This window comes from Oncorhynchus mykiss, chromosome 15, assembly GCF_013265735.2.
Source record: "Oncorhynchus mykiss isolate Arlee chromosome 15, USDA_OmykA_1.1, whole genome shotgun sequence".
Classification (NCBI taxonomy): domain Eukaryota; kingdom Metazoa; phylum Chordata; class Actinopteri; order Salmoniformes; family Salmonidae; genus Oncorhynchus; species Oncorhynchus mykiss.
In genome coordinates, this window is record NC_048579.1 from 59927708 (window position 1) to 60062370 (window position 134663).

Sequence of the window (134663 nt, forward strand, 5' to 3'; positions counted from 1 at the left end):
GAAAATGTTTGACCTCTGTCATTGCCAACAAAGGGTATATAACAAAGTATTGAGATAAACTTTTGTTATTGACCAAATACTTATTTTCCACCATAACTTGCAAATATATTAATTAAAAATCCTACAATGTGATTTTCTGGATTTTTTTTCTCATTTTGTCTGTCATAGTTGAAGTGTACCTATGATGAAAATTACAGGCCTCACTCCTTTTTAAGTGAGAGAACTTGCAAAATTGGTGGCTGACTAAATACTTTTTTGCCCCAGTGTATTTATTTTTTAATTATCCCTTGGATGACACTGCAGAAAGCCTGAGTGTCTCAGCTGACCTGACAGAAAACACTGGCGGTGGGTGCCACTCTGCTGTCCACCACACTGTAGAAGATGGCCAGGAGACGGTCCAGAGGGAACGGCTTGGGCCCCAGCAGGTGATTACTGGTCTGAATGGGAGGGAGGTGAATTCACTAGGTAGAACATCTCATTGACTAAACCTAAAGAATAGTACAACAGCTTTAGCTAAAGATAATCACCTTTTCATGTTTCTTCAAAAAGTTGGTCTTTTTTATTTTGCCATGGTGCTGTTGGGCAAGAGAGAATCATATAATCACCAATAACTAAAACACACAAGGATGAGGGGAAATTATGCAAACAATAACATTGATAGAAACTGCAATCCATCTACAATATTAAAGCTGATCTACACCCCCCCCCCCCCCGAGAAAAAAATAAATACAAGTAGGCAAAGTAGCAGGCAAACAGAGTTGGTGAATATCAGGTGGCATTGATGTTTAACAACAGACTCCTATTCCAACGTGTCTAGCTTTTGAGATGGTGAGGTGAAGGAGGTGAAGGTGCTGAGGAGAGAACAGGTACCTTGAGGAAGAAGCGTTTGTCAGTGCGAGCAGGGTTGTAGGAGGCCAGGTATGCAGCTATCAGCAGGAACTTGGAGTAGTAAGGCAACTCCACATGGGCATGAGCAGACAGACCTGAGAAAGGCAGAGGAAGCTCTCAATGTCTTTACCTGGGAAACATGTACAACAGCATCATCTAAAGATGGCTTGTGGATAGGAGATGAGAGAAACATCTGCTGTTGTTTCCACTGTCTGGGTATCTAGTACCAATGAGTCTGGAGTCGGCCCTCCATTCGGGGATAAACATAGGGGTAGTTTAGAGGGTCCACTCCCCTCAACTCCCTCTCAGGCTGGGGATTAGCAGCAACACAAAGGAGGAGATAGCTGGGGTCTGGGAGTGTGTGAACTGGTCCTGGTCACTAGATTCTAACTAGGTTATTTCCACCGGTCTTGTTCTTAGTGCATGCATATCTGTGTGTCCACACTTCTCCTTGCCTACCTCTCACGGCTCCTGCCTCCTTCTCCTCCATCTTCAGCTGTTGCTCCCACTGCACACTGAGCAGAAGAGAGACATGACAAAGTCAGGGGACACACCCCTATTACAGAGCCAGCGGTTGTGTGATAAAGGCCGGCAAACGGAATTAAGGCCGTCTGTTGTCAGTCCATAAGAGAAGGTCGGTCACGGAAGCTAAATCAATGGGACTCGATCATCTTTGGCTGAGGCAGATGTACACAGACAGACCTGGACACCTCTCGCAGGTACACCGTCTGCATGGCCTTCTTCAGATGAGGCTCGATGTTCCTCCACAGCTTGTGAGTGTCACTCTCTTTCACTGAGGGCAGAGAAAATAAAGGTTGGAATTTCAACATTGATAATCTGAGAGACAATCTAGAGAGAGGATGACATGAAAGGAATCCATCATCAAATTAAAGTACAGAGAGACACTAAGGGAAGACAGCAAAGTAATTGAAATATTGATGTGGTTACTGTTCTAGAAATATGAATATATTACCTTTGCCTTGCTCCAAAGGTTCAACGAATTTAGAGAAATTGAGGGCAGCCTGTTTGAAAAGAGAATTAAAAATATGAAATGACAACAAGTACAGACTATGATGTCAGACAACATGTCAGCCAAGGTTGGATCATTATTACAATTCTGCATATCAAAGAAAACCCCAATCCTTAGAAGTAGTAACTCAAGTGGACTAAATAAAATAGTGATGGATAGCCTGGAAACAAACTCATACTGAGTCCTCAAAGGGTAGCATGGAGAGAGTGTCTGTACAACAGAGCAAACTATTGCCTAATCTGAAATGAACCCCTTGCACCAACCTATTGGCACTTCTTTAAGCCCCCAGAATACATCTTAAAGGACTGGGATAAGTGTGCAAGCCATACATTTTTTTCAGACTTACAAGGGGGCATCAAGACACATCTAGAGATAGGTGCAAGGGCTAGTTCTTTATCTGGGCTGTCAGAGCGTGTTATGACAGAGCGTGTTAACAGCTAGTTGAGAGTTACTTTGAGTGTGTCTGTGTCCTTACTGAGTGTGGTCTGAATGTGTGAGCATGTTTGTGAGAGTTCAGTGTTACTATGAGTGTGCCTGACTACTTATGTAGTGTGTAACTGACCAGGTGTCTGAGCTCTCGGAGGTCCCTGCAGACGGAGTAGAAGACTCCCAGTAGAATGTTGATGAAGGCTGAGTAGAGCTCTGGGGAGTAGGATGGGTGGCTGTCCTCAGACAGGATCTGCTGCAGCTCCCCTGCACAGGGAAAACATACACACAGTCAATGCCTGCCTCAAATGAAGTCACACACAAAGATTCCCTCATACATGATTGTGGTCATTTTATGTACAGGAACTCAGACATTCTTTCAAACATTGATTAAATCCTAAGTGTTAATTTTCTCGACCGGATGCCTTTGTTTGCTGTGTTCTGTCAGTCACTTCTCATGTGTTGGTGCAAAACCACAGGTACAAAGAGGAGGTTGGTGAGACTTTAATTGGGGAGAACAGTCTTGTGATAATGACTGGAGCGGAGTAGGTGGAATGGTATCAAATACGTCAAACACATGGTTTCTAGGTGTTTGATGCCATTCCATTTGCACCGTTCCAGCCATTATTATGAGCCGTCCTCCCCTCAGCAGCCTCCACTGCCACTAATCCATCTGTACCTAATTCAATGCTAAAGGCCATAGATGCTTGTCTGTTGACAGCTGTACCTTTACTGTAGTCAGGGAAGTGGAGCAGCAGTGGTTCAAAGCAGCCAGTGTTGGGTCGGAACTTATCCCATACTATCTCACTGAGTAGGATCACCGTCACATTGTCCTCGACCTGCCAGAGAAACCGTGTGTCAGTTACGTAGAGGTACAGAATCAGATCATGGCATTGCATTGTGGATTCACAAAGAATACAACTATGTTGGTAGTCAACAACACCTTTACAACATCAATGCAAGGGGATGTGTTTTCCTCCTTCAAACCTGAGTAAACTAAAGAGGGAGGACAGTTATGAAGACAGCTGTCCAAGTGCATTCTCCCAACACTTCACATTACAATACTGCTTCTGATTATCACCTCAAAAGGTGCATCTGTCACCGTAACTGCACTCGCTACATGCCACTCACACAGCTGTTAAAAACACCTCTACCAAGATAAAAACAGGCGGCATTCAGCTTTAAAAACTAAACAATAACCTAACATTCGGGTTATGTACCTGCACTTTTGAAGTTCAGAATGAATATGCAAAGAATGATTGTCATTCTTCCTCATCACTGCCTTTCAATGCACATATTCGAGTGCCTCCTTGAAACATTCAATTCAAGGTTATCTATCAAAAAGGGACCGTTCTGCGCTAGTTCACCATCCATCACTCAGTCTGTCTGCAACTTAATGAGGTAGTATGCTCAACAGGTGACATGACTTACCAGTTCCTGAAGGCGCAAGAAGGCAGGGAGGAGATTGGCTTCCATATCTCTAAGGAGCTCAGCCCGGTCCAGCACCTACCCAGATACACACAGCAGAGGTCACTGTAACTGTTTCATCATACATAATATACCACAAATTATGCTTTATAACAATTCACGTTATACTTCATCAGAAAGAGAACCTGCAATGTAACTGAGGATGCAATTTTTAAAAGAAGTGGATTATCACAGGAATATCACAGGTGAGGATGATTTTTACTCACAATGTATCGTGTCTGCTTGGCTGAGGCCTGGACACACAGTTGTTTGTAGACTCGTACGAAGTCTGACAGGGAGGGATTGCGGGACAGTAGGGAGGCAGAGTCGGAGCCAAAGAGGGAGAGGAGAACCTGCTCAAACAGCAGTCCTACAGAGACACATTCCACACAGCTCACTGTGGCATAGGGAAGCTCCAGTTCCTTCAGCAAGGTGTGTATCACATGGCTTTTTCCTGTGGCACGATGACCATAAATGAAAATGGAAGGGTAGCTGCATTGCTCTGGCTGTAGGCACAAAATGTATTAAAGTTTCAATACAATGATTCACATATTTGGGCAAGAAAACATTTTAAATGTATTATTTAATAGCGGCGATGGGTGGTGTTTAAGATGAAGGAGGACAACTTATGAGCATGGCCTTATTTCTATTACAGCATTTTGGATGTTTGTCATTCATATTCCATTTACCCAGTTCAATGTAACATCGATAGGTTTAGGCTACTACATGATACTAAAATTTTCCCATTACCCATCATGAGGTTGCTACAATCTAGTCTATGAATTAAAGTTTACAACGTAGATGCACACATTGACAGACAGTGACACATTGACAGACAGTGACAATCAATATTGCATCTAGCTCTTTGAACTAGGGTGTAATCATTAGTCCAAACAAGAGTTTCTATTGGACAAATGCATGTATGTTTATCCCCGTTTCTTCCGTTTCCAAGAAACGTTTTTTCAACAGAATCATCGGAATGAATACCCCTGATCACACTTAAACATTGTTCACTTTCACAGCAGCTACATTGTATTCCTTCTTGCATCTACATGCACTCCTCCTCTCACATTTTCCTTTTGCTTGTGGACTTCAATGCAAAACACATCAGCTGTCTGAGACCAGGCGGAGAAAATGTCAAACCATGTCATAACCGCTACACACAGCCTACATCTGTTTCACCATATTATCTAAGTAACATCACAGTCAACATAGCTAATAGAACTAACAAGTTAGTAAACCTGCTACAATCATGCAGTACAATTTAAGCAGTTTAGCAGTTAAACTGACGACCCGGGTGGCAATAAATGAGTAAAACCTAAAGCTTACCTTGACTTGGAAGAGTTCCAGTGTTGGATAGTCATAGCCAGCTAACTAACATAGCATCCCTCTGTGGTTGTTTTATTTATTTAACTGTTTACCGTAAGGAACATAATGTTACAATGTTTCAAATCAGACACAGACCTCTCCCATCAACGCCAGCAGCATGCTCGCCTGGACATCTCTGCAAGGCAACCTCTCCATCACGCGCTGCAACTTTTCATCCTCATACCCTAGGTGCTGACGTTGTGCTGCCATTGTTTAGGCTACTTTTAGACACACACCGAACCGTAAAGTGTGTGACTTAAAGTAGTTTGGCCTGTAATAGAGATAAAGAGACAGTTACAGAACAAGGTGACTCTTGACAAACTAACGTTAGCGGTGCATTGTGCAAATTGTCTGTCTTTGCCTTCCTTCCTCTGCAGCAGTGCTAGCTAACTCAACTGACCACAACAGTGTAGCTCTCGTGGAAACTCAAGGGTAGTGTTTAGTTGTTGAAAGTTCATATTTTGTTACTGCAAGCATACTGAATAATGTTACCTGGTTGGAGTTCATGCACTGAAATTACCCATTTCCAACATCCCTGTAAACTTGTCAAGAGTTTCCCGCGTCCCCAAATTTCACCACACAATTTCCTGTCTCTTTACAAGCCAATCACCGCCAGGTTAAAGCAATTGACTCTGGGAGTTGTAGTTGTTTATTAGCAAAGCAATGCCACTATCACCAAATGCCATCACCCCTATTTGCGAAGTTTGGGATGTAATGAAAGCGAGTGATTTAATTGAGGACATTTCGATTCATTGCAAAAATGTTCAAACACTGGCTTCTCGGGCATTATCACTTAAATAAACCACCAGTTTACTGAATACCATTGGTGTTTAACATGAGGGTTTTAGCATGAAATATCCTTTATATGTTTTTACACAATTATTTGATTGCTTTGTTGTAAATGTTTTGGCGCCAAACTGGTGGCAGATGTGGAAAAAGTCAACACTTGGAAGAGTTAATAGAAAATAATGCCATTGTTGATGCTTTTTTCATTAGCCTAATTAGGCTATATTTCCTTGAGCATAAGGTCTATCCACTAGAAGCCCCACAATATGGACAAATTAATAAAAATGGAATACTATATATGAATACATTTTTTAAATAGTTATTCAAGTATAGTCCTAAATTACCAGTTACCATAGACTGCCATAGATGACCTGTTAAGTACCCAAATTACCGAAGATCTTGATGTTGGTAAATTACAGGTAGATCCCTATACAGATCTGTATCGGCGGCCTGGTAGGCTACTCCTGGCTATGTGGCCATTGCGTTTACAGTGGGACACTACAGGCTAGTTAGTAGATGAAGTGGGACAACATTTTGTCATTAGAAATGCATTAATGTCCCACTTCACCTGGCGCTTGTTGTGAAATCATTTATACGGCTTTGTAAAGGCTTAGGCCTATATACTGTATAAAACACGCTCAGTTTTCACCCTTTTGTGACAGTAACCTTATACTAGACTCACCCCATGCCCTATGAATATTGATTTGGGGAGATTCCAAGGTCTTGGTAAAAAATCGAACTAAAATGAGTCTGCACACCTTTGAATTGATCCTGGAACACCTCTATTATTCTTTTCATACATTCATTTAAAAAAAATCATACATTTTTCTATTCTCTCTATACTTCATGTCATGATCATTTGACCCTACCCATGTTATTTTCCTCCAATTGCTTCCACCATCATCCTATGCTGTTTATGTGATATATAGCCTCTATAATTTATTTTGAGTTGTTATGAACAACTACAACATATTTCAATATGTTTTAGAATATCGAATGAAGGAAATTACATTTAAATTGATTAAAGGTTTATTTTGTGCATTTTTGTAGCTGAAAAAGGTCCCAGTGCCACTATTCAAACACCATTAGTTGGAATTGGGACAGTACTATACATCTGATTTTCGAGAAATGCATGTTTACATGGTTATTATATATTTTTTAAACTGACAATAACTTCATTTTAACACCAAAAGTTAGATTGCTGAATTATAATTGACAGGATGACAGACATCATTCTAGCGCAAGGTTTCATAGTTTTCATGATTTTCAACGGGTCACCCATCTAGGAAACCTGAACACACACTTTGCTCAGAGTCTGTGTGGATGGGCTCCTTGTCTTCTTTTACAGCTATGAAGTTTGTCATTTCTATGTTTTGTTTTTTCACATTGAGAATGATTCAATTTGTCTTACACCACTCATAAACTCATAGGTATGCTACTGTAAATATAAAGTTTTTCTCAGTTTCAAAATAATTGTAACCACAAGCCTTCTCCTAAATAATGAACATAAAATGCTTTCATTCATGTGTACATGTTGTTTGTTTTTCTTGTTAGGCCTGTTAGGCCTACCGTGCCACATGCAGCTTTGAGAAGGCTAATCCTGAATAAGAATAGACTGTACTGAGAGAAGGTACTGGCAGAACAGTCAAAGCCACTTCAGAATCATCAAGTGATCAACAAGAAGAGCATCAAGTCAACCGTACCACTGAGCACTGTGCATACTGTTGCCAACTGCATAGCACACAAAGTTGGAGACTTGGAGTAGGCTATCAAACAGGTGATGCATTTATAGTGATTACCTAGCCATTGCAATCATGATTAAGTTGAGCCAATTAGCCTTTATCATGACTTTGTGATAAAATGCCATGTCGCAGTGTTGAGTTGTATAGCCTGCCCTTGTTGTTGATGTGCACTTGTTAACTGTACGCTAAATACCAGCGCGTCTTGTTTTGCGACAGAAGCCTTCCTATTTCGGTGGACACAGATCAACACCGAGAGATAGAGAGAGCTGAGACTTCAATATTCTGCCTCACGAGTCAGAGCCAATCTAGACTAAATCAAATAGGAGTGTTGCTTTTTAGATTTAACGATTTTATTTCAGATGTCTCCCATTCCATCATTGCACTGGAGCATGCGAGAGTGGGATTAGGGGATAGGCTATATTGCGCATGGTGCATTATCAGAGGGGCTTTGATAGGTCTATGGGTTGTGACAGTCGGACTGCGCCTGCCTGGAATACAGGTGTTCTTTGGTCAAATATGGACGCAGAGCACATGATGCATAGTGAGTAGATTGTCAACACTCACGACTTCATCATCTCAGTTAAACGCACCTCCTCCACCTCGGGAAAATTGGTATTCGGTGGAAGATGAGGTTGTAGCGGCGTCTGTGAAGGGGGATCTCAGCCGCTCTCGGTGGACTTTAGCATTTTTCATGGATTATTCATCTCTGTGCGCCCTCAATCGAATGCAGTTCTGACCGTATGGTGTTTGTTTAGCCTACTATGGCTGTAGTGTATCTGCGAAATGCATGGCCGTTTCGATTTAACACCCGGTGATTATTACATGCTGTTATCTCAGTGATCATTCATTCAGAAGATTCCTCCTCAGTATTATTCGTAATATCTCTCGGATACCCAGCCTACCATTCAATAAAGATAAGGAAAACGGTGGCGGACCCAAGCACAGTGCAAGCTGCAAGGCTTTAGTAGGCTAAACACTCGCCCAGAAGGGAGCAGTTTTGTCGGGGAGATCATGTCACATTGACGCGGCCGGGATGTGCTTTGTGCTTGATTAAAGCTCTGTGTGTAAACAGTTCGTAAATGTAAAAACCTTTAGAGACTGAATGATGGTGCCTGGGGCTCCTACAACCATGCTTCCCGCTTCCGAGGCTGCCAAAATCTACCAGACCAACTACGTGAGGAACTCCCGCGCTATCGGGGTTCTGTGGGCCATCTTCACCATCCTCTTCGCTATAGTCAACGTGGTGTGCTTCATCCAGCCCTACTGGATTGGAGACGGGATGGACACGCCGCAGGCCGGCTACTTCGGCCTCTTCCACTACTGCATCGGAAACGGGCTGTCCCGGGACCTGACGTGCCAGGGCAGTTTCATGGAGTTTAGCACCATCCCCTCCGGAGCCTTCAAAGCTGCGTCCTTCTTCATCGGGATGTCCATGGCGCTGGTCATCGGATGCATCGGCTGCTTCACGCTCTTCTTCTTCTGCAGCACAGGCACGGTCTACAAGATCTGCGGCTGGATGCAGCTGGCTGCGGGTAAGTTCTCCCCGTCTGCATATTGGTAAAGGAGTTCAGAACTTCAGCAGTTCTACAACCAGAGATACATCTCTATATTCCAGCTGTTCAATCAGCCAGGTAGGAGCAATTATAACAATGTGTTAAAGCTAGAATCCTTAGTTGCTACATCCATTCTTGAACTTGTAAATTATAAACTGCCAATTGATTCTTGAAGAATATAACTGATAAATGTCTCATGAGTTTAGTTCAACTGTCGTGCCCCATCAGAACCCTAAATATAGGCTTGTTTTACTCCAATGTTGATAAACAACGTAAATGTAAACAAACACTGTATAGCTTTCGATATCATTGGTGGTTAGTCCTTGCATCTATAGCTCTGTCTATGAATTTTAGAGTGGTTACATTTATCCAGCCCAATCCCTTAGATTCTTTGCAGAACGGACGGGGATGCCCTTTGCTATTTTTTGTTTAAATGAAGGATTCTAGCTTTAAGTGTGGTTGATAGTGTTATACTTGACGTCAGCTTTATGAGAAGTGTATGTCGGGGGTTAAGTACGTAGGTTAAGCAAATATATTTCTATAAAATGAGCAAAAGCTCCTTGCAGATGACAGACATGTTTGTTTCTCTGTCTTAAACCATCATACACTGTCGCACTATCTTTAAAACATATATTAATGGAGCAAAGACAATCATAAAAAATACAGCCAGACACGCAAACCACACCGGCCATAGTTGCATGTACAAGCCTTGCAAAAATAAACGTACACACGCACGCGTCAAGCGCAAACGTGGTACTATTTGAGATCCTGGAGGTGCTGCAAGTCCCCTCCTTATTGTATATCAGGAAGATACAAACCCACATAGATGCTTGAAAAACACACGATAAGAGATGAATTAAAGATATCTAAATGTTAGGTAAAATAACAACCCAATGTTAATCTCCCAGCAAAATATCCAGTAATGTGTCATGTGTTTGGAGCCACCCAAAATGAATATCATTGATGCACAGTTGATTTGAGTTTTAACCTGCATGTCATGATTGTATGTAATGCTCTCTCATACATAATAATTTACCCAAGCTTGTAAACAAGCATCACAGTGAAAGTTACTTTGCAGAATTTAAACTGGTAAAGAATGCACACAGACTCCAGGTTGTGGCTTTAAAGTGGGTGCATACAATCAACCAGTGATCAATCAAAGGCAATGATCCTTCAACTCATCTCTGTAGCAAGTAACACAAACCACTGATTAAAAAAACATAATGAATGGTGTTAATGCTGCTTGGTCTGAGACCCACAACACCATCCGTCTGTTTAGCTGCAGGAGCCTCGCTGTAAATTCATGTTGAACATAAACACCAGCATGGAGATTATCCGGAGGATTCCACAGCATTTTCGTCCCAGACCGAGTTAAAACAGAAGCCCTGGCCATTGAGCACAGCCTGGGTGTTCATATCCGCACCTTGTTTTTCCACATGAAAGAAAGACACTGCTTATCACTGTGGTGGAAGGGAGTCAGTGGTAACCACTTGGTTGGTTTCCCTCTCTCACAGGGAAGAGCCCATATCCACAAAAGTATCTCTGAGTAGGAGTGCTGATCTAGGATCAGTTTAGCATTTTAGATCATAATGAGTATGATTATATGGACAGATCCTAGATCAGCAGTCTTACTCTGAGATGTTCTGGATACGGTCTTCATAATACGGTACAGATCTGATCATGTTCAAACTATACAGGGGGGTGATCAACAAACTGACTAACACGGCCTGTATGATGCCTAAACACCCCTCCCCCCACCCGAAGGCTCTGTCAAGAAATATGGCATGGCATCACAGTGTACCATACCGCCGTAAGGCTGCAGAGGATGGTTTTATGGAGTGCTGTGTGGTGAGGAGTCAACATTGGAGATGACAATGAGAGGTCTGAGTGCTCGGGGCCTGTTGGCTGCTCATTGCTTCCTTGTCTTTTATTGATCCATCATAGCACTTTGCTCGTGGCAATGACATGCATCATCAGCATTCAGGCAGTCGCTGCCTCATTCAACTCGCTCACTGAATCTCTATCTCTCTCAATTCTCCTTCTCTCAGATATGTCATGTTGAGGTCACTGTGAAATTGGCTATTAAGACGTTCCCGGGGAGTAGTAATTGGAAATATAGTGTACTTTTATTTTCTCATTGCAGCCACAGATCCCAGGTTTGATTGTCAAATCCTTCGAGGCTCAGTGTAGTCAGACTTATCCAGGAGTAACTGGCTGTTGTGAGTGGCTGTCAAAGACGGCACATAGCGAAGAGGCACCTCTCCTTAAAAGCAGAGGAGAAGCTGAACATCTGATGAGAACAATCCACCTGCAGGCATTTGAACCGCAACACTAGAACAGTGCTCTCAAAATGTCTGCTTCTGTGTGTTTTTCAAGGAAATGTACATGAAACCAACTGACATGTTCCTGCCCCTGCAGGCTGCAGCAATACAATACCTAAAGAAGTCTCCTTACTACGATTAACACTGTTGAATAATCTGCTTAACTGGCCCACTGCACACAGCACTTCTCAGGTAGACATTCCCAGTCTGCACTCAGTAGTTGTCTGCAAACTGGAGCAGCTGGACCATCCGCCCTGCCTCCCTCCAGCCTCCCTCTCGCTCCCTTCCCCCTTGTGTCGCCTTGACCACCCCCTCACTGTGGACCAATTAACTTCCAAACTAAGACTGACAGGCAGCCCCCTCCATGACAACCACACTGCATGGTCGGTCGATGATAATCACACTAGTCTTGTGACAACTTCCACCAAATGCCAGGCGCTTCTCCACTCTAGTGGAGGATGTGATGGATGGGTCGGCTCAGGCAGCATGACAATGCCTGCCTGTCTGGCTCTAGTGAGGTAGCAGATTGGTGCTCGGCTCGCCATCCTGGATGGAAACAAGAACTCCGCTGACCATCCCTATTTCCGATCCTCACCAAGGCAAATGATTGAACACACAGGAAGGTGATTATCATTCATGTATTCGGCAGGGGCTCCATGCTCCGTTTGGATATGGCTTCCACAAGCAAACAAAGGAACCAGGAGGGCTCTTGAGTGTGTTGTGGAGGCATTTCAACGACCTGTTTCCTGGCTCGGTTTGGACTACTAGGCTGCCCATACGGGTAAGTGGCCGCACATTGCTGCAATCAGTACTGGTCCAATGGGTCCCCAGAGACGGAAGCTGGCATTAACATCAAACATTAAAAGGCCCATTTGGTTGCTCGTGGTTTATTGATCCAGAGGTTTCTGGTTTCTGTCTCCCACTAATGGGAGACAGCTGCTGTCACCGTCTGGCTCCTCTGCTGCTTACAGGCAGTACTGTTTGTTGGTCCATTTATTCGGGTGTGTGTGCGTGTGTGTGCGTGCTCTCTTTACCGTGTCTTTAATTTATCATAGGTGTCTGTCACAATCCCTCAGTCTGGGGATTGGGCCAACTCGTGCCTATGCAAGAGATTGCATGATTTGGCGTTTAAATACACACAGTCTGTTCAGCACTCATACAGTACTGTGGCTGTTGGGGATCTTTGCACAGTGTGGCTCTTCATTTCTCACAATTCTTTAAAATAGAGGCAAGTGAGAGACATCACATGGTGCCTTGTTGGGGGAAAGAGAGGAGGTGGATAAGAGATGTCAACTAAGGGAGGGGATGAAGACCAGCAGGGAGGAAAAGATAGAAGCACATTAAAGAACATGGAAAGTGATGGTCACAAAGAAGGATTTGCAGAAAAAAAACAGCGATAAGAATAGTTAAAATATTGATGCTGAAAAGTACTAGAAGTTCAAGCTCGGGGCCCAGACAGATCTGGGACCAGGCTACATATTTCACCAATGTTTTTTTGAACTGAATATGACCTGCCATAAATGAGAGCTTAGCCTCCCTCTCCACTCACAACGTTACAAGGTTGTGCACTAAGCCAGTGGGCAGTTGCTGTGTGTGTCATAGTACCACTAAAGTCAATAGCTAATGGCATCAACCAGCTCTTATCCTTCCTGTCAGTGGTAGCGTGATGGACTGGATGGCTGGGCCTGAGATGATTAGGGAGATGATGTAACATGACCAAACGGGAGTCCCAGCTACACACACTTACTCTAGCACCATTAGTCAGAGTTTTGGAGGACAGCAGTAGTAGTGTGGTGGGACATCAAGAGGAGTTGTGAATGGGGCTGATGAAAGCCGGCTCACTTCTCCAGCTCTTTGCAAGCCCACTGAGCCCCCCACAGCATACTCCACAGATCAGAGACTCTCTCATAGCATACTCCACAGATCAGAGACTCTCCCACAGCATACTCCACAGATCAGATAATCTCCCACAGCATACTCCACAGATCAGAGACTCTCCCACAGTATACTCCACAGATCAGAGACTCTCCCACAGCATACTCCACAGATCAGAGAATCTCCCACAGCATTCTCCACAGATCAGAAACTCTCCCACAGTATACTCCAGAGAGAGAGAAAAAGGGCCCACCCCTCTATCTCACTCATCTTCAACTCATCCCTCTCTCCGTTCCCTACCCATTCAGCAAAGCACCGGACCAGGCCCCGCTGTCAGCCACACACACACCATCATTTTAGAGTGTAATGTTATGTACAATGGGCCAATGGACATTTAAGCCTCCAATAGAGTCATCAGGAAGTTAGATGGTGTGCCTGCCAGGCATGAAATGTGTGCTTTCTCAAACCCACCTCCCAATGATCATTATAGCATGCCTCTTAATAGAACTGTCAGCTGGTAAATAAATCAGAAAGCAGACGTTGTACATCAGGAGGTGTGAAGGCGTCAGAGCAGTAGGTGTTTTATGCATCTTCCTGTGGATTAGAGGTGGCAGATACAGTGCCAGATTTAGGATGTCATTCTGACACATCCTGTACCTGCCAATAACCCATAAGATGGGTTTGTGCTAAGAGGAGAGAATCTCCCATGGTTGTGCATCTGCGATGACTGTAGATGCCATTATTGGGATTTGCTTCAATAACATTTCATTACTAGATCTGATGGTTTATATGCAGTCTTATTATTCAAATGTGGGAAATTGTTTTAAAGATGTTGTGATCTTATCGTATTGGTGCACACAATTACGTTGATAAAATAGCGACTGCACTTGAAGAAACTTTCAAAGCTCTTGGAATTTCCCGCATTGACTGACCTTCATGTCTTAAAGTAATGATGGACTGTCATTTCTCTTTGCTTATTTGAGCTGTTCTTGCCAAAATATGGGCTTGGTCTTTTACCAAATAGGGCTATCTTCTGTATACCACCCCTACCATGTCACAACACAACTGATGCCTCAAACGCATTAAGAAGGAAAGAAATTCCACAAATTAACTTTTAACAAGGCACACCTGTTAACTGAAATGCATTCCAGGTGACTACCTCATGAAGTTGGTTGAGAATGCAAAGAGTGTGTAAAGCTGTCATCAAGGCAAAGAGTGGCTACTTTGTAGAATCTCAAATTTTAAATATATTTTGATTTGTTTAACACTTTTGTCTACTGTGTGTGTGTGCGTGCGTGCGGCTTTGTCTGTGTATTCCTACAAATTTGACAGTTATCCTTTGGGAGTTTTGCGTGCACAGTATTTGCCAGCACTACCTGGGTAATTAATCGTGGGTAGAATGAGCAATCTATGAATGCTCTACAGTACTCTGCAAATGTTCTACTCTGCAATAGAGATCTTGTTTAGTCTGCTACAGTGCCAGCATGCTACAGCAGGAAAAGAATCCTGTAGCAATAGGAAATGTGAATTATTATGTGGATTATAATTAATGGACATTTTTGTAGGGGTTGATACATTTTTCGTAAGTAAAAATTTAAAGTGGAAATTACAAACATCCGAAGGCTTTTAATAAACCTCAAATAAACTACAAGTTTGACATTTCCTGCATTGCAGTTAAATTCTCCTGCAACAGGGTGATCAAATTAAGATCCTACATCTGTATCATCCGTCCCCAAGGGAGCGTCACTAAATAGCTAGGCTACCCACCACTGCACAAGGGATCAGAGACAAATCCCCTAGCAGGGGAAAGTGATAATCTCAAGGAGCATAAGCTTCTCCCAAGAAGAGAAAATACTGTCTGTCTCTCACTTTCTCTCTCCATTCTTTCTCTCTGATACAACTCAGCTAACCCTGATCATTGTGAGAGAAGCTTACTTATTTAAAGCAGGTGGGTTTATGCCAAATGTAGAACTTAATTGTAGGTCACTTGTAGAAGTAGCTATCATCTACTGTAGTATTGTAAAAATAAGTTGACACAACTGACTTGTAATTTTTAAGTTTGTCTTACTGCAGCTAGACAAAACCTTTTTGCTATGGTCAAGTGTTGACATATGTGCTCAATTAAAGCTATAATAGAGCATTGACAAGAACATCAAATGTCAGTGTTTGTCCTACATTCATTTAGCAGTGGTGCACCAAATGTCTGCCGAGACGCGTTTTTAAGGTCAGAGTGACACGTTAAAACGTCAGATCGTCCCAGAAACCTCCATGGTAACTAGCTAGCTAGGTTGTAATCTTCCTAGGAGATGGTGGTGGTGGTGTAGGATTTAAGATGGCAGCAGTAGACATGTCAGGTGACAGACAGAAGTCTTTCCATGGTTCATTAAGAATTGATCACCCTGGTTCCATAGAGATCATTAGTGCTGCTACAGAGGAGGAGCAGACCCTGAGGTCCTGATTGCAGCTCTGGCACTGTCAAGCTCATCCCCAGTGCTTAGAGATCTATATATCAACAACTTAATCTTCTACAGCAGGGGTTCTTAAACCTTTTCAGCTCGAGACCCAAGTGTGAAATTGACCATTCTCCCGTGACCCAAATCCAACGACCCAAATTAAGAACAAAATAATGTGTGATGATGGATGTATTCTCATAACTGCGACCCACCTTTCACATGCCCATGCCCACTTTGGGTCCCGACCCATAGTTTAAGAAATCCTGTTTTACAAGCAGGAGATTCCCTAACGCAGTCAGACAGCAGACAACCTGAAGCAAGAGAACCATGGAAAAGCTCTGCTGCAAACACCAACCGCTAAAGATAAGACTAGAAATCAGGGCATTTAGTGTCAGAATTGTGTACTTAATGTATACAGGTACGTATGTGAAAGACATGACTTTAACTTTGGTGTGTCTAACAAGGATTTCTCTATAGAGCCACAATTGAGTGACTTTCTCTGGGCTGAATTTCCCCCAGGTCTGTGAACCTTAGCAGAAAGTGCATTCACAATTGAGATCTCACTGTCAGAATTGTTTATCCATTAAAAAAATGCAGAATGCCGAGATGCAAAGTACATGACCTTGTAGAATGTGTTGAATCATCTTGAATCCCTTTCGGTCTTTTAGAAATGCGTGAGCCATATCAATAACACTGCGTAACTCTGGTTTGTGAATAAATTATAGTTGTGTCAAATATGAATGAAAGGCTTTGAAGGCGTTTGGTATTTCAAGTTGCCCTGTGGGAGACATTTTAGATGAAATGCAATCCTGAGTCGTGCAAATACATTCACATCTGCTTTAAGCAGGGGATAGCAGGTGGAAAATAAACTCAGTTGCTCTTTGGAATCACATGAACTCAAACACAATGCTGCAGCCCATTCCATCAAGCAGCATCTCACTGCTCAACCACAGGTGAGAAGGTCTATAGAGACCTCCCTCTCTTCTCTCTCCCTGTCAGCTTTCTTGTAAAAAACCCAGTCCTGAGCATTTCCCTTCCTGACTTCATAATTAAGAAATGATGACAGTTTAGAGTTGTTTAATTATGACTACAGGAAAAAGGCTAACAATTAACTACAGATAAAGACATGATGGCGCCGGAGGAGATGGCTCCCATTTTACGGGCTCCCAACCAGTTGTGCTATTGTGTGTGCTTTTTCTCATGATTTGTAACTTATTTTCTACATAATGTTTCTGCCATTGTCTCTTATGACCGAAAAGAGCTTCTGGATATCAGGACAGTGATGACTCACCTTGTACTGGACAAAGATTTGTTTTTTTTTTACGAGTCGGACGCGAAGGATTTACTTCAGACACCTGACAAGGCCCGCATCCCTGTCATTCGCATGAGGAAGCGACTGAGATATTGGGGACATAGGTCGGGGTGGCTTGTAAGGATCCATCGGTGAGTGAGGAATCCCCCTCGACCATCAGTCCTATAAGCCAATGTGCAACCATTGGATAACAAAATGGATGAGCTCCGATCAAGACTATCCGACTAACCGGACATTAAAAACTGTAATATCTTATGTTTCACAGAGTCGTAGCTGAACGATGACATGGATAATATACAGCTGGCTGGGCTTTCGTTCCATCTAATATTCATCTAATATTAAGGAAGTCTCAAGGTTTTGCTCGCCTTAGGTAGAGTATCTCATGATAAGCTGTAGACCACACTATTTACCAAGAGAGTTTTCATCTATATTTTTCATAGCTGTCATTTACCACCACAAACCGATGCTGACACTAAGACGGCACTCAGCGAGCTGTATAAGGTCATAAGCAAACAATAAAATACTCATCCAGAGGCAGAGCTCATAGTGGCCATGGACTTTAATGCAGGGAAACATAAATCAGTTTCTACCTCATTTCTACCAACATGTTAAATGTGCAACCAGAGGGGAAAAAACTCTAGACCACCACACACAGAGACGCATACAAAGCTCTCCCTCACTCTCCATTTGGCAAATCTGACCATAACTCTATCCTCCTGATTCCTGCTTACAAGCTTAAACTAAAGCAGGAAACAGCTGTGACTTGCTCAATAAGGAAGTGGTCAGATGACGCAGATGCTAAACTACAGAACTGTTTTGCTAGCACAGACTGGAATATGTTCTGGGATTCTTCTGATGGCATTGAGGTGTACACCACATCAGTCACTGGCTTCATCATTAAGTGCATCGATGACGTCGTCCCCACAGTGACCGTATATACAGTTGAAGTCATAAGTTTACAAACACTTAGGTTGGAGTCATAAAAACGTGTTTTTCAACCACTCCACACATTTCTTGTTAACAAACTATAGTTTTTGCAAGTTGGTTAGGACATCTACTTTGTGCATGACACAAGTAATTTTTCCAACAATTGTTTACAGACAGATTATTTCACTTATAATTCACTGTCACACCTGTGGATGTATTTCAAGGTCTACCTTCAAACTCCGTGCCTCTTTGCTTGACATCATGGGAAAATCAAAAGAAATTCAGCCAATACCTCAGAAAAAAAATTGTAGACCTCCACAAGTCTGGTTTTTCCTTGGAGCAATTTTCAAACACCTGAAGGTACCACGTTCATCTGTACAAACAATAATATGCAAGTATAAACACCTTGGGACCATGCAGCCATCATGCCGCTCTGGAAGGAGATGCGTTCTGTCTTCTAGAGATTAACAAACTTTGGTGCGAAAAGTGCAAATCAATCCCAGAACAACAGCAAAGGACCTTGTGAAGATGCTGGAGGAAACAGGTACAAAAAGGATCTATATCCACAGTAAAACGAGTCCTATTTCGACATAACCTGACAGGCCGCTCAACAAGGAAGATGCCACTGCTCCAAAACCGCCATAAAAATTGCCAGACTAAGGTTTGCAACTGCACATGGGAACAAAGGTCGTACTTTGAATGTCCTCTGGTCTGATGAAACAAAAATAGAACTGTTTGGCCACAATGACCATCGTTTTATTGGGAGGAAAAAGGGGGAGGATTGCAAGCCGACATCCACACTGAGCTAAAGTGTAGAGCTGCTGCTTTCAAGGAGCGTGACTCTAACCCAGATGCTTATAAGAAATCCCGTCATGCCCTCCGATGAACTATCAAACAGGCAAAGCGTCAATACAGGATTAAGATTGAATTGTACTACACCGGCTCCGACGCTCGTCGGATGTGGCAGGGTTTGAAAACTATTACAGACTACAAAGGGAAGCACACCCGCGAGCTGCCCAGTGACATGAGCCAACCAGATGAGTGAAATAACTTCTGTGCTCGCTTCGAGGCAAGCAACACTGAAGCATGCATAAGAGCATCAGCTGTTCCGGACGACTGTGTGATCACACTCTCTGTAGCTGATGTGAGCAAACAGGTCATTATTCACAAGGCCGCAGGGCCAGACGGATTACCAGGACGTATTTTCAACCTGTCCCTGACCGAGTCTGTAATACCAACATGTTTCAAGCAGACTACCGTAGTCCCTGTGCCCAAGAACACCAGGGTAACCTGCCTAAATGACTACCTATCTGTAGCACTCACGTCTGTAGCCTTGAAGTGCTTTGAAAGGCTGATCATGGCTCACATCAACACCATTATCCCAGAAACCCTAGACCCACTCAAATTTGCATACAGAAAAAGGAGGACAGAGCACGCTCCCGTTCTCATCGACGGGGCTGTAGTGGAGCAGGTTGAGAGCTTCAAGTTCCTTGGTGTCCACATCACCAACAAACTATCATGGTCCAAACGCACCAAGACAGTCGTGAAGAGGGCACGACAACGGCTATTCCCCTTCAGGAGACTGAAAAGATTTGACATGGGTCCTACAGCTGCACCCTCGAGAGCATTCTGACTGGTTGCATCACCGCCTGGTATGGCAACTGCTCGGCCTCTGACCGCAAGGCACTACAGAGGGTAGTGCGTACGGCCCAGTACATCGCTGGGGCCAAGCTTCCTGCCATCCAGGTCCTCTATACCAGGCGGTGTCAGAGGAAGGCCAAAATAATTGCCAACGACTACAGCCACCCAAGTCATAGACTGCGGTAGCAGAGAGAACAGACTCCTGAACAGCTACTCAAATGGCTACCTGGACTATTTGCATTGTCCCCCCACCCCCAGTTTTATACTGCTGCTACTCTCTGTTTATTATCTATGCACTTTACGTCTACCTACGAGTACACATTACCTCGACTAACCCCCTGTACATAGCTTCACTACTGTTATTTTATTGTTGCTCCTTAATTATTTGTTATTTTATTTATTTTTTACTTCAGTTTATTTTAGTAAATACTTTTTTTCCCTTAAAACTGCATAGTTGGTTAAGGGCTTGTAAGTTAGCATTTCACTGTAAGGTCTAATACACCTGTTGTATTCGGCACATGTGACAAATAAAATGGGATTTGATTTGATATGAGGGTGTTCTGATTGAAATTGAGATCATTATTGTCAAAAACTCAGACCTTGGCCTACATGTGCCAACAAACAAACCACAAGACACACACACATGAAAACAGGCGTGAACAAGATCTGTTTCTTATGCTGGATATTCCTGAGGAGGCTTCAACATCCTAAAATGAGGGCTATGGAGCTCTCCATTAACGTAGACTTGTATTGGCCATGTTGATGAACTATGACAAGCACATCTAGCATACAGCATGGTGAACTCTTCTCGCCACCAAACCTTCTGCTCTCAACCTTTTATTCCATGAGACCAGCTCTTAGATAAAATCGCTGTTTGATCCATCAATCCAGACAGTGTTGTTGTAGTCTAAGTAGTGATAGGCTATAGATGTATTGACCCCCACATCTCCTCCAGTCTCTATGTCCCAGCCAGCGTTCAGAGAAGTTGGCTTTATAGATTTCCAAACTGTGTTTATCTCCTGGATCACCAGAGCCAAGCAAAGGAGGCAGGGGTTTGATGTATCCCCCTCTTCTGGAGAGAGGAAGGAAAGAAGGAGGGGGGAGGGACAAGGGCATGGTGAACCATTAAAAAAGCAGCGAGGCGGCAGCAGCATGTGTGATGTTGGCGCGTCTAAGTTTGCTTTGTTAAGAGACTGTCGCGCAGTTCCTGTTTCTGTCATTATCAGTCTCTCCAACCGGCTGGTTATGACACCTGGCTGTCGTTGTTGGGTTCTGTTGTTGGGGGATTTGATGATGAATGAGATGCAGCGAGGGTAAGACTACTTGGCCCAGTTACTCAGGTCTAGAAAACAACACCTCTACCTGTAAACTGCTCATCTTTAAGAGACTGTGTGCTTGATATCTGACTGTGTGGGCAGTGGTGACTCGACTCGTACTGGCCAAAGTTTTCAGAGACCTTTTTTAAACTTTTTTATTCATTACTTCTCAGTCCTCGCATGTGGCATCCATTTTAAGTTTCCACGCCAATCAAAGGAGGACATAGGGCAAATCAGCCATCCACTGTGTTGGAGCGTGTACACCTCATCCTACTCATCCGGCTTCTCTCTTCCTCCCCTGATGTGCTGGACCTGGGCAGCCATCCGCTGTGTTGAAGCGTGTACACCTCATCCTACTCATCCGGCCTCTCTCTTCCTCCCCTGATGTGCTGGACCTTAGCAGCCATCCGCTGTGTTGGAGCATGTACACCTCATCCTACTCATCCGGCCTCTCTCTTCCTCCCCTGATGTGCTGGACCTGGGCAGCCATCCGCTGTGTTGGAGCGTGTACACCTCATCCTACTCATCCGGTCTCTCTCTTCCTCCCCTGCTCCTCCTGACCCATGGCTAATCAATCAGTCATTGTTTCGAACACCTCTTTCAACCGTAAACTAAAACCCAAGCCCTGAGGGCAATCTCATTCTCCATGTTATCCTCACACGCCTCATCATCTCCCAGCACTTTGACGCCCTTCATTTTAATCTGCTCATCAATCAATACATCATAATAGATGGGGTTTTCCTGGGCTTGGCTGGCATATTGCCGTGCCTCCCGTATGTATTACCCTAGCGATCACCAAGTCTCTCACCGTCTGGGAGAAGTAGCCTGTGAAGATGTTGGTGGTCAGCTGACCCCAGAGTTGAAGGGAAACATGACAGCCTATTGCTAGCCAGCCACAGAGACCGGGACCTGGCATAGGGGTCTAATAAACGACCAGCAGGGATGTTTTTCCTGGAGCACCCTGTCATTGTCAAGAAAGCATTAATACCGCTTGGGGAATTACCCCCGAACAGTAATTACTGTGAAGGAAGGCAAATGCAGTCATATGAATGGGACACTAGCCACTGGGCAAAAACGGGATGAATCAACGCTGTTCCAATGTCATTTCAATTAATAAAAAGCATTGGGGTGACGTTACATCAATGTGGAAAACTGATTGGATTTGTAAAAAGTAATCAACGTTAACCTAAATCTAATGACATTGTGACATTTTTAATTTCACGTTAAATTTACGTTCGTTGACAACTCAACCAAATGTAAATCAAAACTAGACGTTGAACTGACCGCTGTGTCCAGTGGGAAATTAGCACCAATTGTATGTGATACGGTGTATATTTAAAGGGATCTGGATCTCTTTAAGCCAATACATTTTTATGAATTGGTGCAATATCTAAAGGACTGGTAGTACCAAGCTGAGCTGGTTTTGAGGAACAATGTTCCCTCTGTGACAGAAACAGCTAATGATGTTGACAGAGTGTTTCTTTCAAAGCGAGCCCTGCCAAGTCTGTGGTCAAAAAAAAACTTGTACAAATGAGGTCTGTGTTGTGAGGACATCAGACAGCTTCGGCACTCGCCGAGCAGCACAACAGCAGAGGTTGTTATCTGATAAACTTAGCACAGTATATTGATCTCTGGGAAAGTGTGGTTGATACGTAAGGGAGTCTGGATGAGGACACGTTCTGTGTGCATTGCTGCACTTGTGACTTATTCTACAATCTCCCCTGGGTTCAAGCAACATACTCATCTTTAATGAGATACTTTAATGAGATCGTCTATGTTACAGCTTCTGGTTTAGCATTGTAGTTAAGTTATTTTTGTGTTGCGGTGTTGATCTAGCTGTAACCCAGTTCTTTAACACAGACCTGTTTATGAGGGTTACTGCTCGGAGGATGCGTGGCTGAGAGAGAGAGATGCACTGTTTCACTGTTGTCCGTTGCCAGCTCTGCGGTCAATATTCTTTCCGAGCTTGGCTCGCTCGCTCCCCTGGGTTGCCATGGAAAACGGCACACTACACGCTCGCTTCCTGCCTCTCCCTCTCTTGTTGCTGTGAGATGGGCAGGATCTCTCGGACACGGCGGGCGGAGACTGGTGTAGTGGTCAAAGAGGTTCCTTCTGGGAAGGCACCGCTAGAGTTAAAAGGTGTGTCTCCATGGCAACCAGCTGGATATCGACCGTCTGCCCTTTAAGCCGTTCCCTGCTGCCCTCGCCCCATGGGCACTGGTTGGCATCGAAGCCTTCCCTCTGATACAGCTCTGCCATGCATCACTGCTCACCAAGCTCCTGCTGATCACTCTTGTTGATCATCATGACATACTATCAGAGTGGGCAGAGAGAGACACAATTAGTCTGGCCCCCCTACAAAGAAACCACTGACAGTCCATCATTTAGCTTAGAAACTAGATTCAACCACTCACATCTCTCACTCTGTAGACATTTTCAGCTTTATAAACAAATTTAAATTCCACAATTATTTCAGTATTCCACTGTCTCTCTGTGACACACTGCTTCCAGATTCTCACTATTGTCCCTTTCAACATTCTCTTCCCACTTCAGATGAATTTTATTTTCATGATTACAGCACAACAGAGACGGTTGCATAAAGTGACCGTGCAAGATCACTCCCTCTTTCCCCTCCTCTCTGTCCATCATTAGTCAGCTTGGTACTTCCAAACTGATCTCCAAGCAATATAGAGAGGATCACATCACATGTACCCTTCCGTCAGCCCAGATCAGAGGAATATTAAAACAATCCCATCAGCCAACTTCAAACGGCGCCGGGGGGGACGAGAACATCTAGAACATTCACAGGAACTGCCTTCGCAATCTTCCACTTCCAGATCCCTGTCACCACATCTGAGGAACTTGGGAAAGAAAATATGGATCCACGCTGAATAGTGATATATCCGCTGAATAGTGATGGGCTATATAAATACATTTGATTTGATGAAGTTCTTCAAATTTAATGGAGAGATGATGAGGCTATACTAGGGCCCATCTCTTTCTGTTGAACTAAAAACTCAGGGAAAGGATTTTTGTTAGACATCAAGCATTGATGAGACACCTGGGTTGATTGGTGATGAAGAAGTAACCCTGTGGGTGAATTATCTGGGAGGCTTGTAGCTCTCCATCAGAGTGGAGGAAATTGCTTTTCTATTGCTGCTCATTCAGCACAGTCAGTAAGCAGTCCCCAGTCTGTAGCTGGGTCCCGTCCAAAAAGCCTTGTTACTTTATGATACTATACTACTACTCATTCCCTCTCATGGAAGCGCATCAAAAAATGCTGATTTTTTAAATTATTTTTTAAAATTTTTATTATTTTTTTTCTTCTTCTACTTCTTCATCTCTACTCACATGATTACACAGTGCGTCAACAAATGTTGTTTTCCCTGTGAGGCTGCATTTCTTGTCACTGTGGCTCCTCGTTGGCAGACGCTCAGTACTCGGCGGGTCTGCTGGCAGCCGCCGGTAGTTAATTGTAACACCTGTTCCCAATCACCTCTTCTGCTCTGACGCCCTAGAGATTCATGGGAAACAGTGTCCTCTGTGCAATGTGTAATGCTACTGTAATACAACAGCTCTTTATGAGTATGATAAAGGGCTTGTCATCTGAGCGAGGGGTTGAGCGTGAGTGTCCGTGACTCTTTAGAGGGATTGAGGCATATGGCAGAGTTGGGTTTACTCATGAGATGTGAAGAAAGAGTGACTGATCGAGAGGGAGAATGAGGGAATTAAAGAGGAAAAGAGAGGAAGTGGAAAATGAGAGAGAGAGGGAGAGGAAATGGGAGATAGCTGGCTGTGTGAATCATGTCGGGCTCTGTCACAGTGTCAGGAGTGTGTGACTCTCTCGGCTAATCTGTCCATGAAAATAAGCCAATGAAATTAGGAATTTTTAGAGTATGAGAGTGTCAACAAAAAAATGTAATGGCTGATTTGCTGTGTGTGGCTTATTTGATTGAATAGAAGTTTCGTAATGGTTAAGTTATGAATACACTGATATAAGTGGACGCACATGGCATTTCTGCAACTTTATATAAGAGCATGTTGTCATAGAGGACTCATCATGGATATAACCCGTTTTAGCATGGACATTGCCATTGAGGGCTTCCACCATTTTATAGTAGTCATCTGGGTGTGGATTCCTATGCGTTGGGAGCAATCAGCCAATGAAGAAGAAGAAAATGGACTACTTTAAAATGGAGCCCATGCTGTGACAGATTCTATAATGGCACAGATACAAAGATGAGTCCTCTATCTATCCATTTTGTTCACATGCATATATGTCCTCTCATTGGCTAGAGTGGCCCCACCTGATCTCGCCTGCCTTCCATCTTTGAGGACATGCATTTCCATTGTTAGTGGTCACTTGACTATCTTGTCAATATAATAAACAATCTTTGGCTGTAGTCACCCACATGCACATAACATGTCATTTCCTGTACAGATCACAGGATTGACAGTAGGCCGCCAGTCACCATGACGATGCATCTGCTTCTGCCACCTCTAAACAGATCTCAGTGGGAGAAGGCACCATTGGTGGCAATTACTGACTACTTCTGATTGGTGGAAATGTTTTTTTACTCTCCCATGTCAACTATTGCTTCCAGTGGGGTCAGTCTGTGGGCTTTCATAGAGGGATTTAAACCAGAGGGGGTCAGTCTGTGGGCTTTCATAGAGGGATTTAAACCAGAGGAGGTCAGTCAGTGGGCTTTCATAGAGGGATTTAAACCATAGGGGGTCAGTCAGTGGGCTTTCATAGAGGGATTTAAACCAGAGGAGGTCAGTCAGTGGGCTTTCATAGAGGGATTTAAACCAGAGGAGGTCAGTCAGTGGGCTTTCATAGAGGGATTTAAACCAGAGGGGGTCAGTCAGTGGGCTTTCATAGAGGGATTTAAACCATAGGGGGTCAGTCAGTGGGTTTTCATAGAGGGATTTAAACCAGAGGGGGTCAGTCAGTGGGCTTTCATAGAGGAATTTAAACCAGAGGGGGTCAGTCAGTGGGCTTTCATAGAGGGATTTAAACCAGAGGAGGTCAGTCAGTGGGCTTTCATAGAGGGATTTAAACCAGAGGGGGTCAGTCAGTGGGCTTTCATAGAGGGATTTAAACCAGAGGGGGTCAGTGGGCTTTCATAGAGGGATTTAAACCAGAGGGGGTCAGTCAGTGGGCTTTCATAGAGGGATTTAAACCAGAGAGGGTCAGTCAGTGGGCTTTCATAGAGGGATTTAAACCAGAAGAGGTCAGTCAGTGGGCTTTCATAGAGGGATTTAAACCAGAGGAGGTCAGTCAGTGGGCTTTCATAGAGGGATTTAAACCAGAGGGGGTCAGTCAGTGGGCTTTCATAGAGGGATTTAAACCAGAGGGGGTCAGCCAGTGGGCCTTCATAGAGGGATTTAAACCAGAGGAGGTCAGTCAGTGGGCTTTCATAGAGGGATTTAAACCAGAGGGGGTCAGTCAGTGGGCTTTCATAGAGGGATTTAAACCAGAGGGGGTCAGTCAGTGGGCTTTCATAGAGGGATTTAAACCAGAAGAGGTCAGTCAGTGGGCTTTCATAGAGGGATTTAAACCAGAGGAGGTCAGTCAGTGGGCTTTCATAGAGGGATTTAAACCAGAGGAGGTCAGTCAGTGGGCTTTCATAGAGGGATTTAAACCAGAGGGGGTCAGTCAGTGGGCTTTCATAGAGGGATTTAAACCAGAGGGGGTCAGTCAGTGGGCTTTCATAGAGGGATTTAAACCAGAGGGGGTCAGTCAGTGGGTTTTCATAGAGGGATTTAAACCAGAGGAGGTCAGTCAGTGGGCTTTCATAGAGGGATTTAAACCAGAGGAGGTCAGTCAGTGGGTTTTCATAGAGGGATTTAAACCAGAAGAGGTCAGTCAGTGGGCCTTCATAGAGGGATTTAAACCAGAGGAGGTCAGTCAGTGGGCCTTCATAGAGGGATTTAAACCAGAGGAGGTCAGTCAGTGGGCTTTCATAGAGGGATTTAAACCAGAGGAGGTCAGTCAGTGGGCCTTCATAGAGGGATTTAAACCAGAGGAGGTCAGTCAGTGGGCCTTCATAGAGGGATTTAAACCAGAAAAACAATATTTGTTCCTATGAGGATTATCATAATGATTCATGCAGATTTATGTTTTGATGAATGACAGACGGTTTTTCTATTGCTGTATCTGACAATGGCCCATTTTGTTGTTGCATGTTACGATAATCTACACTATGCTGCCTTGGGAGACAGTAATGACATGAGTTTAGCTTTTTTTTTTTATGTTATAAGTCAGAAAAGCAATCAATTTTTTTTTTTTACCTTTAATGATCTTTCTGATGTTTTCACTCACGAGACTCCCAGTTACACAACAAATGTTCCTTTTGTTCCATAAAGATTATTTTTATACCCAAAATACCTCTGTTTGTTTGTCGCGTTATGTTCAGAAATCCACAGGAAAGAGCGGTCACGACAACGCAGACGTATATTCCAAATAATATCCATAATGTCCACAGAAACATGTCAAACATTTTTTATAATCAATCCTCAGGTTGTTTTTAAAATATATATTCGATAATATATCAACCGAGTGTAGGTTTTTCAATAGGACTGGTAGGAACAATGGCCGCTTTACTCTTTTGCGCAAAACTCACTCTGTGAACCCCCACCTATCCACTCTTTTTCCTATATCATTCCTTTGCCTTTATCTCTCCCCCTCTCCTTCTCTGTCTGCCTCCTTGTAAAATCCTTATCGGCCCCAATGACAAGTGAAACAATTTGTTGTGGAGGGAGAGAGAAAAAGAAGCACGCCAATGCTATAGTCTGCCTGAGTGTGTTGGATGCATACAGAGATGAGGGGGAAGAATGCACTCTAATCCAAACCACAGAGCAGCTCATGTAAACCAGTTGAGTGAATGCAGCAGGTTTCCAGTGTGGGTTTCAGCACCTCTTGATTGGACAGCTCCCTGCTAGCGTTACAATTCAATGGTCTAAAATGAATCTCTTTGGCTGTAATCCTATTGACTGTTCTTTTTGTACAGTCAATTTGCACATGGGTGTTTGCATTTGTGCATTTCATGAGCTGATGAGCCTGGCCATATGCAGCAGACGTGCCGTCTGCTGCATCCATGTCACACAGCCTGCATCCCCACATTACCCTCAGCCCTTAACACACTGACCCTGTGACCAGCAGCACCACTGGAGGATTGGGAGGAGGGAAAGGGGGAGAGGAGAGCGCCCAATTTTAATCTACCTGTCTCAGCCCCAATTTACACCCTCTATACTATATGCATTTGGCATGGCTCAGCTTCGCATTGAAAGAAAACCTGCATGCACAAACACAGCCTCAATCACAACCAACCAACCAGCCTCAATCACAACCAATCAACCAGCCTCAATCACAACCAGTCAACCAGCCTCAATCACAACCAACCAACCAGCCTCAATCACAACCAACCAACCAGCCTCAATCACAACCAATCAACCAGCCTCAATCACAACCAATCAACCAGCCTCAATCACAACCAGTCAACCAGCCTCAATCACAACCAACCAACCAACCAGCCTCAATCACAACCAACCAACCAGCCAGCCTCAATCACAACCAACCAACCAGCCAGCCTCAATCACAACCAACCAGCCAGCCTCAATCACAACCAGCCAGCCTGCCTCAATCACAACCAGTCAACCAGCCTCAATCACAACCAACCAACCAGCCTCAATCACAACCAACCAACCAACCAGCCTCAATCACAACCAACCAACCAGCCAGCCTCAATCACAACCAACCAACCAGCCAGCCTCAATCACAACCAACCAGCCAGCCTCAATCACAACCAGCCAGCCTGCCTCAATCACAACCAGCCAGCCATCCTCAATCACAACCAGCCAGCCATCCTCAATCAAAACCAGCCTGCCAGCCTCAATCAAGACTTTAAGCAGCCTCAATCACAACCAACCAAGCAGCCTCAATCACAACCAACCAAGCAGCCTCAATCACAACCAACCAAGCAGCCTCAATCACAACCAACCAACCAGTCTCCATCACAACCAACCAACCAGCCTCAATCACAACCAACCAACCAGCCTCAATCACAACCAACCAGCCAGGCTCAATCACAACCAACCAGCCAGCCAGCCTCAATCACAACCAACCAACCAGCCAGCCTCAATCACAACCAGCCAGCCAGCCTCAATCACAACCAGCCTCAATCAAGACATTAAGCAGCCGTGGAGTGAAAGGGCAGAGAACTGGGACTGTAATTAGTTGTGATTAAGGAGCTGTCTGTCTGTGTTGAGGAGAAGCAGCAACAGTTGGAGGGAGGATGGAGACGAAGACTGAAAGGTCCAGACACTGACTCCTCCACTCCCTGATTTCCCCCCAGGCTTCTACCCTGCCAACAGCTATCAGCTGGGAGGAGGAGAAGAGAGAGCGAGACAGAGACAGAAAGAGGTAATAAAAAGATGAAAGGGGAGTTAGGAGAAAGAGAGAGAACAAGGACAGACTCTTAACTTTCAATGAGAGAAGGTTAGAGAATCTTCAGAAACTACCTAAAAACATAGTATGCAATATGTGGTAATAGCATGTTCTCTTGCTATCTAACCTCAAAGCAGAGGCAAGGATATATATTATACGGTGAACAGGGAGAGCTGGGATATGCAGAAAGATCGGCAGACGAACACTAGATCCACATTCAATGCTGGCAACACATGAGAGGGGGGAGAGAAAGAGAGAGAATGACAAGAGAGAAAGATGAGGAGAGAGGAAGAAAAGACAAGGAAAATAAGAGGCGGGGAATAGAGAGGAGGGAGAGGGGAAGATCTAGAGATAGAGAAGGATGTATACATTGAACAAAAATATAAACACAACATGTAAAGTGTTGGTCACATGTTTCATGAGTTGAAATAAAAGATCCCCAAAATGTTCCGTACGCACAAAAAGCTTATTTCTCTCAAATGTTGTGCACACATTTGTTTACATTTGTTTACATTTCTCCTTTGTCAAGATAATCCATCCAGCTGACAGGTGTGGCATACAGCATGGTCATTACACAGGTGCTCCTTGTGCTGGGGAGAATAAAGGGCTAATCTAAAATGTGCCGTTTTGTCACGCAACACAATGCCATATGTTTTTAGTGAGCATGGCATGCTGACTGCAGGAATGTCCATCAGAGCAGTTTCCAGAGAATTAAATGTTAATTTCTCTACCATAAGCCACCTCCAACATCGTTTTAGAGAATTTGGCAGTACGTCCAATTGGCCTCACAACTGCAGACCACGTGTATGGCGTTGTGTGGGCGAGAGGTTTGCTGAGTGCCCCATAGTGGCGTTGGGGTTACGGTATGGGCAGGCAAGCATTATATATGGACAACAAGCACAATTTTATTTTATCGACGGCAATTTGAATGCACAGAAATACCACAACGAGATCCTGAGGCCCATTCTTCATTGATTAGGGCCTAATGAATTTATTTCAATTGACTGATGTCGTTATATAAATTGTAACTCAGTCAAATCTATGAAATTGTTGCATGTTGCGTTTATATTTTTGTTCATAGAGAGAGCTCTGAGTGTGAATAGAGCCCTGAACCAACCATCCCACCTCAGGACTGTATTGTGTTATTTATGAAAAGGTCTGGAAGTGAGAGGACCGTAGTCAAATGCAGAGCATCCAATCCAACACTCTCTCACACACAGCACCTATAAACAAGATCAACGTTAAAAACGAGAGAAACTCAGAGGTGTCCCATCCTCAGATCTGAGAACAGTGATTAGCAATGTGGATCATCAGTGCCGGAGACTGACACAGCACTAACTCTCCCGGCTAGGACAATCTGCTCACAATGATTCAGAAATAGAGATGCATATGTGATCATATCCCAATGTAATCAAGGTTTGAAATTATTATGTTTTTGTCAAATGCTATCAGTTAAGGCTACTTACAGGGGGAGGAGGAGAGGAGAGACTACAGGGGGAAGAGGAGAGGAGAGACTACAGGGGGAAGAAGAGAGGAGAGACTACAGGGGGAAGAGGAGAGGAGAGACTACAGGGGGAGAAGGAGAGGAGAGACTACAGGGGGAGGAGGAGAGGAGAGACTACAGGGGGAGGAGGAGAGAAGAGACTACAGGGGGAGGAGGAGAGGAGAGATTACAGGGGGAGAAGGAGAGGAGAGATTACAGGGGGAGGAGGAGAAGAGAGACTACAGGGGGAGGAGGAGAGGAGAGACTACAGGGGGAGGAGGAGAGAAGAGACTACAGGGGGAGGAGGAGAGAAGAGACTACAGGGGGAGGAAGGGAGGAGAGACTACAGGGGGAGGAAGGGAGGGGAGACTACAGGGGGAGGAGGAGAAGAGAGACTACAGGGGGAGGAGGAGAAGAGAGACTACAGGGGGAGGAGGAGAAGAGAGACTACAGGGGGAGGAGGAGAGGAGAGACTACAGGGGGAAGAGGAGAGGAGAGACTACAGGGGGAAGAGGAGAGGAGAGACTACAGGGGGAAGAGGAGAGGAGAGACTACAGGGGGAAGAGGAGAGGAGAGACTACAGGGGGAGGAGGAGAGGAGAGACTACAGGGGGAGGAGGAGAGGAGAGACTACAGGGGGAGGAAGGGAGGAGAGACTACAGGGGGAGGAAGGGAGGGGAGACTACAGGGGGAGGAGGAGAGGAGAGACTACAGGGGGAGGAGGAGAAGAGAGACTACAGGGGGAGGAGGAGAGGAGAGACTACAGGGGGAGGAGGAGAAGAGAGACTACAGGGGGAGGAAGGGAGGAGAGACTACAGGGGGAGGAGGAGAGAAGAGACTACAGGGGGAGGAGGAGAAGAGAGACTACAGGGGGAGGAAGGGAGGGGAGACTACAGGGGGAGGAGGAGAGGAGAGACTACAGGGGGAGGAGGAGAAGAGAGACTACAGGGGGAAGAGGAGAGGAGAGATTACAGGGGGAGAAGGAGAGGAGAGACTACAGGGGGAGGAGGAGAGGAGAGACTACAGGGGGAGGAAGGGAGGAGAGACTACAGGGGGAGGAGGAGAAGAGAGACTACAGGGGGAGGAGGAGAGGAGAGACTACAGGGGGAGGAGGAGAGGAGAGACTACAGGGGGAGGAGGAGAGAAGAGACTACAGGGGGAGGAGGAGAGAAGAGACTACAGGGGGAGAAGGAGAGGAGAGACTACAGGGGGAGGAAGGGAGGAGAGACTACAGGGGGAGGAGGAGAGAAGAGACTACAGGGGGAGAAGGAGAGGAGAGACTACAGGGGGAGGAAGGGAGGAGAGACTACAGGGGGAGGAAGGGAGGGGAGACTACAGGGGGAGGAGGAGAGGAGAGACTACAGGGGGAGGAGGAGAAGAGAGACTACAGGGGGAGGAGGAGAAGAGAGACTACAGGGGGAGGAGGAGAAGAGAGACTACAGGGGGAGGAGGAGAGGAGAGACTACAGGGGGAAGAGGAGAGGAGAGACTACAGGGGGAAGAGGAGAGGAGAGACTACAGGGGGAAGAGGAGAGGAGAGACTACAGGGGGGAGAGGAGAGGAGAGACTACAGGGGGAGGAGGAGAGGAGAGACTACAGGGGGAGCAGGAGAGAAGAGACTACAGGGGGAGGAGGAGAGGAGAGATTACAGGGGGAGAAGGAGAGGAGAGACTACAGGGGGAGGAGGAGAGGAGAGACTACATGGGGAGGAAGGGAGGAGAGACTACAGGGGGAGGAAGGGAGGGGAGACTACAGGGGGAGGAGGAGAGGAGAGACTACAGGGGGAGGAGGAGAAGAGAGACTACAGGGGGAGGAGGAGAGGAGAGACTACAGGGGGAGGAGGAGAAGAGAGACTACAGGGGGAGGAAGGGAGGGGAGACTACAGGGGGAGGAGGAGAGGAGAGACTACAGGGGGAGGAGGAGAAGAGAGACTACAGGGGGAGGAAGGGAGGGGAGACTACAGGGGGAGGAGGAGAGGAGAGACTACAGGGGGAGGAGGAGAAGAGAGACTACAGGGGGAAGAGGAGAGGAGAGATTACAGGGGGAGAAGGAGAGGAGAGACTACAGGGGGAGGAGGAGAGGAGAGACTACAGGGGGAGGAGGAGAAGAGAGACTACAGGGGGAGGAGGAGAGGAGAGACTACAGGGGGAAGAGGAGAGGAGAGACTACAGGGGGAAGAGGAGAGGAGAGACTACAGGGGGAAGAGGAGAGGAGAGACTACGGGGGGAGAAGGAGAGGAGAGACTACAGGGGGAGGAGGAGAGGAGAGACTACAGGGGGAGGAGGAGAGAAGAGACTACAGGGGGAGGAGGAGAGGAGAGATTACAGGGGGAGAAGGAGAGGAGAGACTACAGGGGGAGGAGGAGAGGAGAGATTACAGGGGGAGAAGGAGAGGAGAGACTACAGGGGGAGGAGGAGAGGAGAGACTACAGGGGGAGGAAGGGAGGAGAGACTACAGGGGGAGGAAGGGAGGGGAGACTACAGGGGGAGGAGGAGAGGAGAGACTACAGGGGGAGGAGGAGAAGAGAGACTACAGGGGGAGGAGGAGAGGAGATACTACAGGGGGAGGAGGAGAAGAGAGACTACAGGGGGAGGAAGGGAGGGGAGACTACAGGGGGAGGAGGAGAGGAGAGACTACAGGGGGAGGAGGAGAAGAGAGACTACAGGGGGAGGAAGGGAGGGGAGACTACAGGGGGAGGAGGAGAGGAGAGACTACAGGGGGAGGAGGAGAAGAGAGACTACAGGGGGAGGAGGAGAGGAGAGACTACAGGGGGAGGAGGAGAGAAGAGACTACAGGGGGAGGAGGAGAGGAGAGACTACAGGGGGAGGAGGAGAGAAGATACTACAGTGGGAGGAGGAGAAGAGAGACTACAGGGGGAGGAAGGGAGGGGAGACTACAGGGGGAGGAGGAGAGGAGAGACTACAGGGGGAGGAGGAGAGGAGAGACTACAGGGGGAGGAGGAGAGGAGAGACTACAGGGGGAGGAGGAGAGGAGAGACTACAGGGGGAAGAGGAGAGGAGAGACTACAGGGGGAGGAGGAGAGGAGAGACTACAGGGGGAGGAGGAGAGGAGAGACTACAGGGGGAGGAGGAGAGAAGAGACTACAGGGGGAGGAGGAGAAGAGAGACTACAGGGGGAGGAAGGGAGGGGAGACTACAGGGGGAGGAGGAGAGGAGAGACGACAGGGGGAGGAGGAGAAGAGAGACTACAGGGGGAGGAGGAGAAGAGAGAATAAAGGGGGAGGAGGAGAGGAGAGACTACAGGGGGAGGAGGAGAAGAGAGACTACAGGGGGAGGAGGAGAGGAGAGACGACAGGGGGAGGTGGAGAAGAGAGACTACAGGGGGAGGAGGAGAGGAGAGACTACAGGGGGAGGAGGAGAGGAGAGACTACAGGGGGAGGAGGAGAGGAGAGACTACAGGGGGAGGAGGAGAAGAGAGACTACAGGGGGAGGAGGAGAGGAGAGACTACAGGGGGAGGAGGAGAGGAGAGACTACAGGGGGAGGAGGAGAAGAGAGACTACAGGGGGAGGAGGAGAAGAGAGACTACAGGGGGAGGAAGGGAGGGGAGACTACAGGGGGAGGAGGAGAAGAGAGACTACAGGGGGAGGAAGGGAGGGGAGACTACAGGGGGAGGAGGAGAGGAGAGACTACAGGGGGAGGAGGAGAGGAGAGACTACAGGGGGAGGAGGAGAGGAGAGACTACAGGGGGAGGAGGAGAGGAGAGACGACAGGGGGAGGTGGAGAAGAGAGACTACAGGGGGAGGAGGAGAGGAGATACTACAGGGGGAGGAGGAGAGGAGAGACTACAGGGGGAGGAGGAGAGGAGAGACTACAGGGGGAGGAGGAGAAGAGAGACTACAGGGGGAGGAGGAGAGGAGAGACTACAGGGGGAGGAGGAGAGGAGAGACTACAGGGGGAGGAGGAGAAGAGAGACTACAGGGGGAGGAGGAGAAGAGAGACTACAGGGGGAGGAAGGGAGGGGAGACTACAGGGGGAGGAGGAGAAGAGAGACTACAGGGGGAGGAAGGGAGGGGAGACTACAGGGGGAGGAGGAGAGGAGAGACTACAGGGGGAGGAGGAGAGGAGAGACTACAGGGGGAGGAGGAGAGGAGAGACTACAGGGGGAGGAGGAGAGGAGAGACTACAGGGGGAGGAGGAGAAGAGAGACTACAGGGGGAGGAGGAGAAGAGAGACTACAGGGGGAGGAAGGGAGGGGAGACTACAGGGGGAGGAGGAGAAGAGAGACTACAGGGGGAGGAGGAGAGGAGAGACTACAGGGGGAGGAGGAGAGGAGAGACTACAGGGGGAGGAGGAGAGGAGAGACTACAGGGGGAGGAGGAGAGGAGAGACTACAGGGGGAGGAGGAGAGAAGAGACTACAGGGGGAGGAGGAGAGGAGAGACTACAGGGGGAGGAGGAGAAGAGAGACTACAGGGGGAGGAGGAGAGGAGAGACTACAGGGGGAGGAGGAGAGGAGAGACTACAGGGGGAGAAGGAGAGGAGAGACTACAGGGGGAGGAGGAGAGGAGAGACTACAGGGGGAGGAGGAGAGGAGAGACTACAGGGGGAGGAGGATAAGAGAGACTACAGGGGGAGGAGGAGAGGAGAGACTACAGGGGGAGGAGGAGAGGAGAGACTACAGGGGGAGGAGGAGAAGAGAGACTACAGGGGGAGGAGGAGAAGAGAGACTACAGGGGGAGGAAGGGAGGGGAGACTACAGGGGGAGGAAGGGAGGGGAGACTACAGGGGGAGGAAGGGAGGGGAGACTACAGGGGGAGGAGGAGAAGAGAGACTACAGGGGGAGGAAGGGAGGGGAGACTACAGGGGGAGGAGGAGAGGAGAGACTACAGGGGGAGGAGGAGAGGAGAGACTACAGGGGGAGGAGGAGAGGAGAGACTACAGGGGGAGGAGGAGAGGAGAGACTACAGGGGGAGGAGGAGAAGAGAGACTACAGGGGGAGGAAGGGAGGGGAGACTACAGGGGGAGAAGGAGAGGAGAGACTACAGGGGGAGGAGGAGAGGAGAGACTACAGGGGGAGAAGGAGAGGAGAGACTACAGGGGGAGGAGGAGAGGAGAGACTACAGGGGTAGGAGGAGAGGAGAGACTACAGGGGGAGGAGGAGAGGAGAGACTACAGGGGGAGGAGGAGAGGAGAGACTACAGGGGGAAGAGGAGAGAAGAGACTACAGGGGGAGGAGGAGAGGAGAGACTACAGGGGGAGGAGGAGAAGAGAGACTACAGGGGGAGGAGGAGAAGAGAGACTACAGCGGATGAGTTTAGAATGCTGCATAAATATGGTATTGGTTAAGCTAACTCTATCTCTCTTTGTCTCTCTCTCCCTCCATCTTTCTGTATTTCTCCTGTACTCTCATTTCTGTAATCTCCCCCTTTCTCTCACTCCTCTTCCTTTCTCCCTCCCCCTCTCCATCCCCCCATCCCTCCCTCTCTCCATCCCCCAATCCCTCCATCCCCCCATCCCTCCCTCTATCCCTCCCGATCCCTCCCTCCCTCTGTCTCTCCATCCCTCCATCCCCCCATCCCTCCCTCTCTCAATCCCACCATCCCACCCTCCCTCCTCCTATCCCAGGTACGTGCCTGATTCTGGGCTGTATGATCTACCCAGACGGCTGGGACAGTGACGAGGTGAAGAGGATGTGTGGGGAGCAGACAGACAAGTACACCCTGGGAGCGTGCTCCGTGCGCTGGGCCTACATTCTGGCTATCATGGGCATCATGGATGCCCTGATACTCTCCTTCCTGGCCTTCGTCCTGGGAAACCGTCAGGATGGGCTGATGGCTGATGAGCTGCTGGATAGTAAGGACAACACTTGATCTAAGATCGGCTTGTGATTTTAGGTCAAAATTAATAAGATTACCTGGAGAGGGGTTACCTGATTCTAGATTAGTACTCCTACCCTGAGATACTTTATGAATACGAGCTGTGGACTTTCCTCATGTGAGCATGCCATACAGAGGCTGTCTCACAAAGTGATATTAGTTCAGGGCTGTGTAAGGTCATAGAGCAATGCTCTTCAAACCTGCTCCTGGGGACCACAGGGTGTTTACCTGTCTCTGAAGGGCAGCACCATACGGGTGTGTTAGTGCTGGGCTGGACCAAACACCTGCACACCCTTTGGCTCTCCGGGACCAGGAGTGGAGAACACTGTTGAACAGAATAACAGAACCTCAGAAACTCTAAGTCTGAGCCCCCTCTCCTCCAGACCCTCCCGTATCTTTGGCTTTAATGTATTTAGGCTAATAAATACACACTTCTCATCAACCCCCTCCTCCAAAGGCCATAGCATGGGGTGGGTGTGTATTAAAGGTAACAACTGTACCCTGCTGTCAAAACCCCACACCCCACACGGTAGACATTGACATATCGTCCCTTTTTATGCAAATATTTTCAGCATAATTTCACACACCCGAGCCACCACCAATTAACATATTTTAACTGCTTCTCACATAACACCTGCTTACTGTTATTACAGAGAGAGAGAGAGATATGAACGATCTGAGAGACAAGGCAAGAAGGGCATTCTATGCCATCAAAAGGAACATAAATTTCAACATATCAATTAGGATTTGGCTAAAAATACTTGAATCAGTCATAGAGCCCATTGCCCTTTATGGTTGTGAGGTCTGGGGTCCGCTCACCAACCAAGACTTCACAAAATGGGACAAACACCAAATTGAGACTCTGCACGCAGAATTCTGCAAAAATATCCTCTGTGTACAACGTAGAACACCAAATAATGCATGCAGAGCAGAATTAGGCCGATACCCACTAATGATCAAAATCCAGAAAAGAGCCGTTAAATTCTATAACCACCTAAAAGGAAGCGATTCCCAAACCTTCCATAACAAAGCCATCACCTACAGAGAGATGAACCTGGAGAAGAGTCCCCTAAGCAAGCTGGTCCTGGGGCTCTGTTCACAAACACACCCTACAGAGCCCCAGGGCAGCAGCACAATTAGACCCAACCAAATCATGAGAAAACAAAAAGATAATTACTTGACACATTGGAAAGAATTAACAAAAAAACAGAGCAAACTAGAATGCTATTTGGCCCTACACAGAGAGTACACAGCAGCAGAATACCTGACCACTGTGACTGACCCAAAATTAAGGAAAGCTTTGACTATGTACAGACTCAGTGATTATAGCCTTGCTATTGAGAAAGGCCGCCATAGGCAGACCTGGTTCTCAAGAGAAGACAGGCTATGTGCACACTGCCCACAAAATGAGGTGGAAACTGAGCTGCACTTCCTAACCTCCTGCCCAATGTATGACCATATTAGAGAGACATATTTCCCTCAGATTACACAGATCCACAAAGAATTCGAAAACAAATCCAATTTAGATAAACTCCCATATCTACTGGGTGAAATACCACCGTGTGCTGTCACAGCAGCAAGATTTGTGACCTGTTGCCACAAGAAAAGGGCAACCAGTGAAGAACACACACCATTGTAAATACAACCCATATTTATGCTTATTTATTTTATCTTGTGTCCTTTAACCATTTGTACATTGTTAAAACACTGTATATATATATATATATATATATATATATATATATATATATATATATATATATATAATATGACATTTGTAATGTCTTTATTGTTTTGAAACTTCTGTATGTGTCATGTACTGTCATGTTGTGTCTTGTCTCTGTCCTTTCCCTTCACCCTGTCTCCCTCTGCTGGTCGTTGTTAGGTTACCTTTTCTCCCCCAATTTCCACCAGCTGTGCCTTGTCTCCTCCTAACCACCTCGTCACCCCGTTTCCCACCTGTTCCCTTTTTCCCTCTGATTAGGTCCCTATATCTCTCTCTGTTTTTGTTCCTGTCCTTGTCGGATTCTTGTTTGTTGTGTTTCATGCCTGAGCCAGACTATCGTCATGTTTGCTGTAACCTTGTCCTGTCGGAATCTGCCGGTCTATCTGAGCCTACCTATGTTTGGTTATTAAAGAAGCTCTGTTTAAGTTAGTTCGCTTTTGGGTCCTCATTCACTCACCATAACAGAAGAATCCGACCAAGAATGGACCCAGCGACTTCGGATCCTCTCCACTCAGCCGTCGGGATCCAGGGAGCGATGCTAGGCAGACACGAGCAGGAAGTGTCTGCTGCTCGACATGCCGTTGAGACCCTGGCCACCCAAGTCTCCAACCTCACAGAACAGGTTCACCATCTCCGCCTCGATCCACCGGCCACTTCCAGGGCTTTCGAATCTCCGGAGCCCAGAATCAATAACCCGCCGTGTTACTCTGGGGAGCCCACTGAATGCCGCTCGTTCCTCACCCAGTGTGATATTGTGTTTTCTCTCCAGCCCAACACTTACTCCAGGAACACTGCTCGTGTCGCCTACGTCATATCTCTCCTTATTGGACGGGCTCGTGAGTGGGGCACGGCAATCTGGGAGGCAAGGGCTGAGTGTACTAACCAGTATCAGGACTTTAAGGAGGAGATGATACGGGTTTTTGATCGATCTGTTTTTGGGGAGGAGGCTTCCAGGGCCCTGTCTTCCCTATGTCAAGGCAATCGATCCATAACAGACTACTCTATTGAGTTTCGCACTCTTGCTGTCTCCAGTGGCTGGAACGAGCCGGCCTTGCTCGCTCGTCTTCTGGAGGGTCTCCGCGCAGAGGTAAAGGATGAGATTCTCTCCCGGGAGGTTCCTTCCAGCGTGGATTCCTTGATTGAACTCGCTATTCGCATTGAGCGACGGGTTGATCTTCGTCACCGAGCTCGTGGAAAGGAGCTTGCGCTCTCCGTCGCCCCCCTCTCCGCATCACTACCATCTTCCTCTGCCGGCTCGGGTGCTGAGCCCATGCAGCTGGGAGGTATCCGCATCTCGACTAAGGAGAGGGAACGGAGAATCACCAACCGCCTCTGTCTCTATTGCGGTTCCGCTGGTCATTTTGTCACTTCATGTCCAGTAAAAGGCCAGAGCTCGTCAGTAAGCGGAGGGCTACTGGTGAGCGCTACTACTCCTGTCTCTCCTTCAAGATCCTGCACTACCTTGTCGGTCCATCTACGCTGGACTGGTTCGTCAGCTTCCTGCAGTGCCTTAATAGACTCTGGGGCGGAGGGCTGTTTTATGGACGAGACCTGGGCTCGGGAACATGACATTCCTCTCAGACAGTTAAAGGAGCCCACGGCCTTGTTCGCCCTGGATGGTAGTCCTCTCCCCAGGATTCAGCGTGAGACGCTACCTTTAACCCTCACTGTTTCTGGTAATCATAGTGAAACCATTTCTTTTTTAATTTTTCGTTCACCTTTTACACCTGTTGTTTTGGGCCATCCCTGGCTAGTTTGTCATAATCCTTCCATTAATTGGTCTAGTAATTCTATCCTCTCCTGGAACGTCTCTTGTCATGTGAAATGTTTAATGTCTGCTATCCCTCCTGTTTCCTCTTTCTCTTCTTCACAGGAGGAGCCTGGTGATTTGACAGGGGTGCCGGAGGAATATCACGATCTGCGCACGGTGTTCAGTCGGTCCAGGGCCACCTCTCTTCCTCCACACCGGTCGTATGATTGTAGTATTGATCTCCTTCCGGGAACCACCCCCCCCCGGGGTAGACTATACTCTCTGTCGGCTCCCGAACGTAAGGCTCTCGAAGATTATTTGTCTGTAGCTCTTGACGCCGGTACCATAGTCCCCTCCTCCTCTCCCGCCGGAGCGGGGTTTTTTTTTGTCAAGAAGAAGGACGGGTCTCTGCGTCCCTGCATAGATTATCGAGGGCTGAATGACATAACAGTGAAGAATCGTTATCCGCTTCCTCTTATGTCTTCAGCCTTCGAGATCCTGCAGGGAGCCAGGTTTTTCACTAAGTTGGACCTTCGTAACGCTTACCATCTCGTGCGCATCAGGGAGGGGGACGAGTGGAAGACGGCGTTTAACACTCCGTTAGGGCACTTTGAATACCGGGTTCTTCCTTTCGGCCTCGCTAACGCTCCAGCTGTCTTTCAGGCATTAGTCAATGATGTCCTGAGAGACATGCTGAACATCTTTGTTTTCGTTTACCTTGACGATATCCTGATTTTTTCACCGTCACTCCAGATTCATGTTCAGCACGTTCGACGTGTCCTCCAGCGCCTTTTAGAGAATTGTCTTTTTGTGAAGGCTGAGAAGTGCACTTTTCATGCCTCCTCCGTCACATTTCTCGGTTCTGTTATTTCCGCTGAAGGCATTAAGATGGATCCCGCTAAGGTCCAAGCTGTCATTGATTGGCCCGTCCCTAAGTCACGCGTCGAGCTGCAGCGCTTTCTCGGCTTCGCGAACTTCTATCGTCGTTTCATCCGTAATTTCGGTCAGGTGGCAGCTCCTCTCACAGCCCTTACTTCTGTCAAGACGTGCTTTGAGTGGTCCGTTTCCGCCCAGGGAGCTTTTGATCTCCTCAAGAATCGTTTTACATCCGCTCCTATCCTTGTTACACCTGACGTCTCTAGACAGTTCGTTGTCGAGGTTGACGCGTCAGAGGTGGGCGTGGGAGCCATTCTTTCTCAGCGCTCCCTCTCTGACGACAAGGTCCACCCATGCGCGTATTTTTCTCATCGCCTGTCGCCGTCGGAACGTAACTATGATGTGGGTAACCGCGAACTGCTCGCCATCCGGTTAGCCCTAGGCGAATGGCGACAGTGGTTGGAGGGGGCGACCGTTCCTTTTGGTCGTTTGGACTGACCATAGGAACCTTGAGTACATCCGTTCTGCCAAACGACTTAATGCGCGTCAGGCGCGTTGGGCGCTGTTTTTCGCTCGTTTCGAGTTCGTGATTTCTTATCGTCCGGGCTCTAAGAACACCAAGCCTGATGCTTTGTCTCGTCTCTTCAGTTCTTCAGTAGCCTCCACTGACCCCGAGGGGATTCTCCCTGAGGGGCGTGTTGTCGGGTTGACTGTCTGGGGAATTGAGAGGCAGGTAAAACAAGCGCTCACTCACACTCCGTCGCCGCGCGCTTGTCCTAGGAACCTTCTTTTCGTTCCCGTTCCTACTCGTCTGGCCGTTCTTCAGTGGGCTCACTCTGCCAAGTTAGCCGGCCACCCTGGCGTTCGGGGTACGCTTGCTTCCATTCGCCAGCGTTTTTGGTGGCCCACCCGGGAGCATGACACGCGTCGTTTCGTGGCTGCTTGTTCGGTCTGCGCGCAGACTAAGTCCGGTAACTCTCCTCCTGCCGGCCGTCTCAGGCCGCTTCCTATTCCCTCTCGACCGTGGTCTCACATCGCCTTAGATTTTGTCACCGGACTGCCTTCGTCAGCGGGGAAGACTGTTATTCTTACGGTTGTCGATAGGTTCTCTAAGGCGGCTCATTTCATTCCCCTTGCTAAGCTTCCTTCTGCTAAAGAGACGGCACAAATCATCATCGAGAATGTTTTCAGAATTCATGGCCTTCCGTCAGACGTCGTTTCGGACAGAGGTCCGCAATTCACGTCTCAATTTTGGAGGGAGTTTTGCCGTTTGATTGGGGCTTCCGTCAATCTCTCTTCCGGCTTTCACCCCCAGTCTAACGGTCAAGCAGAACGGGCCAATCAGACTATTGGTCGCATCTTACGCAGTCTTTCTTTTCGCAACCCTGCGTCTTGGTCAGAACAGCTCCCCTGGGCAGAATACGCCCACAACTCGCTTCCTTCGTCTGCGACCGGGCTATCTCCTTTTCAGAGTAGCCTCGGGTACCAGCCTCCGCTGTTCTCATCTCAGTTCGCCGAGTCCAGCGTCCCCTCCGCTCAGGCTTTTGTCCAACGTTGCGAGCGCACCTGGAAGAGGGTCAGGTCTGCACTTTGCCGTTATAGGACGCAGACTGTGAGGGCTGCTAATAAGCGTAGAACTAAGAGTCCTAGATATTGTCGCGGTCAGAGAGTTTGGCTCTCCACTCAGAACCTTCCCCTTAAGACGGCTTCTCGCAAGTTGACCCCGCGGTTCATTGGTCCGTTCCGTATTTCTCGGGTCATTAATCCTGTCGCAGTTCGACTTCTTCTTCCGCGCTACCTTCGTCGCGTCCACCCGGTCTTCCATGTCTCCTGCATCAAGCCCGTCCTTCGCGCCCCCGCTCGTCTTCCCCCCCCCCCCCCCCATCCTTGTCGAGGGCGCACCCATCTACAGGGTCCGTAGAATTTTGGACATGCGTCCTCGGGGCCGTGGTCACCAGTACCTCGTAGATTGGGAGGGGTACGGTCCTGAGGAGAGGAGTTGGGTTCCCTCTCGGGACGTGCTGGACCGTGCGCTGATCGAGGATTTCCTCCGTTGCCGCCAGGTTTCCTCCTCGAGTGCGCCAGGAGGCGCTCGGTGAGTGGGGGGGTACTGTCATGTACTGTCATGTTGTGTCTTGTCTCTGTCCTTTCCCTTCACCCTGTCTCCCTCTGCTGGTCGTTGTTAGGTTACCTTTTCTCCCCCAATTTCCACCAGCTGTGCCTTGTCTCCTCCTAACCACCTCGTCACCCCGTTTCCCACCTGTTCCCTTTTTCCCTCTGATTAGGTCCCTATATCTCTCTCTGTTTTTGTTCCTGTCCTTGTCGGATTCTTGTTTGTTGTGTTTCATGCCTGAGCCAGACTATCGTCATGTTTGCTGTAACCTTGTCCTGTCGGAATCTGCCGGTCTATCTGAGCCTACCTATGTTTGGTTATTAAAGAAGCTCTGTTTAAGTTAGTTCGCTTTTGGGTCCTCATTCACTCACCATAACAGTATGTGTAATGTTTACTGTTAATTTTTATTGTTTATTTCACTTTATATATTCACTTTATATATTATCTACCTCACTTGCTTTGGCAATGTTAACACATGTTTCCCATGACAATAAAGCCCTTGAATTGAGAGAGAGAGAGAGCGAGAGAGAATAAAATGACAAGAAGGGGGGAAGGAAAATAAAAAAGAGAGGGAGATGAAAATAAATGGAAAAGAGAGGGAGATGAAGAAAAAGGGAGAGAATTTAAGGAGTCATGAATCACTAATGGCTGTTTACACGGCTTGGCTGTCAGCCTGTCTAGATGAATCACATGAACTGGATCAGCATCGGCTAGGGCCGCCTGGTAGTGCAGGAGAACGCCATGGAACAGAGCATGGATCAGCTATGGGACAGGAGGAGAGAGAGAGAGAGTGTCTCAATTGGGCACACATTCAAATTAAGTCCAGTAGGCTCTGCTTCCAAAATCCGAGACGCCCTCAATTATCGATATTATAAGGGTTTCAAGATGTCTGACTTCACGTAATCAGCTATAAGGAGAGAGAACACAATGACCGAGTCTCATTTTGGCAAAGTTATTAATTGTTCTGTTGCAGTAATGTATGTGTCAGTCCACTGATTAACTATGTTTATAAAGGAGGTCTCTGAGCCATTTAGATAAGGATGTCATTAACCTTACCACTGATTGGTGACTTTTCCTCACTACTGCCACCCACTGGCGTGTCTCTGTTACTACAGGTACAGAAGCTCTAGTGGTATTCATAGTGACATTACCAATGCTAACCTCTCTTCTCCCCTCACAGAGACTGGTAATTCCATATAAACAGTCAAATACTGTACAAAGGTGGGTGTGCTTTTTGTGAATTGTGAATTATCTGATGTACTTTCATGGGATCAATATCCATATGCTTGTGTTGCCATTGGTAAATATAGTTGTGTTCTTTGTTCACAGGTGTCGGTGCCCGTCAGAGGTAAAGATAATGTAACACAACGTTCCAGCTTCATAACTGTCACTCTGGAGGTGGAAAGGAGAGCTATTGCTGTTGGAAAGAACAGAACGAGAAAAATACGAATTAATGAAAGGAGGAGACATCCACTCCAAGAGAACCCACTTAGTAAAGACCAACCCCTACGGCCCGTTCTCACCCAGACATGACCTTGAGAGCAACAACAGATGGAAGACTTCATATTGTTTATGTACTGAAATCCGTTACTGAGTGGACACAGTAGGCCGATGACTTAACGGGCGGCAGATAGCCTAGCGGTTAGAGTATTGGGTCAGTAACCGAAAGGTCGCAAGTTTGAATACCTGAGCCGACAAGGTGAAAAAAAAGTCTGCCGTTGTGTCCCCTGAGCAAGGCACTTAACCCTGATTTGCTCCAGCGGCGCTGTACTACGATGGCTGACCCTGTAAAACAACACATTTCACTGCACCTATCTGGTGTATGTGACAATAAAACATATTACCAAGTCATAAGAGGAACGTTTTGTTTGTGAAAAAGAACATGAGATTCTGTCCCACCATTCAAGGCCCTACCATAGAAAAACACAAATTAACCCAGTGTTTCCCAAACTCAATCCTGGGAACCCCAAGGGGTGCACATTTTGGTATTTACCCTAGTATTTGACCCAACTGATTAAAATAATGAACTAATTGTCAAGCTTTGAAAATGTGATCAGTTGGGTGAAATGCTAGGGCAAAAACCAAAACATGCACCCCTTGAGGTCCCCTGGACCGAGTTTGGGAAACGGTGAACTAACTCATGACCACACATGACCGCTAGGCTACAGCATTGGATTGTTCAGACGTCTGATCAAACAGAGCTGTCGTCTTTATTGTGTCAAACTCACCTCTGGACCACATGTACCTGAACTGTGGATTCCTTCTTGACTTGTGTTCCTCTCTTTGCTCTTCATTGGACTCATCATTGTAAGACTGTTTACAGTGGGTGAGCATGGGCCATGAGAACTGTCTGGCTTGCTGAGCCACCTTACTGGACTCTGTGGTGGAAAGGTTAGTGGTACCCAGATGCGATGCTCCACCTCTGACACCACATTCAATGTGACTAAGTTGAAGGTAAAGAAGAAATCTTGTAGCTGTAATGAATGACTGTTGTGATAGAATCAGCGAGGTAGAGGTCAGAGCCATGTAGGACTAGAGGTCAAGAGCAGGCTGCCAATCATAGTGTCCTCGGCAACCCTGGAGAAAACCATGCTGAAGAACCATGTATTAAGTAGAAGAAAAGGCATATTAACAAATAGCTGTTCTACGTGTTGGAATTTTATTTGTCTCGACTATGATATTTACAATCGATGCAGTATGTTAAAGCTATTGATTCACTTTAGATGTGTGTGCCATACAATGTATACAGACAGTATTGTAGAGTATTGCCATTTTACTATGGGAAGAAGTGTTTCCATAAAGTGTGTTGAATTGTATTATCTGGGAATATAACCTTAGAATCCATCTGCAACTTTATCACTAGTAGCAATGTGTCGTTAACGGAAAGTCATTCTTGCTCTCTATTCCAGCACATTTTATCAATGAATGAAAATACAATTTCTTGAAGCTAAAAATGTGGATGTTATGGCCATTTTAAAGGGACAGAACTGTTTGAAAAGATTATTAGTCTCCAGAGCCCATGTAAACTCAAGTCATGTAGCTTACCACTGCCACACAAACAGGGCTGCAACACAACTTTATAACCAGTATGTCAGCAGTCTACTGCCAGCAGCATAGCACCCTGCATCCTACTGCTGGCTTACCCCTGAACCAAAGCATGGTTGGTCCCAGTTGGAAGACCAGATGTTGCTGGAAGCAGTGTTGGAGGGCCAGCTCATAGCTGGTGAGTGTAGTGCTTTATAAATCCACTCTCATTATGTCATAAATGTGCCTAGTGTTCTTATAGGGCTTCTGGGCTGAAACAAGCTCAACTTAACATGTGAACCACAGGAAGCTGCTGTGGGGACGGCTCATAATAATGTCCGGCAATGGAATGGCATCATACCATTCCACTGATTCCACTCCAGCCATTACCACGAGCCTGTCATCTCCAATTAACCTCCTGTGATGTGAACTAATCAACATGTGAACATATTCATTCAGTCCAACCCCCACCTACCTTATTTACCGGCTAGTCCAAACCCCACCTACCTTATTTACCGGCTAGTCCAAACCCCACCTACCTTATTTACCGGCTAGTCCAAACCCCACCTACCTTATTTACCGGCTAGTCCAAACCCCACCTACCTTATTTACCGGCTAGTCCAAACCCCACCTACCTTATTTACCGGCTAGTCCAAACCCCACCTACCTTATTTACCGGCTAGTCCAAACCCCACCTACCTTATTTACCGGCTAGTCCAAACCCCACCTACCTTATTTACCGGCTAGTCCAAACCCCACCTACCTTATTTACCGGCTAGTCCAAACCCCACCTACTTTATTTACCGGCTAGTCCAAACCCCACCTACCTTATTATACTGGCTAGTCCAAACCCCACCTACCTTATTATACTGGCTAGTCCAAACCCCACCTACCTTATTATACTGGCTAGTCCAAACCCCACCTACCTTATTATACCGGCTAGTCCAAACCCCACCTACCTTATTTACCGGCTAGTCCAAACCCCACCTACCTTATTATACTGGCCAGTCCAAACCCCACCTACCTTATTATACTGGCTAGTCCAAACCCCACCTACCTTATTATACAGGCCAGTCCAAACCCCACCTACCATATTATACTGGCCAGTCCAACCCCCACCTACCTTTATTATACAGGCTAGTCCAAACCCCACCTACCTTATTATACCGGCTAGTCCAAACCCCACCTACCTTATTATACAGGCTAGTCCAAACCCCACCTACCTTATTTACCGGCTAGTCCAAACCCCACCTACCTTATTATACTGGCTAGTCCAAACCCCACCTACCTTATTTACTGGCTAGTCCAAACCCCACCGACCTTATTATACTGGCTAGTCCAAACCCCACCTACCATATTATACAGGCTAGTCCAAACCCCACCTACCGTATTATACTGGCTAGTCCAAACCCCACCTACCTTATTTACCGGCTAGTCCAAACCCCACCTACCTTATTTACCGGCTAGTCCAAACCCCACCTACCTTATTTACCGGCTAGTCCAAACCCCACCTACCTTATTTACCGGCTAGTCCAAACCCCACCTACCTTATTTACCGGCTAGTCCAAACCCCACCTACCTTATTATACTGGCTAGTCCAAACCCCACCTACCTTATTTACCGGCTAGTCCAAACCCCACCAACCTTATTATACTGGCTAGTCCAAACCCCAGCTACCTTATTATACTGGCCAGTCCAAACCCCACCTACCGTATTATACTGGCCAGTCCAACCCCCACCTACCTTATTATACAGGCTAGTCCAAACCCCACCTACCTTATTATACTGGCTAGTCCAAACCCCACCTACCTTATTATACTGGCTAGTCCAAACCCCACCTACCTTATTATACTGGCTAGTCCAAACCCCACCGACCTTATTATACTGGCTAGTCCAAACCCCACCTACCTTATTATACTGGCCAGTCCAAACCCCACCTAACTTATTATACAGGCTAGTCCAAACCCCACCTACCTTATTTACCGGCTAGTCCAAACCCCACCTACCTTATTTACCGGCTAGTCCAAACCCCACCTACCTTATTTACCGGCTAGTCCAAACCCCACCTACCTTATTATACTGGCTAGTCCAAACCCCACCTACCTTATTTACCGGCTAGTCCAAACCCCACCTACCTTATTATACTGGCTAGTCCAAACCCCACCTACCTTATTTACCGGCTAGTCCAAACCCCACCTACCTTATTATACTGGCTAGTCCAAACCCCACCGACCTTATTATACAGGCTAGTCCAAACCCCACCTACCATATTTACCGGCTAGTCCAAACCCCACCTACCTTATTTACCTGCTAGTCCAAACCCCACCTACCTTATTTACCGGCTAGTCCAAACCCCACCTACCTTATTTACCGGCTAGTCCAAACCCCACCTACCTTATTATACTGGCTAGTCCAAACCCCACCTACCTTATTTACCGGCTAGTCCAAACCCCACCTACCTTATTATACTGGCTAGTCCAAACCCCACCTACCTTATTTACCGGCTAGTCCAAACCCCACCTACCTTATTATACTGGCTAGTCCAAACCCCACCTACCTTATTATACTGGCTAGTCCAAACCCCACCGACCTTATTATACAGGCTAGTCCAAACCCCACCTACCGTATTATACTGGCTAGTCCAAACCCCACCTACCTTATTATACTGGCTAGTCCAAACCCCACCTACCTTATTATACTGGCTAGTCCAAACCCCACCTACCTTATTATACTGGCTAGTCTAAACCCCACCGACCTTATTATACTGGCTAGTCCAAACCCCACCTACCTTATTATACTGGCTAGTCCAAACCCCACCTACCTTATTATACTGGCCAGTCCAAACCCCACCTACCGTATTATACTGGCCAGTCCAACTCCCACCTACCTTATTATACAGGCTAGTCCAAACCCCACCTACCTTATTATACTGGCTAGTCCAAACCCCACCTACCTTATTATACTGGCTAGTCCAAACCCCACCTACCGTATTATACTGGCCAGTCCAAACCCCACCTACCTTATTATACTGGCCAGTCCAACTCCCACCTACCTTATTATACTGGCTAGTCTAAACCCCACCGACCTTATTATACTGGCTAGTCCAAACCCCACCTACCTTATTATACTGGCTAGTCCAAACCCCACCTACCTTATTATACTGGCTAGTCTAAACCCCACCGACCTTATTATACTGGCTAGTCCAAACCCCACCTACCTTATTTACCGGCTAGTCCAAACCCCACCTACCTTATTATACTGGCTAGTCCAAACCCCACCTACCTTATTATACTGGCTAGTCCAAACCCCACCTACCTTATTATACTGGTTGTCTGGTCTGCAAGCAGTGACAGGATCCAGGCAGTTTCCAAGTGTAGCTGGAGGGGTTGACTGCATGAAAAAGTGTATTTACGGGTTAACACTGGACTGCACAGTCCCGTACATATCCGATAACAGACCACTTCTGTGTGTGGACATTTACGGACATGTATATGTAATCTGAGATGCAGTGTGTGTGTGCAGTTTTCATGCAGTGTGTGAGTGTGTATGAAAGTCTGGGATAAACGAACAGAAGAGGTGAGGAACCAGGGAAAGAGGTTTGTCCCAACCATTCCCCATGTACATATTACCCAAAGAATACAAAACACTTGAGGGTCAAAACCGGAGGGGGGAGTAAATAAACATTACAACATTCACTGCTTTTGTGTTTCTTTCAAATGGAATGACATGTGAGGAGTTGTGAGAAAGGCACTTCAAAATATAGTTGTGTGTTGTAAAGCTTTGTCGCCATAAAAGATGGGTACAGGAGAGCACTTGTAACCACGAAGAGGCTGCTAAATCATTGATATCAGAGATGACATGAAATAAATCACAATACAATCACACATTATGTATGTGTACATCTAAGAAATGACCACAGAAGAGACGAACAATTTCATCTAATATTAAACAATATTTGCAGGGCTTTTTTAAAAATTATATGTGATGTTAATGCAAGGTGCAGTATTTTAAACCATGCTGAGTATTTGTCAGGATACCATTATGTTCAGTAATATCTCCACACATCTGCAATGTCAAAACATCAGCCTCACTGTGTGATTGACAGGAGAGAATCAGAGGAGCAAGAGTTTAACCCCAAAATTAGCACAAGGTCCTAAGTATGGATATAGTTTCTCAGTGAAGGCGCAGTCAATGAAAGAGTAGATGTGAGACCTGGCCTCTACATCATAAAAGGAGACCTGACCCTCCTCATAATCCACAAACACCCCCACCTTTTGGGGCTTTTCTCTCAGGGAGAGGAGGACAGGTGTGGAGGTACAGGCAAGGTACTTATACCTCTCCCTCAGTGCCACAGTCCAGTATCCATCCTTAGGGCTCAGAGTGATATTTCCCTTCCTGTTGATGGACTCTCTGGCCACTTAGTCTTTCCCTTAACAGTCACCTCATAGTAAGATCTTCCTGAGGAGATGCCTTTATTTCCAATGACACAGGGACAGGTGGAAAACCTCTTTGGTTTGTCAAGATCTGGTTGTTTCTGTTGATATCTCACTTCTTTCCCACTTGTCGACAGGATGATATAGGGGTTTGCCGTATCAGAGTCACATCCACTGCACAGCGCTGCACCCTCTTCAATTTGACTTTATCCATCTCTTTATTCAGTGTCTCCTCCAGTTGGGACACAACTCTCCTCCCAGTCCCCACATACAGATCACTGTGAACACTGATCTCAGAGCAGTCCTTGGTGGGTGGAGGGGTGCAGAGGGATGGAACGTTTTGTAGGAGGTGGTCCTCAGTGTGTGAGAGCTGCTCCATCTCAGTGCTTGTCCTCTGTAGCTCATTAATTTCCTGCTCCAGCTCTTCAATGATCCCTTCAGCCTGCCTCTCTGCTTCTCTTTGACCACCTCAATGAGCTCAGCCTGACTTCTCTCAATGGAGACCACCAGAGCAGTGAATACCTGCACACTGTCTAATATATTTCTCTCTGCAATAATCTTGCTGAGCTCTACAGAGTGTTTGATCTCCTTGACCTTTCTAGATTTTGAATGCATCATCTTCTCTCCATACTCTTCCTCTAGAGGGACTGTGTTGTGAGTCTTGTGGTCTGCCTCAGTGCAGGTCTGACACACACACACACACACACACACACACCTGATCACTCCTACAGAACAGCTCCAGGAGTCTGTCATGCTTCTTACACATCCTGTCTTCCAGGTTCTCCACAGTGTTGATCAGCTTGTGTCTCTTTAAGGCTGGGACTCTCTGATGAGGCTCCAGGTGAGTCTCACAGTAAGAGGTCTGACACACCAGGCAGGACTTCAGGGCCTTGAGCTTCATCTCATCCCAGTGCAGATGTCAAAGCAGACTTCTCCAGATTTGGCAGGGAGTTGGTTCACTTGAACTGATTTCCCCAACTGAGCAGCCATCTCAGAAATGATTGTCTTGATGAAAAGATCCGGTCTCCTATAAAATGTATTTTTTACACACGGGACACTGGCACATCATTGCCATCCCAGTACTTCCTGATACAGGCCTTGCAGAAGTTCGGTCCACATTGAATAGAGACCGGCTCAGGGAACACATCCAGACAGATGGAGCACAGGAACTGCTCTTCAGCAAGGACACTGCTGGAGGACGCCATATCTAGACAGAGACCAAGGTAAAACCATAAAACATTTCCTGGAATCAGTTGGCCTACTGTAGCACAGAACAAAAGGAGAATACACTTAATTTAGAGTTGATCTTCAAATGACCATGTTAATCTCTCTACTCACCTGCATGTGTTTGTGGATAAGATTTGTGTTGTTCTTTCTGTTAGTGCGGTTAAAAGAGGTCCAAAGAAATAAACTTGTTAGTGAAATTCAGTCTTCGAAAGATCTGGGGAGTTTGGTCTCATGCGCAATTTACTGTGCGTTTTAGCTTGCACGTCAGAGAAATGACGTTGTAAATGCACTTCTCTCTTCTTGGAACAATTAACTATACACAACCCAAAAGCACCCACTTGCCCAACCTCTATAGCCCTATTCTGATTGGACCACTTCATTTTGCATGCACCGGGTGGGTGGAGAATTCACTTAAGGACCAATGGAATGGTCTAAAATACTTAAACTCCACCCACCCGGCGCACCGGGCCATGCAAAACTAACCGGGCCAGGCATTGAACTGCAGACTTCTCGTCAAACACTATCTTTAGACCACATGTCCCTGAACTGTGGATTCTCTCCTTGTGAACATGGGAGACACTCTAAAACCAGGAGTGGTGTGTTGTTGTGAAGCTCATTTGTGCTGGTTAGTCATGTGTAACGGGGACAGGAGAGCACTTGTAACCATGAAGAGCCTGCTTAAATCATTGATGTTCATCAAGACCGGAGTGTCTGCATTGATATGCACACAGCACCCCAGATCAAAGAGGTGTGTCGCACCATCTGCTTACCAGTGAGGAACTACCACTAACCAACATGCATCCCTGTCAGGAAGAGAGGCAGGCGCTCATTAGATGCAGTTAGTGTTGCTGTCCTGATGACACTGTCTACAATCTGTTGTGATAAGATAGCAGGCAACCACTAAAGAAATATGAATGAATGGGCATATCTGTTGCTGGCATGATGGTACACATTCCTTACACCTGAAAGGTAATCCACTCTGTAAAGGAATTCTCAGGGGACATGCTGAAGATGGTTCAGGTCTCTATGGTTCCATGATATGGTGAAGTTGTCCGACAGCATCCAACCACGACTTTTCACAGGAGTTTTATTTGGAGGCGACATGCAGCTTGCTGGTGGCCTGTCAGGTAGGTTAGTGCTATCTGGGGTTCCTTGGGACATCCCTACCCTAAACATAACCATAGTCCTTACCGAACCCTTTCCTTGACCATGTTCAACGTTAACGTCTATGGAGTAGGGACGTCCCAAGGATCCCGGATAACAAGGACCACGTCAGGTAGGAGGCATCCGTCAAACCGTTTGAAAGTGATGCCAACATATCAGCCTTCCTTCTCCCAGACAGACAGACAGACACACAACACCACCAGTGGTATAAAACTGTCATTACAGTGATTTATTATAATGAACCATGAAAATAGCCAACCAGTGCAGTGTTTGAGTCTCTCTCCTCTGCACAAACATACTCACACACACACACAAATAATAAAAGACTACACTGAATAGTCCAGAGAGGAAAAACTAAATAAAAAGTGCTATTGTCACAGAAACATTCATCTTTGCCAAGAAGAGCGCTCGTATTTACAACCAGATTCCAAAATGGGATGGGAGCCAATTGTACAAGCATAGGAAAGAAAAGAAGCAAATATATACAACCTGTTTCCGGAGAAAGCTGGAGGAACCACCTATACATTAAATTACAATTTCTACAAATAACCATTGATATTCAAAAATAAACCGCTAACGTCCTACCTACGGCTGAGACCTCACTCTGGCTACCACAGAGGACTACTGCACTTGATTCACACCATCACTCTTACTGTCTATCACTTCCCTTTCTCCCACTGACACACGGGACACACACACAGACACACACACACGAGTGCAGCCTCCTGGGGCAGTGAAGCGGGCTCCCAGAAGAGCATTTTCTGAATCACTGCAGCGGTGCACAGATATTTGTTACACAGAGGAATAAAAATAATAATAACTCTGTATTTTTTCTCTATACAAAAAGCTTTCTGTTTGCTATAATGAGCCACTAGATAAAAGGAATAAACGGTGTAGAAGAGCAGACAATAGACAAAGAGAAGTAGAAGTGAAAGGCGGACTAACTGACGAAGGGGGGGTGGAGGCTGGAATGTACATTGATACAGAAAGTGCGGGACCTTACAATAGAAGTCCAAAACAGACAGAGACGGTCAGACGGTCAGGCACTCTCTCCGCTACAGGAGGGAAATTCAAAACAAAACAGAGGGAGGGACGTCGGAGAGAGAGTGGGATGAGCACCGGGGGAATCATCCATTTTCAAACACAAAGTCTCTTAATAAGATTGTTTCACGGTCCTTGTTTTCAGTTTGTCCTTTAAAAAGCACCCCTTTATCCCACGTTCTCCTGTTTTTCCATTGGCCATGTGTTCAGGTACATAGAAAATATTTACAGCTTTTGTTGCTTGTTGTGTTCCGCGGTCTGTCGGTCTGTCGTCAAGCTCCTCTCAGAGTGAGTTCACAGGGGCTGGCAGGGCCAAGGGGGAGGCCTGCATGGAGGCGGTCAGTGCCACCCCGTGCCCAGGTACCCAGCGTTGTGAAAGGGGGCGGGGGACGCAGTGGCCCCACGTGTTCCGCTGGGCATCTGAGTGGCGGTGGGCACGGCCTGGGCCGGCTGAGTCTGCTGCTGGGGAGGGGGAGGAGGGGGGGGCAGTCCAGTCTGCTGGTAGGTGGAGGGGAGCACTGAGGGGTTAGCGGTGCCGCCGGTGTGCATCAGCGGGGTTGGAAAGCCCCCCAAATTCTGAAAGTGGTGAGGGGCTTGCACTTGCATAGGGACACCAGTGGAGGAGGCAGGAGGAGGGGGTGGGGGTGGAAGAAGAGGCAGGCCCTGGTTGAGTGACAGGAGGGTGCTGGCACTGGGTTGCTGCAGCTGGTGGGTCTGGCCCTGTGGGGGAGGGGGCGGAGGAGGAGGGAGGGAGGACTGGGGGGATGTGGTTAGGAGGAGCTGGTGCTGCTGGACAGGAGGAGGCTGCAGGTTAACGTGTAGCAGGGCCGGGCCGGGCCCAGGGTGTTGTGGTGGGGGAGGGGGAGGAGGCGGGGGAGTGGTAGAGCTCTGGTAGTGCAGGGCGTGGGGAGGAAGAGTCTGCAGGAGGGGCTGGGCTCCAGGGGGGAATGGGGACGTCACTGCAGGCTTGAACCCAGGGAAGGATCCCACGGCGGGGGCTGACTGGCTGGGGAAGTAGGCCGCTGAGGCTGGAGGTGCTGGTGGAGGAGGGGGAGGTGGAGCGGACTGTGGGCTGTACTGGGAGAAGGGGGGCAGCCCTGGTTGAGCCTGTGGCTGGGACTGAGGAGGAGCAAAGAGGAAGGCCCTCTGGCTGCGGTAAGGGGAGCCCTGGGCCTGGGGTTTGGGGGAGTGGAGGAGTGAGGGGGCAGGGTAGGGGGCAGCAGGGTGTAGCTTGGTGGGGGTCAGGGGGGCTGTCTTGGGTACGGCAGGCTTGCTGGGCTGCTGTGGGGCGGCCTGGGAGGGGGTCCGAGGCCGGCTGTCACTCTCCTCCTCCTTCACTGGGCGACTGCCAGGCTGGGACGGGCTGCTGGGGCCAGGAGAACACGGCTAGGGAGGAGAGAGAGACTGAGCGAGGGAACGGGTAAGTCATGAACAATAACAGCCTACATCAGGGGTAGGCAACTACATTCAGCCGCGGGAGGATCTTTGTTGGAATGAATGCAAACTGACTACACACTGCAAACTGACTACAAAAAGAGATTGTATTTGAAAATAACAATCATGTCATACCTTGATTACATTGAGACACCATCATGTCTTATTCTTTGTGGGAATACTTGGGAACAGATTTCCTGAATTTTACAGACGGTTTGGCTCATGTTGCTGACCCCTGACCTACACTATAGGCTGTGTGATGGCTGTATTTGGCAGCAGCATGTACTTCACACTACTGTTTGAGCCAGAAAGCAGAATGTTTCTTACCGTGTGGGTTGGGGTCCTCTGCAGGCTAGGAGATGAACCATCTCTGACTGGGGCCTCACTGCCCTCGGTCTCTCCATCTGAAACAAGCACACATTATTACAATTAAACTATCATCAGTAAACAACTTATGTCCAAGTGGTGTGTGTGTGTGTGTGTGTGTGTACCTTTGTCCTTGCTGTGGTCACTAAGCGACAGGGCTCTGTGGTAGCCACGCTCTCTTGCCTGCTCCACCGAGGTGGACGAGGTCCACTGTCCCTCTCCCCCCTCTCTCTCCCCCTCGACAGGGGGCTCTGTGTCCTCGCTGGGCTGGGGGGTATTTGACTCAGGCGGGGTGGGGGCCACTGCAGCAGGGGCCACTGGAGCTTGGGCCGGAGCAGGAGCCAGGGGTGGAGGCTCTTGGGTGGTCTCCATGGGCAGAGGGAACATCTCCACCAGGGTAGGTGTTGTAGAGACAGGCGAGCCGCATTCCATTTTGGAGCCGCTGCGCTGCGCCTCTCGCTGACGTTTCCTGTACTCCAGCAAAGACACCTGGGAAAACACATGACATCACACGAAAACAGACGTACCTTTATCAGTCCAGGAACCGTAACACAGCTTGAATGGGCAGGCTGAATAGAGAATATAGCAACTCACCTTTTTCTTCTGTGGGGGATTCTGTCCTGACCCTCCCTCTCCGGTGCTGTCTCCACTTAGTGAACGAGAGAAGGCCAGCGTTCCCCCCTCCTCAGGGCAGGGGTAGAAGAGAGACCCTGCAGCCTCTGTGAAGGGTCCTGCTGCCAAGGGTACTGGTACTGTCACTGCCACAACACCAGCCACAGCCTCAGGCCTGAAGGCCAAGATGGGCTCCAGGGTGTGTGAGGGGGTAAGGTCCCTCAGGTTAGAGTTGATGGGGGAGAAGGACAGACCCCCTGGCCCTGACAGACCCACTCTCTCTGGACTCTTCATCCAGGGGGGGAGGAGCGAGGAAGAGGCTGGGTCTGTAGAGGAGGGGGTGTCGCTGCTGCCCTCGGTCCCTGTCTCTGGCCCCTCCTCTCCCACACAGTCCTGGGACTCGGGTGTGGGGGGCTGGGGGCTCAGGGGGGCGCTGGTCTTGGCCTCTTGGGGGAGCAACACATCCAGACTGGGAGCCCTGACCGCTACACAGGGGGAGGAGAGCAGCGAAGGTGGCCGCTCAGCCTCTTGGGGGCTGGGTCTGCGACTGCCCTCTGGTGAGCTGTCCAGGGAAGACTCGCTCTGTGGACACAGGAACAGAGATATTAACACATTGTTCACTTCCCTCTATGAGTGTGTGTGTGTGTTTGTAGGTGAGTGTGTCTCTTACTTCCTGCGGGGCACTGAGTGTGTGTGTGGGGGTGCTAGGTAGAGGCTCGGGGCTCGGCTCTTCCGTACGGGTGACGCGGGGTGGTGTGGCCAGCAGCAAGGGTGTACCCGGCGTCTCTGATAGGTCGGCCCGGGTTGGCGTTGCGCAGGGAGAGCCGTAGGGGGTGGAGCTCTCTGACATGCAGGCGTCCAGTGGACACAGACCCAGGCGCCGCTTCTTCAGAGGAGTGGGCAACTCTGTATGACACATACACAGAGAGGAAGGGTTACTCACATGCAAAAAACAGACACTTGCATACAAGACTTATGTTCCTTCTAAGTGATGAGAAACACATTCCTGAGTCCTCACCAGAGTCCTCACCTGGCAAGGTGCAGCTACCGTTGTAGGGGAGTGGACTGTCAGAGTCCCCGTTGATAGCGGGGCTGAGAGGGCCCTCGCTAGGCATGACCAGAGTGGGCCGGCCGCTGCTGGGTGGAGGGGTGGTGGTCTCCTCCTCTAGAGCCTGCTTCAGCCAGCGCTGTGGGGAGAAGACAGGGAGGGAGAGGATTTAGACACGTCAACCACAAATACAAATCACGTTCACTAATCTCCAAGGCAGCTACATCTTAGAAAACCTAAGTCTCTGTTATTGACAATAATACTGTCCCTCTGCCCGGTTAACCCCGCCAGTCTGTCCCTCTGCCCGGTTAACCCCGCCAGTCTGCCCGGTTAACCCCGCCAGTCTGCCCGGTTAACCCCACCAGTCTGTTTTTCTATACCTGACAGCTAACTCTCTCCATTCCCCTGTGAGGTGGTGAACAACATACCTTCTTGCAGGAGCCTGAGGTGGGCGTCGTGTCGGGCAGCTCGCGGGAACGCCGGCGTCCGGTGGGCACCCCAGGGGTGGTGGGGCTGCGGTTGGCCAGGAAGGGCGAGGAGAAGCGGACGTAGTGTTTGGGCGTGCTGTAGACGTGCGGGCTGGGGCCCATGCCGGGCAGGGCGTTGAGCTGGGTGGCCAGCACCTCAGGGTCGCTGCTGATCCTCAGGGGCCTCTCCGGGGCCGGCTCTGGGGTCCGCAATGACCGCTCCTGCTTGTCGACGCACCACTCACTCACTAAGTGCTGTAGAGAGACAGAGAGAGAGCTTTAGTCAGAAGCACACTGCATTTAATTATAGTATTGAGTGACATTTCACTAGAAGGAATAGAACATTCCTATTAGTCTAAATAGAATAGTGACTAGTCGTGTTTAGGGGTGAGCACTGAGCCGTGGCTAGGATACCTTTTTAGTTTTGGGGTACTTCTGCCCGGAGCGGTTTCTGTCAGGGGCCGGGGAGCCACTGTAAGGGGGGCTGGTGTCGGGGGCATGGGAGGAGAGGGCCTCTGGTTCAGGGTCCCTGGGGGCCTCTACGTCTAGGCTATCATTGGCCAGGGGGTCCAGGAGTTCTCCGGGCGAGCCGGGAGGTATGTCAGAGCAGGTGCTGATGGTGCGCGCTCGCCGCCTCTGCTGCCCGATGTGGGTGCGGCTCCGCGAGAAGCTCTTCCTCTGCTTGCTGCCTCGCAGCTTGGCCGGCGTGGGCTTGTTGAGACCCGGCTCCTCCTTCACCTCTAGCAGGGGCTGGGAGAGACCGGGTTAGGATAGAGTACAGTAGCATAGTTTTGGATGGGTTTATAGTCCCCATTAGCTAACCCTTCAGATTATTGACAACATCCTCTTTTAATACTAACGACCTGGTGAGTGCAGGCATAACGAACATGTTGAGGCAACTATCACTTACCGTCATGATACCAGGAGACTGCATGTCGGCCTCCGGGGTGGCAGGGGGCTCCTCCTTGATGCCCCCCTCTGACTTGGTGCCGATCTTCTCCAGGGCCTGCTCCCGCCTCTTCTCCCTCTTCTCCATGCGGGCAAAGGCCTGCAGGATGGCCTCCATCTTCCTCTCTTCACGGGTCTGTAGAGGAGAGGAGGACAGAGCAGTAAGCGTTAGTCCACGTGGCCTAGTCTCCTGAACCCACTGGGCCTAGAGGGGGAGGGACACGTTATCGCAACACAGGACAGGCAAGAGGCAGTCTGGCTGGCTGGCTGGCAGAGAAAAAAACAGCGGCGGCGCAGAATGACAGAAAAAGGACCACCACTTCCTCTTCCAGTGGAGGAAAAACCAATGGAGATAGAACAAGTAAACACCCTGTTGATGTGAGACCAAACTAACTGGAAGTGGGAGGTGGGAACGTAACATTAACCCTTACCAAACCATTCAGGGTGTATAGAACACCACGGCTGCCTCCACCAGACTAGTTTGACCACCCCCAGTAGCAGAAACACACTGGGGTCTGCCACAGGGCCGGTCAGTGGAGGGAAGATGGAGGTGGGGGTTAGTATGTTTGTCAGTCAGTGGGGTCCCCTATGAGGTGGAGGGGAAGGCAGGCAGGCAGGGGTGGGTATGTTTGGGGGTGGGTAGGGGTTGGTGGGTCAGGTTTACCTCCGGTTTACTCAGTCCCAGACAGCTGGAGGCCCCCACGCCTTGCAGATGGGACTCCTCCGCTGGGCTGGCCTGAATGGTTTACAGAGAGACAGCCTGGTTTAGAAGACAAGAGGCCCGGTCCCCCCCAATAACACACATAGAACATACACACACCACCACGGTTCCCCACTCTAGGGGCTTCAGTGTGTCGCCGACCCTCAGGGATCCTCAGACAGGTGGGGGTGTGGAGAGGTGACCTGGCCACTACAGGGTTATGAAAAAGGGGAGAGAAGAGGGGGGCAGATAGGGAGAATGGCTGCCTTATGCCTGTAGACCTGTGTCCAGTCTTCACCTTGTCTGCTTACACCAGCATATCCAGTAGGAAGACTTTATTTGGGCTGAATGAATGAACAGTGATTTCAACACAACCCACCACCACTGGAACTCAGCCACATTTTCACCACCTCACCACAGTGTCATAAACCACATACTGAACCCACGACACAAGGAAAGAAAACCAAGACAATAGCAACCAATCCAATCACCAACTTTCACCAATGTTGATGACAAGCAACTACATACCATCTGCAACACCCAAAACTGAACATTACTGCAACTAATATTTGAACTGTGTGTTCCATGCCGTGTCTGTATCCCTGGCACCAAGCCGGATCTTTAAAATGAGTGTGGGAGACATACCATGCCTAACACACACAGACATCACCAGTGTTAAGAGCCCATGCGGACAGGGCATTGTTGTGGATGTGTGGTTGAACACCATACATACACCAGACCAGTGGGTGATTGTCATGTCAGAGGACGACAGTGCATCCAGAAGCTCTTTCTTCCACAGTAGAGGGGGGGAGTTCCTCCTCCTGGACCAGCTTGCAGCTTCCCTTGGAGGGAGGCAGGCTATTGGATGTCCCAGACTCAATGAGGCCCAGGCAACAAAGAAGACCCCCCCCCCCCCCTCTTCCCTCTCACTCAGGGCTATTTAGCAGAGTGGGAGCCAGTCCATTGGCCAGAACGATGAGTCAGCGCTTTACACCTTGGGCCTCGTAGTGTGAAAGGGAGCTGACAGCAGGGTAATTTCCAGAGTGTGTGTGTGTGTGTGTGTGTATATGACAGAGGGAGAGCGTGCCAGAGTGTGTGTGAGCCCAACTCTCTAGGTCACCAGAGCTCTTTAGCAGGAGAAAGGAGAGTAATTGTTCATTTCAAAACAGTTGGCCAATTCTGTATGAGGGTCATACTCAGACACACAGGGAGAGTTCCAGTACTTACGTGTGTTGAGGCTAGGGCTCTTGTTTACTCAGCTAATTAGAGAGGAGAAGGAGGGTGTAGAGGGCCTGTGGCTCTGGAGGGCCCAGAATGGTGCAATGTGTGATGGTTTAGCAAATGAACTATTAAATAAATGAGGAAAATATGTATAATGATGACCAAAACACAGAGCCTCAGTGTTTGAGGGCTCTGCCAGAGGAAGTGAGTGAGCAACAGAGAGCATGGGCGGGGGGGGCGCGGGCTAGGCTACACAGCAACAGAATGAGGCAGAGACAGCAGCAGAAGCAGGGAGGTGGGGGGGAACCACCACCACACAAACAGTGACCCATACCAGCAAGGATGAGCTTTTTCCTATTGGGGGGAGGGGGGGGGGGGGGGTTATGGGCTGTACACAGCAGGGCGCGCTGCAGCCCTGGCTCACAGAACTTACCATCTTCCTCTTTCTCTCTGCAATGGTCTCCTCTGACTCCATCTCTACTTCACTGCTAACGGAGTTATCAGGCTGGTCTTCTACACCCTCTAACTCTGTAGGATCCTGTTAGAGGGGGAGAGGTGCTTTATCATGGCACTGACCAACCACAGGCAGTCTGGCTACAGACTAGAGGGTCTAGAGTAGTGAGGTGGTAGGTGGGGAGGGGGGAGAGTGACCGTTGGGGGCACTGACTGGGGGCACTGACTGGGGACGTGGTGGGTTTGTCTGTCCACAAACTTGCTCAGAGCTTGTATTCGGTCCTAGGCAGTCAGAATAACATCGAAACGCAATCATACCCCTTATCAAAGAAGAGCGAGAGACCAGGTTCACTTCTGTGATACATTGTTTGGAGCCCACTCCCAACAACTACCCTGTAACCAACAACTACCCTGTCATATGTCAAGTTGTGGCTCGTGGTCACACAAAGGTCTGTTTGCGCACAATGACAGATGTGGACAGCTTCCCTATTCAGCGTGTTCAGTTCATGGTTTGTGCGCGGTGTTCCGATAGAAATGCCTCGCACTTTATCTCTGACGTCTGAGCCTCTTCACCGTTCCTCATTCTAGACCAGGCCTGGGCAACGCCAGTCCTCAGGGGCCTGATTGGGCTCACACCTCATCCATAGCAAACACACCTGATTCAAACTAATTGCATTCTAAACTGAAGATCATAATTAGGTGATTATTGGAGTCGGGTACAAACCATGCTTCTGTGTGCTTCCCTCAGATCAGTCCTTAAAAATCACTCATCGTGGGAACTACCAGTCCCTACCACAGTAGCAACATGCTTACCGATAAGACCTATGGCCTGGGTCGGGGTTATTGGACAACATAACAAAATGTTTTGCAATGGAATAGGAAAACAGACATTTCTTACTGGACAGGTTCAGATTGTACCTCTGTTTCACTGAGCGTTTTCTTCTGTTAGGTATCTACTGAACACAAGGTTGGGGACCACCCCAGAGACAGAGGGCTTTCTCTCTGTGTATAACACTGAGTACAGTGCCTAGTGGTGCGTTCAGGAGCTCCTGCAGTAGAGAGGACACAGCGTGATAGCATGTCTCATCTGCCACTAGAGGGCTAGACACGGCATGGTGAGAGAGATGGCTGGGTGCAGGAGTGGGCTTTGGCCAGGGAGAGGGGGAACCAAGATGGATGATAGAGGAATACAAGTAGTCTACTAATGGATAACAAGAATAAAACAGAAACATTGAAAAATGGCTACACGCATGGACAATGGACACTAACTAAATGGAAAACAAGCTAAATATGATAAAGTCTTTAAGGGGAAAGACAACTTATAGGCTCCTATGAGGCAATCTTCAACAGTGATGGAGAAATGGCAGTGGGTGAAGGTTATGTGATGGGGACGGGGGAACGTGTGGTGATGGGAACGTGTGGTGATGGGGGACGGGGACGTGGGGTGTGTGGTGATGGGGGACGGGGGGGAGAAACGTGTGGTGATGGGGGAAAGGAAACGTGTGGTGATGGGGGATCGTGTGGTGATGGGGACAGGGGGGGGGGGAAACGTGTGGTGATGGGGACTGGGGGGGGAAACGTGTGGTGATGGGGACGGGGGACGGGGGGGAAACGTGTGGTGATGGGGACGGGGGGGAAACGTGTGGTGATGGGGACGGGGGGGGAAAGTGTGGTGATGGGGGACGGGGGGGAAACGTGTGGTAATGGGGGACGGGGGGAAACGTGTGGTAATGGGGGACGTGTGGTGATGGGGACTGGGGGGGGAAACGTGTGGTGATGGAGACTGGGGGAGAAACGTGTGGTGATGGGGACTAGGGGGGGAAAAACGTGTGGTGATGGGGACGGGGAAACGTGTGGTGATGGAGACTGGGGGAGAAACGTGTGGTGATGGAGAATAGGGGGGGGAAACGTGTGGTGATGGGGGACGGGGGGGGAAACGTGTGGTGATGGGGGACGGGGGGGGAACGTGTGGTGATGGGGGACGGGGGTGGAACGTGTGGTGATGGGGGACGGGGGTGGAACGTGTGGTGATGGGGGACGGGGAAACGTGTGGTGATGGGGGACGGGGAAACGTGTGGTGATGGGGGACGGGGAAACGTGTGGTGATGGGGGACGGGGAAACGTGTGGTGATGGGGACGGGGAAACGTGTGGTGATGGGGACGGGGAAACGTGTGGTGATGGGGGACGGGAAACGTGTGGTGATGGGGTGGGGGACGGGGGGGAGCGTGTGGTGAAAGGGGGGAGAGCGTGTGGTGAAAGGGGGGAGCGTGTGGTGATGGGGGACGGGGAAACGTGTGGTGATGGGGGACGGGGAAACGTGTGGTGATGGGGACGGGGAAACGTGTGGTGATGGGGACGGGGAAACGTGTGGTGATGGGGGACGGGAAACGTGTGGTGATGGGGTGGGGGACGGGGGGGAGCGTGTGGTGAAAGGGGGGAGAGCGTGTGGTGAAAGGGGGGAGCGTGTGGTGATGGAGGACGGGGGTGGAACGTGTGGTGATGGGGGACGGGGGTGGAACGTGTGGTGATGGGGGACGGGGAAACGTGTGGTGATGGGGGACGGGGAAACGTGTGGTGATGGGGGACGGGGAAACGTGTGGTGATGGGGGACGGGGAAACGTGTGGTGATGGGGGACGGGGAAACGTGTGGTGATGGGGACGGGGAAACATGTGGTGATGGGGACGGGGAAACGTGTGGTGATGGGGGACGGGAAACGTGTGGTGATGGGGTGGGGGACGGGGGGGAGCGTGTGGTGAAAGGGGGGAGAGCGTGTGGTGAAAGGGGGGAGCGTGTGGTGATGGAGGACATGGGGGAGCGTGTGTTGATGGAGGACGGGGGGAGCGTGTGGTGAAAGGAGGGAGCGTGTGGTGAAGGAGGACCGTGTGGTGATGGAGGACCGTGTGGTGATGGAGGACCGTGTGGTGATGGAGGACGGTGGGGAGCGTGTGGTGATGGGGTGGGGGACGGGGGGGAGCGTGTGGTGAAAGGGGGGAGAGCGTGTGGTGAAAGGGGGGAGCGTGTGGTGATGGAGGACATGGGGGAGCGTGTGTTGATGGAGGACGGGGGGAGCGTGTGGTGAAAGGAGGGAGCGTGTGGTGAAGGAGGACCGTGTGGTGATGGAGGACCGTGTGGTGATGGAGGACCGTGTGGTGATGGAGGACGGTGGGGAGCGTGTGTTGATGGAGGACGGGGGGAGCGTGTGGTGATGGAGGACCGTGTGGTGATGGAGGACGTGGGGGAGCGTGTGGTGATGGAGGACCGTGTGGTGATGGAGGACATGGGGGAGCGTGTGGTGATGGAGGACCGTGTGGTGATGGAGGACATGGGGGAGCGTGTGGTGATGGAGGACGTGGGGGAGCGTGTGGTGATGGAGGACGTGGGGGAGCGTGTGTTGATGGAGGACCATGTGGTGATGGAGGACGGGGGGAGCGTGTGGTGATGGGGAGTAGCTTGTGGTGATGGGGACGGGGGGGAGCGTGTGGTGATGGAGGACGGGGGGGAGCAGCGTGTGGTGATGGGGACGGGGGGGAGCAGCGTGTGGTGATGGGGACGGGGGGGGAGCAGCGTGTGGTGATGGGGACGGGGGGAGCAGCGTGTGGTGATGGGGACGGGGGGGAGCAGCGTGTGGTGATGGGGACGGGGGGGAGCGTGTGGTGATGGAGGACGGGGGGAGCAGCGTGTGGTGATGGGGGACGGGGGGGATCAGCGTGTGGTGATGGGGACGGGGGGGAGCAGCGTGTGGTGATGGGGACGGGGGGGAGCGGGTGGTGATGGGGACGGGGGGGAGCGGGTGGTGATGGGGACGGGGGGGAGCGGGTGGTGATGGGGAGTAGCTTGTGGTGATGGGGACGGGGGGGAGCGTGTGGTGATGGAGGACGGGGGGGAAGCGTGTGGTGATGGAGGACGGGGGGGAGCGTGTGGTGATGGAGGACGGTGGGGAGCAGCGTGTGGTGATGGGGACGGGGGGGAGCAGCGTGTGGTGATGGGGACGGGGGGGAGCAGCGTGTGGTGATGGGGACGGGGGGGAGCAGCGTGTGGTGATGGGGACGGGGGGGAGCAGCGTGTGGTGATGGGGACGGGGGGAGCAGCGTGTGGTGATGGGGACGGGGGGGAGCAGCGTGTGGTGATGGGGACGGGGGGGAGCAGCGTGTGGTGATGGAGGACGGGGGGGAGCAGCGTGTGGTGATGGAGGACGGGGGGGAGCAGCGTGTGGTGATGGAGGACGGGGGGGAGCAGCGTGTGGTGATGGGGGACGGGGGGGATCAGCGTGTGGTGATGGGGACGGGGGGGGAGCAGCGTGTGGTGATGGGGACGGGGGGGAGCGGGTGGTGATGGGGACGGGGGGGAGCGGGTGGTGATGGGGGAGGGGAGCGGGTGGTGACGGGGGGGAGCGTGTGGTGACGGGGGGGGAGCGTGTGGTGACAGGGTGATGAGGATGGGGGGGGGGGGGGAGTGGGGGGGGGGGGAGCGTGTGGTGATGGGGACGCGGGGGGAGAGTGTGGTGACGGGGGACAGCGTGTGGTGACGGGGGATGGGGGGAGCGTGTGGTGATGGGATGAGCGTGTGGTGATGGGGACGCGGGGGGAGCGTGTGGTGATGGGGACGCGGGGGGAGCGTGTGGTGACGGGGGGGAGCGTGTGGTGATAGGGTGATGAGGATGGGGGGGGGGGAGTGGGGAGCGTGTGGTGATGGGGACGCGGGGGGAGAGTGTGGTGACGGGGGACAGCGTGTGGTGACGGGGGATGGGGGGAGCGTGTGGTGATGGGATGAGCGTGTGGTGATGGGGACGCGGGGGGAGCGTGTGGTGATGGGGACGCGGGGGGAGCGTGTGGTGATGGGGAGCGTGTGGGGATGGTGAGTAGCTTGTGGTGATGGGGGACGGGGGGCGTGTGGTGATGGGGGACAGCGTGTGCGGACGGGGGGGAGCAGCGTGTGGTGATGGAGGACGTGGGGGAGCGTGTGGTGATGGAGGACGGGGGGGAGCAGCGTGTGGTGATGGAGGACGGGGGGAGCAGCGTGTGGTGATGGGGACGGGGGGGAGCAGCGTGTGGTGATGGAGGACGGGGGGGAGCAGTGTGTGGTGATGGAGGACGGGGGGGAGCAGCGTGTGGTGATGGGGGACGGGTGGGATCAGCGTGTGGTGATGGGGACGGGGGGGGAGCAGCGTGTGGTGATGGGGACGGGGGGAGCGGGTGGTGATGGGGACGGAGGGGAGCGGGTGGTGATGGGGGGAGGGGAGCGGGTGGTGATGGGGGGGGGGGAGCGTGTGGTGACGGGGGGGAGCGTGTGGTGACGGGGGGGAGCGTGTGGTGACAGGGTGATGAGGATGGGGGGGGGGGGGGAGTGTGTGGGGGGGGGAGTGTGTGGGGACGGAGGGGAGCGTGTGGTGATGGGGACGCGGGGGGAGCGTGTGGTGACGGGGGACAGCGTGTGGTGACGGGGGACAGCGTGTGGTGACGGGGGATGGGGGGAGCGTGTGGTGATGGGATGAGCGTGTGGTGAAGGGGACGCGGGGGGAGCGTGTGGTGATGGGGACGCGGGGGGAGCGTGTGGTGATGGGGACGCGGGGGGAGCGTGTGGTGATGGGGAGCGTGTGGGGATGGTGAGTAGCTTGTGGTGATGGGGGACGGGGGGCGTGTGGTGATGGGGGACAGCGTGTGCGGACGGGGGGGAGCAGCGTGTGGTGATGGAGGACGGGGGGGAGCGTGTGGTGATGGAGGACGGGGGGGGAGCAGCGTGTGGTGATGGGGGGGGAGCAGCGTGTGGTGATGGGGACGGGGGGGGGAGCGTGTGGTGATGGGGACACGGGGGGGGGGCGTGTGGTGATGGGGAGCGTGTGGGGATGGTGGGTAGCTTGTGGTGATGGGGGATGGGGGGCGTGTGGTGATGGGGGACAGCGTGTGCGGACGGGGTACAGGAGCGTGTGGTGATGGGGACGGGGGGGCGTGTGGTGACGGGGGATGGGAGCGTGTGGTGACGGGGGACAGCGTGTGGTGACGGGGGACAGCGTGTGGTGACGGGGGACAGCGTGTGTGACGGGGGACAGCGTGTGGTGACGGGGGACAGCGTGTGTGACGGGGGACAGCGTGTGGTGACGGAGGACAGCGTGTGGTGACGGAGGACAGCGTGTGGTGATGGAGGACGGGGGGGGGGGAGCGTGTGGTGATGGAGGACGGGGGGGAGCGTGTGGTGATGGAGGACGGGGGGGGGGGGGGGGGGGGGGGCGTGTGGTGATGGGACGGGGGACAGCGTGTGGTGACGGGGGACAGCGTGTGGTGAAGGGGGACATGGGGGGGGGGAGCGTGTGGTGATGGAGGACGGGGGGGGGGAGCGTGTGGTGATGGGGACGGGGGGGAGCAGCGTGTGGTGATGGGGACGGGAGCGGGTGGTGATGGGGACGGGAGCGGGTGGTGATGGGGACGGGAGCGGGTGGTGATGGGGACGGGGGGGGGGGGGGGCGAGTGGTGATGGGGGGAGGGGAGCGGGTGGTGATGGGTGGAGGGGAGCGGGTGGTGATGGGGGGAGGGGAGCGGGTGGTGATGGGGGGAGGGGAGCGGGTGGTGATGGGGGAGGGGAGCGGGTGGTGATGGGGGAGGGGAGCGGGTGGTGATGGGGACGCGGGGGGAGCGTGTGGTGACGGGGGACGGGGGGGAGCGTGTGGTGATGGGGGGGACGGGGGAGAGCGTGAGGGGATAGGGGGTGTGTGTGATGGAGACATGGATTGAGGTGAGTTGTGTTGCCAGGGAAATCTTACCTGGTTGTTGGAGATAGAGAGGCGGAGGGGCGATAGCTTCCTCTGCTTGCCGTCGGCCCCCAGACCCTTGGTCCTGCCGTCACAGTCGAGGGTCATGTTCTGGTTCTGGCCCAGGTCCAGGTGGTCCCCTCGCTGCATCATGGGCTCCTTGTCCTTGCGGCCCCGCCGGCGGCTGCTGGCCTCCAGGTTCTCGGTGGGCTCCAGGTTGTGTTTCAGCACCGGGCACTCTGGGTTCCCCCTCACACATGCACAATCCACCTTGTATTTACTAGAGGGGGAGAAGGAAGAACCGAGAGAGAGTGGGGGGGGGGGGGGGGGGGGGAAGGAAGACCGAGAGAGAGAGCGCGAGAGAGAGAGAGAGGGGGGGGGGGAGAGAGAGAGAGAGGGGAGAAAGACCGAGAGGGGGAGAGAGAGAGAGAGGGGAGAAAGACCGAGAGAGAGAGAGAGAGAGAGAGAGAGAGAGAGAGAGAGAGAAAGACAGAGAGAGAGAAAGACAGAGAGAGAGAGGGGGGGGTGGGAAAGAAAGACCGAGAGAGAGAGGGGGGGGGGGAAGAAAGACCGAGCGAGAGGGCAGGGAAAGAAAGACCGAGAGAGAGAGAGAGAGAGAGGGGGGGGGGAAAGAAAGACCGAGAGACAGAGAGAGAGAGGGGGGAAGAAAGACAGAGAGAGAGAGAGGGGGGAAGAAAGACCGAGAGAGAGAGAGGGGGGAAGAAAGACCGAGAGAGAGAGAGGGGGGAAGAAAGACCGAGAGAGAGAGAGAGAGAGGGGGGGGGAGAGAAAGACAGAGAGAGAGAGATGGGGGAGAGAGAGACAGAAAGACAGAGAGAGAGAGAGAGAGAGAGGGGGGGAAAGACCGAGAGAGAGAGAGAGAGAGGGGGGGGGGGAGAAAGACAGAGAGAGAGGGGGGGAGAAAGACAGAGAGAGAGAGAGAGGGGGGGGGGGAGAAAGACCGAGAGAGAGAGAGAGAGAGAGAGAGAGAGAGAGAGGGGGAGAAAGACCGAGAGAGAGAGAGGGGGGGAGAAAGACCGAGAGAGAGAGAGGGGGGGAGAAAGACCGAGAGAGAGAGAGAGAGAGGGGGAGAAAGACAGAGAGAGAGAGAGAGAGAGAGAGAGAGGGGGGGAGAAAGACCGAGAGAGAGAGAGGGGGTGGGAGAGAAAGACAGAGAGAGAGAGAGGGGGTGGGAAAGAAAGACAGAGAGAGAGAGAGGGGGTGGGAAAGAAAGACAGAGAGAGAGAGAGGGGGTGGGAAAGAAAGACAGAGAGAGAGAGAGGGGGTGGGAAAGAAAGACAGAGAGAGAGAGAGGGGGTGGGAAAGAAAGACAGAGAGAGAGAGAGGGGGTGGGAAAGAAAGACAGAGAGAGAGAGAGGGGGTGGGAAAGAAAGACAGAGAGAGAGAGAGGGGGTGGGAAAGAAAGACAGAGAGAGAGAGGGGGGGTGGGAAAGAAAGACAGAGAGAGAGAGACAGAGAGAGAGGGGGGGTGGGAAAGAAAGACCGAGAGAGAGAGAGAGAAAGAGAGGGGGTGGGAAAGAAAGACCGAGAGAGAGAGAGAGAGAGGGGGGGGGGAAAGAAAGACCGAGAGAGAGAGAGAGAGAGGGGGGGGGAAAGAAAGACCGAGAGACAGAGAGAGTGAGGGGGGAAGAAAGACCGAGAGAGAGAGAGAGAGAGGGGGGAAGAAAGACCGAGAGAGAGAGAGAGAGGGGGGAAGAAAGACCGAGAGAGAGAGAGAGGGGAAGAAAGACCGAGAGAGAGAGAGGGGGGAAGAAAGACAGAGAGAGAGAGAGAGAGAGAGAGGGGAAGAAAGACAGAGAGAGAGAGAGAGAGAGAGAGAGAGGGGGGAAGAAAGACCGAGAGAGAGAGAGAGAGGGGAAGAAAGACCGAGAGAGAGAGGGGGGGAGGAAGAGGGAGAGAGGGGGGGAGACCGAGAGAGGGGGGGAGCGAGGGAGAAAAAAAAGTTTGAAAGACAACATGGTTGAGATTGACCAATCTTGTCGTGTGTGTGTGTGTGTGTATATATAAACTCAGCAAAAAAGGAAACACCCCTTTCTCAGGACCCTGTCTTTCAAAGATAATTCATAAAAATCCAAATAACTTCACAGATCTTTATTGTAAAGGGTTTAAACACTGTTTCTAATGCAGGTTCAATGAACCATAAACAATTAATGAACATGCACCTGTGGAACGGTCGTTAAGACACTAATAGATTACAGACGGTAGGCAATTAAGGTCACAGTCATGAAAACTTAGGACACTAAAGAGGCCTTTCTACTGACTCTGAAAAACACCAAAAGAAAGATGCCCAGGGTCCCTGCTCATCTGCGTTAACGTGCCTTAGGCATGCTGCAAGGAGGCATGAGGACTACAGATGTGGCCAGGGCAATAAATTGCAATGTCCATACTGAGAGACGCCTAAGACAGCGCTACAGGGAGACAGGACAGACAGCTGATCGTCCTCACAGCGGCAGACCACGTGTAACAACACCTGCACAGGATCGGTACATCCGAACACCACACCTGCGGGACAGGTACAGGATGGCAACAACTGTCTGAGATATACCAGTAACGCACAATTCCTCCATCAGTGCTCAGACTGTCTGCAATAGGCTGAGAGAGGCTGGACTGAGGGCTTGTAGGCTTGTTGTAGTAAGGCAGGTCCTCACCAGACATCACTGGCAACTACGTTGCCTATGGGCACAAACCCACCGTCGCTGGACCAGACAGGACTGGCAAAATGTGCTCTGCTCTGATGAGCGTTACACCAAGGCCTGTAATCTGGAGCTGGGATCGATTTGGAGGTGGAGGGTCCGTCGTGGTGTGTCACAGCATCATCGGACTGAGCTTGTCATTGCAGGAAGACATCCTCCGCCCTCATGTGATACCCTTCCTGCAGGCTCATCTTGACATGACCCTCCAGCATGACAATGCCACCAGCCATACTGCTCGTTCTGTGCGTGATTTCCTGCAAGACAGGAATGTCAGTGTTCTGCCATGGCCAGTGAAGAGCCCGGATCTCAATCGCATTGAGCACGTCTGGGACCTGTTGGATCGGAGGGTTAGGGCTAGGGCCATTCCCCCCAGAAATGTCCAGGAACTTGCAGGTGCCTTGGTGGAAGAGTGGGGTAACATCTCACAGCAAGAATGGGCAAACCTGATGCAGTCCATAAGGAGGAGATGCACTGCAGTACTTAATGCAGCTGGTGGCCACACCAGATACTTTTGATTTTGACCCCCCTTTGCTCAGGGACACATTATTTAATTTCTGTTAGTCACATGTCTGTGGAACTTGTTCAGTTTATGTCTCAGTTGTTAAATCTTGTTATGTTCATACAAATATTTACACGTTAAGTTTGCTGAAAATAAACGCAGTTGACAGTGAGAGGACGTTTATTTTTTTGCTGAGTTAATACATACATATATGTGTGTGTGTGGTACTAAGTGATCGATTCCACCCTGCTTACCAGCAGCCATAGTCATAGTCAAAGCCTATGGTGATCTCGGTGCCTTTGCTGATGGACCTCAAAGAGTAAATGTACAAATGGAGCATACCATCCTCTAATACATGACGCACCTGAGAGAGAAGAGAGAGGTGGAGAAAAGGGGAGAGAGAGAGGCACCTATTGAAACTCATGAGGTTACGTTAAGTTGAAGTTAGTAGCTCTGGGAGGTGTGGTCAGGGTTTATAGCCGTAGGTTTTGTATCGTGGTCTGCGATTGGCTACTCACCTCAGAGTTGGGGGTGCAGGAGCGTCGGATGAAGCGAGCCTCGTTGCCAAAGCTGCGGGCGTCCACACACATCTCCAGCCCGTCAAACTTTGAGTAGAACAACACAAAGGGGTACGGCCTAGAAAGAGAGAGAGAAAGAAAGAGAGAGAAGAGACAGACAGAGAGAGAGCGAGACAGAGAGAGAGCGAGACAGAGAGAGAGCGAGACAGAGAGAGAGCGAGACAGAGAGAGAGCGAGACAGAGAGAGAGCGAGACAGAGAGAGAGCGAGACAGAGAGAGAGCGAGACAGAGAGAGAGCGAGACAGAGCGAGACAGAGAGAGAGCGAGACAGAGAGAGAGCGAGACAGAGAGAGAGCGAGACAGAGAGAGAGCGAGACAGAGAGAGAGCGAGACAGAGAGAGAGCGAGACAGAGAGAGAGCGAGACAGAGAGAGAGCGAGACAGAGAGAGAGCGAGACAGAGAGAGAGCGAGACAGAGAGAGAGCGAGACAGAGAGAGAGCGAGACAGAGAGAGAGCGAGACAGAGAGAGAGCGAGACAGAGAGAGAGCGAGACAGAGAGAGAGCGAGACAGAGAGAGAGCGAGACAGAGAGAGAGCGAGACAGAGAGAGAGCGAGACAGAGAGAGAGCGAGACAGAGAGAGAGCGAGACAGAGAGAGAGCGAGACAGAGAGAGAGCGAGACAGAGAGAGAGAGAGACAGAGAGAGAGAGAGACAGATGAATGAAATGCAGTGCTGGGCAGAGAGACATAGTAACAGATTGGGGATGTCCATATGGTGACCAGGGGAAGACAGCCAGGAGCTCAACAGCAGCTGAGAAAGAACGTGAGGAACTTCACTGCCCACTGCCAAGGGAGGACCACAACAAACATACCCCTTCTATCAATCTCTCCCTCTCAAATGTCTCAGACATACAACTATGGAAAGGAGTAGAACTCCACTTTTAAATTTGAGCTGAGGATTCTACTTGAGCTCAGGTTTCCACCAGATGGGTCCTCACCTCTTGAAGAAGCATCCATTGGCCTCAAACTGCTGTCGCAGCATGAACTTGCCCCTGTACTCTATGATGAGGGAGTCTGGAGCCAAATCCCTCACTGCCTTCAGGATCTTCTTGTTCTTCTGAACCTGGCTCTGGAGAGGGGAGAGAAAACAGGACATGAGGAAAGAGGCTGACTGATATTTGCAGAGGCAATGTGTGTATACAAACTGTGTGTATGCTGCCTGCTCAGGCACTTTGAGGACACATGTTTGTAGGTCACTGTTTCGGTTCCAGCTACCTCCACGGGCGGTTTGAAGGTGGCTGTGTGTGTGTTGTAGGCCAGGGTCTTGCCGTCGCCGGCCTCCTTGACGCGGAGCAGGATCTGGACGTCCTCGCTGTACTGGTTGCTGCCGGCATCTTCGTAGGCCTCCATCCAAGCCTTCATCTTGTTCTCCCACAGAGACGGGTGCTCCCCGGGCTCCATTTCTGGAGCGCCACCCTTCACTCTGGAGGACTTCCTGGAGCCCTCACGGAACGCCTGTTAGACAACAGACAGCATAAAACAACAAGGTTTACCACCAGTTTAAGAGACGTTACAGAGTACATAACAAATTGTTGAAATAAACATGCCAAAACTCTTTGGGGGGTGAGTTGCTCCACATACAAATACATGTCAAGCTCAGAGGTACAGTTGGGGTCAAGATAAGAAACTATTGAGTGTCAATAGGTTTGAATGGAAGTTGAAACACAGACCTTCTTGGCTCGGGCTGACGTGGCGACGGGCTCCTTGTCTCCGCTCCTCTTGCGTTTCTTGTCGGCCTGCTTGTTGCCCGCCAGGCGGCCGGTGGTGAGTGTGATGCTGGTGGGCGTGTGCTGGAAGGCCGTGTACAACTCCAGCGGCACCTCGTCCCCACTCTCTGTGGCACTGGTGTCCCCGTCTGCAGAGATACATACCGGTATGCCTTAATAAAGCATTGGTAATAAAGGTTTATTTGGGCATCTTCTACAGAGGGTCCATCCAAAGCAAAGTTTTCCTGGTTCTAACCTATTTAGACAACTTATTTCTCAAAGGTAAAAACAAGATTTTCCATAGCAGTCTGCCATTCCAAATGTCTGCATTGCTGTATTACTCGATGTGACCAGCAGGTGTCAGCTTGCAGCCGAATCAGAATTGTGGTCCTGGGGCCCCTACACACCTGATTCAAATAACCAACTCAGCATCAAACTGATTATTTGAATTAGCTGTGTAGTGCTAGGGTAAAAAACAAGTACAAATTACCTTGACTAACCTGTACCACAGCACACTGACACGGTACCGGTACCCCCTGTATATAGCCTCGTTATTGTTATTTTATTGTGTTACTTTTATTACATTTTTTACTTTATTTCAGTAAATATTTTCTTCACTCTTTCTTGAACTGCATTGTTGGTTAAGGGCTTGTTAGTAAGCATTTCACATTAAGGTCTACACCTTGTGCATGTGACAAATAAAATATGATTTGATTTGTGGCCTGGGTCTCTCCAGACCCACAGGGGGAAGAGGCTGCAGTAGTGAACAGAGCAGCCTGACATGCACAGCCTTTATCACACTGCCATCTGATCTGAGAGCTGTTTATTGCAGCGCACTGGGAGGGACTGGAAAAGGTATATCTCACCATCTCTCCACTCACCGGACATGTTCTCCCTCTTGCGGGTCTGCAGCACGATGGCCCGGTCTCTGTCCAGGATGCGCGGCTGGCAGCGCTCACACAGGTACGTCTCAGGAATGTGCTGCCTGTCGATCCCCATGCAGTCTATGTGCTGCCACACACTGAGAGAGAAGAGAGAGGAGAGGGCAGAGTCAGTAGCAGCAGCCATTCACAATGCAACAGGGGATCTAGAGAGGGGTCACTAATCCCAAAGAAAAGTCGAGATGAGACATGGACATCGTTTGAAGGCTAGAATGCTCATAAATCACTGCTAGGACAGTATGGACTCTGGTCTAAGTCACTGTGACCTGATAAAGGAGAGGGTCTATCCCAGTTCCTACCTGCACTTGTCGCAGCAGATCATGTAGCCGTCGTCGTGGGTGAAGCCACAGATGCAGCGGGTGATGTCGGCCCCGTAGCTGCCGTCCTCCGAGGTGCTGAGTGTGGTGCCCCTGGAAGCCTCGTCCTGCAGGCCCCCCGGCACAAACAGCCCCTCGCCTGGACGGATCAGCATGGAGGGGGGAGGGGAGGCCGGGGGTGTGGGCGGGGGGCGCGCCCCATAGTTGTGGTCCTGGGGAAGAGGACAGAAAGGAGTTGAAGGAGACACATACAAGCCACAAAATTAAAGAGAGTAGCACTATATATAAACTCCCAGTAAATCACCAACTTTTCAGCATCACTGTGACTTCTTCAGGATGACACATACAACAGGTTTATACCAGAGAAAACCATCTATGGCGTTCCCTCATTCTCTATGGTTTATAGTATACAGTGGGGCAAAAAAAGTATTTAGTCAGCAACCAATTGTGCAAGTTCTCCCACTTAAAAAGATGAGGCCTGTAATTTTTATCATAGGTACACTTCAACTATGACAGACAAAATGAGAAGAAAAAAAATCCATAAAATCACATTGTAGGATTTTTTATGAATTTATTTGCAAATTATGATGGAAAATAATTATTTGGTCAATAACAAAAGTTTATCTCAACACTTTGTTATATACCCTTTGTTGGCAATGACAGAGGTCAAGCGTTTTCTGTAAGCCTTCACATGGTTTTCACACACTGTTGCTGGTATTTTGGCCCATTCCTCCATGCAGATCTCCTCTAGAGCAGTGATGTTTTGGGGCTGTTGCTGGGCAACACAGACTTTCAACTCCCTCCAAAGATTTTCTATGGGGTTGAGATCTGGAGACTGGCTAGGCCACTTCAGGACCATGAAATGCTTCTTACGAAGCCACTCCTTTGTTGCCCGGGCGGTGTATTTGGGATCATTGTCATGCTGAAAGACCCAGCCACGTTTCATCTTCAATGCCCTTGCTGATGGAAGGAGGTTTTCACTCAAAATCTCACGATACATGGCCCCATTCATTCTTTCCTTTACACGGATCAGTCATCCTGGTCCCTTTGCAGAAAAACAGCCCCAAAGCATGATGTTTCCACCCCCATGCTTCACAGTAGATATGGTGTTCTTTGGGTGCAACTCTGCATTCTTTGTCCTCCAAACACGACGAGTTTTTACCAAAAAGTTATATTTTGGTTTCATCTGACCATATGACATTCTCCCAATCTTCTTCTGGATCATCCAAATGCTCTCTAGCAAACTTCAGACGGACCTGGACATGTACTGGCTTAAGCAGGGGGACACGTCTGGCACTGCAGGATTTGAGTCCCAGGCGGCGTAGTGTGTTACTGATGGTAGGCTTTGTTACTTTGGTCCCAGCTCTCTGCAGGTCATTCACTAGGTCCCCCCGTGTGGTTCTGGGATTTTTGCTCACTGTTCTTGAGATCATTTTGACCCCACGGGGTGAGATCTTGCGTGGAGCCCCAGATCGAGGGAGATTATCAGTGGTCTTGTATGTCTTCCATTTCCTAATAATTGCTCCCACAGTTGATTTCTTCTAACCAAACTGCTTACCTATTGCAGATTCAGTCTTCCCAGCCTGGTGCAGGTCTACAATTTTGTTTCTGGTGTCCTTTGACAGCTCTTTGGTCTTGGCCATAGTGGAGTTTGGAGTGTGACTGTTTGAGGTTGTGGACAGGTGTCTTTTATACTGATAACAAGTTCAAACAGGTGCCATTAATACAGGTAACGAGTGGAGGACAGAGGAGCCTCAAAGAAGAAGGTACAGGTCTGTGAGAGCCAGAAATCTTGCTTGTTTGTAGGGGACCAAATACTTATTTTCCACCATAATTTGCAAATAAATTCATAAAAAATCCTACAATGTGATTTTCTGGATTTTTCCTCCTCATTTTGTCTGTCATAGTTGAAGTGTACCTATGATGAAAATTACAGGCCTCTCATCTTTTTAAGTGGGAGAACATGCACAATTGGTGGCTGACTAAATACTTTTTGCCCCACTGTATGTCAAACACTGAAATTCTGATTCAACAACTGCAAACGGCCACTTATTTCCAATATGAATTGCGTTGAATTGGAATTTCCTTTTTGTTATTCACTAAGCAAAGACTGCATTGTGATTGACCCTAACCCATATCCACAGTCTCCTCCCCCAGTTGAGTGAACTAGCCTGGAGGAAGCTAGCTACCCTAACTGATGATCAACCAGGAGCGAAAGAGTTCAGCTATATTAGGTCTGGTAGCGGGTGAGAGAGAAAGAGAACCAGAGAGAAGTATGCTATATAGCCAGTACTGTATGACAGTGTACCGTAGTGTCCTGTATGACAGTGTACCGTAGTGTCCTGTAGTGTCCTGTATGACAGTTTACTGTATTAGTGTACGGTAGTGTCAGTGTACTGAATTTTAGTGTACGGTAGTGTCAGTGTACTGAATTTTTGTGTACGGTAGTGTCAGTGTACTGAATTTTAGTGTACGGTAGTGTCAGTGTACTGAATTTTAGTGTACGGTAGTGTCAATGTACTGCATTATAGTGTACGGTAGTGTCCGTGTACTGTATTACAGTGTATGGTAGTGTCAGTGTTTTGTATTATAGTGCATGGTATTGTATTAGTGTATGGTAGTGTACTGCATTATAGTGTACGGTAGTGTCCGTGTAATGTATTACGGTGTACGGTAGTGTCAGTGTACTGAATTTTAGTGTACGGTAGTGTCAGTATTGTATTATAGTGTACGGTAGTGCCAGTGTCCTGTATTATAGTGTGTGGTAGTGCCAGTGTCCTGTATTATAGTGTGTGGTAGTGCCAGTGTCCTGTATTATAGTGTGTGGTAGTGCCAGTGTCATGTATTAGTGTACGGTAGTGTCAGTGTCCTGTATTAGTGTACGGTAGTGTCAGTGTCCTGTATTATAGTGTACGGTAGTGTCAGTGTCCTGTATTATAGTTTACGGTAGTGTCAGTGTACTGTATTATAGTTTACGGTAGTGTCAGTGTCCTGTATTATAGTTTACGGTAGTGTCAGTGTCCTGTATTAGTGTACGGTAGTGTCAGTGTCCTGTATTATAGTGTACGGTAGTGTAGTGGTGTGTACTGCAGTTTAGTGTTGAAGTGGAGTGTACTCACGGCGTAAGGCAGCCCAATGTAACTGTGGGAGTGGTGAGAGCTAATGCTGTAGATCTGGTGCGGGTAGCTGGATTTCTCCACCACCACAGGGCTGGCCTCTACCGATTCTGGTCTGCTGGACAGAGAGAGAGAAACAGAGTCAGGAGGGGGATCCCATTCACAACGTAACAAAGAAGAAAGATCTGTGTGATGTAAAATGAAAGATAAGACATACAAGAGGGACAGAAACAGTAAGAAGGGGGATTCCATTTACTACAGCGAGAGAGAGCGAGAAAAGACAGAGAGAAATGAAAGCTAGACATGAAAGAGGGAGAGAAACAGGAGGGACATGAGTGTAGCGTTAAACGACAGGTAGTGAGAAAAAGGGTAGAATAGGAGAGAGCGCAGCGAGAACCTCCTCATAAGCAGTGAGTGTTTCTACACCTGCATTGCTTGCTGTTTGGGGTTTTAGGCTGGGTTTCTGTACAGCACTTTGAGACATCAGCTGATGTAAGAAGGGCTTTATAAATACATTTGATTTGATTTGAGTGTATTGCTGTGCTTCATTGATTCTCCTCTTCTACTGGCTTAATGAGGAGTGTTTATTTGGGAGGGCTTTAGGGGTGCTGACAGTGGTTGTGACAGAGTGGAAGTTGCCTGCCCCTCATATCACCTCAGCTAACTGGACAGAGCGGATAGCAGGGCTAATAACTAAAATGGGGGGCTCAATCACTCCACAATATTTAAACCTGAACCCCATTTCTGGAGGACACACACACACACACACAACATTGACACACGCAGAAACCATAACAGGCATTCACTTTCGTGAGATCATTTATCAAACTGGTAAATCCACTTTTATTCTATGACATTGCAGTGGTGCAGAGAAAGCCTGTCTGGCTGTTTGAACATGAAACCAAGGACATGGGGGTATGGTTAACTAGGCTACTTCTCACTGGCATTGAAGGAGGGAGGAGGGCTTCAAAAAGAAGACAAGTGGGATTGGCAAACAGACAACAGAGAGGAGATGAAGGAGGAAAGGAGAGAAGGAGTGATGGGAGGAGTGGCACTGTCAGGAGAGAAGAAAAGAAAGAGACCAGTGACAGCCCAGGCAGTTGAGACTCCAGGCTGATGTCATGACAAATCAGAAGGCCAGCTGATGTTCCAACAACTAATACTGCAACTCCTACACACAGGCAGCCTGTTGGTCAGTCATGGGGAAGAAGCTCCACCAAATCCTCCCCTTCCTTCTCCTACAGGATAGTCCAGACAACTGCTACAAGGTCAAAGAGAGGGAGAGTGAAGGAGAGAGAATAGAGATGCCCCCAGGTGTATCCGAGGCTGGCTTAGCACATCCACAGCCATCTCAGAAGCAGAGGCTAAATGAAACCTTGACAGGGGGCCAACTGCCCTGCCAAGAAGTTTGGCTAACAATACAGAGTACAAGAGAAAAGCCCACTAAACAAACTGGACAGCTTCACAGGTACCGTGTTACAACATGTATACATGGTCTGATGGTGTAGTAGAATGCTATGGTTATATGGCTCAAACAGGCTATGTAGCATATTTGGACATCGAGTACTAGGAACAGCTGACACACAAACCCTAAATAATAAACAGAAAATATGTGAAACACCACACACACAGCCCCGCAGAAACACTTCCAGACAGTAACTGGAATACATGACAAGCCAGTAGCAGCACAGTAGGGTAGCAAAACTAGGCTACTCAAACGAATGGATGTGCCACGTGTCAGCATGTTAAAGTACAAACACACCTCTCCAATGCTCCAACCCTCCCTCTCCTTCTCTCTAGACACCCCGTCCCTCCTAGGGTAAAGCAGCAGTACAGTACCTGGTGGAGTCAGTCTTTCACACCTAGTCTCCCCACGTGCTGCACACCATGACCTCTCAATGCTCGCTGTGCAGCACTTCCTTAAACATGGTATTGGCGCTCAAGCAGCAGGCGCTTTGTGTCAAAGTGAAAACGTAAGTGCCTGTAAAAAGGTCTAGGGGGCGGGCCCCGGGGAAGGTGTGTGTACATCTCGCTGAAACACACACACACAGAGAGAGAGAGAGAGTTCACTACACTCCCCAGGGCAGAGAAGTAATCCAACCCAAGCCAAATCCAAATAAACTTTAAAGTAGGCTACTGAAAACTGTGTGAATGATTTACTTGGGTAAAAATATATAGTTCATAATCGGGGATTTGCATGGATGCAGCATGCATCATTCAGTGGTGAGAGATGAAATTAGTGATCGTATGAGGAGTCTTTAAAATGGGTTTGTGTTTTCCTGGGATAGTCCCTTTGGTGAGAGGGGGATGATAGACAAAGGAGAAGAAAACAGACATGTGATGAGCGAGTTTGTTTGATGGATGGCGAGGGGCCATGTTTGGTTTCAGTGTGAGTGGCCAAAGGGACTGAGACTGACTGCATCAATCATGTCTGTCTCATAGGAAGTCAGGGACGAAGACACAGAGTACATGATGCTATTGTCGATCACAATCACACACGTCTAGGGGGAAGCTATGAGATGTGAGACACCCGGGAGATTCAGAGAGCAGAGACAGCAGAAAGAGACAGCAGAGATGGAACCGAGGTGTCAATTAAACAGACAGCTAGGCATGTGCTAATCATAGCTCCCAGCTCAAGAGAGAGCTTAAAATGGAGCAAGAGATCACACACACAGACAGACAGCAAGGGAGAGAGACAGGGAGAGAGACAGAGAGAGACACAGAGCGCACTCCTGCACAGCCAGCCAACACACACCGCTGCATCTTTCAGAGGGAGGTGGAGAGAGAGTGACTGCTCCTCTGGGAGTAGTGCTGCTGTTCCTAGGGTTAGCAAGTTAGCGCACTAATGCTAACCTCTGTCCTGTGTTGAGAACACGAGGGCCTCGAAGAGCAACAAGGATCTGTGTCTTGTTTTATCAGTAGGGTGGAAGGAAGAGGGCTAGATGATAACTACCTGGGTGTGTGTTTTACAGACAGGTAGCCATACTCTGTGCTCCCTCACAGTGGAGGTAGGTGTGTGTTTTACAGACAGGCAGCCCTACCCTGTGCTCCCTCACAGTGGAGGTAGGTGTGTGTTTTACAGACAGGCAGCCCTACCCTGTGCTCCCTCACAGTGGAGGTAGGTAGTCCGGTGTGTTTTACAGACAGACAGCCCTACCCTGTGCTCCCTCACAGTGGAGGTAGGTAGTCCGGTGTGTTTTACAGACAGACAGCCCTACCCTGTGCTCCCTCACAGTGGAGGTAGGTAGTCCGGTGTGTTTTACAGACAGACAGCCCTACCCTGTGCTCCCTCACAGTGGAGGTAGGTAGTCCGGTGTGTTTTACAGACAGACAGCCCTACCCTGTGCTCCCTCACAGTGGAGGTAGGTAGTCCGGTGTGTTTTACAGACAGACAGCCCTACCCTGTGCTCCCTCACAGTGGAGGTAGGTAGTCCGGTGTGTTTTACAGACAGACAGCCCTACCCTGTGCTCCCTCACAGTGGAGGTAGGTAGTCCGGTGTGTTTTACAGACAGACAGCCCTACCCTGTGCTCCCTCACAGTGGAGGTAGGTAGTCCGGTGTGTTTTACAGACAGACAGCCCTACCCTGTGCTCCCTCACAGTGGAGGTAGGTAGTCCGGTGTGTTTTACAGACAGACAGCCCTACCCTGTGCTCCCTCACAGTGGAGGTAGGTAGTCCGGTGTGTTTTACAGACAGACAGCCCTACCCTGTGCTCCCTCACAGTGGCGGTAGGTAGTCCGGTGTGTTTTACAGACAGACAGCCCTACCCTGTGCTCCCTCACAGTGGAGGTAGGTAGTCCGGTGTGTTTTACAGACAGACAGCCCTACCCTGTGCTCCCTCACAGTGGCGGTAGGTAGTCCGGTGTGTTTTACAGACAGACAGCCCTACCCTGTGCTCCCTCACAGTGGAGGTAGGTAGTCCGGTGTGTTTTACAGACAGACAGCCCTACCCTGTGCTCCCTCACAGTGGCGGTAGGTAGTCCGGTGTGTTTTACAGACAGACAGCCCTACCCTGTGCTCCCTCACAGTGGAGGTAGGTAGTCCGGTGTGTTTTACAGACAGACAGCCCTACCCTGTGCTCCCTCACAGTGGAGGTAGGTGGACACCGATTTGGATTTTAAAATGTTTTTTTTTATTACACTTTTATTTAATGAGGCAAGTCGGTTAAGAACACATTCTTACTTTCAATGACGGCCTAGGAAAGGTGGGTTAACTGCCTCGTTCAGGGGCAGAATGACAGATCTTTACCTTGTCAGATCGGGGATTCAATCTTGCAACCTTACAGTTAACTAGTCCAACGCTCTAACCACCTGATTACATTGCACTCCACGAGGAGCCTGCCTGTTACACAAATGCAGTAAGAAGCCATGGTAAGTTGCTAGCTAGCATTAAACTTATCTTATAAAAAATAATCAATCATAATCACTAGTTATAACTACACATGGTTGATGATATTACTAGTTTATCTAGCGTGTCCTGTGTTGCATATAATCAATGCGGTGCGCATTTGCGAAAAAGGACTGCCGTTGCTCCAACGCGTACCTAACATAAACATCAATGCCTTTCTTAAAATCAATACACAGAAGTATATATTTTTATACCTGCATATTTAGCTAAAAGAAATCCAGGTTAGTAGGCAATATTAACCAGGTGAAATTGTGTCACTTCTCTTGCGTTCATTGCACGCAGAGTCAGGGTATATGCAACAGTTTGGGCTGCCTGAACGCGACGGGAACCATTTAAATGCCTTAATCACAAGAGGGCCACCTGTCATTCAGCCTGGTGACCATGGCAATGGCTCCTGCACAGTGCGGAAGGGAGACATTGGGGAGGTTTCTATGGCAACCAGCTGTGGCCGCCTGCAACAGCTCTTAAGGCTGGGCCCCATTTAAAGAGACAAGCCCTCTAAAAGCAGACCTTTATGTTCTTCAACCACAGGAGCACAGAGAATGTCTCTCTTATTTGTCTATAATCTTTGCCAGTATCCCCGAGGAGAGTATAGGGAATACTGTGAGGAGGGTGGTATGTTGTTGCCATGGCGACAGGCTCCACTTCCCTAACAAGGTGCACAGCGTACAGACATGGATCAGATGCGTCATTTTCAGAGTAAAATTCTCCCTCCACCTGGTGGTGTCAGGTTGGTAGGAGTCATTCTAAATCATGACATTGGCTACACTGACATTGTATTACACAGAAGCAACAACTCAGAAACAGAAAGTGAACAGTAAGGGTGTGTGATGCTAGATAGTCATAAACACAACATATGTTGTATTTAAGTGACAAGGTCTTCTGCCTCATATCGTCTCTACAAAGTGTGTTTTGTCATATACGGAACTTGGGTGGTCAGATTAGGGCATGGAGAATGTCTATGGGAAGTGATGGGTGTGAGACGGTGAGTAATGCTGTGTATGTGATCAATGGCAGTGATTGACCAGGCCTGTCCCATACAGTAGACAGCAGGGCTAGAGAGAGACACAGAAAGAGAGAGACACAGAGAGCTTTAGGTTGTAAGGGGGAGATATGGTCGACAGACACAGACAGATGACAGGGCCAATTAAAGTGAATGAGGAAGCTGGGGAGAAAGGATGAAATAAAAAGAGAGAGCGGATGAGAAAGATGCGAGGGGGGATGACAGCAGCAGACAATGGAGGAGAGGCAGAGAATGAGTGAAAAGGAGAATAGAGAGAGTAAGAGAAGGGTGAGATGAATCATGAGATGGTGGGTTGGGCCTGAAGACGTTGGTATACTCACTCTGAGCCTGCAGCCATTTCCAGGTATGAGGTGTCTGCTGTGTCCACCCCTACAGGGATCACTATGCTCATGACGTTCTTTGCTGATCAATTCTTGTCCTACTGAGTCCAGAGCATGGGAGTCCAAAACACTGAGGCATGCCAGCCACAGCACTCATTGCAGACATCTAAGTGCATCCACAAGGCCTGCCAACACACAGAGAGAGAGAGAAAGACAGGGTAGTTAGCATGGTGAAAAAGGGACAGTCACCTATCTGAAACTAGGGTATTTCCAGGAATCACCATGATTCATAAATTCAGATGTGTGAGATGTAGGTACTAGCTAACTGCTAGTAACACAGAAAATAAACAGCATGATAGGAATTTCCCTAGTAAAGCTCTCAAAGAGAACCCTCGCCCACCTCACTGGCTACCTGAGACATTAATGGGCGCAAGGGGAAAGAGAAGCTATAGTAAGGCGATGCCTGATGTCGGTAAACTGGTCAAACGCGACCTCTACACAGACTGCCAGGAATTCAGGATGCTGCGGTGGCAGTGTTCCACCACAAGGGGGTGTGAGAGAACACAGAGCTCTGACTGGCGGCCATTAATGGAGGAGGAGAAAGAAAAACGCAACACAGAGACCATCTTTTCGCCGAGCAGGATTGTTCTATTGAGCAGAACAGCGTACACACACACACTCTCACTCTCTAAAAGGGACACGCACACACACGCATAATCCTTTAACGCTGTAATTAGAGCTGTCACAAGCCCCTGGCTGTGTCTAGATGTGAAAGCCAGTGTAAAATAGGCATCTTGTCTCACTCTCCCTCTGTTTGTTCAGCATTGCAGGTGGACAGAAGATGCATAGAAAGACTAAGTCAATAATTAACTCCATTAGGTGTCAGACAGACTGCAGCCTCTCTCTGATGAAGAGAGAAGTAGGACTAGGGACTAATGGTAGGTTGACAGAGAGAGGTAGCCACTCCCGCTAACAGGCAATAACAATGCTACGTACATAGATTAAATAGACCTGTCCCAATTAACCAAAACACAAACAAACAGTGGGTGGTAATGTACAGGCTATTATAGCTTATTGCCTACGTAATGCAAGGCATGTGTCCAGACAGGGGCATATGCGCTGGCCCTGATACTGAGAGCACAGCGTTGTTGATAAATGGGATTAGTGGGAGGGACACATGCCAAGACAAAATAGGCTGGAGTTCACACCTCTGTGTGTGTACCAGCCCAGGCATCCAGCAGAGAGGGCTCATCTCTGACACACTGCTATAAAAATCTAGACATTTCAGGTTTACTAGACCGCCGAAACATTTTTACAGTCCCTTTAAACAGCAGGGCCCATATCACAGCACAGCTTTGTGTGGCTCAATTAACAATAGAAACCAATTGTTGCTGGAACATTTCCCCGTAACAGGGCACTTAGCCAGACCACTGAAATTACATAAAACCTTTTTGTGTTATCTCAAAGGCTCAGTATGTTTTGGTGTAGTAAAAATCCCTTCCTTCGGAAACAGGCCGTCTGTTTCCAAGCGTTTTGCTGTGATCTTCTCTGCCTGTCTAAGGGAATCCTGCCGTCACTGCTCAGGAATGCACACACACACACACACACACACACAACCACCCCCACACAGACAGATAACCCAAACCCCCTCCCCTTCTAGACCCTCGCACACATTCCTTTGCTGGGAGGCACCCAGGGGCGCACATACACACACACACACGGCACCAGGGCCAGACACATTCAAGACACACAAAAGGGGTGTTGGAAAAAAGGCTAACGAGTACAGTACAGCATTCCTGACAAAATCTGAGCGCTGTGACTGCCTCCGACGCTCCTCCCACTTCCTCTAGCGGAGCTGTCTGTCACACGGGACCAACATGCCAAAAAAAGCAGAGGAAAAAGACAAACACTCCCTCACTCTTTCTCCACCTCACTCCTTCTGCCCTCCCTCGCTGTGCCCCATCCACCCCACCCGGATGTCTCTCTCCTTTTCCTAAATAAACCTCAGAGCATGGAAGGGAAGGGGAGTGCCGCAGACAGGGCTCCTAATTACAAAGAGTCTGGAAGAGAGAAACAGAGCATGGTGAAGAAGGGGAAAGGGGAGGGAGAGTACAGGAGGGAAAGGGGGAGGGAGAGTACAGGAGGGAAAGGGGGAGGGAGAGTACAAGAGGGAAAGGGGGAGGGAGAGTACAGGAGGGAAAGGGGGAGGGAGAGTACAGGAGGAAAAGGGGGAGAGAAAGACGAAGCAAAAAATGTTGATGGCAGAACACTAGCTAGTCAAGCGAGGAGGAAAGCTGTGGTGCTTTTGTCCCCCCTTTCGTTCTGTCTGATGTTCTCTCATCACAGATCTCACAGCGCTGCAGGGAGCCTTCCAAATGATCCATCTACCCTCTGGGAGGCACCCAAACTCCTGTATGGGCACTAGGGTTCCTCTAGCACAGGCACAGCAGCCTTCTGAGACTACGTGTGAGAGTAGAGCAGAGACTAGAGCTGAGCCCACTCTCCCCCCTCTTCTCATTTGCCCTCCTCCTTTTCCCAATACCCCCCTCCTCACTAAGGCCACAGTCACGTCATTGTGTGGGGGAATAACTTTCCTTTTCAGACAGACCAGTCACTGAACTGCATTCAGCAGGGAAAACACACACACACACACGCGCTAGGCTAGTTGGAGCCACCGTATGTCAGAGCTTGTTTTCATTGAGGCTCTTTGGGCCAAGTCTCAGTGTTTGATTTTGAGCCGGGAGAAGAGAACGATGGACATAAAGACAGGCTTCTAACGGACGCCGCGCTCGTCCTTCCCTCTAAGTTCCCAACAGAGCTGAAGTGACTTCACACCATCCTCATAGGCTGAGTCATCGCAGCAGCGAGCCATGAGCGCACACACCAAAATAAAGACACTCCTATACACTGGAAAAAGACACCATCAGAATGTCACAACCCTACCTTTCACAGTGCCCAAACAGGGCTACTCTCTGCATCAGCTGTCCTGTCCTTCATTAATCACTGTGCCCAAGCTGCCAGGGCTCCCTCTGTGCTTTACCTCTGAAGGTGAAGCCATACATCAATAATACAGGACATTAGAGATGTAGGCCTACATTGTGTGTATGCGTGTGTTAGAGATTGGGTGCCACCAGTGGCGAGTAGATAAGTTCTACTGTGATGTTTACCATTGACCACCTATCGCGCAGCAGCAAACTGCACTGTGTCCAGACCCAGTAAAAGGCATTGGAGAGAGAATGATGTTGCTTCGTCCACATCCACATCCACACTCTGCAGAGTACACTAAACAGCAGACAATGGCCCCAGGCCAGCACACTCTGTGTGTGTGAGAGAGTGAGTGAGAGACAGTGGGCCCTAGAGGCTACTCTATACACATCAGCCTACACACTTTGGGCTTGTACCCTGTCAAACGAACACACACAGGGGGTAAATGAGGGATCTTCAAAAACAGGGATTTTTGCATCTCCCATCTCGGGTGCAGGGTACAGCCACCCAGCCAGGGTTTTCAGTGCAGTACAGACAGGTTCTGACAGCTGGTCTGGGGCGGGCCTGTTCTGGCCTACTCTCCCTCAGTACAGCCTCCTCTCCCTAACACAGCACGGCACCATTTGACATTCTTAAATTTGATAAGGATGACCGATGACAAACAAAATCATTGATTTGCGTCGAGCTCGCCTGTCAACCTGAGTGACTCAGTCTTGTCTATATTAGGAAAGAAAGGTCAACTGCTCAAACCAAATAAAAGTGAGACTTTTAGGCTGAAATCTAGCTTTTTTGTGCCTGGTGTTAATCATAGGCCTAGGTTTTTTTTGCCCATATTGTGCAGCCCTACGTGGCAGTGTTGCAATTATCTCAAATGAGTGCAAGAAATGCAGAAATTATTTTTGGATGAGGTTGAAAACAGTATAAAACAATCCGAATAGAGAAAGACTCATTGAAATCACCTTAGGGCCTTGCACTACTCATAAAGCTTATGTACAACATTTATTTAAAAAAACATGAAATACCATTAAAAAAATGTGAAAAATAAAGTGATATGATATTTTGGCCATATCGCCCAGCCCTGGTCAGAGACACTCAAGCCAAATTACAGCACTGTTCCATGATCAATTTCACACCTGGCTCACACTGGCGTTATATCACCAACCACTACATTCACCCTCGCCTCCACTGAGTCTACCCAGTACCCAGCGTGCCTTGCACTAAGTAAGTAGCGTTAGCATGTAGCACAGCAACAGGAAGTGGGCAGGGCTAGGGAAGTATCAGGATTGCTGTTGCAGCAGTCCCAGCCCAGGGGCACCTATTTGGGAGGTAGTCTAACTAGCGAAAGGCCCATTTAACAAGGGATCCTTTACAGCCGCCCAGCACCGCAAAAAAACAGGTTACCTGAACCCTGTCTCCCTCTCGTGTGTGACCTATGCGACTGTGCTGGGCCTCAGAGCAAGGCCAGCCTCCTATGTGCTACTAAAGCCCCGACTCTAGCTCTACACAGAAAGGGAGGACACTGGAGGCTTAGAACCACAGAGCCAGGCAGCCCCACAGGGTAAAACTACCCAGGCTGGCAGTGTACTGTTGTCAGCCAGCTATATCTATACAGATGATACAGTTTCAGGATGGAGTCTGTTATTCTCCAGGGACAGAGAGAACAACACAAACAGCACTCTATAGTGGAGGACAAGGCAGGCAGAGAGGAAGTCAATAGATTCTCACCAGCTCCATTGAGCTATGGCCTTCTTCTGTCCTACCCAGCACTTCGTTCGATACAGCAGACTAGCAGTAAACATCCTGTTTTGTGAACTCCTTCACTTCCCCCCTCTGTGGCCCACTGTCCTGGCTATTGGCCGCTCGAAAAGCCTTCATAGCTTCTCTTATTGAGCCCTTCATGGATGTGTGTGTGCGCCTGGGGTTGAGGAAAGGTGTCACCCAAGACAGTAGCGAGAGCTCCCTGCCACGCACTCCTCTGTCCCCCAGGGGGGAGTGGCAGGCAGGCAGGCCACCTCTCTCTGTCAACACAGCCAGCGAAACACACACACCATATCAGGTATTTACAGCTGTGTAAGAGTGTACAGAGGGGGCACCCACCAGGGGGAGTGAGGAGAGGGAACCAGAGAAGGCAGTGTGAGTCAGTGTGTGAGGCAATTTGAATACGGCGCAGTTAGGGAGACTTTTAGAATGCTATGAGACTGTGACATGGTTATAGTAGCATGACTGCCACGAAGCAAGAAGCGCTCCAGCCCCGTGCATGGCGTCTAGCACCAGGACAGAGCAAGAGGCCACTGTCCCTTTAAGAGGAAGAAGAGGTAGGTGACTGGGGATTGTGTATTATATATCAGCTTCTGATTAGACACAGCAGGACCGCTCTCATCCAGTATTTATAACACGTCCACACAAAATGGAGACCTTTTTTGCTGTATTCAGAGAGGCCAACATCGAGGGAAACAGTCATTTTTTTTTACTGTGCCAGCTACATTACTTGTCAGAGGATTCCAGCCTGCAGCAGTTCAAACCAGTGTCTATTTTACTTCCCGGCAGAGGCCCACGTCTCCCAGGGCCTCTCTGCATCTAGGTCTCCACTGCATGAGTGATATCACAAACGTAGCATGACATCATTAATTTGGTGGAGGATGAATCCCACTATGCAAAGATAAGCTGTGGAAAGACTAGAGGGAGCAGTGTACAGCAGTCTGAGGCCTTACTTTACCCCCACTGTTGACAGGCATTTGTGAAACAAGCACCTGTGTCATTTAAAAGAAAGATCAGGAGTCACAAGCAAATGCGTGCCTGTATCAGAGTGTCAGTCAGTCAGCCGTGGCAGCGAAGATAGCCTACACAGCCCTCTCACTAGGCTCCTCTAGAGAAAGAGAGCAGCTGCACAGCCTCACTGTGGGGAAAACTGAAAACACCTCTGCATCCAATGATTTGTCCTCTTGCCATCGAATGGCAGAGGGGGAATTAACATAACCCTCACCTCATAAAGACACAGAAGACTAATTAGTGCCGTCTTGGAGAACCAAAACAGAATAGATTAATGGCAATCTCTCTCGGCAGCCTCCATCCAAGATGGCCACAAATCCAGATAATTTTCTGTTCGCTTAAGGAGGAGTCTCTTCTTACATAGCTATGGCAACATGGGGTCATGAGGAGAAAAAAAACACTGGGCGACTGTCTCAAACTGGCATTTGGACAGAGGCTACCAAAGTTTGCACCACAGAGAAGTATCCAGCTTCTTCGGTTTGTCTCACAGGCCAGCAGAGAGGAGGGAATGAAGCGGTGTAGAGCTGCCTGCCTCACACCATCCCAAAGCTAGAGCCACCATCAGGGGACGGGGCCATACTACTGTGAATGGGGCCTGAGCTGTTGGAAAAATGTCACAACACATGAAAGGAAAGACATTCACTGTCAGAAGATTGTTTGGGCAAAGTGGAGTCATGTGTACATGTGTGAGGTGTAGCCAGGCAAGTTTAAAAAGCCTTGTTGGGAGACTTGGGTTCTTGTTATTTCTATAAGGAGTGATATAGAGCTACTCGCTGGCCAGCTGTGTGTCAGCTAGCTGTGTGTTATCATGAATTTTCAACACTGTCACCAACCAAAACAACAAAAAATCTGGCCATTTATTTTCATTGTTTGGTTATTTGATGACGGGCATCTGCTCTGAGCCTGTAAGGCGCTGGGAGGGGGAGGGGCAAGAGGAGGGCAGCAGGTCTTTGTCAATGTCAAAGGGAAATAACCAAGTCACGGCTGTTGTTTCATTCCCCCTTCACAAAACTCAACGCCTTTGGCCACCAGGTAGGACTTGAGAAACTGCCTGTTTATCTATTCATGAATTTAATGTGAATTAGGCAAATTTTCCAAATTGGAAAATACAATTGAGACAAATTAGCCTATATTCCAACGAGCTAGGCCTAACCACACTGAAATCTTCCTAGCTAATTTAATGACTGAGTTTCTAGTACTAGTCATACCCTAACACTGGTAAGTATTACACAAGCACATAGTTCCAGCAATGACACAAATCATGGTTGTTGTGACCTGCTTGTTCTATGGTTCATATCCACAATCAGTATAATGCTTTCCTCCTCAGTCGAGCTGACCTTTAGATAATTACTACTTATTAACTACATTGACATGCTTACCCCATAAAATAACATTGATGTTTCATGAACCTACCATTCGACCACAGTAAGAGAATGGGTAGGTTATTGATAGTGAATTATGAGATATAAAAAATGTCCGCCTAGTGCTTTCTACAAACACATGAGTTAGACTAGTAGCCTACTTACTGTTAAATGTGGTAACTTAGTCCAACTTGCCAGAAAAGGGTGGGAATGTTTAGTGTTGGACAAAGTATGAGGTCAAAGAAGAGTGGGGGTGGCAATAAACCTCATATTGTTCTACAAAGTGCTGCGTTTGTATCCTGTTATGCAACTCCTCAACATGACAACATGTTAATAACTCGGCCAAATTCAGCAACTACAATAAATCTGATCTGACGTATATTGCGTTGTAGTACAATCTGTATATACACCCTGCTCCTAAAATACAAAGCATCACGAAACACAATATTAGCAAAGAAATGTGATTGAACGACATGAGGGGGGGACTATTAGCTAAACAGACAGTTGGCCAGCGAATCTCAAACTTGACCTGACAAGTATATGTTTGCATCAAACGCGGACATTGTCATTATTTAAATGTACGACAGAAAGCTATCTTTAATAAATATATCCCATTGTGCACTAGCTTTCCCGTGAGTGTGTCGGCGCTGCAGTCAGCTCAGCCGATAGGGGTGTGGAGGGCTGAACATAGCTATTAAATTACCACAACATCAAGCCAAGCCGCCATTTTCATAGCGCTTTTCTAAGGACAGCGAGAAAACCGTGTAACTGGGGGACGGACCCTCGCCACGAGAAGAAAATCCCCAAGAAAGCAATCAATCGTCTTTCAGACATTCTTACTTAAGTATCAATCTGTCGATGCCGTTTCTGTGTAGTTATTATTTGAAAAATGTAGAATCTCGTCGGTAATTTAGCCGGCTGTTTAGCTAACGAGCCATGCTAGCTGCAATGGCTTTCAAATATACAAAACGTTGGCTAGCGAGTCTCGGCAAATGAACCATTGTCTCAAGCTACGTAGCTAGCGGCTAACAAATTACATTGGACCTCTGTCTTGAAAAAAATACATGAGTTATTGTATCAATATTTGAAGCTTGTACTACTACCAGACTGCTACACCAGTCGTAGTACTTAGCTAGCTAATATTAGCGTTCGAACTGCGGTAAACGTCGTTACGCTGACCAACGAGGGCTTTAACATGAAAAGATTAGCTACCTAAGCTAGTTAGTAAGGCAACTTGGCACGTCATGGTGTGAACAATGCGCAAAGTTAACACGCTTGCTGAATATACATTCTCGCATTTAACGATTTCCCTTTGAAATAACATTGAGACAATCTATTGTAACCAATCGCACAGTTTAAACGGTCAAAGAGGCTACATTGTCAGTGGAGGCAAGATTCCCCGATTTGAGTATGTCCCCTCCACTGAGGTATGGTCCCCTCCCCCCACGTTTGCAGCAGTTAAACCACATACCCTTTGAATCTAAATTAAGGGATATAATGCATTTGTCAGCTAGCAACCAAATAGAAGGGTGGGAGTTTACCGGACCAATAGCCGTTTGTTCATCTCGTGACTGAGGCCTCTAGTTTTATATCTAAAAAAAAGCATTTACACAACTGTGGACATGCGATTGAACTTTGAAAATAAATATAATGCAACTACAATTTCCGGAAATTATACGTAGTCTTTAGTTATCTAGCTGTATATGTAAACAAAAGCCCTGTCAATGCCCTCTGCGCAACACCATATTGTGTGGACTTGTTGGCTAGTTATTCATAAACGGAAATAAACCATAGGATCAACAAGACGTGTACTTCCAACCACATATGAAAATCTGTAACTAGATAAAGAGAACGGATGTGTTAAACCAAGCCAGTCGAACAAATACTGCAATTCATGATTTACTTGTTCTGTAAGTACATTTACCACTAGCCTATTGCATGGGAGTACATTGGCAAACTGGCCATCCTTTGGGGGCTGGTTGAAAAAGAGAGCGGGGTAGTTCTTCATGCCACCTAGTTAACGTTACGTTCGACTACAACAGCATACTGACATTGCAGGTAAAGTTAACTAGCCAAAATAGTTCATGTTTGATAAAGTATTGATTGCCTCTCTTCATTAACAAACAATTCAATTCAGAAGCAGCAGGTTAAATCTAAAATTCAAATGCGCTAACGTTAGCTAGCTAAACACTGCACTGTCTAACTAGCAAATGATAACAGTTGCTAGCCAGCTAATACAAGCTAACGTTACACCAAAACAACTCTAATTCAGGACTAACATTCTAAATAAGTGGCTCACTTATATTAAAAACCAACTGATTTGCTACGAGAGAGTTAGTTATTAACTAACATGTAACTATAGCGCCATCAGCATCCACGTAGCTAACGTTACTAGCTACAGTAGCTAGCCATGATAAACCAAGTCGGTAAGCTGGCTAGCTAGACTAACTTGATGAGCTCTTGAAACTAAGACAACGTATGAGGTAGTTTTAAAACGTTTTACTTACAGTTAAAGTCCACTCACTGTAGATACCCTGAATAAAGAAACAGCGACCTGGGTGAGACCCCCGTCGCTAGAGCCTCGCTCTCTACACAACCAAAACAATAGCTACTTCACTCCACACTGCGGCTCCATAAGGTTTAAAAATATTTACACTGATAGCAGTCTTCTTGAGACTCCCCCTACTGTAATTAATTTTCGTTGGTAGTTATTGGAACCCAATAATGACAGTCAGTTCCGAACCGTTAAAATTGTGTCCTACCTACGCCGACTGTTAGAAATTAGATCCCCTCTACCCTGTCTCTTTTCCCTTTGCAAAAATGGCGGCCCTGGCAGGACTACCGTGACTCCGCCTCCTCCAGCCCCATCAACCCCTAACCCGAGCCCCGCCCCTACACTCTCCGGGGTCTACAGCCCAAGATTACAGGGGCTCTGTGAAATGAGATGGCTACATGCGCGTTCACGCGTCCGTGCCCTGCCTGTTCTGTAGTTTTGTGTCTGTAGTCCAAATCTTGCCACTGTATGATGCCACCATGCAGGATTTATGTGAGTTCAGTTGCAGAGAGTTGGTTCTAGAAAATGACATATATAGACTCTTTCTTATCCTAATTTATACAATATTATCTCCAAACTTAATTTATAACAAATGTAAACATTCATAGGATTGGTAAAGTAAGAACATTTCAGATTGTGTGAGCACAGCATCTCATGTGTTCAACAACTAATTAAAAATGAATCCAATTCCGTGAATAGAATAATACCTCTTTATTGTCAATTAAAACATTTCATAACAATGTACAATTTCCTTCAACTGCTTGAAAGATCAAGCAGCATGATGCAACACAAAATTACAATACATGACAGACACCACAATACAAGGCATAGACTAAACTGATGTACAACTCCTGTATGTAGTGTTCATTTTCAGATCACATGTGTTTTCTTTTCAACATGTATCTGAGAACAATTTGTACACTTTGATGTGTGAGGGGGTAAAATTTGCGTAGTCAGTACTTGACATGGGCAGAGGTTTACTGGAGCGGAGTACTACTGCTTGAGCTCCCCCACCTCCTATAGAATATTATCTCAACGTATTGTGGAGCTCCTGCACCTAAATATAAACAGTACCCAAAATGAGTACTGGCACCTACAGTATTTCAGTCCACGTCAAGCACGGTGTGTGTGTGTAGTCAATGCCGTTTCTTAGCAGCCAAGGACAAAGTCCTGTTGCTTTTATTACTTGTTGAATTGTCAGCCTTTTCCCTCCTGTTTCGCACTTCTCTCAACTGCAAAGCAATCCGATGTGCTTTTGTCAACCATATGACCATGATGTCTGACACAGAGACATACCATGTTCTACATCTATGTATGTCTGCCATCTCACCACCGCTCATGTCTCAAAGATTCCTTCATTCAAGTGCTCTTTTCACTTTTATCCTACTGCAAAATGTGAAACTTGATTAAAATAGTAAAACAAACAGAAATATATTGTATTGTCACTGAGGTCCATGACACGCCTTCTGTATCTGCTACAGATAAAACAAACCCATGAATGGCAATTATTAGGCCCTACTTACCAGAGTTTGAAATTAGCATCTAAATCTGTTGCCCAAGGCAGTAGGAGGAAGCAAATATCTTATGTAACCCACTTACACAAGAGCCCATTCTTTCTTTGATTTAACTGAAGGCAGGGTGGGTGGCAGGCAATACTGACCAACAAATAAACACAATCTACAAATGGAAGCATCATGTGCTATTGTTAACAAGTATATTTTACTCTTAATTGCTGTTACAGTATTCCAGTCTTTCAAAAAAAACTGCACTGTCATGAATACATGTTATATCTCGGCCTAGTTCAATATTACTGACAACAATGCATATAGGCTACAATGAAGAGGTCAAGGCAAACGGATCGTTGCATATGTAAAGTAAAATGTCTCCATGTCCAAAAGAGGTGCGTCCAACTGTGCAACAATGTATCTTAAAATCCGTTGGACATCAGGGTACGTGTCATTCGAATTAAGGCGAAGATACAGTGGCTCCTGCGAATCTTCCAATCCTGTTCACACAGTCATTGCCTGTTCACATGACATTACAGTTCGACCTCCCCTCCCCCACTGATATCTAGCCAAACCGCATCCCCGCGCGCACGCGTAATACTGAAACAGGGCTTTCTCGTCTGTTGGTTGAATCAGATCGTCTTGACAAAGTAGATGAGCCTTCACAACTGCTACAACTTACAATAATTTTCGGAAATCTTATAGCGAATGTAGGTGATATTGTACAGCAGTCGTTGGGCTATAATACGGTATATTTTTTATTTTATTCAGAGTGTAGGGTTTTCATTATTACAATATTTGGAGACGTTATCAAGAAGTTACCTAGTCGTTTCCGGGCGGTTTGATTGGGATGAGGCTTCGGTGGTTAAAATCTAGGGTCCTCTCCTTTTCGCAAAATGGCGTTCTTGTTTTGATAGATTGACATTGCTCTCAGCCAATGATGCATGAATTGGCCTGTTTTTGCAGAAATGGTTGGCTTCTGATGACATCATTCGGACATCGGTTGTAGGCGGGTTCTGAGCTGTGAGGGGAGAGTGGCGCAACCGGAGAACTTGCAGGGCCAGGCGCCATTAGGGACGAGTCAAGAAAAACAATGCATTGAAATGCAAAATAAATATGGGATGAGCAATATATTGCTGTTCGACCATAGGAATTACTCAAATTAATTCGCCATTCAACGTATTGTATGCAGAAAGCTATAGATCACTTTCCGTATTTTTGTTAAATTGCAACAACGTAGCTGGTAGCAAATAAGATGGCGCCTGCTGTTAGCGATCATGCACGTGCATAAAGCGCACTGACTAGGCGGCGGCACCGCGCGCACTCTCGAGAGGAGCGCGGAACCATACTATACTGTATTGGCGTAAAGTCTTGTTATAGTTTATACTGTATTTATGCATTTCCTATTTTGCTATTTAAACCGAGATGCAGACTGATGAACCAACTTCTCTTTAACTACATAAGTCGAAACATGGATGGATGGATTTACGGTCATTGTCTATGAAAATGTAAAAGTGTCCAACAAAAGCTGAACTGAACACTGGCATGAAAGGGAAGAAACTTCACATTTTTGCAGGACTTTAAAGTAACAATTCGATTACAGCTGGATACATTACAACTGACGGAACGCGAAGTTAATTGCAAATGTGATATTTTAGTAAGATTTTCCCCAAGGACAAAAGCAACTGTCAAACCGCTTAGCTGTTGATAGGGAGCATAGCGCTTTCCGCCATGTTGTCCCACTCGGTTCTCAGATTCATTAATCAGTAAATGGCGAATAGACTCTTCACAATTATCCCAGAGAGGAATTGCTCTTGTAATTTAAATGCTCATTAACCATTTGTACCTGTCTTTTGCCACTTGATTTTTCATTAAACCTGACTGCCGTCTTATAATTTCCCTCCGCCTGAATTTACTATACTGGATACAAAACAAATGGACTGCATTTTCTGCTACTGCGCACCACTCACCCATGTCCTTGGAAGACATGTAAACAAAGGAAGGAGGTGCATGATGTTCCAACATAAAACCTGTAATGAAGAGGAAGGGAATTGGAGGGACTGCCATGGCCACCAACCGTCCTTGCTCAGTTGTCAGTTTCTGAACGTTTGCACAGAAGCACGCATGCATTAATTCACCATGTCACAACATCTTCCAGCATTACATTTTCATATGAAAAATACACGTTTTCCCCAATATTTCCTACACGATTCCTTTTAAAGTTTCATACATGCATAATATACATATACACGTATATAAAGAGCTTTGTCTCCATCTAGTGTGCAAAAGTGGAAACGGCAGGAGTCGATCCATTTTCTGAACAACCCTCCATCTCGACCAATCATAGCGCTCGTTGTTTCTTGGTCGTCAAGGTGGAACGACATTTTGAGAAAACAACACTGGGGGAAGAGAGAAACAACTATGTCTTCTTTAGGAAGGGTCATGGGTGTCCTTAGGGCCGGGATGCAGCTTCTTACACGTGGACCTCAGAAAATAGTAACCCGAAAGTAAGTAGCTTAACTGGTGTTATAATGTAAACGTTAGATAACAGCTAACTAGCGACAAAAGGTTGACTTCAATATCGTCCTTCATAATTAAAGAAACTATCAAGCACACGTCAGCTGTACACATACATCACCGTCTTCTTAGCTTTAAACAGTAACGTTAAGCTTATAGCTTAGCTAGCAGTCTGACAGTAGGCATACCAAACAAGTGTCCAGAGGTAGGCGCCATGATCAGATGTTAACCCATTGGGTTGTTGGGTTTCATCAAATGTGTATAGCGTAGCTACATTATACTGGTAAACAGTGATACCCTCAGTGCTCTGGTTTTCTGTTTCCTTTCAGAGCTGGTGGTGGACCACACATAGAGGCCCAGTACAGGCAATTCCCACAACTCACCAAGAGCCAGACGTTCCAAGCTGAGCTCCTCAGCAGTGCCATGTGGTTCTGGATCCTGTGGCACTGCTGGCATGACCCAGATGCAGTGATGGTGAATTAAATGTAGATTAGGCTCCAGTTATAGTTATGCCCTGTCCAATCTAGTTTTGCCAGTTCATAGAGGAAAAGATGGAGAGAAAGCCGGTGTCCGTCAAGCAGACTTAAACCCCCATGATGCCTCTTCTCTCAGGGTCACTTCCCATGGCCTGATGCATCCGCATGGACAGACGAGGAACTGGGGATCCCAGCTGACGATGAGGAATGAGGTGCCCTCTACCCCACTGACCCAAGGTGTGCCTTTTGTCCTGACCAGTACTGTTGCATCCGTCTTCTTCACAGGATCTGTGACACATCCTCAAGGGATGTTTGTCAATGAGAATGTCTTGTCCTCTGATGAAAGATTGTGTCCATCACAACAGATACGTTGTTGGTTTTATACGTATTTGCATTAGGATGGGAAATGGAATGCCTATTCTGTAAGTACAGTAATGATTGTTCATGCACTATAGCCCTTCTGTGTTAATATGCCCATTTCAATTAGGTTCTTTACTGTGGCATTGTTTGAAACCATAGGTGTAATTATATTCTAATAGTATTTTTCTATTTCTAGACCGTGTGTGTGTGTGCCCGGTCCCTACCCGAGTCTACCTGGAGGTCACAACGGTGTCCTGAGAGGCTTTGTTGTACATAGTCCAAGAAATAAAATTCAATTTATTCTGAAACATATCTTTGGGGTGTGTACATATGGAAAATCAATGACTGTATAATAACTCCTAGTTTCCTGTAAAAAAAACTACAATTTAACAGAATCAGTTCATTTTTATATTTACAGGTCATTTTTGAAATGCTGAAACATATTCAATGCATCAAGTAATTGTCACAGTAAGCCAGTGTTTGTATGGTTCAAATCATGATAAATCAAACCATCTGAAGGACTAATGCACAGAGAAGAAACAAACACAAATGCAAATAGATTTGCACGTAAGAGTTTACGGTAAATACTATACAATGAAAGAACTGCTGCTAATAACAAACCCTGCCTGCAGGCTAGCTCTTGTGCTTATTACTACACAGACGAGTGGTGAGGACTTCAACATGCAATAAGAGTTAAAAGGTGAACGTGTAGAGTCCATGGAAATGTCTGCCAATAGGATCAAACACTGTATTCCATGGAGGGGAAGACATGAAAGTGTGATGTGTGTCATTAGGTAAAATCTCATTAAGGGCTAAGCGATAGACCACAATTATGCCAAGGTCAGGTGCACTGCAAGTTGAACTCATAGCACAGCTTTCAAGTCAGATACTGTTCAAAGGGTGCTATTAAAGTTACTTGGTGACTGAGTAAGTCTGGATGTCATTCAGTGAAATACTCTGTAGACGAGAGCAAGGGTGTTTAAGGATATTGGGACATGCTGTGTTTTTTTTTGGGGGGGGGGGTCTGCTCTATCAGAAGGTAGATGCTGGAAGATTGGATTTCTTGGATATTGATACAATGGAGTTAAACATTTTTAGTAGCTAGGCAGAGCTTGAGTATCATCTCCAAATAGAGATGACCATGTTGATTTCTTCAACTTGGTCAATTCCAATGCACAACTGCTTAGTTCGAGAAGGAAGTGGAACAAGAGTCTGGTTGGAAGAACTTGCCTTACAGTGTACATGATGTAACTGGTGATTAAGGTAATCACCAGCTACATATCTGTGGTCATAGCTGTGGTCATGTCTGTGGCATCATTCCCTGAGAGTGAAGAACTACAAATCCACATCAAATCACACACCTCACTTCAGCACCATAGCATAGGACCCCCCCCACCCCCAAAAACACCCTATTTAAATTGTACAAAATGTATTTTTCGTTAGACTACGTCAAGTAGGCTATAGGTGTAGCAACCTTTTGGAGTCACAATATGACCCATTCTCGTAACACAGAACCCCACTAACCCCTGGAAGCAGAGGAAACCAGAAGAGACCGTTTCAAATCTAGTTAAGAAAGTCCACTTGGACAGAAGTGGAGAAAAAAAAGATTGAGTTAGAAATTCTTACTGACCTGCACAATATCATAACCACATGAAGTCTAAAATGTCCACATATACAATAAGCATAAGAGAGAGAAAGAAAAAAAAAACCTTGTGAGAGAATTCCCAGAATAGCTGAGGTTTAGGGCCAAAATATAATAAAATCAATATTCACCTCTCAATTAATAAATACATAACTCAGAATCCATAAAGAAATAACACATTAAAATCAAGTAACAACTTGAAATAAATTAAACAAGATATTATACAAGTTGTTTTTCAACCAAGTAAACAACTTACACTATAAAACATTTCTTATTGAGGCAGCACTCTGTGTTAGTCTCCCTTTGACCATCAGAGGGCAGCACTCTGTGTTAGTCTCCCTTTGACCATCAGAGGGCAGCAAAATCATAAGTTCTATATCGAGGAGTATGGCTTTCATATGAGCGATCAAAGTATTAAAACGTGAAATTCAAATAGAGAGACTTATAATGAACTAATGCAGACAGGTTCAAATGTAATTGTTTTAGACCTGATGGGTTTTTACCTTCCCAAAAAACAGTGTAATGATAAATTAGGCAATTGTCTTTAAATAGATGAATGACACAATGTGGCAGGGAAGACTAACCAAGAGTGCTGCCTCTCAAAACTTCTTTATTCTCTACTCAACGTCATTATTGCTGGTGTGATTGAGATAAGGGGAGTTGGGAGCATGGAGGACGTACAAACATTAAGCACCATTTAGAAAAATTAGATTAGCACTTTTTTCTCAGGGACAAAAAGGGCCCTGCTAGAGAGCCCAGACACAGAGCCAGGTGGGTCAATGCCAGTCTGTATATCCAAACTTCCATCTTGTCCTGGGTCTCATCCAGTTAATAGTGCTGCAGATATTCAAGGAAGGCAGCGCTGGGAGATGCAGATGGTGGGACATCACGCAGCCTTCATTGGCTTACGCGCGTCGTTAACATTGGCTGAAGATTTGTCTTCAATGTTGCGATGTACTGTAGACCTCATTCCTACCTCATCCAGACATCTAACACTTCCCCACGGCACGTTGATGCCCACTGGAATTCTAAGTTTCCCTGAAGTTGAGTAATCAACATGCTTTTTTCCCCTTCTTCTCCATTACGTTTTAGAGTGCTTGCAGTGAAGCTGTGCGCTTGATTGGTAGCTTGCTCATGTGAATCCAATACCCTGTGGTCCTAAGCATGCACAGTAAGCCTGTTCGTTTGTGTGTCTGACAACAACAAGTCTCTCAGATGGGCCCTTTCCCCAGGCAGTGATTTCTCCAGGACAAAAAGGTGTCGACTAAATGTACAGAATAATCTGGATGTGAGGACAGGGGTCTGTTCCCCTCCTTTAGCTTTGCCTGTGGCCCTCAGAGCTCTATACAAAGACGCCATTGTGTCGGTTCATCTTCAGGATCTTCCCCAGTCTCTGCTTGGCCGTGGCCATTCCTTTCTTGGGCCGCTTGCCTGAAAAACAAAACCCAAAATGAATGGCTGACGTGCTGAATAAAGAGAGAGTTGTGTCACAGTAGCATCCAATCCCTGAGAACATTAACTAATTACTAAACAAATGGAAAGAATCAAATAGTTGGTTGCGTACCTTTCGTGGCCTGGTTGCTGACGGGAGGGGAGTTGGAGGCGTGTCTTTTGGAGGGGTGGAGAGGGGGAGACATTGAGGGATCACAGTACTGGTAGTTGTCGGCCTCTGGGCTGGCATCGTGGCTCAGGGCCCCAAGGGAGAGGGGCCCCTGATTGTCCCAGGCCTCGCTGCTGCTGTTGCCCTGGCTGTCCATGGGGCTCTTGTCCCCCGCCACACGACGCTGGTGCTGCTCTCGGCGCTCCGGCGAGCCTCGGCTCGGGCTGGACCACCACGGCTCCTGGGAAGTGGAGACCTCGTCTGGCTTGGAGGGGCACAGCAGGCCAGCCATGGACAGCATGCCTTGAATGGCCTCCTCTGTGCTGGGTGAAGTAGGACGTTCTCTGCAGAGACACAGAAGAGAGACACTCAGTCATTTACAGCCCACCGCCAGACTCCACAAAAGCCAACTGTGCTCATCTTTACCAGTCAAAAGGGAAGTTATGAATATAATCATTGTATGCATAATATTGGCACATGCTTCTGTTTCAAATCCAATTCCATCGTTATGAGATTACTAAACCGATGGCGTGAACTTCTAGACACTTCTACAAGAAATTATCCCTTAATAAATAACAAAATTGCTAAAATATGTTTGTGATTCCAATAACAGGAGCTGTGTTTTAGCTCACCCACGCACAACAGGTCAGACAACCCACCTTTTGAGTGGCTTGTGTTTGTGCCGGAGGTTCAGGTCTGTCTGGTCTAGCTCTATGGTGTGCCCCGCGGCCCTCTGGGATGAGCCCCTCTCCTCGTCATCATCACTCTGGGAGCTTCCTGAATCTTCCTCAGAAGAGGTGTTTTGCTGCAGAGAGGGAGAGAGACGAGAAACTGGTTGAGGGATGATACACAACAGACAGTTTTAAGTGCTATGTTCTCACTGATAAAACCACAGTGGGGGTAGACCATGTTAATATCAGGTACCTGTGTGTTGGAATCACTGTCCGAGTCCATGTCCGACACATCGGAGTGTCCTGAGGCTTCTTCCCTGAGTTCAGTCTTAACCCTCTCAATACCCCCTGAGAAGGCAAACAGACATCATTAACCACAGATAATGGTAGGAACCATTCCCTCTGCGTGTCCAAGTCAACAGGTTACTAGACCTAGTCTGTGTCAACAACATGACCCTTTAGAAAGCATGGTGTGTCTGGGACAATGAGGTCAATAAACTGACAAATATATATCTATCTATCTATATCTCGTGAACTGCTTCAGCATCATGACTTACTGAGGTGGCCTGGTTTCTCCTCTCCTCCCATAGTGCTGTGCTGCTGTTCCTGGTCTGACTCAGTCTTCATCTCCTCTCTGCTCTTCAGTTGGCCCACGGACGGCCTCTCACTCTCCGCCTTCACCGGGCTGCTAGCCGTGCTACTACCTGGTCTCCTCGCGTCTCGGATGATCCGTCCGTTGTGCAGCGTGAGACGCAGGTGTGTGTCTGGGTTCTCAGCAGCAGCGGCAGAGGCGGTGGACACCATGTTGAACTTCCCATGCACCGGGGGACAGAAGGTAGGGTCCTGTGGTAGAGACAGAGTTATAGGACTCATTCAACACAGGTATCAGACGTTTCTATTGAATTGTATGACTCTTTATAACATGGGAACAGTATTGCTTTCAGTAGGAGTAATGCACGGAAAATACTAATGTGGTTTATTGATTGATCTAATGATTATTTCCAATAATAACAAGGCATTTAAATGTGACATATGCCAGAGAGCGTGTGACATTCTAGTTTTACGTTGTGAGAGTTTCACATGTTCCTCTCACCTCCTCCAGAGGGCCCACTTCCAGCCTCCTGAGCACCTCTCTGGTGTGCAGCTCCAGGATCTCCAGGTTAGAGGGAACCTTAGGGCCCTGCTCCTGCTGCTCCCGGAGCCTCCGGGCTGCCCGCCGCGCCTGACGGGCCGGGCACACCCTCTCCAGCGTGGAGCGCGTGGCCGGACACTGGCCTCCACCGCTTCCCTGAGATTTCACTGGCTTGTTGGTGCCACCACTGCTGCCCTGGTCTTCCTGTTGGAACACACATAACACCATTAGAGGAGGGAGGGGTTTGAACACAACCTCAATATTTAAATCTAATCTACATCTATAAACAAGGAAGTCGAAAGAGAATGATTGCCAGTTACAAATAAGGTGCAACAAATTCATCACATCAGTAACAGATTAATTAGAAGCACTTCTCATACAGCCCCTCAGATCGAGTGCTCTTCCACCTACACAAAGGTGATGCTCCTCAGGCCCTTCCCCCTGTGACCCCAGCACAGCGCTTACCTCCAGGTAGCGGATTTCCTTGGTCAGCTCTTTAATGAGACGGTTGGGCCTGATATGGTCGGGGACCTCGCTGGTGGGCTCCGTAACCTGCAGTCACAATGTTCCACACACACACACACACACACAATTAGGGTGGAGTTGAACAAAGAGGCTCTGTTTCCACCACTGGCACAGTGTCATCAGATCCAGGGGAAACCACTATGACCCCCACCCCCTTTCCATCAGAGCTCAGCTGGGAGATAAACCAATCAGTCTAGATATTCATCAGCCAACATTGTAGAGTCAGGTGCAGTATAGAGAAGGTGAAGCCAGGACCTTCACCCATAGATACAATGGAAAAATAACACAAATATTCAATTTCATTCGGTGCCCCTCACCTCTCTCTTCAGCCAGGTTTTCAGTGGACTGATTAAAGATTTCACTCCCTCCACTAGGTAGGTCTGGGGCGGGCAGTTGTCTTCTCGCAACTCTGAGAAAGAGAACAAAGGCATTATATTTGTTATGATGCTTGTGAAATAAAATAAAAACACTACAATATATTTATTGGGTTAGGTGGATTTTACAGCTTCACTCACCTTTCAGGGTCTCCAGCAGGTTCTTGGCCACATACCAGCAGATAGCCTCAAAGTAGGGAAACTTGAAGAGGTCTGGAGTCTTCAGACGACGCTCCATCTCGTAACACCTGAGCTGCATGCCAATGTTGAGGTTGTGGAGGAAGTTGCCTCCGAACGCCATGCAATCCTGAGAGGTGAGGACGGCATGGATCCATCCTGCAGAGGGCAGCACACACAAACACAGTCAATGTTTGACTCACTGACTGTGGTAATACAAGGACACTGGCCAGGTGTTGTATTTGTCAAATCGGTAGCAAAGCATCGATCATCATGTCACTAGAATAAGACCCTCGATATTCATTGGAAAAAAGCATCAAGTTCATCACCTTACACTTTCACCACCCTGAGAAGTTCATCATAACTTATTTCATCTGTAGCCTAATAAACTGCATGCTTTCATGAGAGTAGTGGGAGGACCACACAACATATCATCGCGTGACTCCAAGTTTACTTCGATATGATAGTTATTATATCAATATTTCCGCATAAAAAGGCAGTTCTATCACATTATTCATTTTATCGACACAAAAAGATCCCACCATGTCCAGCATATTTTGTTTTGACAACAATTGGAAGGTTTACAGGCTAATGTTTCCATCGGTTCTGTCGTCACATTCCCTCTCCGACATCTACTTTACTGGCATAAAAAGGTTGAATGTAAACCTGGTATGTGACACACAAACACCAACCTGATAAAAACTGACACACACACACACTGTTGGCACACAAACTGACCTGACAACACAAACATACAGGGTCATATCAGGCCTGCCTGACCTGGTCAAGATAAAGCAGGGCTCTTTATACCTCCGGAGAGAACAGAAAGCAGAGGCGGCGGTGACGCAGCACTGATACTGCAGGCACTGACGCGGTTACGGGGTTACCGCGGTTGAGCGGCCAAGTATGTTGTGCTCTACCCCCTCCTCAAATCTCTAACCCACCTCTCCACACCCCCTTAACCCCCTGGAGAAAACACAGCTGCAGTCCTTAACCTTTACTCAAGGTATACAACTTTGGGAGCATTTTAAAACGTGTGAGTTTTCTTGTTCCTATGGGAGTATTGACACAGAAATGTATGGATACCCTGAACTTGTGAAAAGTCTGTTGAGTTGCACACGATTGCTGTTCTGAACCGATTGCATATCCTGTATAGTTTTACATCATCCTCAGGTGATCTCCACAGGCAAAAAAAAACATGGAACCCTGTGATCTACAAATGAAATACGACCCCCCCCCATCAGGTAAGCTTATGGAAGGATCCTTGTGGTGACAACGGAGATGGTGAGATGGGGTTAAATCACTAAAGGACATGAGTGAAACCCCTCTAAAAGCCATCTGGAGTTAATGAGGAGAACAAGGAGCATGTGTTAACCATCAGGTTCTGCTTACTGTGGTCGCCCGTTCACGGCTCTCTAGACGTGTCACGTCATCAAGACATGGGGTGGAATGTGAGAGGTGAATTACAAGTCACATGCTATAGCAGAGGCTTGGCTGAGGATAAAGTAGGCCCAAGAGCTTCTAATATGGTCGCTTTCACGACATTACTGGTGCTGTTGTTCCATTAGGGAACTTCCTATTGTGTTACGACAATAGACGGGTGTGTCTAGGCTGTTGCTGAGCAAAGATTTATTTTCCAAATTCTCTTGGCAATGACATGTCAGTGTTTAAAATAAGGGAGTCAGTTTCCAGGCAGGCACCCTGGGAAACTAGACTGTTTTGTTTCTGTCTACTTTGAGGATATAGACAGGTTTCTCTACGGAGGGGCAGACAAGACTACCAAAAGCAGGCTTGTGAGGTATTTAAGGACACAGTGGAAAAGGTCTTTTAAGGACACTGTCTAATTCCAGAAGGGTTTCTGTGTCACACACTCACAGGGCCAGTCTACATCGTCAGTGGTAACCCCTCTTCATCTACACTATGGTTCCATTAACACAAGCCTAATGTAAGCTGTTTAGCTCTTCTCAGGAAAACTAAATACATGGCATGTTACAAGAGAAAGCAAATAAAGACCAAATGCTTGCACACACACACACACACACTCTGCAGTGGAGGCTGCTGAGGGGAGGACTGCTAATAATAATGGTTGGAATGGAGCAAATAGGATGGTATCAAACACATGGCTTCCATGTATTTGATACCATTCCACCTATTCCACTCCAGCCATTACCACGAGCCCATCCTCCCCACTTAAAGGTACCACCTTCCTCCTGTGACACACACACACCTGTGGGGATGAGCAGCGTGGTTCCTTGCTGCACGACACACTTGTAGCACTTGTCCACCTTGTCCCCGAAGAACACCTCACTCTGGTTGGGGGAGGAGCTCCACGCCTCGTATAGTGCAAGGTTGACCTGGGTTGGCTTGATCATGTAGAATATCTTCTCACCCTGGAAACACAGAGAGTAGAGGGAGTTAACGACTGTTCATAAAAAAATCAACATTTTAACCCAAGAGACATCACAATGTGACTAGAAAATTAGGAGCACTCAGATGCCTGCAAATATGTTTCATTTTAGAGACACACAGATGTGTTTGACTTTCACACCAGGGGATTTTTTTCTTCCATTTATGGTGCATTTCCCAGCCCTCTTTTTCACAAGCTGAGCTGCACATTGCTTCTATAGCGAAGGAGAGTGCTTGCCTGCCAGCCTGGTGATGTCACCATGAACACAAAGCCCAGTTTGTGATTAGCAGCGGTTGGTTACTTTGTTGCCGTTGGAGGGATCATTTATTACCACGGCGGGGACAGAATTCCCCCTGGAACTTCCTCCAGGGTACCAATCAGACTAGATTGCTCTAAATAGCTCCCCCATGTACAAACATACTTGATTAAATGTCAGTGCGCATTACAAGTGGTGAGGGGAATGCCAAAGAGCGAGCCAGGCCATCGATTTATCACCAAATAATGTTGTGGACACAGTTGATTTTATTGACTTGCCAAACTGCACTCAGTTCACTGCTAGGATTTGATAGCCTAGTGTCCATGTAGGACATGTAACTAACACCCACTCACCCAGAGAACGTGGTACCACACAGAGGTGCCGCCGAAGTCTATGTGGAAGTCAGTGTAGCTGTTCTTAACCCCCATGAGGCAGTACTTCTGGACAAAGGGCTTGGGGAAGAAGGAGTCATCTGGCCAGTAGTTCTCCACCCAGGACATGTTCTGAGCTACGTCAGGTACCACCACCTGATCTGCCATCCTGGGGGGAGAGAGTGAGCGGTAAGAGGGGTATGGCTACTTAAGAGGGTCAAAATCACAGTAAAAGTGCTGAAATGTAATAAATAATTATGTAATGTTGAATGTTTGTGATCATTCTCGTTTTTCTCTTGTGAATCATGAAGAACTTGACAGCAGTCTGTGGATGCTCTTGATTTCTGTTTGCATGTCTTGTAAATAGCATTAATTTTAAATAGATCCATTTGAATGGAGAGAGAGTCGGCAATGGATTATTAGAAGTAGGACCAAATTACAGCTTACCTGGTATCAGAGAACTCCAGGCTGATAACGTTGAGCACCTTGGGCCGATGAGGCCTGTAGTAATACTTAATAAACTCTTTCAGCTTCATCTTGCTGTCTGCTTGCCTGGCCACGTCGATGACGTCAATGACTTTGTCACCGCCTGTGGACGACAAGAGAATGATGACCAAGCTGTCATATAGTGGAGCAGACAGCAAAATGTGGTATCAGTCTGCCCATGGAATCATCATCATTTTGTGTCTACAGTTGCACCATTCAGCCAGATATACTACATCTGGTTAAGAGAAAGGATCATTCCTACTGAAGTGACAGACAACAGGGATAGACATTTTAAATGGGAGCCAGTGGGCGAGGGGATCTGAACTCTGAAGCTCTCTGGCATTTCCATGTCTCTTTACAACTCCTAAGGGAGAGACTGGCACAGCCAATACACCATAGGAGTGGATGGAGTGGGGGGCGGGGGGTGAGGGCCAGACAATCTGTCCAGTCCATATGAGTCCCAGAGGTGGAGACTGGGGAAGGGGCCACTGTCTTTAATGGGTGTGAGGGTAAAAACCCACAAGCACTCACACAGCTGGGAGGCAGTGAATCAAACGACACAGTGAAAGCCGGGGAGAGAGAGGGCCGGAAACGGGGGCCTGTCGGCAGTGTGGGGACAGGACAGCTGGTGCTTGTGTGATCCTCCCACCACCAACCCACACACCCCTAATGTTCCCCAACCCCCTACACATCACACACGGCGGGTCCAGCTGGCCAGCGTCTGATGACAGTGAACAGCTGGAGTTAGGGTAGCTAGCCAAACAGAGAGAGCAGAACAGAGAGTGTTCAGTCTACCAGCCAACAAGCCCAAAACAGACCATAGTAAATACTCCACACTACACCTTTATATTGGCTGGTAGCACATGGTCATCACAACTATTCCTGTGTTTTAAGCAATGCACCGATACCTGGCATTCACTCCAGCTAGACCCTGTAGGGTGCTTCCAGACACCAACCTTTCACATGATATTTAGACTGAAAACTGCACCTACCCCCAACGAGGAGGAACAACATTAAGTACTGGGAGGTGACAAATGCCAGGAGGTTTATCCTAAGCTGGCCGACCATAGTCTAGGCTTGGGTAACCCCAGGAGACAGCAGGTTCCAGGCCTGTCCCCCATTGTGTCCCAACTGTAAGGAGGTAGGTAACCTGATCCTGCTTGTGTCAGAGCAGCTTAATGCTCAACGGAGCATGGCAGAGGGTGGAATATGAACTTCCATGATAAAACACAAGTGGCGTTGGGTTGCGTTGGGCGTCCAGTCGGTCCAGATAGCTGTGGGTTAGTAATGGGCTTGTAATAGGAGCCTTGTGGTACCAGGCCTTTCTATTCTATAGAGAGCAGAGGTGGTCATGTTGGGGGCTGAGGAAGACCTGCCCTCCCCTCCTGTAGGGCTTATTCAGCCATTGGGAGATGATTGATAAAGGGGCTAAATACCCTCTGAACCTGGCACCTGTTTGTTTGACGGACAGATGGTGTCCGCTCAACGTTAGGCGCTCATTATCTGACAGGAAATGCATTCATTAGCTTTTAATTATATTATATTTCAAAGCAATAGGTGTAGGTAACATATGTCCTATCAAATGGGCATCCCGTGCAGTAGACAGGCAGTGGATGGGTTGGTAATCAGTCTTAGCTGTGCTACATGCTAAATGTAGCACAGCTACATTTACTACACCACTTATTTACTTAGACTCTGAGGATGTTTGCAAATAGACAGAGAAAATCTAGCCCAGGGTGCTTGAGCATGCCCCGCCACACACACACAAACAGTACACACACACAGGACACTCTCTCTATGTCTTTACCGACAACGTGCTCCACATCTTTGACAGAGAAGGATGGTTGAGGCAGCCTGAGTCCCAGTCCCTCTATGTTGGACACAGCGATGGGGTACTGCCAGCCGTGGCTTTCCAGGTACCTCTGGGTCACCTGCTCCCCAGGCATCCACTGCAGGATCTCATCCCCACTGCAACACACACACACAGAGACAATGGTTAGTGACTAATTCCTGTTGATATGTTCAACTCTATGTAAATACCCAATGAGAGAAATTAAGAACATAATACATGTTAAGTATTGTGACTAAAACAAAGATCACAGTCTTGTTCATAGAAACACAACTGCTGAGGAAACGTGTGTTTTCTGTGCAGGTGTGAGAGTGGGTCTAGCTTAGCATCAGAGTCCTTGGTGGTAGGTGTTCTGGGCTCCTACCTGGCAAAAGTCCTGTTCTGGAGATCCTTGACAAACACAGAGGTGCCAGCCTGCACTGGCTTGGTGCCATCGTCCTGCTCGGTGTAGTCATGCCTGTGCCAGTTGTTGCGCTTTTTCACTGCAAGAGGAGAAACGCAGAACATCAGACTCACAGAAAGCCACAGCCTTCACTGGCCATGAAAACGATCACTAGTGACAGACCTGAGACAAATTATTACCGTATTCAATTTTCTTCCCTTAAACCAACGGAGGCTTGTGAATTATGGATAATAGTCATTAGTCTTGATAATATATTTTCTCCGTTCCTCCCCTAGCAGAGGCCAAGGTGAGGGCTAGGACCAATTTAAGTCGAAGGATTACAGCCCCATTCAATTAGCCTGTTAATGTCTGGCCCCGGGCTCTGAGGTCAGGCTCCTAAATCAGACTGGAGACTGACGCTCTCCTGGGGACAGTCCATCAGCCATGGAGGGGGAAAGTGGGAAAGTGGGAGGGATGGAGAAAGAGAGGGAGAGAGAGACCGACTGAGGAAGAGAAGACAGAGAAAAGAGAGGGAGAGAGAAACCGACTGAGGAAGAGAAGACAGAGAAAAGAGAGGGAGAGAGACCGACTGAGGAAGAGAAGACAGAGAAAAGAGAGGGAGACCGACTGAGGAAGAGAAGACAGAGAAAAGAGAGGGAGACCGACTGAGGAAGAGAAGACAGAGAAAAGAGAGGGAGACCGACTGAGGAAGAGAAGACAGAAAAGAGAGGGAGAGAGAGACCGACTGAGGAAGAGAAGACCGAGAAAAGAGAGGGAGAGAGAGACTGACTGAGGAAGAGAAGACAGAGAAAAGAGAGGGAGAGAGAGACCGACTGAGGAAGAGAAGACAGAGAAAAGAGAGGGAGAGAGAGACCGACTGAGGAAGAGAAGACAGAAAAGAGAGGGAGAGAGAGACCGACTGAGGAAGAGAAGACAGAAAAGAGAGGGAGAGAGAGACCGACTGAGGAAGAGAAGACAGAAAAGAGAGGGAGAGAGAGACCGACTGAGGAAGAGAAGACAGAGAAAAGAGGGAGAGAGAGACCGACTGAGGAAGAGAAGACAGAGAAAAGAGAGGGAGAGAGAGACCGACTGAGGAAGAGAAGACAGAAAAGAGGGAGAGAGAGAGCCCGACTGAGGAAGAGAAGACCGAGAAAAGAGAGGGAGAGAGAGACTGACTGAGGAAGAGAAGACAGAGAAAAGAGAGGGAGAGAGAGACCGACTGAGGAAGAGAAGACAGAAAAGAGAGGGAGAGAGAGACCGACTGAGGAAGAGAAGACAGAGAAAAGAGGGAGAGAGAGACCGACTGAGGAAGAGAAGACAGAGAAAAGAGAGGGAGAGAGAGACCGACTGAGGAAGAGAAGACAGAAAAGAGGGAGAGAGAGAGCCCGACTGAGGAAGAGAAGACCGAGAAAAGAGAGGGAGAGAGAGACTGACTGAGGAAGAGAAGACAGAGAAAAGAGAGGGAGAGAGAGACCGACTGAGGAAGAGAAGACAGAAAAGAGAGGGAGAGAGAGACCGACTGAGGAAGAGAAGACAGAGAAAAGAGGGAGAGAGAGACCGACTGAGGAAGAGAAGACAGAGAAAAGAGAGGGAGAGAGAGACCGACTGAGGAAGAGAAGACAGAAAAGAGGGAGAGAGAGAGCCCGACTGAGGAAGAGAAGACAGAGAAAAGAGAGGGAGAGAGAGCGACTGAGGAAGAGAAGACAGAGAAAAGAGATGGAGAGAGAGACTGACTGAGGAAGAGAAGACAGAGAAAAGAGATGGAGAGAGACCGGCTGAGGAAGAGAAGACAGAGAAAAGAGATGGAGAGAGAGACCGACTGAGGAAGAGAAGACAGAAAAAAGAGATGGAGAGAGAGACCGACTGAGGAAGAGAAGACAGAGAAAAGAGATGAAGAGAGACTGGCTGAGGAAGAGAAGACAGAGAAAAGAGATGGAGAGAGACCGGTTGAGGAAGAGAAGACAGAGAAAAGACAGAACGGACAGACAAAGAGACACACAAAAACAGACTGGAATACTGACTCAAGGAGGGTCCGTGTTGGGGTTCACAGTTAGGACAGTGGTAAACGTCAATGTCCACCGCATGGTGCTCTTCCACCTGGACACAGCTGTGGGGAGACAGGAGACATCACTGTCAGTATAAAGAGAAAGACAGAACCATGATAGCCTGGTCCCAATATGTGGTATCACATTGACCATAGCGGTTGGCAAGTCAGTACAAACAAATCTGGGACCAGGCTAGCGCCATGGTGTTTCCAATAAATCAACAGGAGGACAGGAGACTGTTCTCTCCGGGATCATGTAAGTAGGGGGCGACCCCTACTTACATGATTTAAAGCTTTTGGGAAAAGGGGTCACATACAAGTTTCTCTCACTGGGTCATCCTTTGGGCCAGACTTGAGACTTACGAGAGACAGAAAAGATATCATGTTTTTTCTAAACTGACAGCCTGTTCTGACAGTCTGTGTGGCTGTGGATAGTGATTTATAGGAGGAGCAGAGAGGCAATAGAGAGGTTGAGGTAAACACAGATCCAGAAACACTACAGAGTGGTGATGTATAGGAGGAGCAGGGAGAGGTTGAGGTAAACACAGATCCAGAAACACTACAGAGTGGTGATGTATAGGAGGAGCAGGGAGAGGTTGAGGTAAACACAGATCCAGAAACACTACAGAATGGTGATGTATTGGAGGAGCAGGGAGAGGTTGAGGTAAACACAGAGCCAGACTACAGAGTAGTGTATGTGGGAGACAACCTTTTGGTCCCTCATTTTTTAAAGGAGGTACGAAGTCAAGCAACCTTGAAGTTGGGAGGCGATCGGTTTCATTTGTCTGGAAGACAGGGGTGTTAGGGCAAGGAGTTTTTCCCTAGGCCCCAACAATAACCTCTAGACCATTCTGGGCCAGATCTTTCCTATTGGCCATTTACAGACTGGGAATCACAACCATGCGTTTGTCTCAGTATCTCACTGAACTGCGACAGTGTTGACGTCACTCAAACCCCTACACCACCAAACCTCCGACCGCCCCACAACAGCCAAACCACAGGCAGCAACACACACAATCCTCTTGTGCATACCAATGCTTTGTTCCATAAGAGAACGCTGAATAACACACAGAATCCTGTGAATAGGCTTTGAGTGTTGCCATTATGCGTGGATGCCCACCGATGCATGGAGAAGGGGAGAAAAACGGCAGGCAACATTTTGGTGTCACTGGGGTATGGGAGGAATCTAAGACAGCACTTTAAAGAGCTTCTTCTCAAGTAAACAAAAAGATAGCCCATTTAAGCTAAACTTTAGTTTCAGCTGACAAGAGCATAAAGAGAAATATGGACTAATATATTTTGCTGCTCTGACATGGAAGATTACGTAGCAGAAAACACAAAGTTCCTATTTCTTCATTGCGACAATCTGTTTCATTGTGAAATACAAACAAACGGAGTTTCCCTAGTAGCTAGTTTAAGTGGCTTGAGAGTTCATAAAAATGGCAACAACTTAGCGAATCTCAAGCAATTCCACCTTCTTCCTGCTCTGCAGTCTTCCTCTCATTCAAATCTCCCTGCTCTGTGACTGGTCTTCAGTGGGTACATTTAAATGAGTTCCTGCTCTCTGATGTTGGGAGTGAAAAAGTGGAATTCCTTTCAGTGTGAAAACAGAAAACACTGGGGGACTTGCTTAGGGCGGTAAATGACAGCCATTAAAGTTCCAGCTCCCTCCCTCAGGTTCCCGGAGTTAGCCTGGGGGCTAGGAGTTGTGTGAAGATGTAGTAAAGGTTTCAATAGCAGAAAATACGACTATTTTCACAGAGGGCCTGTCTAGGAGTGGACACAGTTCTCACCAGCCACCATCAGCGTTGATCAGAGTGGAAATTGTAAAGGGAATCAAAGGCCAGCAGGAAGCGGCGTCACACCTGAACTTTCTCTGGTGGTGCATTGCTGCTGGTTAAGTCTCCTTAGCAATGGTGTTGTTGTTCAGCAGCTCACACTCTCACTAACTGCAGAGCCAGCCTGAAGCCGTAACAGGTTGGGACTGGGAGTAATAACCGAGGTAAGCAAGAGAACCTTGCCTGATTTTAGGTAGGAATAAGACTTAAAAATGTATAATAAAATTTTTTTGGGGGGGTACTTTCATACCCCTTTTTCTCCCTAATTTTGTGGTATCCAATTGGTAGTTACAGTCTTGTCCCATCGCTGCAACTCCCGTACGGACTCGGGAGAGGTGAAGGTCAAGAGCCAAACACAACCCCGCCAAGCCGCACTGCTTCTAGACACACTGCTCGCTTAACCCGGAAGCCAGTCGCACCAATGTGTCGGAGGAAACACCGTCCAACTGGCGACAGTGTCAGCGTGCATGTTCCCGGCCAGCCACAGGAGTCGCTAGAGCGCGATGGGACAAGGACTAGCTGGCCCGGCCAAACCCTCCCCTAACCTGGACAATTGTGTCACGGGTCTCTCAGTACGGGTCCAGCTGCAACACAGCCCGGGATTAAACCCGGATCTAGCACTGCGATGCAGTGCCTTAGACCGCTGCAACACTCGGTAGGCCGCTAACTGTTTTTCCTGGTCAAGTAAAGTCATCGGAAAAAACTCAGGGTCCCATTTATAGAAGATCCAATGCTATAAACACCTTCAGTGTCCCAACCCTACAGAGTGACCTCAACAGTCCACCTCCACTCACTTCCTACGTCAGCAGCCAAGACAGAGTACAATGCAGCAGTGGGCTGGAATCTGGTCTCCTGAGGTTGCTCAGTGGCCTTGCTGGGGAGACTAGAATGAGTCACAGTGCCAATTATGTCACCCCGGGCCTGACATGAATTCTCCTGCCTCTCTGTCAGGGTGGGACATGCTAGAGCGAGCGAGACAGAGTGAGCTGTGTCGAAGACAAAACTTTGGTATTTAGTGTATAGTAATAAATCAAGTGAGCCCTGCCTTTCCAAATACTAAATTGGCATAAAATCAGCCCTGGGGGAAATAAAGCCCAATATGATATGGGTAGTGTTTGTCTTTCACTGTCTCACCACTCTCCCAGAAACAATGCCAGCCCCCTGCCAATGGTGAGCAGACACCAGCATAGCAGCATGAGGTCAAACCAAAGAGAAAGATTGAGGACTCATCTTTTTATCTGTGCCATTAAAGCATCTGTAACAGCACCAGAGGCTATTTTCTTCTTCATTGGCTGATTGCTCCCAACTCATAGGAATCCACACCCAGTTGACTACTTTAAAATTGTGGAAGCCCTCAATGGCAAAGTCCATGCTAAAATGCGTTATATCATGATGAGTTCTCCATCCATGGGTCAAACATCCTGTCCTGAATCAGGAGAGCTGTCAACTCTCCTACTGCCATCAGCTCCTATCCCTCTACATCCTCTGTTGTGGAGCTGCCTGCCTTCCTGTGTGACTGGGGTTATTCATTAGTCTATGTACTGTGAGGGGTTCATTGTGTCTCAATGATCAACCGAGACACACAAAGGGTTGTAGGCGGGCTCAGCCATTGCTTTAAGCACTTAATAACCCCCCTGCATAGGGCTCCAACCCGCCTACATTAGAGAACTGGCAGATAGCTAATGGGGGAGAGGATGGGAGATGGGGAGGGCAGTTAAACACACCTGCTTGGGTTCATTTAGACCCAAAGGGCACCTGACTCCTGCCTTTCCAAAGACTAAATTGGCATAAAATCAGACAATTTGAACCCTCACGGAGAAAAGGAAAGGATACCCATCATATCAATGCACTGATGGGTATCAATGGGTACAATGCACTGATGAAGGGCCTTCGTACACAACAACCTCTCTCCGCCATTAACCCACATCACTAAGCTTCTACAGACAGCTTAGGGTAGAAGGACTTCTCTGTTGGCAGCTGGAAAACAAAAGAGGATTGCTGCTTTGTTGTTTATGGGGCATTGCAGTCCCCCGGGGAGGGAGTGGAACAACTTCATTGTTTATGGTGCAGGTTGCATTGCCTTGAGGTTCTCATGTTGAACTGAGTAGTTTCTTCTAAGGCGGTCGGGGACAGGGTTTGTGTCTTCTCACACATGCTCTCAACATAGGCCTACGTCTTTTAGTGAGCCTCATACACATGGGCCATACACAGTCTTTGCCTCTCCCACTAGATCTGTCAACACATGATTACACTGCCTGACAAACTGGATTGGTCCTTAGTGCAGCAGAGCTTACTCTGATATTCAAGCATGATACAGTTGAAGTCGGAAGTTTACATACTCTGTTTTTCACAATTCCTGACATTTAATCCCAGTAAGAATTCCCTGTCTTAGGTCAATTAGGATCACCACTTTATTTTAAGAATGTGAAATGTCAGAATAATAGTACAGAGAATGATTTATTTCAGCTTTTATTTCTTTCATCACATTCCCAGTGGGTCAGAAGTTTACATATACTCAATTAGTATTGGGTGGCATTGCCTTTAAATTGTTTATCTTGGTTCAAACGTTTCGGGTAGCCTTCCACAAGCTTGCCACAATAAGTTGGGTGAATTTTGGCCCATTCCTCCTGACAGAGCTGGTGTAACTGAGTCAGGTTCATAGGCCTCCTTGCTCACACATGCTTTTTCAGTTCTGCCCACACATTTTCTATGGGATTGAGGTCAGGGCTTTGTGATGGCCACTCCAATACCTTGGTCATTATGGCCATTAGTGCCTCTTTGCTTGACATGATGGGGAAATCAAAAGAAATCAGCCAAGACCTCATGAAAAAAATAGAGACCTCCACAAGTCTGGTTCATCCTTGGGAGCAATTTCCAAATGCCTGAACGTACCACGTTCATCTATACAAACAATAGTATGCAAGTATAAACACCATGGGACCACGCAGCCGCCATACCGCTCAGGAAGGAGACACGTTCTGTCTCCTAGAGATGAACGTACTTTGGTGCGAAAAGTGCAAATCAATCCCAGAACAACTACTAAAGACCTTGTGAAGATGCTGGAGGAAACAGGTACAAAGTATCTATATCCACAGTAAAAACGAGTCCTATATTGCCATAACCTGAAAGGCCCCTCAGCAAGGAAGAAGCCACTGCTCCAAAACCACCATAAAAAAGAGACTACAGTTTGCAACTGCACATGGAGGCAAAGATCGTACTTTTTGGAGAAATGTCCTCTGGTCTGATGAAACAAAAATAGAACTGTTTGGCCATAATGTCCATCGTTACATTTGGAGGAAAAAGGGGGAAGTTTGCAAGCCAAAGAACACCATCCCAACCGTGAAGCACAGGGGTGGCAGCATCATGTTGTGGGGGTGCTTTGCTGCAGGACGGACTGGTGCACTTCACAAAATAGATGGCATCATGAGGGAGGAAAATTATGTGGATACATTGAAGCAACATGTCAAGACATCAGTCAGGAAGTTAAAGCTTGGTTGAAAACGGGTCTTCCGCCTCCCGGGTGGCGCAGTGGTCTGCATCGCAGTGCTAGCTGTGCCACCAGAGACTCTGGGTTCGCGCCCAGGCTCTGTAGCAGCCTGCCGTGACTGGCAGGTCCGTGGGGCGACGCACAATTGGCCTAGCGTCGTCCGGGTTAGGGAGGGTTTGGCCGGTAGGGATATCCTTGTCTAATCGCGCACTAGCGACTCCTGTGGCGCATTGCACGCTAAACAGGTCGCCAGGTGCACAGGGTTTCCTCCAACACATTGGTGCGGCTGGCTTCCGGGTTGGATGTGCGCTGTGTTAAGAAGCAGTGCGGCTTGGTTGGGTTGCGTATCGGAGGACGCATGACTTTCAACCTTCGTCTCTCCCGAGCCCGTACGGGAGTTGTTGCGATGAGACAAGATAGTAACTACTAACAATTGGATACCATGAAATTGGGGAGAAAAAGGGGTCAAATTAAATAAATAAATAAATAAAAAGGAAGAAGAAAATGGGTCTTCCAAATGGACAATGACCCCAAGCATACTTCCAAAGTTGTGGCAAAATGGCTTAAGGACAACAAAGTCACGGTATTGGAGTGGCCACCACAAAGCCCTGACCTCAATCCCATAGAAAATGTGTGGACAGAACTGAAAAACCGTGTGCGAGCAAGGAGGCCTACAAACCTGACTCAGTTACACCAGCTCTGTCAGGAGGAATGGGCCAAAATTCACCCACCTTATTGTGGCAAGCTTGTGGAAAGCTACCCAAAACATTTGACCCAAGTTAAACAATATAAAGGCAATGCTACCAAATACTAACTAAAGTGTAATGTAAACTTCTAACCCACTTGGAATGTGATAAAATATAAAAGCTGAAATAAATAATTCTCTACTATTTTTCTGACATTTCACATTCTTAAAATAAAGTGGTGATCCTAACTGACCTGAGACAGGGATTTTTTACTTGGATTATATGTCAGGAATTGTGAAAAACTGAGTTTAAATGTAGTTGGCTAAGGTGTATGTAAACTTCCGACTTCAACTGTTCATCCACAGCTACACCTCCAATTGACTCAGGCTAATTTACATAATTTATCAGAAGCTTCTAAAGCCATGATATCATTTTCTGGAATTTTCCAAGCTGTTTAAAGACAGTCAACTTAGTGTATGTAACCTTCTGACCCACTAGAATTGTGATACAGTGAATTATAAGTGAAATAATCTGTCTAAACAATTGTTGGAAAAATTACTTGCACAAAGTAGATGTCCTAACCGACTTTCCAAAACTATAGTTTGTTAACAGGACATTTGTGGAGTGGTTGAAAAACAAGTTTTAAATGACTCCAACCTAAGTGTATGTAAACTTCCGACTTCAACTGTATGTAGGCAAAGTAGGTGTCATCGTCATTAGCGGACCAACTAATATCCTGTGACTCTAAACGACTGGAAATCAATACATGATGCTGTTGAACTCCTAATCAGCATTGATCAATCTGAGAGTAATGTCATTGGCTACCCCAGAGACAAAGACCCCACTGAGTCCCACTAATGAATGTAAACATGACACTAACCATCATCTGAGGTCTGAGTCACACACACTAAAAACACAAGCCCTCCCACAAATTCAAATTCTCTCACAACATGGAGGAGGAGGACAGGGTGAGAGCATCCATCTCTCTTCAGTCTTTTCCCCTGGTTGAGAGTGTAGGACATAATGATGGATGGTACATTGAAGTTGCCTCTGTGGAGCTACCATCAATCATTCCCCTGTGTCCCATCCAGTCTCTGCTGTCTCACCACTACCACACACTCTACCAGAACCAGACATGAACTGGGAGTCACACCCACGCAGCCTGGAGAGAGACGCAGGTCTGTGGGCTGCAACGTGAGCCACTGACGCCATACGGGGTTTGTTGTCGTTCGTAATGCAATGTCTCAGCAGTGTGCCATCTCCATAGTCTCAGCAGAAGCATCCGCAGCACAGGCCAGCTCAGTGGATGTGAGGCTCTTTTACTGCACAGGCCCTATGCACATGCCTGTAGTGTAGTGTGTTAGGCCATTAGGAAACTAGCAGGGCGCTATTTCTGCCTTCTCCCCCTTACCTGGTCCATAGTCTACACCTTATAAACAACACAGAGCACTCTGGTTGGCTCCTCTGCCTAGTTCCGTTTGGGAGCCGTAAGCCATACTTGTGTATACGAGTATCCAGGGTTCAGTCACTGGTGAGAGAAAGCAGATTCCCTCCTGGCCAGGCAGCTAGTCACAACCCCGGCTCACACTTGTGGAAGTATGGTGGTGTGCCGACAAGCGGGCACCAGGATTATGGTGCAGGCATGGCAGCTTCTCTGCTTTCCACTACGTTTGCATACCATTCACAGCCAGAGGCATGCCACTTCCTTCTGGCGAGCCTGATGGGAAAGATTGGTAGAGAAGCCCCTGGTTTTGGGCAGAGCAGTGTGTACATGTGTTATTAGTCAATGGGGAAGCTCCAAAGTTTGTTCCTCTTCTTTTGGCACATGACACAGACTGAGTTCCCTGGCTCAGGCATCCCATCATTCTGGGCGTTGCTTTCTTGGCAGTCTACAGAGTGTAGTTACGCAATAGCTTTGTAATATCCACACAAGCCAAACTGTTATTGTATTCATATTAGTTGTCTTCAATTTTCTCCTCAATACTCCTTTCTTCCACTAGGGGTATAACACATGTGCCTATTTTCGGTGAGAGGGGGGATTTAAATACCCAACCTCGAGCTGTCAATCAAAAGCTCAAAAACAATCATATTTTCTCATCTTAGGTTTTTGGCCACTAAATAGTTAGGGATAAAAATAAACAAGGCCAAATGAGGACACTCACTCAAATAGTAGGATTTGTGTAGTTTACCCTTAAAAATGTTGATCATGCAAGAGGTCACTTGGCTAGTGGAGGTCACTTGGATAGTGAAGTGATGCCACCAAGAATGTGCCAGAGATTGACGTTACATTTCAATCCAATTCACAAAAGCGCGTGGCCTAAATAGGAAAGTCTATTAGGATCAGGTCAGGTTGTCACATGTACGAACATAGTCTGATTAATCAGGCTGTAATACACAATTATTGTATATTAGAGGCTGATTAAGCAGACTAGCATTAACCCAACTCAATAGTAAAGGATGACAAGCTGGATTAAAATCAGAACCCACGCCTTTAATCGATAACCAGGCAACTTTGTTCTCAACTCAATTGGATAGGCTAAGCCTATAGGCTTCTTTCAACAGACCAAATGTTTAAAGGGCTGGCTTTGATCACCGTGATTGACAGCTCGTCACACACAAGCTTAGCTGGCAAGCTAACAGTAGCAAACTAGTAACGTTAGGCTAATTTCTTTTGACAAACTGCTTTCGGCTAAGATAGCATTTAAACCTCCAACACACACGATTAATAGCCCAATAAGTAGAGTAAAATACTAACTCCCAATATGTATAATAGAAATAAAACACACTGGCTCGGTTTACTATTTTGTAAAGTTTAGCTAGATCGAGGTGCCAAGTGTGAGAGACCCGGTTACACACAAATAGCAGTCACAACTGCAAGACAATCCTCGCTTACTCCCAAGCACCTGCTGTTCGTTTATTCGGTTAAATCGATTGCATGTGTCAAGGAAGATGTAATCTCCATACCTGCCATGAAACCAGTCGTTACAGAGGTCGCATTCGATCATGAACCGGCTCACATCATAAGACTGCCGGCAGACACAGTACAGCGGGGCCGCCGCCATCTTCCTACTGTCCCCAAACAACGCAGGAATAAAGTGGGGCGGGGATTTGGTTGGGTACGCGGAAAGAGTCGAGGGGAAACCCGATCATATGCGAAAGAAAGCATGGGAAAGCCATTGGGGCAAGCCTATCTCTGACGTCAATTTCCAAATGATTTATTTCCACCTAGTTACTCAGTGTAATAGCAAATACCTATACTTATAACACTGTGAATGATGTACATAGTTTTTATTTTATTTAACTCGACAGTAATCGTTGACCTATAAACAACACTGATATGATGCAAACTGACACAACTTGGTCAAAGTGCCCAAGGCTGCACTCAGCAGGAAAAGCACTGCCATTGGTTTGGACTCATATGGCCTGGTTCAGAATACAGGAAGCGTGAGCAACACAACAAAATGCTCTCCCTGCCTGGTATTTCTCACCGTGCGTTTGTGACGTGCTTTGTGCGTAGGGAATAGCAATAGGACTGCCGACCCGTTTGATCTGTGTGAGCTGACAGTGCCCATCCCCCCATAAACCCATCTGTGCAGCTCTGCATAGTCAAGTAGGCTTAATGCATGCAAGGCATGCGGCACCGTGACTGCACCTATGGAAACATGCAGTTATTTGCTGACTTTGGCATGTGCCTGATACTGTATTTATACTAGAGAACCATTTATGAAGCCATCCTAAGGAGAGACAATGATGCTATTTAGAAGTCGATATTTCATAAACATGACAATAATTGTCGGATTTTAACGTGTAAGTGTAACTGAGGTTGAATGTTTAAATTGTCTTGCTACAGCTTGATTTGAGGGTGTTGCATGGTGCTTAGGTCAAAGCCCATCAGTCATGATGGTGTGTATATGGCCTGGGGCATTCCCTGAGGTTTCATGACAGCTCCCTGTGGGGAGCCACGCTGCTTTAATGAGCTGTTGTCACCATAGTGGGCATGTCTGAATAAGCATCAGCCAGGCAGGATACTTCGCCTGTATTGGTCTGTTTAAGCAGAATCGCATTAGTGGAAACCAAGACTGTTCTCAGGACAGGGCTGGTTGTGATTAGATATTTTCTACTTGCGCCAGGGAGAATTTTAGCTAGCCCTAGCCCTAAATCTCATAACCTACTGATGTTAGCTGTGCATGAGCCCAACAATGCCTCTTAATTAATTATAAAGTCTAAACAGCTGGAGTTACTTCAGTTGAAGAAGCAGTGTGTGTGTGTGTGCCAACATGCAGTCAGAGCAGGCCAATTATAAGGGATGAAAATATGTTCAAATGGAAAACGGAATTGCAATGTATACTTAATGTGTATGTTTAAAGTAAAAGGTATGTTGTAAAAACATTATCACACTAATTTACTGTGAAACAGCAAAATACTAGGCATGATATAGCTAGGTCTAAAATAGTGAAGCTAATACAAACAGTTATCATCCTGTAAACATAAAATAGTTTTGAACTTGATAAACTGATGCAAAATTTGGACTAATGTCCTACACTTTAGGGAACAAGCTTTGAAAGAAGACAAAGAATGCGGCGTGAGAGTATTTTCACGGACTCGAGCGCCATCTGGTGCACAATGCGTAAAATGGCAACATATTTAGAGCCATTCGCGAGCTCGTCAACAGGTGGCGCTAATGGAAAATGACCACTGACAGTTCCTATCGCCTAGCGGGTGGTCGTGTTGCTAAGACAAGACAGCACCCCGTAAAGGACGCTAGAAGCTAACAAACGTCTTTTTTCATTAGTTATAATGTTATGAATTGATATCTGCTTTGCAATCAATTTACTGGAGTATAGACGCATGAAACCGAGGTAAGAAGAGACAATGAATGAATTAATGAATGGTTCTCAGACAGCCATGAGCATCTTTGCTCACTTGTAGCTTTCGTTGGTGATGCTGGTGTTGTTATGTGGCTCTATGATGTTTACTATCACTAGCCATTGAAGGAAACACTATATAGCCTATTGACGTTGGTGGGCTATTTCAGTTGTTTTGCATAGATAACGTTATTGGCGGTAGTGCTGAGCGATTGTTTTTCGAGATCGGTTCGATTTTGGTTCATTATTAAAAAAGAATCACGGTTTTCGACTTTGGGTTAAATGCAGTAATAACACAGAATAAAACAATTTATAAATATACTGTGATGACAGTAGTGACTGCCCATTACTGCTATCACTTATTAACCATCATATTCACATTAATTTATTTCCGTTGTTTATATTAGTTTTTTAAATTTGATGACTATTATTTAATTCCAAGACATCATCTCATCGTTATAGAGCTGCTGCCTATGCTGTCTGACAAAATCACATACTTTTATGACTACTGAATACCAACTATCAATCACTTTGATCATGTATTTTCAACTAGAGATACCTGGGCAAGCAACAGCTGCTCTCAATAGAGGTGTCATAAAACCCATAAAACCTAGCCATCAAAAGTGACCTTGTCCTAGAGAGATTTACACGGTTAACAAAACGTCACTCCAGGCACGGTAAACCTACACGGAACAGCCATTATTTTAAGTGTTTCTAAAGTCCCCTATGGGAAAAATGAATGCTGGAAAAATGATTGGAACCATTTCTTTGTTTGACCACTAGGTTTTATGACTCACACTGTGGTACTCTATATCCATCCCCTCATGGTCATGCATTCTTGTATCTTCCGTAGCAGGTGCAAACAAAAAAAAGAAACGGACCTGACAGATAGATGCGAAATGGATTATGGTCATTGTAGTTAATGACCATGTTTTATGCACTAAACTATGTAGAATATTGGCCTGTTGGAAACTACAACACCCTACTACATTGCACAGTTCAGGCTGGATCTCATTTCTCTTTAGAGAAACTGTGCAATGTGCACATTGAACTCACAGAAAAACATTTATAATTAGCTGTTTAAAAACTGAAAAAGCCTAGCCAGGTATGACCGATGTGTGCAGCGATGATGGTGGTAACCTGCATATTATTTTATTCCTATATTACACAGATTAGAGAAAAAAAAACATAATGGACTATTCTGTATGATTTCTCTTTCCCAGGTGTATGAAGGGAGGACGTGGAGAGTGGTCCTGAAGATGAGGTGTCTGTACAGGAAGAAAGCCCTGAGTCTGGTTAAGGAGCTGGATGCCTTCCCCAAGGTCCCAGAGAGCTATGTCGAGACCACAGCCACAGGGGGGACAGGTGAGATTTCACTCTCAATACTGCTCACATATGTCTGAATGCTGATTCAATTTCAAGGTACATAGAACTGTTGATTTTGTTTCATCATGATAAGCTCTTATTTAAGACTGAACTATGTTTTACTGCCAATACATTATCTTGGAATCTGACAGTACTTTTTCTTCATTTACAGTAAATTGAGAATAAACATAGATATTACAGTTGCCATGAAATGCCAACGTAAGTATTCAACCTTATCACACATTATTTATTGGAATCATTCATGAAATGTAGGCCTTCATATTTTGGGTTAGGGTTAGATGTACTGTATCATTTTCCCCACAACCCCCTGGGGCTAAAGATTGAGTTGGTGTGCTCTTTCAGATGTGGGTCCAGACATTCTGGACCTGGCAAAGACTATGATAACTGTGGCATTCAGTATGAGCCTGTGAGTAGATCACTGAGCATTCTATTACATACAAATAGACTTTGGTGATCCCAAACCCTGGGAGTTTTTCTTCCCTGTGTATTGTCTTCCATGTGTATAAATGTTCAGGTGATTTTTGAGCTGACTCCGCAGCAAAGACTGTGGCACAGGTAAGCAGTTTAGAATGTAACCACTTTCAAATTCATAGAGAGAGCTATGGATCCAAGGACTGACCATCCATGATATCAAAATGATAATTGTTATTTTTTGTTGTTGAGCCTATACAGTGTTTGTTTACAAGTAAATTGTTTATAAACAAAAGAGTAAAACAAGCTTCTATTTTGGGTTAGACAGTTCTGATTGGGTTAGACAGTGAATCTAAGCTCATGAGACATTTATGTTTTATTCCTAAATAATCAATGGCTACATATCATGAATTTAAAAGTTAAGCACTTTGTTAATAGTCAGAAAATCTCACTCAACCACATTCCAAAAGAAAAAAACAATTTTGTTCTCCTTCCTGTATGAAATGAGTAGTTAACGTGTTTCTCCCTCTCCCAACTCTCCTTAGGACCCTGCTGATACAGAACAGGTTGAGGGAGGAGCTTTCTCTACAGGAGTCTTGTACAAGAGTGTTCTAAAGGGAGCTCCTATGGCCTTGCCCCCTAGGTTAGTAGACCTGCCTTGCCCCCAAGGTTAGTAGTCCTGCCTTGCCCCCAAGGTTAGTAGGCCTGCCTTGCCCCCAAGGTTAGTAGGCCTGCCTTGCCCCCAAGGTTAGTAGGCCTGCCTTGCCCCCTAGGTTAGTAGGCCTGCCTTGCCCCCTAGGTTAGTAGGCCTGCCTTGCCCCCGAGGTTAGTAGGCCTGCCTTGCCCCCGAGGTTAGTAGGCCTGCCTTGCCCCCGAGGTTAGTAGACCTGCCTTGCCCCCAAGGTTAGTAGGCCTGCCTTGCCCCCAAGGTTAGTAGGCCTGCCTTGCCCCCTAGGTTAGTAGGCCTACCTTGCCCCCTAGGTTAGTAGGCCTGCCTTGCCCCCAAGGTTAGTAGGCCTGCCTTGCCCCCTAGGTTAGTAGGCCTGCCTTGCCCCCTAGGTTAGTAGGCCTGCCTTGCCCCCGACGTTAGTAGGCCTGCCTTGCCCCCGAGGTTAGTAGGCCTGCCTTGCCCCCGAGGTTAGTAGGCCTGCCTTGCCCCCGAGGTTAGTAGGCCTGCCTTGCCCCCGAGGTTAGTAGGCCTGCCTTGCCCCCGAGGTTAGTAGGCCTGCCTTGCCCCCGAGGTTAGTAGGCCTAGGGGGCATACCACGGCTAATGACTGTTCTTAGTCACGACGCAACACAGAGTGCCTGGATACAGCCCTTAGCCGTGGTGCATTGGCCATATACCACAAACCCCTGGAGTGCCTTATTGCTATTATAAATTGGTTACCAACGTAATTAGAACAGTAAATAGTAATGTTTTGTCATACCCATGGTATACAGTCTGATATACCACGGCTTTCAACTAGAGGTCGACCGATTATGATTTTTAAATGCCGATACCTATACCGATTTATTGGAGGACCAGAAAAGGCCGATACCGATTAATCGGCCGATTTAAATAAATAAATAATAAAATAAATAAATACAAATACAATTTTTTTTTGTAATAATGACAATTACAACAATACTGAATAAACACTTATTTTAACTTAATATAATAAATCAATAAAATCAATTTAGCCTCAAATAAATAATGAAACATGTTCAATTTGGTTTAAATAATGCAAAAACAAAGTGTTGGAGAAGAAAGTAAAAGTGCAATATGTGCCATGTAAGAAAGCTAACGTTTAAGTTCCTTGCTCAGAACATGAGAACATATGAAAGCTGGTGGTTCCTTTTAACATGAGTCTTCAATATTCCCGGGTAAGAAGTTTTAGGTTGTAGTTATTCTAGGAATTATAGGACAATTTCTCTCTATACCATTTGTATTTCATATACCTTTTGACTATTGGATGTTCTTATAGGCACTTTATTATTGCCAGTGTAACAGTATAGCTTCCGTCCCTCTCCTCGTTCCTACCTGGGCTCGAACCAGGAACACATCGACAACAGCCACCCTCGAAGCAGCGTTACCCATGCAGAGCAAGGGGAACAACCCCTCCAAGTCTCAGAGCGAGTGACGTTTGAAACGCTATTTACTAGCTAGCCATTTCACATCGGTTACACCAGCCTAATCTCAGGAGTTGATAGGCTTGAAGTCATAAACAGCTCAATGCTTGAAGCACAACGAAGAGCTGCTGGCACTAAAGTGCTGTTTGAATGAATGCTTACGAGCCTGCTGCTGCCTACCAGCGCTCAGTCAGACAGCCTTAGGTCATTAATATGGTCGAATCCGGAAACTATCACCTCGAAAACAAGACGTTTATTCTTTCAGTGAAATACGGAACCGTTCTGTATTTTATCTAACGGATGGCATCCCTAAGTCTAAATATTCCTGTTACATCGCACAACCTTCAATGTTATGTCATAATTACGTAAATTAGGCGGCAAATTAGGTGGCCCAAACTGTTGCATATACACTGACTCTGCGTGCAATGAACGCAAGAGAAGTGACACAATTTCACCTGGTTAATATTGCCTGCTAACCTGGATTTATTTTAGCTAAATATGCAGGTTTATAAATATATACTTCTGTGTATTGATTTTAAGAAAGTTATTGATGTTCATGGTTAGGTACACATTGGAGCAACGATACGCACCGCATCGATTATATGCAACGCAGGACATGCTAGATAAACTAGTAATATCATCAACCATGTGTAGTTATAACTAGTGATTATGATAGCTAGCAACTTACCTTGGCTTACTGCATTTGTGTAACAGGCAGGCTCCTCGTGGAGTGCAATGTAATCAGGTGGTTAGAGCATTGGACTAGTTAACTGTAAGGTTGCAAGATTAAATCCCCTGAGCTGACAAGGTAAAAATCTGTCGTTCTGCCCCTGAACGAGGCAGTTAACCCACCGTTCTTAGGCCATCATTAAAAATAAGAATGTGTTCTTAACTTACTTGCCTCGTTAAATAAAGATTAAATAAAGGTGTAAAAAAACAAAAAAAAGTCAAAGAATACCGATTTCCGATTGTTATGAAAACTTGAAATCGCCCCTAATTAATTGACCATTCCGATTAATTGGTCGACCTCTACTTTCAACCAATCAGCATTCAGGGCCCGAACAACAGGGTTATATTTAAGTGCATGTTGTATGTAAATCATTATTTATGGGTGTAATGGGGGAAAGCTATGTAATACTGCCACAGACTCAGAAGTTCATGGAGTTTGTCTCATATGTTAGAAGATTCCAAGCTCCACAAATTGATGCTGCGAATGATTTATGAGTCTATATGTCTGATGGGAAAAAGTGCACTCAACCTATAGAGCACAGTATATATTTTTTTGATGAAAATGCTCCTCACGCTTCCAACCCTCTGTCTATCTCAGGCCTATTCATCATCCTCGTGGCCATGCTCATATAGCAGCTTTTGTAAGCCATGACAGTAAGTTCTCTGCCAGCCTGACCAGGAAGGGTGACACTCATTTGCATAAGTTATTTGTTTTTGACAAGGACAACATTAGTACTGTTCTCTGGTTGCTTACATTTAATCTGCATTTCCATGTTTCAAGTGATAGATAAGAGCAGTATGTATTCTAATGCAGTGCCAAATAACTATTTTCTCAGAATGATTCACTCCCAAATAGAGGTTTTCAATGTCCTATTTCACCTTACTGAATGTGAGCTGGGTTTCATCAATGCATTTCAGCGTACGACTTCTCCCATCGGATAGACCATGTGTCTTTCGGAGAAGAGATCCCCGGCATCATCAATCCTCTGGACGGGACAGAGAAAATCACCAGCAACCGTAAGTTACTGATCCTCCTCACCGAGACCAGGAAGTAAACACATGAATATGTTCTTATCAAACCTCATTCAGCTGTTACTCAGTGTGTAGCTTCCAGCCTATTCTGCTCAGCATGGCGTCATGAGTTTGCAGGGAGAAAATGTAGCTATTTGTATCCATTTGAAGTGGATTCACTGCAGGCTTGCTTTCATTCACTTGCCATTCAAAGCAGCCTAGTTTCTCCAGGGGAAAGAACTGAAGCCCCCTATTTCACCTTTCTGTGTAGTCTGTGTAGTCTGTCACTAGATGGATGGGTTTAAAGGCTTTGCTCTTTGTCTTGTTGTTGCAGATAATGAGATGTTCCAGTATTTCATTACGGTGGTTCCTACCAAACTGCACACGTCCAAGGTGTCGGCAGACAAACACCAGTTCTCTGTGACGGAGAGGGTAAGTCCTGATTTAGGCACAGATCTAGTATCAGCCTGCCTTCCCCAAATCCTCATATTAACCATCAGGGGGGGAGGAATTCTATTTGATGTTGACCATGATGGAGGATGCTGCAGTGGGTTCAGATAACGGATCAGTCTCCTCATCCATCCATCCAGTCCATTCAGCTCCCTCTGCTGGCTGCCAAAAGTTACTTCAAGCTCTGCTGTATAACACCACCACCTGAGACAGCCATAGATTTCTCTCTTACAAACACACATATTCACATACACAAAGGCTAGATGTTAGAAAGGTGTGTGTGTGTGTGTGTGTGTGTGTGTGTGTGTGTGTGTGTGTGTGTGTGTGTGTGTGTGTGTGTGTGTGTGTAAAGGAGAGATTAACCCCCACCCCACTCTACCTACCCACTGTCTGGTCTAGGAGCGGGTGATCAACCATGCGGCGGGCAGCCACGGTGTCAGGGATCTTTATGAAGTACGACACCAGCTCTCTGATGGTGACGGTCAGTGAGCAGCACATGCCCCTCTGGCAGTTCCTGGTACGACTCTGTGGCATCATCGGGGGTATCTTCTCCACCACAGGTCCAGACAACACTCACTCTTACCACCCAGTGTCATGGGCAGACCTCATACTGTTCATGTCTCACAAATCATTCCACGGTTGCTTTACAAGCCTGATACTGTGCCACGTTAGTGAAATGCACCCTGAACATCTTCATTGATCTTCTCTCTCCCACAGGCATGATCTATGGGTTTGTTGGCTTCTGTTTTGACAGTCTGCTGTCGCTTCAAACTAGGCCCATATAAACCCAGAGAGGTGAGCCCAGTCTTCTTTATTGCCACTGAAACTATGTCACAAAATGATGGTAAATCCTTCCATGTACCAGGTTCCCTGTGTCTCACTGGTAGTAGTGTATTTACACTGTACCTCTGAATGTTCTCTATTTCCAGGTGGTTCTCCCAGATGCCCATGTGAACAACCGTGCTGCTCCGCTCCTGACACGTACAGGAGTAGCCCTCTGACCTGCGCCCATATCCACAAAGCTCTCTGAGTAGGAGTGCTGAGCTTGGATCAGTTTCACCCTTTTGGATCATAAGATAATATTATATGGACAGATCCTAGATCAGTATTCCTACTGTGAGACGCTTTGTGGATATGGGACCTGGAGCCTGCTGCTGATTGTGCACCTACTGTCCCTTCACCTGTGGGGAAATCCAGGAAGAGAAGTCTCCAATCACAAGTATGTGGATTACTGGGAGTTTGGTTTGAACCAAATAAGAGTAAACTGATTAGGATCCGACAATCATAATTGTTCTATTCATTGTTTTGGACAGTATCCTCATGACCACCATTAAAATATTTATATCCTGTAAATAACTATTTTACACTGGAAAATGGAAAGCAGCTAACTCCCCAGTTTTATCAGGCTTAGTGTGTGAAGGTATTGGGACATTGTCATCTGTAAGTTAGGCTGAATGAAATCTGATCCTCCTATGTTATCATTCATACCATTAACTTGCATGTCATGTTTGTTCTATTTCTATCTATTTGCACTGTTGTTCAGTGTCTGTTTCACATCTGTCAATGGGAGATGTCCTATTACATATGTTTTAGTGCACTTCATTACTTCATGTTGTACACTTTACATTCATTTAAATCTCTCTCGTTTGGTATCCCACTATCTTCTGGTGATGGTGTGTGCTCTTAGCCTGCGCTTACACAAGCAGTCCATTTTGGATCTTTTGACCAATCACATCACATCTTTTCACGTCCAATCTTTTCAGATCTGATTGGGCAAAAGACCAATTCGTTTTTAAAAAGATCAGAATTGGGCTGCCTGTATAAACGCAACCATGGAAGTAGGCTAAATCTATTTTCTACATGAGGCAGCAGTGTATGAAGCAGAATGATTAGCACACTGACCAATTTGTCTTTTGGTTTATTCCTGTTTTGCCAAACAAATGTTAAGTGTTTTCAGAGCAGGAATAGAGGGTCATTTAACATTTGCCAATTTACATTTGAAAAAGGAAAATTCAACAAAATAAACAAAGTCGTAAGTGTTGCAGTTCACAGAACACTTCCCAGTTAGCACTGATCTACCCACAGTGCTCTGCTTCCACTATGTATCATAACAAAGACACTGCTTTGTTATCAACATGACAGATGCCAAGATCCATAAAAAGCAGGACATTTTGTTCAACTTCATTGTTGGGCATGCATTTGGTTCATAGTCCCTTACTGAATTTAGGAAAGGACAGTCACTATTGTTGCACAGCATTACTGGCTCACATAAAAACATGTTTTTCCAGAGGGAGGATTTGAGGTACATTTAGTCAAGACTTCTACCATTGATACTGTATATAGATGTATCATCTCATTAAAAAATGGACTGCTGCTGTCTGCCACAAGTAACACTTCAGATCTAGTCTGGGGAGCTCTGTGGTAGAGTCAGACTCCTGCAGAATCAACCCTCAAGAATACTACTCGTTTAAGTCGTCTAGAAAAATAATATAGAACTATTTACACATCTTCTAAACTTGTTTTATATATGATACTGTCACCATCTACAGTGCATTCGGAAAGTATTCAGACCCCTTGACTTTTTCCACACTTTGTTACGTTACAGCCTTGTTCTTAAATTGATTAAACTACACACAATAACCCATAATGACAAAGCAAAAACAGGTCTTTATAAATTTGAGCAAATTTATAAAAACTGAAGTATCACATTTACATAAATATTCAGACCCTTTACTCAGTACTTTGTTGAAGCACCTTTGGTAGAGATTACAGAGTCTTCTTGGGTATGACGCTACAAGCTTGGCACACCTGTATTTGGGAAGTTTCTCCCATTCTGCTCTGCAGATCCTATCAAGCTCTGTCAGGTTGGATGGGGAGCGTTGCTGCACAGCTATTTTCAGGTCTCTCCAGAGATGTTTGATCGGGTTCAAGTCCGGGCTCTGGCTGGGCCACGGACATTTCAGAGACTTGTCCCGAAGCCACTCCTGCATTGTCTTGGCTGTGTGCTTAGGGTCGTTGTCCTGTTGGAAGGTGAACCTTCGCCCCAGTCTGATGTTCTGAGTGCTCTGGAGCAGGTTTTTCATCAAGGATCTCTGTACTTCTCCATTCCTCTTTCCTTCTATCCTGACTAGTCTCCCAGTCCCTGCCACTAAAAAACATCCCCACAGCATAATGCTGCCACCACCATGCTTCACCGTAGGGATAGTGCCAGGTTTCCTCCAGATGTGACGATTACTGGGCAGTCAGCTCTAGGAAGAGTTTTGGTGGTTCCAAACTTCTTCCATTTAAGAATGATGGAGGCCACTGTGTTCTTGGGGACCTTCAATGCTGTAGAAATCTTTTGGTACCCTTCACCAGATCTGTGCCTCAACACAATCCCGTCTCAGAGCTCTACGGACAATTCCTTCGACCTCAAGGCTTGGTTTTTGCTCTGACATGCACTGTCAACTGTGGGACCTTAGACAGTTGTGTGCCTTTCCAAATCATGTCCAATCAATTGAATTTACCACAGGTGGACTCCATTCAAGTTGTAGAAACACCTCAAGGATGATCAATGGAAACAGGATGCACCTGAGCTCAATTGAGTCTCATAGCAAATGGTCTGAATACTTATGGAAATAAGGTATTTCTGTTTTTTATTTAATACATTTTTTGGTATTGTGTGTAGATTGAGGAAAAACATTTATTTAACCAATTTTAGAACAAGGCTGTAATTTTAACAAAATTTGGAAAAAGTCAAGGGGTCTGAATACTTTCCGAATGCGCCGTACCACTTAAGACGAGCCTTAGTTTGACGCAATTGTTTATAAAGATGAAAAAATTGTAAACTTAGTTTCAATATAAACTGCTGTACAAAACAGGCAAAAAGTGGACAAACTGTAAAACAAAAAATGTGTCTTATGCGTTGTGTCAAACATACCGATGTCAATATTCAGTAGTCATCAACCAGGTCAGATGTTTGTAGTACTTCAGTAGTAGTCTTTAGTGGTCAAGATTTAGGGCTCCATTCAATCCACATCACAGAAGTTCAGCTTTACAGCATGATTGAAACAAGGGGAATGTTCCTGCTTTTGCAGACTGCATTCACGGTAAAAGCTGCATGTGTTGGCTCAATTGGAAATGACCTTTTCAATTTATATCGCAGGGTCTGTAGCGCTTCAACTTCACAGATTGAATAAAGCCTTTAATGTGATCAACACTGAAGTTACTCTCGGATATCCTTAGCTGGCCTCGCTACAGAGTACAGGTTCCCAAATATTTTGTCAGTACAAACCAATACAAGGTAAAAACACATCGCCCATGGAAGAAGAGAGGCCATGGATATCTCAGGATTCACACATTAAGAGTCAATGTACATAAATTGTCTTTCAGTGGAGGCTTGACATACAGTATTTCAAGTATGCAAAAAAAAATCCTCTATTCCAAGACATTGTATCTGAGTTGGGGAGGACGTAAACTATGAGCAAAAACGTGGGGAGAGTATACAATGGGTTTATTGTTGCATATGTAATCTGTCGCTTTAAGAAAAGCCGTAGTTAGAAAAGAAATAACACTTACATAGTGGTTTTACTGTATGACGTACAACAGGGTCAGAAGGAACAGTGTCTGGTTGAGGAGTGGGGTTGTGTGCTGCTGGAGGTCTGAGGGGTGAGGTCTGGTTGAGGAGTGGGGTTGTGTGCTGCTGGAGGTCTGAGGGGTGTGGTCTGGTTGAGGAGTGGGGTTGTGTCCTGCTGGAGGTCTGAGGGGTGTGGTCTGGTTGAGGAGTAGGGTTGTGTGCTGCTGGAGGTCTGAGGGGTGTGGTCTGGTTGAGGAGTAGGGTTGTGTGCTGCTGGAGGTCTGAGGGGTGTGGTCTGGTTGAGGAGTGAGGTTGGGTGCTGCTGGAGGTCTGAGGGGTGTGGTCTGGTTGAGGAGTAGGGTTGTGTGCTGCTGGAGGTCTGAGGGGTGAGGTCTGGGTGAGGAGTGGGGTTGTGCTGCTGCAGGTCTGATGGGTGAGGTTTGGGTGAGGAGTGGGGTTGTGAGCTGCTGCAGGTCTGAGGGGTGTGGTCTGGTTGAGGAGTAGGGTTGTGTGCTGCTGGAGGTCTGAGGGGTGAGGTCTGGTTGAGGAGTGGGGTTGGGTGCTGCTGGAGGTCTGAGGGGTGAGGTCTGGGTGAGGAGTGGGGTTGGGTGCTGCTGCAGGTCTGAGGGGTGTGGTCTGGTTGAGGAGTGGGGTTGTGTCCTGCTGGAGGTCTGAGGGGTGTGGTCTGGTTGAGGAGTAGGGTTGTGTGCTGCTGGAGGTCTGAGGGGTGTGGTCTGGTTGAGGAGTAGGGTTGTGTGCTGCTGGAGGTCTGAGGGGTGTGGTCTGGTTGAGGAGTGAGGTTGGGTGCTGCTGGAGGTCTGAGGGGTGTGGTCTGGTTGAGGAGTAGGGTTG

General features: G+C 47.6%; 5 protein-coding genes and 2 pseudogenes across 19 annotated transcripts in view; 3 read left to right on the forward strand and 4 right to left on the reverse strand.

The window, feature by feature from the left end:
* orc5 (origin recognition complex, subunit 5) overlaps window positions 1–5806 on the reverse strand; it is a 10075-nt gene extending 4269 nt beyond the window's left edge. The window contains exons 1-12 of the mRNA XM_036944852.1: window positions 5672–5806; window positions 5276–5450; window positions 4039–4317; window positions 3776–3850; window positions 3072–3183; window positions 2481–2611; window positions 1862–1910; window positions 1591–1681; window positions 1348–1403; window positions 871–983; window positions 528–575; window positions 327–437 (exon numbers count right to left, since the gene is read on the reverse strand). Coding sequence (XP_036800747.1) covers window positions 327–437; window positions 528–575; window positions 871–983; window positions 1348–1403; window positions 1591–1681; window positions 1862–1910; window positions 2481–2611; window positions 3072–3183; window positions 3776–3850; window positions 4039–4317; window positions 5276–5389 — 1179 coding nt within the window. The 5' untranslated portion in view covers window positions 5390–5450; window positions 5672–5806. The remainder of the gene's footprint in view (window positions 1–326; window positions 438–527; window positions 576–870; window positions 984–1347; window positions 1404–1590; window positions 1682–1861; window positions 1911–2480; window positions 2612–3071; window positions 3184–3775; window positions 3851–4038; window positions 4318–5275; window positions 5451–5671) is intronic.
* Window positions 5807–7918: 2112 nt separating this feature from the next.
* lhfpl3 (LHFPL tetraspan subfamily member 3) lies at window positions 7919–46968 on the forward strand. Its single transcript, XM_021563883.2, has 4 exons — window positions 7919–9239; window positions 36621–36848; window positions 44517–44557; window positions 44666–46968. Exons 1-3 carry the CDS (start codon window positions 8810–8812, stop codon window positions 44534–44536), a joined length of 678 nt encoding a protein of 225 aa, XP_021419558.1. The 5' UTR covers window positions 7919–8809; the 3' UTR covers window positions 44537–44557; window positions 44666–46968.
* Window positions 46969–50680: 3712 nt separating this feature from the next.
* LOC110490477 lies at window positions 50681–52381 on the reverse strand (annotated as a pseudogene).
* Window positions 52382–53387: 1006 nt separating this feature from the next.
* On the reverse strand, window positions 53388–93799 carry kmt2e (lysine (K)-specific methyltransferase 2E). 15 transcript variants are annotated; one of them, XM_036944857.1, is made up of 22 exons: window positions 93462–93799; window positions 83840–84024; window positions 78092–78206; window positions 74955–75184; window positions 74596–74735; window positions 73679–73887; window positions 73224–73463; window positions 72947–73077; window positions 71950–72067; window positions 71686–71795; window positions 68231–68498; window positions 61455–61559; window positions 59765–59836; window positions 59063–59236; window positions 58567–58902; window positions 58114–58407; window positions 57656–57824; window positions 57308–57543; window positions 56620–57219; window positions 56151–56514; window positions 55987–56063; window positions 53388–55611 (listed from the first exon to the last, which is right to left on the reverse strand). In XM_036944857.1, the coding sequence occupies exons 2-22, from the start codon at window positions 83908–83910 to the stop codon at window positions 54565–54567; spliced, it is 5106 nt and encodes a 1701-aa protein (XP_036800752.1). In that variant the 5' UTR covers window positions 83911–84024; window positions 93462–93799; the 3' UTR covers window positions 53388–54564. The 15 variants fall into 15 exon arrangements, with proteins under 15 accessions (XP_036800752.1, XP_036800755.1, XP_036800750.1 ...); XM_036944860.1 differs by having other exon boundaries at window positions 73679–73863; window positions 78092–78203; window positions 93462–93798; XM_036944855.1 differs by having other exon boundaries at window positions 74581–74735; window positions 78092–78203; window positions 93462–93798.
* A 3556-nt stretch (window positions 93800–97355) lies between these two features.
* On the forward strand, window positions 97356–98678 carry LOC110490480 (NADH dehydrogenase [ubiquinone] 1 beta subcomplex subunit 2, mitochondrial). The gene is made up of 4 exons (XM_021563885.2): window positions 97356–97520; window positions 97860–98004; window positions 98143–98243; window positions 98563–98678. The coding sequence occupies exons 1-3, from the start codon at window positions 97435–97437 to the stop codon at window positions 98215–98217; spliced, it is 306 nt and encodes a 101-aa protein (XP_021419560.1). The 5' UTR covers window positions 97356–97434; the 3' UTR covers window positions 98218–98243; window positions 98563–98678.
* Window positions 98679–98756: 78 nt separating this feature from the next.
* LOC110490481 (lysine-specific demethylase 7B) lies at window positions 98757–121439 on the reverse strand. The gene is made up of 16 exons (XM_021563886.2): window positions 121258–121439; window positions 112260–112345; window positions 110221–110338; window positions 109815–109975; window positions 107969–108110; window positions 107504–107690; window positions 106715–106877; window positions 104452–104646; window positions 104254–104345; window positions 103877–103963; window positions 103373–103615; window positions 102837–103122; window positions 102533–102627; window positions 102268–102413; window positions 101573–101952; window positions 98757–101439 (listed from the first exon to the last, which is right to left on the reverse strand). Exons 1-16 carry the CDS (start codon window positions 121353–121355, stop codon window positions 101351–101353), a joined length of 2568 nt encoding a protein of 855 aa, XP_021419561.2. The 5' UTR covers window positions 121356–121439; the 3' UTR covers window positions 98757–101350.
* A 2848-nt stretch (window positions 121440–124287) lies between these two features.
* LOC110490772 lies at window positions 124288–131297 on the forward strand (annotated as a pseudogene).
* Window positions 131298–134663: the final 3366 nt, after the last annotated feature.

Coding starts and splice junctions, on each gene's coding strand:
- LOC110490480 (XM_021563885.2), top strand. CDS start 97,435: ATGTCTTCTTTAGGAAGGGTCATGGGTGTCCTTAGGGCCGGGATGCAG. Junction 97,521..97,859: donor CAGAAAATAGTAACCCGAAA/GTAAGTAGCTTA, acceptor GTTTCCTTTCAG/AGCTGGTGGTGGACCACACA. Junction 98,005..98,142: donor ATGACCCAGATGCAGTGATG/GTGAATTAAATG, acceptor CTCTTCTCTCAG/GGTCACTTCCCATGGCCTGA.
- LOC110490481 (XM_021563886.2), bottom strand. CDS start 121,355: ATGGCGGCGGCCCCGCTGTACTGTGTCTGCCGGCAGTCTTATGATGTG. Junction 109,976..110,220: donor CAGAACAGGACTTTTGCCAG/GTAGGAGCCCAG, acceptor TGTGTGTTGCAG/TGGGGATGAGATCCTGCAGT. Junction 102,628..102,836: donor GGAGAAACCAGGCCACCTCA/GTAAGTCATGAT, acceptor TTGCCTTCTCAG/GGGGTATTGAGAGGGTTAAG.
- kmt2e (XM_036944853.1), bottom strand. CDS start 83,910: ATGAGCATAGTGATCCCTGTAGGGGTGGACACAGCAGACACCTCATAC. Junction 58,408..58,566: donor AGTACCCCAAAACTAAAAAG/GTATCCTAGCCA, acceptor GTCTCTCTACAG/CACTTAGTGAGTGAGTGGTG. Junction 55,612..55,986: donor AGAGGACCCCAACCCACACG/GTAAGAAACATT, acceptor TCTCCTCCCTAG/CCGTGTTCTCCTGGCCCCAG.
- lhfpl3 (XM_021563883.2), top strand. CDS start 8,810: ATGATGGTGCCTGGGGCTCCTACAACCATGCTTCCCGCTTCCGAGGCT. Junction 9,240..36,620: donor CTGGATGCAGCTGGCTGCGG/GTAAGTTCTCCC, acceptor CTCCTATCCCAG/GTACGTGCCTGATTCTGGGC. Junction 36,849..44,516: donor GGCTGATGAGCTGCTGGATA/GTAAGGACAACA, acceptor CTCCCCTCACAG/AGACTGGTAATTCCATATAA.